We start from the raw sequence: 101,599 nt of genomic DNA, 5'->3' as shown, positions 1-101,599 counted from the left end.
ACCCAAGCCTTGTACTTTGAGAGTGAAGAGGTGATAGCTCCCCACAATTAATTGGGGTGCTATTACCAGAAGGAAGAATGGATGCAGGACAGACAGAAACCTCAAGTGCCCACTAGACCCCTAGACCTGGCTATCGGTTTTGTCCCTATTCCTATACCCCAGCAGGACACTCACTGTCTATTCTCTCTCATTCTAAGAAAATAAGATAGTTCAGTGGCTGAGACTATAATTCAGGTAAGGACAGCAAGAGGGAAGACTCAGCCCGCACAACGGCAAGGGGAAGAATAAACAGAGGCCTTCATAAAACTGCACTAGAAGGGTTGAAAGAAATAGTCTTCCGTGTTGATTACTGATAGAGAGAAACCCGATTCTTTTATAATTAAATACCTCTCACACTAATGAGTGTCCCTAGAGCTTGTGAGACACACTGGTAAGCATCCCTATAGCTCTGGGTTTTATTTTTTGTTTGTTTGTTTGTTTCCTCTAAATTACCAGGAAGACATATTTTTTTTCTTTAAGCAGCATTCCATCTGGAAAAAAAAAAAAAAGCCCAATCAGGCCTCCTTTTTCCTTAGCAGTGGTAAGCTGACTCATTCCTTCTGGTTCCACGAGGCTTGGCAGCACAGTTCTGATTTGGGGATGTGAGTGGATGAGTTTGCACGCCCACTAAACACGCGCGCAAACACAACTCCAAAAATACGACCCTGAGCTTCGATGCCAGCCAGCACACAAGTGCACCACGCCCCGGGCTGGTGCCAACAGAAGCCATTCTGCAAAGGCTTGTTAATTCTTAGACAGTTGGGTGTGAATATTGTGCTGACATTTATAGTGTGTCTTCTCCACAATTGGTCTCGCCCACACAGAAGCATGCACCTGCTTCAGGATGTGAGCATCAATGCAGCAGATGTTGTGTACCCCGGGAATGCTTAAATATGTACTCGGTAGAAGGCAAGCGTTGCCCAAACACAGGACCTGATGGAGGAGGAGGAGGATGCTGAGAAGGAGCGGGAAGTGGCTCTGGCTTCCCCAAGCCTATCTCTGCATGACCCGAATGGATGGGTAGCCCGATAAATCCCAGGCCTTGGATTGAAAAAAAAAAAAATAGAGGCTATCCCGACTTTGCTTTTTTAAAAACAAGCTCAGGATGATATTAAAATGTGTTATGTGAGGGGGGTGGGGGGAAGCCAACATGGGCTGTGGAGTGGAGTCAGAGAAACCTGGTTTAGACTCCCTACTCTACCCTTTAACTAGCTGGGTGAACTTGGGCCAGTTATTTCTCCACTCTGAACCCCATGGCGTATAAAACGGAGATCTCAGTGGACCTACTTCTCAGAGTCGTGGTTAGTGAATGTTGGGTATTTTATTCCTTATTTGAGCTTCTAAGCCAAGAGTGGCCTATCAGGACCCCTGAATCCTGATATTAGAACTATTAGGGAAGTGGACTTGGCCCAGTGGTTAGGGCGTCCGTCTACCACATGGGAGGTCTGCGGTTCAAACCCCAGGCCTCCTTGACCCGTGTGGAGCTGGCCCATGTGCAGTGCTGATGCGAGCAAGGAGTGCCGTGCCACGCAGGGGTGTCCCCCGTGTAGGGGAGCCCCACACGCAAGGAGTGCGCCCCATTAGGAGAGCCACCCAGCGCGAAAGAAAGTGCAGCCTGCCCAGGAATGGTGCCACACACACAGAGAGCTGACACAACAAGATGATGCAACAAAAAGAAACACAGATTCCCATGCCGCTGACAACAACAGAAGTGGACCAAAAGAAGAACATGCAGCAAAAGGACACAGAGAACAGACAACCGGGGTGAGGGGGAAGGGGAGAGAAATAAATAAAATAAATCTTAAAAAAAAAAAAAGAACTATTAGGAATCCTTTCTTGTCACCCTGGAGCTTAGCTTCCTGTTTCCTATGCCAACTCGGGCATTCCCAAACACCCCAGGGTTGGGGCTACAGATCGTCAGCCCTGCAGATCTAGCTCCTTTCCAGTTCCCAGGTATCTCTGGGCTTGAGGGAAGGAATGTTTTACGTTGTTAAGTACTTTTCTGGTTGCAAGTCATAAAAAAATGGGCACTTTGTATAATGAGAAAGTCCAGGGGTTTAAAATGACTTGCAGAGTGGTTAGCTATAGGGGCTCAAACTTTTCATGTGTACTTGATTTCTCTCTCTTTTTCTCATTCTCTCTCTTTTATTTGTGTGTGTGGGGTTTTTTTCTGCCTCTTCTTTCTTATTTCTCTCTTTTTTCCTTCTTCTTTCTCCCTCCCCCTCGTCCTCCTCCCCCCTCCCCGCCTTCACTTTCTCCAAGTTGGCTCCATTCTCAGACGGGCGTTCTCTCATGGTCACAAGATGGCTGCCAGCCACCTTGTTTAAGTAAGCCTCTGTCCCAGCATCCTCTGCAAAAACTTGGGACTTATTCTGACAGCCGAGGAGACCATGGACTAGTCATGGCGGCCCAAGGAAAGCACTGCACGATTGGCTCAGACCTGGGTCTCGTGCTAGCCCTAGGTGGGAGCCCGTCCTGCACCGAGTGTTTGTGTGGGTGACACCCCAAACACAACTCAGGCGTTCTTGCTAGGAAAGGAAGGTAGGATGCTGGCGGGACAATCCACGAGCGTCAAACAGTCTCATGCTTTGGTCCAGGGAACTGTGCGCTGAGCCTTCTCCTTGGCTCCCTGACTTGGAACCTCGTGTCTCTGCTCTAATCACTGTCCCATTGTACAGATAAGTACCGGGAAAATGGAATTAACATCATCTGTTTGCTGTGAGCATTAAATGAGTTGTGGAAGCAAATGCTTGGCTCACTATGCAGAGGCAATGCATCACCGTTTCCTCCTTGTGGTTTGGAGCTGTTATGTACCCCAGAAAATCACGTTCTTAAATTTAACTTATTCCTGTGGGTATGAACCCACGTTGAGCAGGACCTTTTGAGGAGGTGACTTCAGTGAAGCTGGGACCCCCCTCAATCTGGGTGGGTCTTGATCCTCTTACTGGAGCCCTTTGTAAGAGAATGAAATTCAGACAGAGAGCGAGCCATGGAAGCAAGAAGCCGAAAAGGAACCCAGAAGAGGAAAAGAGGCCAGGAGATGCCGCCACGTGCCCTACCACGTGACAAAGGGGCCAAGGGTCGCCGCAGCCAGCCCAGGATGCCACGGTCTGGGGAGAAAGCGTCACGTTGATGATGACTTGATCTGGACATTTTCCCAGCCTCAAAACCCTGAGCAAATAAATCCCCATTGCTTAAACCGAACCATTTCACGGTATTTGCTTGAGCAGCCAAGGAAACTAAAAACGCCTCCTGGGTCGCCAAGAAGAACCCATTCCCCAGCCTCTCTTGCGTTCAGGCTGGGATCCCGGGGGGCTGGGGTGTGGTTAGCAGCACGTGGGTAGCAAGGGCATACACACTCACTGCCAGGCCTGCAGTGAACTCCCGGTTAACCAGCATGTTCTCACTCTTCTCTGCCTGTGAGGTGGGAGCAAAGGGCTCTGAGACGGTGGAGCTGCCTGACAGATTGTCCCAATTCCTCGGGCACTGCGTGGAGGCACCAGGCACCCTGGACTTTGTGACAGGAGCGAAGAAATCTTTGTTTGGCCAAGCCGTTGGTTTTCAACAGGTGGACACACGGCAATGTCAGGAGACACTTTGGGTTCTCGGGTCTTGGTGGGGAGGGGGGTCCCCTGGCATCGAGAGGGTAGAGCCCAGGGAGGCTGCTAAGCATCCTAGAATCACAGGACAAATTCCCCCCAACACACGACAAGGAATCATTCAAAATCTGATTCAAAATCAGAGCGCTGCTGAACAGTGGGAGCAGCTAGTGAGAAGGGGCATCGTCACGATCCTGCTTAAAAACCCCCGACGCTTCCATCACGCCTGACCTAGTTCCAGACCCCTTACCTTGATCGTCATGGACTTATACGACCCGGACGCCCCTCTCCACTCCTCCCTCACATCCTACCTCTCTCCTCACTCACTTTACCCCATTCACCTTTGCCTTCCTTCTCACCCTCCTTCTGACCTCAGGACCTTCCTACTTGCTGTTCCCTCTTCCTTAAACACTCTTCCAGTTATTCGGTGGCAGCTTAAATGTCACTTCCTCAGAGACAGCTTCCCCGATCACACCATCTCTATGAGGTCCCCCCACCCTCCACCTCATTATGCTGTTTTCACACACATTTTGTTCCTTTCACAGTCATGCTCTACTGGGGGTGGGTGGGTAGGGGGCATGTTTGTCTATCCCCTGAATGTGAAGTCCATAAGGACAGGCACCACATGGGTCCCATTTATTTCTGTACCTTCAGCATCGAGCACAGGATAAGGGGTCAAAAATATTTGTAGAGTGAATGAATGAATGATTGGTGGAAAAAGCAGTCTTTGGAGTCAGAGACACCTGGGTTTGGATTCTGATCCCATCAGCAGCCCGAGGGCCACGGGCAAGCCACTTCACCCCCCAAGCTGTCTCCTCCTCCGTAGAAGGGGCATCGTCCTCCAACCTCAGAGGTTGCTGTGGGGACCACACAGGAGCGCGTAAGAAGCACCGGCACGATGGCCAGGACAGAAGACAGAGGTACGGCGTGCGCCGAGGGGGCAGTGCGTGGAGAGACGCGCGAGGACACTCAGTCCCCGCAGGTTCTCGTTTTGAGGAGGAACTCGGCTTGCGAGGGCAGAGGCTGTTCGGGAGACGCGGGCGGCTGGATGGAGAAGGAGCGCTCGTGAACAGAGGACCCGCCTGCCAGGGCGGCGCAGCTTCTGCTGCTCCCTCTCGACCCCAGTGGCTGGCGGGCCCTCGTCCCGCCCTGAAGGCCGCGAGCCTGACCCCCTTCTGCCGCTGTCCCAGGCCCCTAGGCGCGGCCTCGCCGCCTCCTGCTTCCCGGAGGCACCCAGGAGGGATGAGGCTGTCGTTAGGGCCCCCCTTGCGAGGTGCATCGCCCTCGCCCCGCGGGCGCCTCGCAGCCCCGTCTCTATCTGCGTCCATCTAGCCCAGGCAGGAAATGAAGGCGGGGAGCAGCGCCTTCGCAATAAACAGCTGGGACCCAGGGCCCGCGCGTGTCTGCAGAGAGGAGTGCGATAAGGGGCCTCTTTGTTTCGAGAATAATCTCACATCGGACTGCTGGGGCCACAGGGGAACTCGGATCACGAAGGGCAAGGACGGTAGGAGGATGCAGAGAAGGTGGTGCGCCCAGGGAGAGGCGGGTCCCAGAGGCGGCGTGCCTGCCGGGCACGGGCGACAGAGCGCGGGGACCCTCCCACGGCCTTAGGGAGGGGACTTCACCTCCTGGGCCTTAGTTCCCTCATCTGCGAAACGGAGATGGTAATTGTACCACCCGGGTTTGGAGGTTGTCAAATTAGATGAGTTAAAACATATAACGTGTTTCACCCGGCAAGCGGCAAGTGTCGCGGCTACTAGACACACAGAATGCTTTGTGTGGCCCCTGGGGACAGCCCCGTCCACAAAGCATAAATATATTGTCAGTCCTCTTTTCTGTGCATCAGTGGGAAGCGTGCAAAGAGGAAACTGTTCTGGCAAAATCAGGCTCTTCCCCAAATTCACAGAGATGGAAGGTAGATCAGAGATTACCAGGGGCCGAGGGAGAGAAAATGGGGAGTTATTGCTTAGTGGGTGCAGGTTCTGTTTGGGGTGGTGGAAGAGTTCTGGATAGGTCGCACGCCATTACAAGTGAATTAATGCCACTAAATTGTATACTTAAAAATGGTTAAAATGGCAAAATTTATGTTATTCATATATATATCCATAATTTTAAAAAAACAATATTGAGGCACTTGGAGTACTGAAAGGGGTCAGATAAATCAAGTGTGCATCTGAGTGAACAGCCCTACCACACAGACTCGTAATAAGGATGTCTTCAAATGGGTGCAGTCTATTGCCAATAAAATATAAATTCTTTTTTTTTTTTTTAAGTCTCTTTTAGACAGAGTAGCCAGAGGGATCCCACCAAAACTAAGGGAGGGTCCCTCCTCTGCTTAACACCCTCCCAGGGCTCTGGCCTCCTTCAAGATAAACACCTCCGTGGCCCGGGAAGCCCCGGGGGCTCGAGCGCCCCCGTCTCCAGCCCCTGCCCCCTTCCTGCCTGCCCGTCAGCCTCCCCCGGGCCCCCTCCCAGCTGCTCCGGGCCAGCCGGCCTCGCCTCAGGCCTGCGCACCTGCCCACCACCTGCCCGTGGGCCTGGCCCCCTCGCCTCCTAGCTCCCTGTCCCAGGGCACCCCTTTCCTCCTCATTCCCGCCCCCTCCCCAGTTTGAGTTTTCTCTCTGGCCCCAGCTTCTCAGGCCGCCGCCTCTCTCCTCGCTTGAACCCTCCCAGGCCCGTCGCGGCACCCTCCCCGGCCGCCGTTCTGCCCTCTCGGCTTGCGCCTGTGCTGCCCCACGGCTCAAGCCACAGCTTGTTTCTTCTCCGCCTTGCCAGCCACGGAGGGGTCACCAGTGCCCCGAGCGGCCTGACCTGGGTGGGGCACACCCATGAAATAAGTTTCTTTTGTCCCCTCTCTGCCTTCCGACGGGCTCTCCGGCCACACTTCGTTGTCAAGGCTTACTGGCACCTTGTGCGGACCCCACCGAGGTCCCAGGCCCTCTCCTCCCACCTGGGCTGCGGGCTTCAGGTTCCCGGGCCTCCGAGTGGGCCTTTCCAAGACTGGACGCTGGGCCCAAAAGGAGGGATCGGGGGACAAGAGCGAGGGTCTTTAGCATCTCTGGCCCACGCTGTGCCTCTGCTTTTCCTGACTTCTTGGGCTCGGCCCAGTGGCCTCCCCTCCCTGGGGGATGGCCCTCCCAGCCCGGCCATTGCCCAGTCCCCTGACTTGACCTCTGTCACTGTCTTTAGAGCCACTCCCTGGCTTCAGACGTCAGCAGACAGGCCCCTTGTGTCCCTCCTGGTGCCCAAGGATGCACCACCCTTGGTTCTCCCTCCTCCTTCCCCCTTCAAAGACCCTCTCTCTGTGCCCTGGGCTGCAGTGGGGCTGAGAGGCAAGGCAGGGCCTCCTGACTCTTACTAAGCTGCTGGGATGAGGCTGGGTGGGGGTAGCGTTCTGGCCCCATTTCTTGGCAGCTTCTTGGGGCTATGCCATTCTCGTTCTTCTTTATTTTTAAAGGAGCTTTAGATTACGTAAATGTTACATAAAAAATACAGGGGATTCCATATACCCACCCCCCTTTCCCTCTCCCATTCCCTCATTAACATCTTTCATTAGTGTGGTGCATTTGTTACAATTGATGAACACATATTGAGGCACTGCTGATAAGCATGGTCTATAGTTTACATTATGGTTTACACTTTGCCCCACACAATTTCGACAAAATGTATAATGGCTTATATCCATCATTGCAATGTCATGCAGAATAATTCCAATGTTCTCAAAATGCCCCATGTTACACCTACTCTTCCCCCTCTCTCCCCTCAGAATCTCTGGTGACCACTGTCTTCATATCATTGTTACAAGTTCTTCCATTACTAGAATAAAAATAGTCTACTTTTAGACTTAGAGTTGTGTCCCCCTCATGTTTGTTCACTCCTCAATCTTGAGGATTTGGGGATGGTGATGCCCACTCTGCTTCTGATTGAGAGGGGCTTAGATCCCATGGGGCAGAGGGATGGAACGGTCTTGCGTGTAGTTGTAGATACTTTGTTTTTCAGGATGGGCATTGTCCATCGTTATCCTTTTGTTAGCTGTCCTGGGTGAGTCTGATGAACTGGAGGGTAGATGGTGACTGCAACTCTGCTGAGACTCAGGGCTCAACTGGCACATGAACAGCCTAACGATTTAAGTCTCTGGGACATGTATTTAATTGGTATAGTGCTAACTATAGGTTCAAATAAATGGGAGGAAGAACCATGCGTAGGGAACTTCTAAATGAGCCTATCTCTGATGCATTGAGAAGATAGATTATCATCTATTCCAAGGTAAGGCCCACTGACGGGGTGCTGAGTTCCTGGGGCTGTCAGTCCTGCCTATAGTGTCTAGACGGCTCTAGAGCCCTCAGGAGCACCCCTGCTTGAGGCACTGTTCACTGTGGCAATTGGTGAGATCCTTCTGAGACGCATCTAAATGTAACCTCTGGAATGATCTCCCGATTCACTTTGGTATCTCTTAGCCATAAAAACTCCTTTGTAATGAATATTTCTCCCTTTTGGTCTAGGTATTTTTCCAAATGCATGGCTAGTTAGCGCTTGGTAATAATCCCTTGGTGCCAGGGAGGTTTTCTCCATGTTGGGGGGAAAGTAGTGAATTTAGATGCTGAGTTTGGCTTAGAGAAAGGCCACATTTGGGCAACAAAGTGGTTTTCAGGAGGTAACTCTTAGGCAATATGTATTACTAGGCTTAAGTTTGAATTTCACAAGAACAAGGCTCCTAAGTACAAGCATCAGTATCAAGAGCCTGGTTATTAGTCTGTCCTCCTTCACTCGGCACTGCCCATGTACCCTAGAGATTTTTATTTTGTATTTATTTTATTTATTTCTCCCTTCTCCTCCCACCCCCCTTTGTCTGCTCTCTGTGTGCATTCACTGCGTGTTCTTCCATGTTCTTCCGAAAAATACTTGTATTCTTGTATTTTTATCATGCAGCACCGGGAAACTGCGTTGCTTTTTATGTTGCGCCATCTTGCTGTGTCAGCTCTCCATGTGTGTTGCACCACTCCTGGGCAGGCTGTGCTTTTTCCGCAAGGGGCGGCTCTCCTTGTGCGGCACATTCCTTGGGCGTGGGGCACCCTTACATGGGGGACATCTCTGCGTGGCACAGCACTCATTGTGTGTGGCAGCACTGTGTGTGGGCCAGTTCACCACACAGGTCAGGAGGCCGTGGGTATCCAACCCTGGACCCTCCATATGGTAGGTGGACGCTCTATCAGTTGAGCCACAACCGCGTCCCTCTAGAGAATCTTGCCACTCCATGAAAGAATGTAGCAGGACTCCCCAGGACGGGGATTCAGTATTCCATCTGTTATTCTGTGGGTCTCCACCCACCAAGACAATACTCCATGAGCATATGAACACATTCATATTCCACAGAGGCGTGCCCTAGGTAGACCCCTCCCCACACATCCCCCCACTCTCAATACCCTGACTATGGCATTCTTAGCACCTCTTTTCTGTTTGTTTTTTTTACTCCCTCCCCCTTGTAGCTTGCTTGTTGTCTGCTCTCTGTGTCCATTTGCTGCGTGCTCTTCTGTGTTTTTACTCGTCTCCCTTTTTGTTGCATCACCTTGCTGAGTTGACTTTCCATGGTGCTTGTGGGCCGGCAGCTCTCTGCGACGTGCGGGTGAGCCCGCCTTCACAAGGAGGCCCCGGGACGCGAACCCAGGGCCTCCCATATGGTAGACGGGAGCCCAACTGATTAGCCACAGCCGCTTCCCAGCACCTCTCGTTTTCACCTGTGGCTCCTAGTGTCAATTCCCAGGTTGCAGGAACAGCCTGACCTAACATCCTGTTATTCCAGATTTGCAAGCTTAGCCAGGGTCTCTGGACCACCAAGCCTTTTCCAGTCCCAGCCCTGCAAGGCCAGGCCCCTCTACCTGTGGGGTGCCAATGGCAAGTCCCTCCTGCAGAAATAGTCTGGGGCCAGCTCCTAAGATAATAAAATGTCACTCCCTCCCCAGTAAAGCTGAATAAATGTATGAATAAATGAACAAATTCAAAGCTAATATAATATAGGTCCAGTGAGGGAGGACAGTGTGACAGTCCAGTGGCTAGACTGCCTGGGTTCAAATCCTGGGGCCAAGACTAGCTGTGTGATCTTGGACAAGTTACTTAACTTCTCTGTGTCTCAGTTTTCTCATCTGTGAAATGAGGGTAATAATAGCACCTACCCCTGAGGTGGTTGTGGGGATCCAATGAGATGATGCCTAACACTCAATAAAAGTTAGCTTCTTGCCCATCCAGGGCAAGAGACTCAGTATCTTTATGTCTCCTCTGTACCCTTGCTCAGAGCCTATTTTTCATAGGTCTAGCCTAATCTTTTTTCACATATTGGACTCAGCTCATTAATCCACTGATGAGTAATTTATTATTAAAGACAGTGGAGTGGGGGGAGGGGTGGGAAAAAGTTTAATTCACTGTGGACTGGACACATGGGGGAGAGATGCATTTTTATTTTTTTTTAAGATTTATTTTTTATTTCTCTCCCCTTCTCCCTCTCCCCCCAGTTGTCTGCTCTCTGTGTCCATTCGCTGTATGTTCTTCTGTGATCTCTTCTATCCTTATCAGTGGCACCGGGAATCTGTGTTTCTTTTTGTTGCGTCATCTTGTTGCGTTAGCTCTCCGTGTGTGCGGCGCCATTCCTGGGCAGGCTGCTCTTTCTTTTCACGCTGGGCGGCTCTCCTTACGGGGCGCACTCCTTGCGCGTGGGGCTCCCCTACGTGGGGGACACCCCTGCGTGGCGCGGCACTCCTTGCGCGCATCAGCACTGCGCATGGGCCAGCTCCACACGGGTCAAGGAGGCCCGGGGTTTGAACCGTGGACCTCCCATGTGGTAGACGGACGCCCTAACCACTGGGCCAAGTCCGCTTCCCGAGATGCAGTTTTAGTTGGAGGACACAGGACATGTGCAGCATTGGTTCACATGCCAGAAGAGGGTCTGGCCGTAAAGCTCTTGACTTACCCACTAATTAAAACATTGTAGAAACAGCACTTCCACAGCCAGCAAGCGTAAGCGGCAATCCTGTCGTGAGGAGCTGTCACGTTTGGAAAATGACTTCAGGTTCCCTTTTAGAAATAAGAGTATGGCTTGGTGGCCACGGCCATCAGGGAAATCATGACTACCTGCTTAGGAAGGTCTCCTCTCTTCTTCTTTATTTGAAGCCCCGAGGAGATTCGACACTTGATTAAAATGCGGTAAAAGATGAGAAGGATGGTAATTGGTCCTCCCACCCAGTCCCACCATGCTGGGATCCAGCAGGGGTAGGGACACACCAGAGCTCAAAATATGCAGTGTTGTAACACAGACGCATTGCTACGCACACACCTTCTGCTGCGAGAAAACTGGCACTGAGCGAAACTTCTGTATCCTGCCAGTGGTGCGTGCACAGCACTCTTCAGCTTACAAACCATTTCAGCACTTTCTCTCAAACATCCTGTGTGCCCAGGCGCTGGGATGGGACCTGATGTGCTGAAGGTAGCTAAAGGGACTGAAGGCCCAGTCTCCTCGGAGAATATCCTGTGCTCTTTTCACCAGATAAAGTCGGTCCCTCTCCTCCCCTTTCTTCCATGTGCAAGACGCCTTGGCCTGAGATTGGTTTAGAAGATGACAGCCCCAGCACAGAGCATGGCCTGATAGAGAACACACTGTGCTGTGGTCTCACATTTTGTTCTCGGTAGAGGAAGGCGATTCCAGGTAGACCCAGGCACTTGGAAAACGTCAAAGGAAGAAAAGGGTCTGAGGAAACAGGACCCATGGAAAAACCGTTCTCATGCTGGAGGGCATTCCAGGCAAGCCAAGATTAAACTCTAGGCGTTTCTCCAGACCTTGCTGTGCTAGACGCTACGGCGAATAAAGGCAGACTCGCAGCCTTGTTCCTAGTAGTTTAGACATCTTGGCAAGTATCTACAATCAGCCGGTTGTCCCTCTAGTGAGAACTTCTGATAAGGGTAACGGTTCAAACTGACATAACTAAGATGGGCAAAGGATCCTGACAAATATCGTACGGAGAAAGCTAAACTCTCAAGGTCTTCTGGGGTATCCATAGATAGCTGAAATTATTTTATTTCTAGCTGCCAGTCATAGTTTCCTAGGCTGTTCAAGCAAATACCATGCAATAAGTTGACTTAAACAGTGGGAATTCAATGGCTCATGGTTCTGAACCCAGGAAAAAGTGCAAATCAAAGCATCATCAAAACGATGCTTTCTTCCCAAAAACTGGAGTTCGAGGCTGGCTGCCAGTGATCCTTGATCCTTGTCACATGGCAACATCCATGGGGGCCTCTCCTGGCTTCTCCATTCTCTTCTGGGTTCTGCTGACCTGGCTTCCCATGGCTTTCTCTCTGAGTTTCATTCTGCTTATAAAGGACTCCAGTAATAGGACTGAGACCCAGCCTGACTGAGGTGGGCCACGCCTAACTGAGGTAGACTCATCAGAAAAAATCCCACTTACTATGGGATCACACCTCGAGGAATGCATTAAGTTTAAGAACATGTTTTTTTCTGGAACGCCCTGACAGGTCTCCTTGTCAGTGGCCAGCTAGGAAAGAAAACCAAAGTTCATGGTTTTCCAGCTGCATGTTTTCCCCTTTCCCCTCTTCTCTCTCTTTGACATAAATCCTCTTCTTAACTTTCTTAGATGACATCAATCTATGTTGGCTGTCCTCCTTACAAAGTAAATAGCATGCAAATTATTAAGTCAATGTTTTTGAGTTATTCTTTGACTCTAGGTGCCATCACTTGCTAGCTGGCAAGTGACCTTTCACCTGTCATTTAACTTCTTGGACCTCACTTTTTTCATCTGTAAAATGGAATAATAGCTCCCATTTCTGGTATTTTTGCAAGGATTAAAAAATCCATTTAAGATAATTCATGTAAGGAGTCCAACACATGCTTGGCATGTAATAAATGCTATTGCTGCTACTGTTATCATTATATTAGTTTCCTATTTCTGCTGTAAAATGTGACTGAAAAATGAGTGACTTAAAATAATACAAAATTATTCTCTAATAGTTCTTTAAGTCAGAACTCTGGCATTAGCTTTATTTGGCTAAACCCAAGGTGTCAGCAGGGCTGCATTCCTTATGGAGGCACCAGGGGAGACTCCATTTCCTTGTCTGAATTTTCAGCTTCTAGAGGCTCCCTGTATCACTTGGTTGGTGGTCCCTTCCTTCTTCAAAGTGACTAACGTGGCATCTTCCAACCTCTCTCACTGACTCTAACCCTCCTGCTACCTTCTTATAAGGACCCGTGTGATTATACTGGGCTTACCTGGATAATACAGGATAATCTTCCCATCTCAAGATCCTTAATTCAACCACATCTGCAAAATTCCATTCTGGGGATTAGAACATGGACTTCTCTGGGGGCGGGGGGCGGGGGTCATCATTCTTTCTGCCATAATTATTTAAAAAATTTTTTAACTTTTTATTTTTAAATACTTTCAAATTTACAAGACAGTTACAAAAATAATACAAACCCCATGCAGAGAACTCCACCATATCCCTCCCCTCCCCTCATCATTAATATTTCTAACGAGACTAGCTCATTTAACTCATTTAATCTTCATTACAACGCTATGAGGTAGATACTATTTTTTTTTCCTCATTGGGAAACTGAGGCCCAGAGAAGTTAAGTAACTTGCCCAGGGTCACATAACCTGTGAGTAGTGAGGCAACGATTACAATCCAAGAAGTATGCTTCCGGAGAGCATGTTCTTAGCAGTTGAAATCTGTACATAGTAAACCATGTATTAATGTTAGCTATTATTTCTACTAAGATTAATATAATATTCCTTATCTCATATGACTTTTGTGAGACATAAGTAAAACGCGTGAAAAGTCCCAGGTCCCGATATAGTGTTTCCACTCCTTTTAATCTACCTGTCTTCTCACTATGCAGAAACTTTAGTTCACTCCGCCCTCTCCAAGATGACACCATCACGGTCGTCCACCCAATCCGCCCCACTCAAGATGGCGTCCATCAACCGAAAGCTGTATTCTGTCCTTCTCAAGATGGAGGCGACCCTAGAGCATGTTTCCTTCCGCCCTCTTCAGAATGACCTTAGCAGTTAGTTCAGCCTTCCCAAAATGGTACCCGAATACTATGCGCAGCACTCTGACCTTCCAAAGATGGCGCCAGCGCCTCACACTCTCGTTGCTCGCGGTAGCCATCATTACACGCACTTCCGGTTGCGCCGGAAGCCAGGTATTGAGGACTTGGAGGACCGGCGGGGGTTCCCTTCTGGGTCTGGACAGTCGGATCCAGCCATGGACCGGAGGAAAAAGCCTTTGGACGTTACGGCCTCCTCGGTGAGTGCGGGTGTGACATGATGCTACGGGTTCCGAGTTTTCCCTGCCTCCCTTAGTGTTTGTTGAAAGTCAAACAAGAATCTCGATTTAGCTTGGTTTTTTCACTCGGAGATCCAGACGTGGCCTCTCCACTCAAACAGGAACCTGGATTTGGGCCCGCTTTGTACTCACAGCGTCCTGAACCAGGCTTCTCCCCTCAGACATGAACCTGAACGCGGTGCCTTCCTTCCGTCAGCAGTCTTCCTTGCTTCCCCTCACCTGCAATCCGACCAGGCCTGCCTTACCCGAAGGACCTGGATCCTACCGCCTTACCTCCTTCAGTGATCGAGTAGGGACCCCAACCTGTCCTTGCTCTGCAGACACTTTTCTCTTCCTGATCTGGGGGAAAGACTCAGCAAGGTCCTCCAAGAACATTAGGGAGCGTTACTTCTTCCTTAGGGATCCTATGGAGCCCAGCGTTTCCCAGCCAGGAATTCGGCAGTTGTTAATACACCCATAGGGTGTGCTGCTTGAGAGCTCTGAGGTCTCGCAGGATGTAAGCAGTTTGGTTAAGTTAGCTGCTTCTTGGAATAAAACCTGTTCCGAGTACCTATTTTGTACTTTATATGCCCTATCTCATTGAAATCTCCCCACCACTTTAGGATGTAGGAGCTATTGACATATCTGTTTTATAAATGAGGAAATTGAGGCGACTTCCACATACTCCCATCACACCCCACCTTAACATACAAAATTTTTAGTGATAGAGCCGGATTTACTCAGTCGAATTGACTCCAAATTTACTATCTTTTCTATTACACCAGAGCCAGTTGTCTAAGTTTTTATTTAATCTTGAATCTACTACAGTGTATTAAGATGCAAAGGGTGTACAAACAAAGACATCTAAGTGTCCCCATATTTGAGCCCCTTTTTCTCATCTAATACTGAAAATCAGTACTTGTTTGAGGATTAGGAACAGAAAGCTGTAAATGTTAGTCATTTTATCCTAACAGCCTAAAATTAGAAATAATCCTCATAGAAATGTCATCTGGAAAACTGATGTGGCTAGGAGGCTTAGAAGAAAAGGTGAAAGGTCTCCACTTGTTTTTAAAAATTTAGACTATAGGTCTTGAAATGAAACTGCATTATTAAAATCCCCATCAAAGTTACTTTTAGATAGGCTTCTTCCAAATTAAAAATCATTGAACTCAGTCATTTTGATTCCCCTTAAAAGTCATTCAGCTACACCGGGCTTTCTAGTATCTGATTTACAAATGTCCATGCTTATAAGCAGCTGCATTTTGGACCCTTAAAAAGAAAACTGTTCAACTGAGGGATAGGCCCAGGTATTAGCCAGCTGCCCTATAAACCTTCTCCTTGGCCCTCTCCCTTTCTTGAACCCTTTGATACAGCTAAACTTGTAGCTTTTAAAATATACTAAAACATCCTTGGAGCAGTTCTCAACATTCACTCAGTCTACTTTATATCTGGTTGTTGAAATATTACCTGTATTTTAAGGCTCAACTCAAAGCCTTTTCTGAGAAGGGAATGCTCCTTTATCTGAATTTTTTGCTATTCTCTTCCACTCTTAAAGTCACTCATTATATTTTACTGGTATCATAGGTTAACTTTCTTACTAGATTGTAGGCTAAATCAGGGAAGTGTGTCTAATTCATGATCCTGTTCTTCAGTGTTGTCACATACATACATGCTTAGATACTTTCCTAGTGAAGAAATTTATTTCCCAGTAGAAAGAGACTACCATATGAAAGAACCAAGTGCACTGACGGTTAGGAGAAGGCAGTTAATAATGTTAGTGGAGTCTCAGTCTAAAAAGATGCAGACTTCATCACTGTCCCCTTGCCCAGAGGAGAGCCTTGATTGTTGAAAGTTAGAATAGAAATGTATTTGCAAGAGGGCTGGAATAAAATATGGCTTGGTTTTATTTTGTACTGGATTGTACATTTTTAAAGCATTTAATTTTGTATCTATTTTGTCCATTTAGAGCAGGAGTTCCTAACAAGGGGTCCATGAGCTTTAATTGAAATTCAAAAGACATTATTCTTTTGGGGATGTGTTGGTGCAGGTGTGATCTGTTTATTAAATAATACACAGTATAATGTGGACTTAGTATACTTGGTAAGTATAGTGTGGACTCTGGCAAAGGTGTCCATGGAACAAAAAAGGTTAAGAACCCCTGATTTAGAGGAACTTAAAATCTTGCTTTGAGTTACAGTAACTTAGAAAACCAATTACCCATTAGAATTAATTAAATATTTTTGTGTGCTTATTGGTTTTATTCTAGTTGGTAGACCTTAAGGCCGAACTCTTCCGAAAACAAGAAGAATTCAAACAAGAAAAACTTCTGAAAGATTCTGGAGTTTTGGGAAAACCAAAAGCTAATAAGGTGAAAATAAGCTCTCATTGTTTCCATTGACATCAAACCTGGGGGAATTATACCATATTTAAGTTTTTCGAAAGTGTCAGTAATATCCTGTGTGTTTAAAGGTTAAGAAAAAAGTCCCTGTCTTCTATTTTCAGCATCTGCATGACATATTTTAAGTATTAAAATATAATTAAAAGGGAGCAGGTGTAACTTAAGTGGTTGAACACCTGCTTCCCTTGTAGAAGTTCCCGGGTTCAATCCCTGATACCTCCTAAAAACAAAACAAAACAAAACAAACAAACGAAAAAACCAACTCTTATTAGGGTGCAGATGTAACTTAATAATTGAGGGCCTGCTTCCCATGTACAAGGTCCTGGGTTCAATCCCTGGTACCGCCTAAAAATAAACAAATACATTTATATTTTTAAGAAAAATCATTTTAAAACACATGATAATGCTCCAGTTCTTTAACACTTATTTTGGAAAAGTACATGCTATTAATATGTAGATTGTTTACATTTTCATGGGTGGTCGGTCATCTGGCTATATAGGTGTTATAAATCCAAAACCAGGATAAACAATTAGATAATATAAAAATATACCAGAATGTATCAGGGTCTATAAGAGTTGTAATGAGTTTCAAACTTTAGAGAAATGATATCTATTATCTGTATTACTAGTTTTCTAAAACGTATACATTTTCATTAAAGCCTTGAGTTAGTTTGTAATCATTCTGGAGGTAAAAGATAGTAGACAAGTAACTGAATGTAGTTGTGTGAAGAAATTCTTTACAAAATTTAAAATTTTTGTTCATCTCCAAGTGTGCCATGTATAGTCTATCTATTTGCAGGACGTAGGTTAGCTTTCCTTAGGTTTAGTTATCTGAATTGATTCCTAAGGTCTAATGAGCTGCATTTTTTTTTCCCCTGGTGCACAAGTAGAGATGTTTTACAATCATGTGGTGGTTCTATTATGTCTTTTTAAATCACTCTCCAGAAGCCAAGTATCTGGAGCAAACAGAATGCAGGAGTTTCGAATAGAGCTGAAAAGGATGTTGAGCAGAAGATTGAGGAACAGAAGACTTTAGATAAAGCAAGGTAAAGTTAAGCTCTGATAAATGTAGTTATCTTTGAGGCTGTCCAGGCAAAGAAATGAAAGTCCAAATTTCATTCATTTTAATTTGCAATTTTAATTTTTAGCCTTCTCCTAACTAAATACTCTTTATTATAACTTGCAAATATATCGGTAGTTCTTACAGGAAAATAAGATATAACAACAGTTTAAAAGATGGAATAGAGTCCCACTTTGAGCCTTTGGTAGGGACTGAGAATATCAACAGGAGTTTAAGAAGTTCCTTATGGTGTGATTCTGGGCTAGAGGTATGATAAGCATTTAGGAACCTTAACGTTTTCCCCCTAACTTTTTATCTTGAAAAACTTTAAACTAACAGAATAATTGAAAGAGGAGTATGATAGACATTCTAATACTCTTCACCTAAATTCACCAGTTAACATCTTGCCACATTTGTGTGCTTTCTCTCTCTCTCTCTCACACACACATGCACACATGTGCTGTGTGTATGTAGGTATCTAGAAAATGACTTTGTTTTAGAATGATTTGAAAGTAAATTGTAAGCATCATGATACTTCACCTCTGGAAATTTCAGTGTATGTCTTTTAAGAACAAGGACATTCTCCTATATAACCATAATACTGTTACCACACCTGAGAAATTAACACTGATAAATAGTATTATCTATGTATAATTCATATATATATAATCCATATTCAGATTTCCCCAATTGTGCTAATAAATAATGTCCTTTATAGTTTTTAAAAAAATTAATCCAGGATTCAACCAAAGATTACACATTGCATTTAGTTGCCAAATCTCTTTAGTCACTATATTCGTCAGCCAAAAGGGGTGCTGATGCAAAGTACCAGAAATCTGTTGGCTTTTTTAAAGGGTACTTATTTGGGGTGGAAGCTTACAGTCACCAGGCCCTTAAAGAGGCCAACTCAAGGTACCATAAGAGGTACTTTCTCATCCCAAGTCATCGGCCATGTGTTAAAGCAAGATGGCTGGCAATGTCTGTGAGGGTTCAGCCTTCCTTCTTCCTCTTAAGGCTCCGTGGTCCCAGCTTCTTCCTATCCCAGCTGTAGGCTGGTGTAAGGTTCATTGCTCAGGGCTTCTCGCTGCTCCTTTCTCTTCATCTGCAAACTGTCAGGCTCATCTTTCTTCCCAAGGCTTCTGTCATGTCTGTGGAGCTGTCTCTCTTCCTCTGTGTGTCTTCTCTGTGTGTCTACTTCTGTGTGAGTGTCTGTTTTATCAGCCCACCAAGAGGGCAGGGACTCAACCCCGCAAACCCTAATGACATGGTCGAGTCAAAGCCCTAATCTTGATTTAATCAAGTAAACATAAAGTCTTTGAATTTAAATCAGTGAAAGGGTATCATGCCCAGAGGAACAGTTTACAATCAATATCTCTTTGAAATGCATAAATAATATCAAACTGTCAGTCTCTTTTACTCTAGAATTATCTAGAACAGTTTCCTTCTCTTTCTCTCCCCCCCCCCCCCCAACCCCTGTGTTATGCTACTGATGTTTCTGAAGGGTCTAGACCAGTTATTTTTACAGTGTTCCACAGTCTAATTAGAGTCAGGTTAAACGTTTTTGGTAAGAATACTATGTAGGCGATCTTGTGTGTCCTTCCTATTCAATTCAGTTTGGCCACACCGTAACTAATAGTGACATCTTCAAAAGATCCTTTTTACAAGCAGATTCACACCCGCAGGAATAGGGATTAAGACTTGAACATGTCTTGTTTGGGGCATCCCTGTACACTGCATCCAAACTCTTCTTTCCAATTTGTGGTTGTCCCTGTCTCTCTGTCTTTATTTTGTACCACTTTCTCCTCTGCTCATCACCCTCTACCATAGTGGTCTTTCCTTCTTGAGCATGCTGAACTCATTGCCACTTCATATTCCTTCTGCCTGACTTGCTTTTCCTCTTGATCAGGGGTTCTTAATCTTTTTTGTTTCATGGATCCCTTACTAAGTCCACACTATATTGTGTATTATTATTATTATTATTAGATTTATTTATTTATTTACCCCACTTCCCCTCCTCCCACCCTGCTGTTTTTGCTGTCTGTGTTGTCTTCTCTTCTCATTTTCTCTCCTCTCAGATTCACTGGGATTTGATCCTGGAGACCTCTGATGGGAAGAGAGATTCCTTGTCAATTCTGCCGCCTCAGTTCCTGGTTTCTGCTGCGCTTCACCATGACTCTTCCCTCGTCTCTCTTTTGCTGAGTCATCATCTTGCTGTGTGACTCATCTGCATGGGGCACTGGCTCACCACGTGGGCACTCATGCAGGCACTCGTGCGGGCACTGGCTTGCCGCACGGGCATGCTTCCTCTTCTTTTTCACGGAAGTCCCAGGGATCAAACCCAGGTCCTCCCATATGGTAGGCAGAAGCTCCATCACTTGAGCCGCATCTGCTTCCCTATATTATTTAATAAATATATCACACTTGTACCAACATATCCCCACAGGAATAATGTTTTTTTGAATTTCAATCAAGCTCATGAACCCCTGGTTTAGATCCCTGCTCTAGATCCTCTCATAATGTGCTGCTTCTTGCTATACAAGCCTTAGTTCAAATATGACCAGAAAGGTGTTCCTTGACTACCCTCTCTAAGTTAGTGTTCCAACCAGATACCATTTTTTTTGTGTGTTTTCTTTTGCTGTTGTTGGTTTTGTTTTGTTTGTTTTTGAGATACCAGGAATGGGGATTGAACCCTGAATCTTGTATGTGGGAAGCCAATGCTCAACCATTGAGCCACATTGGCTCCTGGACTTGGTTTTTAATTTTTTTCCATTTGTTTGCTTGTTGTTTCTTTATTTTTAGGAGGCACCAGGGCTAACCTGGGACCTCACATGTGGGAAGCAGGTGCTTAACCACTTGAGCCACATCCGCTCCCATGCTGTTTAGTTGTTTTAAGATTTATTTTATTTATTTATTCTCCCCACTCTTGTTGTTTTGCACTCGCTATCTGCTCTCTGGGTCCATTTGTCATATGCTCTCTGTGTCTCCTCCTCTTCTCTTTAGGAGGCACCAGGAACTGAACCTGGGACCTCCCACGTGGGAGAAAGGCTCTCAATCACTTGAGCCTCCTCAGCTCCCTGGTTTATTTTGTCTCTCATTGTCTTTCCTCTTTGTGTCTCTGTTGTGTCTTCTTGTTGGATCAACTCACTGCACCTGCCTGTTGCAGCAGCTCACCTTCTCCAGGAGGCACAGGAGCCAAACCCAGGACCTCTCATGTAGTAGCTGGGAGCTCAGTCGCTTGAGCCACATCTGCTTCACCCATGCTGTTGTTTTTAAAAATATTTTTAAGTTTTGTTTTCATTAAGCTGGTAAGAATCTGTGATGATATAGCTTGTTACATTGAATCTCCTCTGAAACAAAGCAAATTAGTATATTAGAAAGCCCAGTAAGCCCACGCTGGCCCTCCAGGCACTCTGTTAATGCATACCAAGGGCTTCCATGACCACATCTGCTTTTATTTCCTCCCAGCACTTCTCACTGTTTCAAATCCTCTCTTTCATTGATTCAGTTAGTGTCTCTTGCCCCCTCTAAAATGTAAACTCTGTGAGAGGTGGGTCTCTGGCTTATTCACTGCTGAATCCTCAGCATCCAAAATAGTGCTTGGCATGCAGAAAGCATGCAATAAATACTTGTTGAATGAACGTATAAAATATAAGTGGAATCTTTCTGAGATAGATGATGATAAGGATGACATGATTGATGCCAGGCTTTACATGTGTTATTGTTGGGGTTTTTTCCTTTTCTTTTGTTCTTTTCTTTTTCTAATTACTCTTGATGACAACCCTAAGAGGCCACACTGTTGTTCTCACCTATTACAGATACGGGAACTGAGAACTGAGACAGAGCAAGTAACTTGTTCAGAAGCATACAGCCATGCAACCAGGGCTCTTTATTGCCTGTAGATGTCATTAGGAGTGAAATTTTCCATTATGATTAAGTGTGGCCACTCACAACGGAAACTCGGATGACCTCTTTGGGGCTTCATTAAATATTTCTAGAATAAAAATTGCCAGCCCTCTTACTTGATCTCTTTCCACTAAAAAAATAAATGTCATCAGAATTAATGTGAGCAGAGATGCTGCCTTGGTAAATACCAAGGTTGATGTTTATTTTTTGAGCTTTATGTCATGAATATATTATTCATGCTCTGTATAAAACTATAGACATTATCATATTTTTAACAAGACTTATGAGTGGTTAGTTCCTAGCTCCTTTAGAGAAGTCTAGTAAGCCATAAATGATGAGGCACCCTTGTTTAAAAAGAATAATGCAAAGAGTTTTGCATTGAGTTTGTTGATCCTTTCGGAAGGTTACTGAAAGAAAACGTTTTTCTTTGGACATGTTTCTCTTTCTTTGCATTGAATTTAAGTTGCATTTGGCATCATTCATTGATTTACTTATTCATCAACTATTTATTGAGCACCTACTAGGCTCCAGGTATTGCTTTAGGTACTGGGGATATAATGATAAATAAAATAAATATGGGCCATGCTCTCATGGAGCTTATATTTCACTTGGTAAAGCAGATAGTAAATAACAAATAATATAATTTAAGGTAGTAATAAGCTCTTTGGAGAAAAATAAGCCCAAAAGATAGAGAGCAAGCAAGGGTGTTGGGAGAGATTCTCTAAGAGGTGACATTTGCGCTGAGACCTGAATCTTGAGCAGGTCTGAGAACTGTGAGGCCGAGAGAATGATGAGGTGCCAGCGATCTGGGGGAGGGGCAGCACTTGACAAAAAATAAGGAAGGTCGATATGATTGAATCAGAGTGATAGGAAGTCTGAGATGTAGGTGGAGCCAGATCAGGGAGGACCTTGAAAGAGTTCGGGTTTCCTTAGAGAGTGAAGGGTTAGACTTACAGGAAGGGATGGTCAACTCTAGCCATGGCCACTTTGACATGGAAGGTCCTTTGGCAGATCCCAGCAGTTAAGCTGGGAGTAGGACACTTCTCTAGGAGTGACAGCTGTAAAACCATTTCTAATATTTGTCTTTTTTTGTCCTAGGGAAAAATTGGAAGAAAAAGCCAAATTATATGAAAAAATGACTAAAGGAGACTTTATAGGTAAATGCAATTATTCATTTATACTTCATTTTCTTTCATTCATAGAGCCCTAATGGTGTTACATTATGTGTTAAAGTAACTGCAAAAATAGGTAGAAATTTAAATATCAAATTGATTACTTTCTGTGGCAGCACAGATACAAAAGAACCAGCAGTGATTTCCCAGTTGCCCAGTGGGTACTGGGCAGTGTGCTGGGTGCTGTGAGGGGGCAAAATAATAGAACGTAAGCCTGATTCCCTGCCTCTGCCCTCAAGGTGGGTGTCATCAGATGGAGGTAAATGGCACATCACAAAGCAAAGTGAGGAAACAAGGTCTGAATAGGCTACAATTACATAGTTTAAGCTATGTTTAAAAAAAAAAAGGTCTAGGAGAAATTATGTTTGTGTCAGGATGGTAGAGTTATGTTTACTTTTTCTCTATTATCTGCTTTTTCTATGATGCACTTATAATTGCTTTAAAGTTTAAAAAAATATATATCCCCTTTTCCTCACCCTTACCCCCAAAAAGAAAACTCAACCCACAGTTAGGTAACAGAAGAAGAAATGTTACAAGGCAGAGCTTAGGTCTGGAAGAGTGAAGATGTAGTCGGGGAATTCCTTTGGGAGAAGGCCGGCTCCAGCAGGGGTTTCAAGGCTCTGGAGGGTTGCAGGATGAGACTCTGCAGAGGGAGAGTGGAGAGTAGATCAGCAGAGGGAGGAGAGGCCCGAGCTCCGCAGGGCAGGCTAGTGTGCCTGGGCCCGGGGCGGGCGGGAAAGGGGGCAGCAGGAGCAGGTTCTAGATCAAGTTGAGCTGCTTATCCCAGACAGCTGGGGCACTTTGTCTGCAAGAGTGATGGCCCTGCTCTGGAAGATCAGGCCATCAAGGCAACACCGTAAAGTGGGGATAATACCACCGCCCAGTAAATGGGGAGCTTCATGTTTGTTCAAGCTCTCTTAATATCTGTCCTTGGAGAAAAAGACTCAGGTGACTTTATCTTACATCTTGCATAATGGAACTTCAAGTAAGCATTGTTGGGAATACACCAAATATCCTGGATTAAATGAAATTGAAGTAATGGATTGCTGTTTAACTTGCAGTGTTTTAGCCTAAAAGTGGTGTTCATTCAGATGACTTCTCTTACTTATAGTCTTAAACCACTTAACATACCACCAGTATATACCTAGGGTTAAGGGATACAGCTCATATGATTACCGGGGTATATTATATCAAAAATGTTCTGTTGTACTGATCTGCTGATGTGGGAAATATAGCTCTGTTTCTGTATTAGGCAATTGGCCAGTGTGTTTCTTGAAATCAAGTGGTTGTGTTATCTTGAAATGGCATTCTGAAATGGTATTGCTTTACTCAGCTAGGGTATTGGCAAGGCAGCAGAAACCTTTAGGCGTTGTAAAGATTTTATGTGTGTGTGTATGGGTATGTTTCAGTTGACCTATTTACAGCTTCACTGGCGGCCCCATGGTGACTCTGTGTCTCTGCAAGCAGTCCTGGAGGGGTGGAGGCCCCCGCTGGTGAACTCTCAGAGATAAAGGAGCAGCCCAGCAGATGGCTGTGACTGTTCACTATCTATTCCTTGCATGGTTTTCTTCTTTGATGTCAACGGTCTGAAAATTTATTTTTATGTCCTAGATGAAGAAGTGGAGGACATGTACCTTGTGGATTTCACACAGAAGATCATAGACAAACGCAAAGAAATGGAGGCATTTGGTGCAAGTAGAGGTCCTAGAAAGGCCGAAGAAGGGGATGATGATGAAGAGAGTCTTTCTGAAAGAGACGTCCCTCCTCCCGAGGACCCCAGTGAAGAGTGGTTTGTGGTTTTATGCTGGTAGCGCCTGTTAACCGTGTCAGACTTGCATTTTGCTTTTTGAGAGCATTTTTGTTTGGTTGCTAGTGAACCATTTCTCTTTATTCTTCTACCATTTTCTTTCTTTTGAGGCTCCCCTTTAAGTAAATTGGATTGGGTTATTACAGATATAAAAGCAGTAGCTTCAAAGAAATAATAATAATTTCAAATAATGACGGAGCTCCTAGTTTAGCTCCAAGCACTCTGCCAGGCACAGGAATGAGTTGTGATTACATCAGTAAGCCTAATTCTACTAACAAAATTGTCTCACTAATGTGAAAGAGTTCTTTAGGCAGAAGCCCATTCCTTTGCCCCTCTTGTCCTTATGCAGACATTGGGGATGGTCGTTGTCTAGGTAGTAATGATCTCTGTTTCCAGCAAAGAGAAGTTGGCACAAGTCTCACTCTGACTGAGACATTTTCTAGCAGTGTGGTGTAAATACTGTTGACCCTGGTCTTGGACAGCTCTAGTGCCACCTTTACTGGTAGTATAACCTTCATCAGGTTCTTTATCTCACTGAGATTCAGTTTCTTCATCTGTAAAATACAGATAATAATACCTAATTCCCATTCCCAGAAAGTTGGCTTAGACTCCCTTCAGGAAGTGAGAGTGTTCTATGGTACCCAAGAAACTGCTGTATGTGGAGTATATGCAGATATTTTATTAACCTTTATTTGATAAATTATTCTGAATTTTACATACACTTAGATGAATTATGGAAGAAACCAAACTAGTCTTTTCCTTACAAAGAGAACAATGTGTCAGTCAGTAAAGAGACCAGAATGGAAATTCCATTATAAATATGAGTTTTTATTCCTAAGATATTGTTACTTAGAAACTTGTTCAGAAGTGCTTAAAAATTGCTTAGAGATTTCTGATGCTATGAAAATTTCCTGGGAAATTTTCCTACCCACCTTCCTGCCTCAGCAATGCTCAGATATCCTCATTGTTTATGAGAGTTTGCAGCATTTGTTGACCTTCTGTCAGCATTTGACCCTGTGGGCAGAAGTCATTTATGAGCTATGGGGAGCAGTTCCTCCTGCTGTGGGCCACAGAGAACCCACATCTTCATACCACTGAGAGTGTCCAGAGTGCTCCAGAAAGAGCCTTCTCACTGGGATCAAACAGGTGTCTTTTTATCTATCTTCTAAAAACCTTGTACCCCCTGGGGCAGGTTAGCTGGCTGCGTGCTCTCAGGAACCAGAAGGGAAGCACATACAGTCTCTTTCATTGGAGTCTGTCTTCATCATTTCTATTCTAAGTGATTTCTCACTTACCTGAATTTTGGCAGCACTTAATATACTTACAGCTCCTTTGGACCTTACTTTTTTTTTTAGGACTTCTCGGGTACTGAACCTAGGACCTCCTACATGGGAAGCAGGCACACCACTGAGCTACACCCACTCCCCAATGTTTTTTTCTTTTGTTTGTTTTGTTTTTCAGAGGTACTGGGGATTGAACCTAGGACCTCATACGTGGGAAGCAGACACTCAACCACTTGAGCTACATCTGCTCCCCAAACCTTATCCTTCTAATATTACTGTTGACACATACTAGGCCTCATTACCAGAAAAAGATTTGAGGCGAATGTTTGGTAGTCTTCATAATACTGCCTGGTGTTGTTAGTCAGCATTGCGTGGGCATGTACCTCAGCTTCCCCCAGAGCCCTTTGCAAATGTCTTATTCCTCCTTGCATTACCTTCAGTACCTCAAGTGAGACTTTGCCTCAAGAGGTTGCTCAGCAATTGCTGATTAAATAGAGCAGTTATTGAGTACTCTCTTGCCACACTTCTATTTTGCTGGGATCTGTATGCTTTGGAGGTCTCCAGAAACAGAATAGCTGGTGATTGCTTTTCATAGCTGAGTTTCAGCTTCTTTAGAAGATCTAATGCAGTTTTTTGTTGTTTTTTGTTTTTGGCTTATTAATGCCTGAATGATTACAAGCAATTTGTCCATAATTTGAAGAATTTGGAGGCGAATCTAAGATGTCACATGCTACCATATGTTGAAGGTGAAGGGAGACATACTACAAGTAGTTCTGACACAGTTTTGTTTTTAAATTAAGCTCCAGAATTGTGACTGTTTATAAAAGCCTTTCGGTAGTTAAATTCCAGGTGGTGGAAAATCTTCCTGCAAAAGAACTGTAAATAATTACACAGACCATCTGGCTAGATGATTTTTCTTCCCCCATTCATTAAAAAAAAAAAAAAAAAAAAAAAAAAAGCAAGGAAGAAAGAAACTGTTTTCTGCAATTGGAGGTTTTATTTCTCCTGGTAAGCAGCTTTAGGGCTCTCCGACATTCAGTCTTTAATTCATTGGCTAAGAGTTGAAATCAGCATATTTGAGAGGAAAGAAACTGTCAACAAAAGCAAAGCCACACACAGGGAAATCTGACCTTCAGCTAGTTTTCGGCCACCTGCTGTGTGTTCAGTATCCTGCTAAAGGTAAGGGAGATTCCCTGCCCGTAATTAAAAAAAATAACCTGTTGCCTCATAATACAAATGAAATGTTTTTCCATGAAAATCTGTCCATATTGCCTATTGTGGAGAAGTCAGAGTATTTCGTTTTGCCTTGCCATCTCCCTGGCTCCTCTGTCTAAATACTCTCTAGTTTGGGTGGTGATAAAGAAACAGGAAGACAGGGGAAAGGACAGTAGACTGGACTGCTGTCCAGAGACTTCCATGGGACAAGAGGATGTGTGTTGCCTAGCTTCCTCCTGATGGAGAGTCCAAAAATACCACGCCTGGGATTAAGACATTTCTAATTCAGTGAGGGAGAACTATACCAATTAGAAAAACAAAGGAAGGAATAAAATGTCAGATTTGGGTAGACTCTGAAGAAATGAATAAATTGAGAATCTGGGATACAGAGTAGTTATTAAGATCCCGACAAAATATTTGGAATTTTCTAAACCAGATTAAGATATTGTACGGGTGATTTGCCTATGAAATCAGAGCAATACGTGATCTTTCTGCAGTTTCTAAAGAGAAGACTTAATGAAGGACACAATGAGTTTATTGTATGTCAACTTACAACTTTAAATATGTTGTTGTTTTCTTTTTATTCCCCCCTTCTTCCCAGAAGGCTTCCTCGTCAGTTTACTCATTGTTTTTGCTCGTTTTTTCTTTAGGAGGCACTGGGAACTGAACCAAGGACCTCTCATGTGAGAGGCGGGCACTCAACTGCTCAAGCTATATCCACTCCCAGCTTTTAACTTTAAAAAGCATATTGTTTTTTTTTTAAAAAAGATTTATTTATTTATTTATCTCCCTCCCCCCACCCCCCACCCCGGTTGTTTGTTCTCTGTGTCTATTTGCTGCGTCATCGTCTTTGTCTGCTTCTGTTGTTGTCAGCAGCACAGTAATCTGTGTTTTTTTTTGTTGTGTCATCTTGTGTCAGCTCTCTGTGTGTGCAGCACCATTCCTGGGCAGGCTACACTTTCTTTCACGCTGGGCGGCTCTCCTTACGGGCGCACTCCTTGTGCATGGGGCTCCCCTACGAAGGGGACACCTCTGCGTGGCAGGGCACTCCTTGCGCGTATCAGCACTGCACGTGGGTCAGCTCCACACAGGTCAAGGAGGCCCAGGGTTTGAACCGCAGACCTCCCATGTGGTAGGCGGACACCCTATCCATTGGGCCAAGTCCGCTTCCCTCCCTTCTTTGGATCTTTACAAATGCAGGCATGTATCCACCATCAGTACCACACAGAAGAGAAAAAGCATATTCTTAGCGGTAGTAGTGGGCTCTAAGGTTGAGACATTTTCTTGGTAGTGAGGCCTACATTCATTTATGTCCAACTTCCTAACATACGTTGTGTATAAAGCCTTCACAACTTTTCCCTTTCATTTCAGGGTGGATTATGTGGACTCTTTAGGGCGATCACGGCGCTGTATGAAGAAGGACTTGCCATATCTGCTAGAGATGGATAAAAATCTCCAGGGGAGGCTGTAAGTGTGTGTGGTATGCAGAGCTCTGCCCAGGTCTGAAATGCAGACAGGGTTGGCTTTATGGGAGAGGCTGTTTTACAATGAGATATCTTTGTTACTTCAGTAAGGAGATCTTTTTTTCTTAATGGACAAGAGTGTTCATTGCAGTACTTTTTAGTGGTTTGCATACACATACATGCATAATCCACACTCAGGAAACGATCTCATGCGCATGAAATGGTCGATCATCTGGGCAGCTGTACCTGTTCACTTGGAAGGACGTCTTCTTAACCTGGAAAATCTGATTGCAGAATAGCAAGTACAGAACAGACCCAAAACAAACAGACAACCCTCTGTGGAAAAAGGTGTTTAATATACACCTAATATATTCTTGGATACATAAGTGGGGCAGGGAGGCAGGTGGCTTATTAACTTTTTATATGTCTTTGCATTTTGGAAGCAAGGGCCTTATAACTAGACTTTTTCTTTTTCCCTGTAGGGCCTGGGGTCTAAAGATAACTTGTTGCAACATCCCAAAAAAGAAATCCCTCTTAAAAAGGGCAGATTTTGTGCTAGGAGAGACTTGCCAGAATCTTCCAGTTTTAGGCCATCTTTGGATAGGCCCAGGCTCAGCTCAAGGCAGGAGGAGCAGAAGCTCTGAGCTACTGAGCTCTGGCCACGTCCCTGGGAAAGAAGAGACCTTCCAGAGAAAGCCTGGGTTCCTCCTCCCTGTCTGGGCCCCCTCCCATCTCTTCAGCCCAGGAGCAGAGGGGGAAGGAAAGTTGTCTTGAGTGGTGAGACAGGAGTCCATTGTGCTCATCCCATGAAGTGGGTGCTTGATTAAAGATCAGTGAAATCTGTTGAATCCATTTCCCAGTAGTAGTCGCAGTCACAGTACTTCTGTAGGGAATCTTCTTCATTGGATAGTTTGATTTATCCATGATCCAGCCTTCTGAACTTCAACATTTCTGTCTCACAGCTCTCATCTGAAGGTAGTTTTTGCTCTCTTTTCCTACTAGTTTCATTAGTCCTGCTAATGAAAAAACTTTATTATCAGAAGATATGAGAAAAGAACTTCAGCGCCAGCAATGGGAAGATGAAGAAAGAGAGGCCCTAAAAAGGCCAATGGGACCCATACATTATGAAGACATTCGTGAAAATGGTATCATTATTTTCTTGCAGTTTTTTAAAATACTTTTTTAAAAACTTTTGAACTAGTGGCAAGCATAAAGAGCAGTATTCATAAAGCAACAGCTCTTACACAGAAATAAAGGAATCTGCTTTGGAGAGTGTCAGTATCCCTGTGTTCACTTTAAAAAATACCTACATTGGGAAGATCTTCCTAACAGAAGGGCTGTTAATTCAAGAGTTTGTTCCCCCATTAGCCCATGGCTGAAAATTAATGGATCTTTGTTTTGCTTATCACTTTGCAAATAAGATGAAATTAGCTGTAACCTTTTTTGACTTAGCTGCTTGTTTTTTTTTTCTTCTTTCATTTGTGCCAAATATCACTGCGTATCTTTTTGCTTTGGTTAGAAATTTGGCCTGAATGTAATTTACCTATCAGGAAGATCTAATCTTTTGGATTATTTTGACTTATTTCAGAGGCCCGGCAACTTGGTGTTGGCTATTTTGCCTTTGCCCGAGATAAAGAGCTGAGAAACAAGCAAATGAAAACGTTGGAGATGCTTCGAGAACAGGTGCAAATGATTTTAAATCAAGAGTCAGTGTTAAAAAGAGTTTAAGCAGTTGGTTCCTCGTAGGACCAAAGTATAAAAAATATCAAGTTAAAAGGCTAATTTTAAGATTGCATAAATCCCCATATGCTTTTGGTATTTCAACTTTAAGATTGTTACTGCTCAGTAGTTATCTGTGTAAATTTGATGTTTTAAATTTGGTTTCAAATGTGGAATTTTGGGGGTGGCCTTGGTGAGAAAATAAGTTATTTAAGGGATTAAAGAATGGAACAGAGTGTTGAGGCTTCCAGGATGCTCTGTAGTAAACTTAAAAAAATATTGAAGGAGAATATTTCATAGGTCTTCATTTTGAGGATCTCAAGGAAAGCTTCTTAGAGGTGACATGAAAATCAGTTAATCAGTCTATTAGAATAAAATTAATTACTTCATCATTTTGAATAGAATTAGGAATTTGACTTCAAGCTAATAATTTTCTGATTTTCTGTTCTGTGTAGACAACAGATCAGAGGACAAAACGAGAAAACATAAAGGAAAAGCGCAAGGCTATGTTAGAAGCAAGACTTGCCAAACTCCGACAAAAAAAGATGAAAAAATCAAAAGAAGATGGAGCAGAGGAAGAAAATGGAGGTATATTCTGGCTCTTTTTCACTTCAAAAGGAAAAATTTTAGTTCCACTGATGTTTCACTAATAGAACTGGCAATATGGAAATTAGACATTTAGTTTTATTTTCTAAGCAAGCAATGTATCTTTGAGGTACTGCCAGGAGCAATTTCTATGACCAAAGTGATGTGAATGATGCTCCAATAAATATTTTTAGGCTATAGACAAGGATATTAACAAACATTACATTGGGTTACTTCAGAGAATAATATGATTTAGTAACTGAGACTAACTTTAGACAAAAGATATTTTAAGAGAAATTTTACTTTTACACATATATTCTTTAGATATAAATTTTTGGTATAGCTTTAATTGGTTATTATATACTTTTTTAAAAAAGAAATACATTCACAGAATCAGGTAGTAAAATAAGGAGCTTAGAAATAGGAATATAGACAACTTACCAACACTTACCCAAAGGACTGTGCTCTAAAAGTTGGCAATTTGGAACCTGGAGCTCATTTTCCCTTGGGAACCCTAATTAAATACTGTGGTCAAACCAGCTTACCTATCAATTATGCTAATAGGCCAACCTGCCATAAGAAAGTGGACCCCTACCTGGATGACTCAAACAAGACAGAAGTCTCTTGTTTTAGCGATCAGAGGTGTGGGGTGTCCCAAGCAGGTTAGTAGCCCTGCCCAGTTGGCACTCCAGATCCAAGCCACCTCTTGTTGCTGTTTCAGCCGTTCCCTGGAGTGTTACTGTCATCTACACGGTCAAATCGTGGGTGAAGCCCAGGGGAAGGGAGGGAGGGGAACCGGCTTCTTCTAGGATTGGGAGTCCAGAGTTGCATACCACCTATCCACTTACATCCCACTGGCCAGAACTCAGTCCCACGGGCTGCAGCTAGTGCAGGGCAGGCTGGGAAATGGCCTCTCATGCAGGTGGCCATGTATCCAACTGACACTGACCAAAAGGAAGAAGAGGAGTATGAGTGCTCAGGGGCAGGTAGAAGCTGCTGCAACTCTCACAGAAGCCTTGTGCTAGGCCGTGGGCCATTTCCTAACCTCTGAACAAAGTACTTAGCCCTCTTCTGTCGGGGACGTGATGGGCACTTAGTAAATACTGGTTATGCTTTTATATTCTCAGTGTGTCCTACTGAGTGCCTCTTTTTTTTTTTTTTAAGATTTATTTATTTAATTTCCCCCCCTCCCCCGGTTGTCTGTTCTTGGTGTCTATTTGCTGCGTCTTGTTTCTTTGTCCGCTTCTGTTGTCGTCAGCGGCGCGGGAAGTGTGGGCGGCGCCATTCCTGGGCAGGCTGCTCTTTCTTTTCATGCTGGGCGGCTTTCCTCACGGGCGCACTCCTTGCGCGTGGGGCTCCCCTACGCGGGGGACACCCTTGCGTGGCGCGACACTCCTTGCGAGCATCAGCACTGCGCATGGCCAGCTCCACACGGGTCAAAGAGGCCCGGGGTTTGAACCGCGGACCTCCCATATGGTAGACGGACGCCCTAACCACTGGGCCAAAGTCCGTTTCCCTCTTTTTTTTTCTTTAAGTAGCTTTAAGTTTCATTGTAATGATGGCTTATTCCCTTGCACATAGATGAAGTTGTTATTGAACAAAACTTGAGTTTAGCTTTGAAAGGGACCAGAAATATATTTTTTTCTACCTGGTTGCATCATCATCTTTTTGGTGTGCTGCTTAGCTGCATGGGGGCCTGCGTCTCACCACAATGCGCGGGTCTGGGGTGCCTTTTTTCCTATTTTTTACCAGGAGGCCCCAGGGATTGAACCCAGGTCCTCAATATGGTAAACAGGAGCTCAGTCGCTTGAGCCACAGCCGCTTCCCAGGACCAGAAGCATTTGGGAATTGGAAAATCATCTGTTTGGTTTCATGTCAATGCTCTCTGCCCCATAACATGTTAAGCTCTGCATATTGTTTCTCTATTTTGGCTCTATCTCTTGAACATCTGTCATTTCTAGAAGATGTGAAATGCCATCCTGGTGTTTCTTAAAAATCTATTTTCTTTTACAGTAGGGTCAAAATAGATTAGCCCACATGAGCCTAGCCTGACGCTCTGGTTCTTTGTCACCCTAACTCCCCTTGCTCTGTCTGAGACTTATACTTGAGTTGAGTAATTTGGGGATTTCTGGTGTTCTTGATTATTGGTTTGGGAAAAGCACAGTGGCATAGCAAGAAACTCAGAGACTCTGAAGTCCATGCACCTGGGTCTGAATCCTGAGTCTTGTCGTGTTCTACCTCAGAAGCATATCGGAGCTTAATTTTCCTCACCTCTCAAATGGGGATAAAATGGGAATACTGATAATGACTTTGGGAGCTCTTATGATTGTAAATATAATATTATACACAAAGTACTTAGCCCTCTGTTTGGGACGTGACAGGCACTTAGTAAGTACTTTTGTACTCTCATTGTGTCCTTTGAATGCCTCTTTTTTGCTTTTTGTTTTTTAGTAGCTTTAAGTGTCATTGTAATGATGGCTTATTCCCTTGCACATGTAGATGAAGATGTTATTGGGCCTTTGCCACCAGAACCAGAAGCCATGCCAGCTCCTCATCCTGCTGTCCAGAGTAGCAAAGTAGAAGTCATCGTTCAGGAGAGGAAGGACACCAAGCCTGGAGTGCCGCATATCCGGGAGTGGGACAGAGGAAAAGGTATGGGAGGTGGGCCCCCAGGGGTATAACCTTTCCAGTGTAAAGGATATTTTTTGCTTCTCCTGATCAAAGTATGATTCTGGTTAACCTTAGTGGTCTTTGGAGGTTTAAGGAACTCTCCAGATCCTTGAACTTGTTTCTTCTTAACCCAGACCCTAGCTGTTTATAAACAGGAGGACAAGAAAGTGTGATCACCGAAGTCCAGGGTCTACAAAAGCATCATTACAAAGGATGATGGGTTTTTTAGTTTGTTTTTTAAGACGCTTTTAAAATTTGTGCTGCCCTCGTGTGGTTTTACAGCTTTGGGATGAATGGCAGTTCTCAGGAACAGCTTTTTAAAACGAGGTTTGGTATTCTCTCGCAGTCTGTGTTTTCAGCACTCCCTTTTCCGATCAGTTGAAAACTGTCTGCATTCCAGTGAAATTAACCTCGGTTCACATATGGTTCCATTGGATTATGCAAAACCTCCATTGCCAGGTTTTCTGTAAATGCACCGTGGTGCCTATAGCAACCTCTCTTTGGAAGAAGATGGTAGTTTACACCTCTTTGAAAGAGATCATTTCATTTGTACATTTAGCTCTTGCTATTGAATCAATACCATGACTAAATTAAGAAAAATGCAAATAGGCCTGTGCTTAATGCCACTGTTAGAAATAGAAATAAAATACCAAATTAGATTTGGACAGGTTTCTTCTATACCTTAGTTCTAAAACTCAGTAAAGGACAAAATATGTGTTTTGGTGTGTAGTACTACAACATCATGTCAAGGAAATGATGTGTTTGATTTTTTTTGACATTTCTCTCACACATAATTTTTGTGCCTTTTGGTAATGTCTCCAGAGCCTGTCAGCCTTCTCCACACAGCCTTCCCATCTAGAAATAGTCACTCCCTTTACCTAGCCTGATTTCTTTCTTTTTTTGGTAGGTATTATTTATACGTTTTATTATAGTTTTGTTTTTGCTACCTTTGTTGTCCAGAGAATTTGAGATTGCTTTTAAGAAATATATACGATAATTATGAAATAATAAAAACAAAAAATTCAGCTGACTGGCAATCAGTTCTAATAGTATTATCTTTCTTATTTTCACTAGAATTTTCCTTTGGACTGTGGTCGAAGAGGCAGTCAGCTCTCCGGGCTGAGCGAGATCCTGAGTTTGCCCCACCGTCGGATTACTTTGTGGGTCAAAAGAGAAGTGGTTCTTTCAGTGGCCAGGCATGGAGCAGACCCGGTCCTGCGCAGAGTGACGCAGGGGAGCATGCTAGCCAGAGCCAAGGGCCCAGCTCTGTCCACACGCCCTCCACTCCTGCCCCTGATGGCCCACCACAAGCCCCCACAGTCACCTTTGAAACTCTGGATGATATGATCTCTTATTACAAACAAGTGACATGAACTTACGAAGCATTCGGACTTGGGTTTGTACTGTTTGTGGTGCCATCCTCTCCCAGAAAAAAGAATAACTTCCAGGTCTGAATCGTAACTTCCTTTTCCCGTCCTTGGCCTAGGAGACACAGGCTTCAGCCTGGATTTGTCAGCAAGCAGGAAAGTGAATGATACTCTGGAAACTCTTGCCACTTGGCTGAGTGGTGGTTTCTTCCTAATTTGTATAAAGACATTCTCATCTGGATTTATGTGTAAGCTGTGATAGAGTAGAAAGTGTTTATTCTGTAATATTTGATGCCAATGAATTTTTTGTTTTTTTAACTGGAGAAGTTGTAGGTTACACAATGCCATGAAATGTTCACCCTGCCTGTTTCATACCAATTCCCAGTACTTACCGAGATTCATCCCATTCCACTATTTGTGCAGATGCTGCCATGCAGGTGTCCTTATTCCAAGGATTCAGCCTCCAGACAGTTGATGGAGCTTATATTAGGGGGAATTTCTGCCTGTAAGGGCAAGGGAGGAGACACTATGTGGAAAGCAAAGTGATCTAGTATCCAAATGGACCCTGAAAATGGTGGGAAACTAAGCAGTAATTGAAATGATAAGGAGGGCCAGGGAGGAGCATTTCATAAAATCAGAAAGGTAACGTTTGAGGTTATGTACTTGTTTTTATTATAGCATCCTAAATGACTGTTACCAGCACACCGTGCCCAGTGGGTGTCGGTAAATGTGTGTTGAATGACTGACATTCAACAGTGGAGGCTACTGGCCTGGTCAGAGTTTCCTACCACCCTGTCAGTCCACACCAGGCCCTCATCCCTCTCAGGAGCCAAGGTCACTTCAGAAGCCTGAGGAGGACCAGGTAGGTCCTTTATATCTTAGCTTATAATGAGGGGGTGGGGGAGAAGGGCTCCAGAAGTGTGACACTGTGCCTCTGTACACACCCCCATTCTCTGTGCCCATTCCCCAGTGCTGCCACACCTCGGGGTGTTCCCTTTACAACTGCAGGCAGGCAGTCAGACGTTCACCAGGCTCTCTGGGCTGCAGTCCGGCTCCCCAGCCAGTGGGCCCTGTAAGAGCATGTAGAGAGAAAAGGTGAGAAGGAGCCCAAGCCCCTGAGCCTGTACATTGTCTCTATCCCACAGCACTGCTGGGTCAGGGTGGTATCCCCGGTCTCATTACAGATTGCAGATTGGAGTTGAGAGGTTAAACAATGTGTCCAGGTCATTTTGGCATCTAAATGGCAGATTTGGAACTTAAACCCGTATGTCTAACCTCCAGGCTCATAACTTTTCCCCTTGTCAGTCATGTTGCCCCAAAATCCAACAGCATTATACAAAATCCCAGCTTATTGCAAACTTACCTCTAAACCCCACAGCAACAGCAAAATTGCCAGTCCTAGTAATGGTCACTCTTCCAGCATAATCAGGAAAATACCTCTTTCAATTATTATTTATGCATTAAAACTAACTGACTCAGCTGCCTTTTTTGCAGAAATTGACAAGCTGATCCTTAAATTCATATGGAAGTACAAGAGACCCAAAATGGTGAAAGCAATTTTGAGAAAGAACAAAGCAGAGAATTCACACTTCCTGATTTCAAAACTTACCATAAAACTACAGTAATCAAACTGTGGCATTGGCGTGAGTGTAGAATACAGATCAATGGAATAGAGCCAAGAGTTTAGAAGTAAATCCACACATTTATGATCAGTTGATTTTCAATAAGGATAGCAAGATCAATGAGGAAAAAATATTCTTTACAACAAACAGTTCTGGAACAACTGGATATCCACATGCAAAAGAATGAATTGGACTCCTACCTCCCACCAAATACACAAATTTTCTTGACATGGATCAAAGACTTAAATGTAAGAGCTAAAAACTCTAAGAACAACTGGAAGAATTTGTAGGACAAAGGAAGAAGAGACAAAAATAAGTATTGGAATATTAAAAAGAAAACTACATGCTAGAATTAAGGGAAAATGAAAAAAGGAAAGCATTGATGATGAACGGAAAATTAGGGAAAGATGGAGAGAGGTCACTTTTGTAAGGTGGAACAGAAAAAGGAACTTGAGAGGAAAGCAGAGATGGGAAGGCTAGTCAGCAGGAGGGAACCTGTGAGTCTGTGAGTAGATGGTCCAGGAAGGGCCATAAAGACCACTTTTTGTCTTCCCCAGAACAGCGAGGCAGTCTGCACATTGGCTACTGGTCAGTGTCACTAAGTCGTATTTTCTCCGGGAATTCGAAGACTGTATAAACCTATTTCTAATTCCCTCTTAACAGCACTAATTTAGTTCAGTGGTTTATGAGCCCAGTTCTGTCCTCTTGTTTCAGACCCAGAGTTCTTATACCGTAAGGGCCGTTTTTTGCCAGATTACTTGTGGGCCTGTTTTGTGCCAGTGTATCCAGCAGGTGGCATAGGAGTTCTAGCCATACTGTAGAGTGCAGCTCTATATTCAAAGTAGCACTGTCCAAAATAATGTGAGCCATGTGCATCATTTAAATTCTTAATAAAGCACATGAAAAAAGTGGAATTACTTTTATGGTAGGCTTTATTTAACCCAGTTTACCCAAAATATCGTTTCAACCTGTAATCAATATGTAAAAATTATTGAGATAGTTTCCATTTCTGTTCACACCAAGTCTTCAAAATCTGCTGTGTTTTTACACTTACAGTACATCTCAGTTTGGGTGCTAAATTTTCATCAGAAATACATTATCTGGTTAGCTTTCACCAAATTTCCAATTGAAAAAGTATTCACCTACCCAAGTTCTATACATAACATAAAAGTTTTCCATTAACTGAATTGACTGTCACTTTTAAAATTTCAATTAATAAGATGAAAATTCAGTTCCTCAGTCACACTAACCACATCTTGGATGCTTACAAGGCATGTACTATGACATGCTATTGAATTGGACTAGCACAATGCTAAAAGATCTGTTTTTACATGTCTTAATGGTCTGATCAGACATAATTCTTACATTAGTAGCTAATGGAATTGCAAATAAATTTCTCCCAGGCGTGCATTAAACATTCAAGTTACTCTTTTTTTTTTTTTCAAGTTACTCTTACGGCCTTGTGCTGTCTTGGGAGCAAGTGGTGGCCAAATCTGTGGGAAAACAGCCACACCTTATCTATGTAGGTCTCAGTGAAATGTTTTGGATCAGAAATTGCTTTGAATTATTTGTTTCCACTGTCATCTCTTCTCCAGGGCCTTTGGTTGTTTTGGTATAGCTATTCTGAATTGACCAAATAAATCATTTTGTTTGCCTGCAGTATTCCCAAAGGAGAAAATTTAAATCCATATACATGAGATTCCCACTACGTTTAGCCATACATTTGCCAAGGACTTGGGAGGATTATTTATTTCCTCCTAAAGCCAGAGTGGAGCCCGCAGGATGGTTTTAGCTAATCTTGTTGTGACATACAGACGAGGCAGTGGAATTTAGAATTTAGAATGGGGAGGGGGTTGGAGAGGGGTGGGTACTGGTCTTTACAGTTAATACAACAGAGTAGCCAAGCCATATGTGTTTATTTTCTTTTTAAGCCAGTAAATTGAACTAAATCGCTCATCTGTAAAGCAGTTCATGTGAAAAACTACATGGCTAAGGTAGGTGATGATTATTGATGCGAATTTGTTGATCCCTTGAAAAGGGTGAGAGTTTGATAAGCTTCCCTGGTTGTCCCCCCGCCTCTGCTAGTTGGCGTAATGCAGCACTTTGCTGGTGTAGGTTGTGGACTTCAGCCTCATGTCTAAAGTGGGTGGGGTGGGTTGAAGGGGGCAGGTGAGAAGGATGATGTGATTGGTGTAGGTAACTGTCTAGGAAAATTAGAAAATCTAAGTGTTCAAGGGAGGCGAGATGTTTCTGTGAAAACCTGTTGGACAAGCCTAGTCTTGATCTTCTTCTACACTGTTTTCCGCAAAATCCCAGGCTGCATTTATAGGTTCAAGCATAGTAAATGTAGCTTTGACTGGTGAGGGGAGTGGTCAGAAGTAGCCTTGCCCACCACCCTCGATTTCTCCACTTCTTTCTCCACTACATTTCTAGCTGCCACGTTCTCCCACATGGTCGGTATCAGTTTTTCTGGGTTTTAAGCATTTCCCCTGGGGCATGTTTTTGATCTTTATCAATTTAAACTTCCCCGAGTTGGTACACTGGGGGAAACTGGAGACCTGACGCCCTCCCTTTCCACACGCACGTGGGCATTCAGGCGGTTCTTGAACATCTAGACCCACAGCAGGCTGTTCTGACGCACGGGGATCGTGTCGGTGGCGGCTTCTGCGCCGTCTGGCACACCAGGAAAATAACAAGCCCAGCCAGGGCTCTTCCACGCTGCAGGCAGGTCTGAGAACCGTGCTGCTGACTTCACAGTGGCCCCAGGTTTTGCTGCCTTCTTTCCAAACATAACCATCTTTCCCTTAAAAAGAAAGACGAGTTTGTGTCTCTGCCTCCGGTTGTGATCCACAGAGGTTGTCACGGGATGGGTGGTCAACGTGTGCTTAACGCTTGGTGCTTTATTTTCTTTTCATTGAACATTATTTCTCACGCTGAGCTTCTCAGTTATTTTTAATTGCTGCCTAGCAGTCATCAAAATAATATACATCATTGTCAAAGACTTTCCCAATTGCTGGCTGTCTGCATCATTCCACTGTGAATGAAGCGGCTGTAGGTATCCTTTAGTTTGATTTAACAAACATTGATCTTGAGACAAGTACCTTTCCTCCTGCTTTTTAAGCAGCCCCCTTGGGCATGGCTTTCTGAAGTGAGATCACAGGGCCAACGGGATGATCATTTTTATATTTCGTGATCAGTCTTGCCAAGAGACCCATCTTAATAAGGACCCTTTGATACTGCAATAAATCTCCCTAGTCGTGGATGCAGGTGGTTCACAAGTGAGTTCGCTCCAGGACGAACAATTACCGTGAATTTCCAGGCTTTGTTTAAACCTTACTAGGTGGCATGAGGTTTGGTAATATGTGCACTGGTCCTGCCTGGGTTTGCTATAAGATCCTCTCCCTCCATAGCTGAGCCCTTCTTTTTTTCCTCTCATTTGCAAAAAAAAAAGTTCAAGCATGTATCCAGAACACTTTTATATACCAAACAATAGAGAGAACACAGTCTATTAATTTTCCTTTAGTTCCATCTCCATCTCTTTCAAGCATCGGGTGAGAGCTTATTCTCATGCTTGTCCTAGCCTAAAGCTATGCTAGCTCACAAATTGCAGTCACGAAGTTGCATCCAGACTCACTCGCCTTATCAAAAGGATTTCTGATTAAAACCAGAGAGAGCCAGAGCCTAGAGAAAATAGCCGAGAAATCCAGGACCAGATATCCCAAGGTAGCTTGGTTTCATTATGTTTTTTAAGTATCCAGCTATATATACTTCTACCCCAAAATGTTTTCTTGGATCTGTGCTAGTAAGGGGAAATTGGTGTGCTCTTCTTTCTCCTCTTAAATCTATACCTGAAATTCTCCACCCCCTACCCTCACCTCCACCAGCTTTCTTCTGAGATGCCCAGATTCTCCCAGAGCCAATGTAGAACTTTCCCACTTTTCATCCTTGTTCAGCTCGTGCCCCACGGTGTGCCGTTGGCAGTTTGCCCTGTCTGTGCCTTCCGAGTACCCCATCCCAGTGCACCTAGAACTGGAAATCCATCTTTGCTGTAGCAGAGGTGCAGCTCCCTCCTAGGTGGGCTTGGCTAATATGTAACAGAACTATCTACTTCACACAGCTTCCCGCCCACCCCACTGCCGCCCCTGGAAGGAACACTCTGAAATACAGACGCCTCCTTTGCTTGCTCCTTCGGAGGTTTCCCATGACCTACAAGTTGAATTCCAAGCTCAGCATTGTACACAAGCTCTTCCATCTGGCCTCTGCCCGCCCCTCTGCTTTACCTCCTCCTCATAGTCCTTTCCCACTCACACTAACCCTCAAGGGACTTGCAGTTCCTCAAACTTGTCTGGCCATTTCAAGCCTTTGCAAGAGCTGCTATCTCATGACCAGTTTGTGGCATTCCTTTGTGCAGCCTTCTTGGACCACTGCAAATAATTGCCGCCTTTTTTTTTGGTTAACATTTGTTGAGACTTATCTCTGTGCTAGTCATTGTGCCAACCTTTCCAACTGCTGGACGGAGCCCTTCCCTGCACCACCTCACTTAATCTTCACCGTCCTGGGAGTGAGAACTAGTGTCCATGGTTGGCTGATAGAAGAACATCACAGAGATCAAGTGACAGGCTCAAGGCCACATAGCTTGAGCACACCTTTGTACGACACTCGGCCCGAATTTCTACGGCCCAGCGACACTTCTGTGGATCTCCAAGCCTGCCTTGCAGAGATCACACTGGCTTGTCGTTGGAGCCTCCTGGGTGCTGCCTCCCTCTCAACTGTGAGCTCTTGGCAGGCAGGGCCTGTGCTTCACTCTGTGTCCCTGGGACCTGACCTGGAACAGAGGAGACAGGAACTTGTTGAAGATGACGTTGGGCCCGTCGTCATCTTTTATATCCTTAAAAATATCTTATACAGTATTTTGGTTTCTTTGTAGAATCCTTTCTTGAGACTTTCTTTCTAGCCTGCATGGGTCTTAAGTTATCAGTCAGGCTCTAATGCCACAGATATTTTTTAAGCTTCTGGCATTTGGCAGCACTGAACTCACTGAGTTTATAGGGACTTGGTGGTGCCTACCTGCGACTCAGCACATGTGAAGCAATTAGCAATTACCTTTTTTTCCCAAAGATTTATTTTATCTATTTATTTCTGCCCATTACCCCTCGTTTGAACTCACTGTTCGTTGTGTGCATGTTGTCTTTTTAGGAGGCACCAGGAACTGAACCTGGCCTCCCATGTTGGAGGGAGGCGCCCAGTGACTCTGCTCCCCACGATTACTTTTGAGTATTTGTATTGGGTATTCGATGGTGTGGAAAAGGCAGTGTCTTTGGGAAGGGTATACGTGGCCCTTTGCGACCTGGCTCTAGATCACTTGACAGCTTCATCTGCTCTCTACATTCTCCCAGATACCCTCTTCCCTGACTCTGCTGGTGGATTTGCAGTTCTCTCAACCCACCATACTTTAAATCTCTGCTCCTTGGTACATGCCGTTCCTGTTGCCCACTCTGTCTTTCTTCCTACTTGCAACTTCCTATGAGCAACTTCTCTCTTTCTTTCTTTCTTTCTTTCTTTCTTTCTTCCTTCCTTCCTTCCTTCCTTCCTTCCTTCCTTCCTTCCTTCCTTCCTTCCTTCCTTCCTTCCTTCCTTCCTTTCTTTCCCTTCCTTCCTTCCTTCCTTCCTTCCTTCCTTCCTTCCTTCCTTCCTTCCTTCCTTCCTTCCTTCCTTCCTTCCTTCCTTCCTTCCTTCCTTCCTTCCTTCCTTCCTTCCTTCCTTCCTTCCTTCCTTCCTTCCTTCCTTCCTTCCTTCCTTCCTTCCTTCCTTCCTTCCTTCCTTCCTTCCTTCCTTCCTTCCTTCCTTCCTTCCTTCCTTCCTTCCTTCCTTCCTTTCCCTTCCTTCCTTTCCCTTCCTTTCCCTTCCTTCCTTCCTTCCTTCCTTCCTTCCTTCCTTCCTTCCTTCCTTCCTTCCTTCCTTCCTTCCTTCCTTCCTTCCTCCCTCCCTCCCTCCCTCCCTCCCTGCCTCCCTCCCTGCCTCCCTCCCTCCCTCTCTTCCTCCCTCCCTTAATAGATCACAAGGAATGTTACATTAAAAACAAAAAAAATGAAAACCATAAGAGGTTCACATATAACACACTCCCCACCTCCCACCACATCATTTTTGTAAATTGTATTTTTTTAAAGATATATACATCACCAAAAAAATGTTACATTAAAAAATATGAGGTTCCTGTATACCCCCCCACCCCACCCCACTCCTCCCACACCAACAACCTCCCTCATCATTGTGGCACACTTATCGCACTCGGTGAACACATTTTGGGGCACTGCTGCACTACACAGGTAATAGTTTACCCTATAGTTCGCACTCTCCTCCAGTACATTCAGTGGGTTATGGCAGGATGTATAAAGTCCAGCATCTGACCCTGCAATATCACTTAGGACGACTCAAAATCCCAAAAATGCCCTCACATCACATCTCTTCTACCCTCTCCCTGCCCTCAGCAACTACTGTGTCCACTTTCTCCACCTTGATGCTAGAATTTTTTCTATTACTTGTCACAATATTTTTATAGTAGAATATCAGTAAGTCCACTCTAGTCCATATTTTATTCCTCCATTCTGTGGACCCTGGGATGGTGATGTCCTCTCCACCTCTAGATCAAGAGGGGGCCTCTGCTTACAGTTGTAGGCACTGTGTGTGGTGGCTGACCATCTTCACCTCCCTGTTAGCAGACCTGGGTAAGACCAACGAACCAGACAGTAGGAGTTGCCACTCTGCTGAGGCTCAGGGCCCAGCTGGCACATGGGCAGTCTAGAGATTCAAGTCTCCTGAGTATGGACCATCCCTAGCACCAACCACAGGTTCAGTAAAAGTAATAGAAGAGGCATGTGTAGAAAAGTCATATCTGAGCCCAGCTCCATCACACTCCGGAGCACAAATTCCAATGTAGGGCCCTCTGACATGGCACAGAGCTCCAAATCCATCTGCCATGACTATATACCCTGTGGATCTCTGTAGCCTTCAGGAGAACCAGTACCCAGGGTTGTATCTACTGTGGCTTCTTCTGGAGTCCTGCTGAGGTGTGCATAAGTGTGACCCCTCTGATGACCTCCTGACTCTTTCTGGAAGACTCTTAGCATATCAACTCATTTGTCTTTGCCATTTCCCCCTTTTATTCAAGGTCAAAGAGCAGTTTTTAACACTTGACCCAACATGTAGGCTGAGATATTCTACTGGTCTGAGTTGACCCTTTTATTCAAGGTCTCTTTCTAGTTACTTCTCCAGTTAGTGATTGGTAATATTCTCTCAGTGCCAGGGAGGCTCATCCCCAGGAGTCATGTCCCATGTCGGGGGGAAGGTAATGCATTTACATACTGAGTTTGGCTTAGAGAGTGGCCACATTTGAGCACCATGGAGGCTCTCAGGAGGTAACTCTTAGGTACCCTACAGCTCTAGGCCTAGTTCATATTTCAGGCACACAGGCTCCTAAGCATAGTCATCAGTCTCAAGGGCTCATTATTGGACCATCCTTCCTTGTTGATCTTTGCCATTGGACTTGGGAGATTATTGTTGTTTCATTGGGGAATGTGACAGAGCTCCCCTGGGTGGGAACTCAGCACTCCCTCAGTTGATGTTTAAAACTGTAACTAATAAAAAATATCCAACATATATCCTAACATATTTATGTTCCCTATATACATGCCCTGGAAACCCCCCCCCCCACCCATGTGCCCCCCATCAATAACGCCCCACACCAGAGTTCCTCCCCTGCCATAGTTGAACCTATCTGTGATCCAAAAATTCTTCAACAATGAATCCTAATATATTGCCAAATTCAATTAATAGGAAATTGAAATACAGTGATGGATTTAAAGTTTAGAAATAGAACACATAGTAATTTAGAAATACTACAATAAAGTAAAAATAAATTGGTGTGTTAATAAAATGAAAAGTATTATAAACCTTTGTTTCTAACGTTTTGCCTTTCATCACTGTAATGGGTGTTGCCCTGTATGTACAGTGGCAAGGCACTTTCATTTCTTCCTCAGTGTCTACATCCTTTTTTTTTTTTCCTAATTTTTAATTTTGTCTTCAAAAAAGTTTTAGATCACAGTAATTCACGTACACAATATAGGTGACTCCCAAATATCCAACATCAAACCCTTTTCCCAGCAATGATCTTTTTACATGTTCATGTTATATTTGCTGCAGCTGATGTACAAATTTTGAAACATAGCTATCAAACATGGTTCCATTTTGGTTTACATTATTGTTTATATTTTAGACTGCACCCATTTCTAAATTTTTAGTTTCCTTATATTTTACGTTATAGTTTACATTTTAGTTTATAGACTTTTATACACTTTAGGTGTAAGTTGACATGTCCATCATTGCATGATCTTATGGAGCACTTCCACTGCCCCCCAGTTGCCCTACTTCCATCCATGCTGTACCTCTCTCACCCTCCCCTCAGGGCACACCATGACACTCAATCGTCACTACTTGAGGAAGTAGATTTACAGATACTGCAACAATGCTGAGGGCATGACATACTAGACTGCCCTAACGAATTGGGAGCCAGTGATCCTCTCGAGAGACACAATTTCCTCTCTTTAGGAACATCAGGACTCCCCAGGATGTGGGTATACCTTCACACTCATCATATGGGTCTCCACCCAATGATATAACACATTATGACAAAATGAGCACTCATATACTCCCTAGAAGCTAGTCCCTGTACCAGATGCACCACCTCCCCCTTAAGCACCTTAAGCACGTGATCCTTCCTTATATTTTCTAAAGAGTTTTCTCAGCAGTATACTGTTTCAACCATATACCTGACATTCTTCCATATTCAACAGTTCCTTCCAGCCCTCCGGCCAATTCCTTGCGTCATCTGACCCATCCTCCCAACCCGAGCCCCCCTCAAGCCCACAAAGCCCCACCCAAAAGTATCCCTACACCCCAATCTTATCCCTTCCCTGTACAAATACTTACCTCCTGCTTATCATAGACTTCACCCATGTAGGTGTCAGCTCGCAACCTTCCTCTCGCCCCCCAAATTCCTTTAAACCTATCTTCTAGTCTTTAGCTCTCTGAGGTAGCTCAGTTTGCTTGTTTCATATCAGAGAGGTCATGTAGTATTTGTCCTTCAATGCCTGGCTTGCTTCACTCTACATAAGGTCCTCAAGATTCATCCATGTTATCACATGTGTTTGTACTGTATTCCTTCTTTTTTTATAGCTGCATAGTATTCCATTGTATGTATATCCACATTTTATTTATCCATTCAACTGTTGATGGGCATTTGGGTTGATTCCAACTTTTGGCAATAGTGTATAATGCTGCTATGAACATTGGTGTCTGCATATATCGGTTTGTGTCCTTATTTTCAGATCTTCTGGGTATATACCCAGCAGTGGAATTGCTGGGTCATATGGCAAACCTATAGCTAACTTTTGGAGAAACCACCAAACAGTCCTCCAGAATGACTGGATACTTCTGCATTCCCACCAGCAGTGATTGGGTGTTCCCTTTCTTCCACATCCTCTCCAGCACTTGTAGTCTTCTGGGTTTTTTGTTTTGTTTTTTTTTTGATAAATCTTATGGGACTTATTATTTGCCAGTCTTATGGGAGTAAGATGGTATCTCATTGTAGTTTTGATTTGCATTTCTCTAATAGCTAGTGATTTTGAGCATTTTCTCATGTGCTTTTTAGTCATTTGTATTTCTTCTTTGGAGAAGCATCTGTTCAAATCTTTTTCCCATTTTTAAAATGGGTTGTTTGTCTTTTTATTTTCAAGATATAGGAGTTCTTTATATATGCAGGATATAAGTCTCCTATCAGATATGTGGTTACCAAGTATTTTCTCCCATTGTGTAGGCTTTCTTTTTACTTTCATGACAGACTCCTTTGAGGTGCAAAACGCTTTAATTCTGAGGAAGTCCCATTTATCTATTTGTTCTTTTGCTGCTCGCGCTTTGGGTGTGAAGTTCATGAAGCCATTTCCTATTACAAGTTCCTGTAGATGCTTCCCTACATTGTTTTCCAAGGTCTTCATGGTCTTGGCTCTTACGTTTAGGTCTTTGATCCATCTTGAGTTGATTTTTGTATAAGGTGTGAGATGGTAATCCTCTTTCCTTCTTTTACATATGGATATTCAATTTTCTAGATACCATTTGTTGAAGAGGCCATTCTCTCCCAGTTGAGTGGACTTGGTGGCCTTGTCAAATATCAGATGACTGTATATATGAGGATCTATGTCAGAACTCACAATTTGGTTCCATTGGTCAATGTGTCTATCCTTGTGCCAATACCATGCCATTTTCACTTCTATAGCTTTGTAGTATGTTTTGAAGTCTGGTAGTGTGATTCCTCCAGTTTCATTTTTCTTTTTCAATATGTCTTTGGCTATTCAGGGCCTCTTTCCTTTCCAAATAAATTTCATAGTTAGTTTTTCTAGTTCATTGAAAAATGCTGTGTTGATTTTTATTGGGATTGCATTGACTCTGTAGATTAGTTTTGGTAGGATAGACATCTTAATAATATTTAGTCTTCCTATCCATGAACAGGGAATATTCTTCCATTTTTTTCAGTCTTCTTTGATTTCTTTGAACAGTTTTGTGTAATTTTCTATGTATAAGCCTTTTACATCTTTGGTTAAATTTATTCCTAGGTATTTGATTTTTTAATTTACTATTGTAAATGGTATTTGTTTCTTGATTTCCTCCTCAGATTGTTCATTGTCAGTGTACAGAAATGCTACTGATTTTTGTGCATTGATCTTATACCCTGCAACTTTACTGAACTCATTTATAAGTTCTAGAAGCTTTGTTGTAGACTTCTCAGGGTTTTCTATGTATAGGATCATGTCATCTGCAAATAGTGAAATTTTGACTTCTTCCTTTCCTATTTGGATTCCTTTTATATCTGGTTCTTGCCTCAGTGCTTGAGCAAGTACTTCTAAGACAATGTTAAATAGAAGAGGTGATAGTGGGCATTCTTATCTTGTTCCTGATCTTAGAGGGAAAGATTTTAGGATTTCACCACTGTAAATGATGTTAGCTGTGGGTTTTTCATATATACCCTTTATTATGTTAAGAAAGTTTACTTCTATTCCTATCTTTTGCAGTGTTTTTATCAAGAAAGGGTGCTGTATTTTGTCAAATGCTTTTTCTGCATCTATAGATAGGATCATGTGATTTTTTTCCTTCAATCTGTTTATGTGTTATATTACATTAATTGATTTTCTTATGTTGAACCATCCTTGCATACCAGGAATGAATCCCACTTGGTCGTGGTGTATAATTTGTTTAATGTGTTGTTGAATATGATTAGCAAGTATTTTGTTGAGGATTTTTGCAGGTAGTTCATTAGAGAGATTGGTCTGTAATTTTCCTTTCTTGTGGTGTCTTTGTTTGGCTTTGGTATGAGGGTAATGTTGGCATCATAAAATGAATTAGGCAAGGTTCCTTCTATTTCAATTTTTTGGAAGAGTTTAAGCAAAATCGGTGTTATTTCTTTCCAGAATGTTTGATAGAATTCCCCTGTGAAGCCATCTGGCCCAGGGTTCTTCTTAGTTGGGAGGTTTATAATGAATGATTCTATCTCTTTACTTGTGATTGGTTTGTTGAGATGATCAATTTCTTCTTTAGTCAATGTAGGCTGCTTATGTGTTTCTAGGAATTTGTCCATTTCCTCTAAATTGTCTTTCTTGTTGGAATACAGTTTTTCAAAGTATCCTCCTATCATAGTCTTTATTTCAGTGGGGTAGTGGTGATATCCCCTTTCTCGTTTCTTATTTTGTATATTTGCATCTTCTCTCTTTTTTTCCTTGTTAGTCTAGCTAAGGGTTTGTCAATTTTATTGATCTTCTCAAAGAACCAGCTCTTTGTTTTATTTCTTCGAGTGCTTCCTTATTTTCTATTTCATTTAGTTCTGCCTATAAGCAACTTCTTTTAGAGCACCCTCAGGGCTACTTCCTTTAGACCTTTCCTCTGTATTTTGAGAACCTTTGTACATTTCTGTTGTATAACCCTTATCATATATTCTGTAAGTCAATTTTGTAAGTCTCATTTGCCTGTTAGGCCATAAGCTACCTAGGGGCCAGGGCCATGTGTCAGGGATGGAAAAATGAATGAATGATGGCATAAAACTGGGTAACTGGAGCAGAGGAATGATGGTGGGAACAGCCAGGAATTCCTTTTACTACAAAAACAGAAGTCCATATAAAGGGGCTTACAGATACTAAGGGTGGATTCTCTCAAGTAAAAAAACGTTTAGAAAGAGATGGTGGTTGGAGATAGAATCCTGTTCCCCACAAAAGACATATTCAAATCCTAATCTTAATCCTGTGGATGTGACCCCATTTGTAAATAGGACCTTTGAAGATGTTACTGTTAGATAAGGTGTGGACTCAATTGTGAACAGGATCTTTGAAGAGCCTGTTTGGCTGAAGCCAAATTGAATCAGCATGGGCTTATCCATGCGGCTGAAATCCTTATGAGCAAAGGAAATTCAGATACAGAAGTCAGAAGGTGCTAGAAGCAGAAGTCAGTGGAAATCAGAGAAGCAGACACAAGAAGGGAGAGATGCTTTGTAATGGAGGATTGCCAGAATGCTGCAGAGAGAAAGCGAACCCTGCCGAGACCTTGACATTGGACTTCTAGCCTTCAAAACTGTGAGACAATAAACTCCTGTGGTCTAAGTAAACCCACCGTGTGGGATCTGTCACAGCATCCCTGGCAAACTAAGACAGTGGTTACGTGCTGGTGTGGGGTACCACAGTGTGGCCAGGCCCCGGGCTCTGTCATCCTGCTTTACCCCCTGTAATGCATGACTGCTCTCCTCAAGGCAGTCTCATGGTTCATGGTGGCTGCTGGAGCTACAGCCGTCTCATCCATTCCAGACAGGAACAAGAAGGGCCGTGGATAAAGAAAAGGCATTCTTTCCAGAAAGTAGCCTTCTTTAAAAAGATTTCTCAGGAGTTTCCATCTTCATCTCATAAGCCCAACAATTTCCATCTTCATTTCATAAGCCAGAATGTAGTCATGATTTTTAAGGAGATATAAATATGAGGTAATAATTATAGGTTATCTGTGCTTCTAATTAAAAATGGCTCTTCTTCAAAAAGTAGCTTTTAGATCTGAATTGATGTTTCTCCAAAGAAGGTATACAAATGCCCAACAAGCCCATGAAAAGATTCTCAATGTCCTTAGTCATTAAAAAATGACAAATTGAAACTACTGTGACATACTGCTTCACACTGGCTAGTATAATAAAAAGACATAATGATGTGACAAAATGACAAAAGACATAAGGATGTGGAGAAATTGGAACCCTCTTAACATAACTGGTGAGAATGTAAAATGATGCAGCTGCTTTGGACACCAGTTGGGCAGCTCCTCAAAATGTTAAACATAGAGTTCCTGTATGACCCAGCAATTCCACTCCAGGGTATATGCCCAAAAGAATGAACACATATGTTCATGCAAAAACTAGTACTAATGAATGAATAAATAAACTGTGATGTACTCATACAGTGAAATACTCAGCAGTTAAAAAGAATGAAGTGCTGATTGATACATGTTACCATATGGATGAAACTTGAAAACATGCTAAGTGAGGAAGCCAGTCACAAAAGACCACATATATTGTATAAATCCATTTATATGAAATGTCCGGAATAGACAAATGATCTATAAATACAAAAACTAGATTAGTGGTTTTGTGGAGATAGGAAGGAATGGGGAGTTAACTGTTACTGAGTACAGAGTTATTTTTGTGGTGATAAAAATTCTAAAGTAAATGGTGTTGGTAGCACAACTATGTGAATATACTGAAAACCACTGTTGTACACATTAAAAGGGAGATTGCATGGTATGTGGTTTAGAGCTCAAAAAACTGATTTCAAAACTCAGTTGTGGGAGGCAGACTTGGCCCGGTGGTTGGGGCGTCCGTCTACCACATGGGAGGTCCGCGGTTCAAACCCCGGGCCTCCTTGACCCGTGTGGAGCTCGCCCATGCGCAGTGCTGATGCACGCGAGGAGTGCCCTGCCACGCAGGGGTGTCATGTGGGGGAGCCCCACGCGCAAGGAGTGCGCCCGTAGGGAGAGCCGCCCAGCGCGAAAGAAAAGTGCAGCCTGCCCAGGAATGGCGCCGCCCACACTTCCCGTGCCGCTGACGACAACAGAAGCGGACAAGGAAACAAGACGCAGCAAATGGACACAGAGAACAGACAACCAGGGGAGGGGGCGGAAATTAAATAAATAAATAATCTTTAAAAAAAAAAAACTCAGTTGTATTTATCTGTAAGGCATGTCTTCACAATTAACCTCAAAAGAAAGGAACTGGTAAGCGGTGGAAAGGAGTCCCCACAACCCGTCAACATTTAAGGATTGCATTAAGCATCATCCTCTCTTCATCTGGGTCCTGGCATTGAAAAAAAAAGTCTGTCCTGCACAGTTGGGGTCAGTCCCCCGTGGCTGGTTGCCCAGTAGACAAAGATTCTGAGTGGTTTTTTCATTGTGGAGACTAATCATTTCATAACCTAGCCTTTTTTCTGAGTCCCCAGAGCTCAGGGATCAGCAGACAGACCGAGAAGACCACTTGGCCTGCACACCACTAGAATGCTGGGAAGGCTTGCTCTGTGCAACGCGTGTTCCTTAGAGCTTTTGTTACTAAGAGATGCTCAGAGGCAACCGGAAAGCTGTGGTGAAGTAGTGTCCTATTTGGAAAGATCTGTAGCCAGGTAACATTGACAAAGAGCTTTGTCCCTTCTTAGCCTCTGATCCCTCACCCGTTCATCCCACTGGGTGGTTCCACGAGATGATGGCTGTGAGTCTGTCCTGTAAACACTGAAGGTACGTACCATAGCAGCTGTCCTGGAATGTCAAAGTGGGAGTGGCTCCAGAGGACCGAGCCAGGGGCAGGTCAGGGCTTGAAAAATGAAAGAATGAGAACTCTCTGGCTGGAGAGGATGGGCGTGGACTTGGTGGTGGGGAGTGGTTGTCGAGAAGGGAGGGAGGTAGAGAAAGGTTGGAAGACTGTAGTAAGTGACACTTGTGGCCAGAAGGCACTGACCCCCAATCCCTTATCTACTCTGAAGGCCATCATGACCACCCAGGGTGCTAGTTGCTAGAGCAGGGCCATTTAAGTTAGACAACAGGGAAGACTTACTGACACTGCATCAAGATGCCATGGTCGTCCAAGGAAGGTACAAAAAAGCCCCTCTCCTCTGAGCATCGCTGAGATCAGCCGTTCCTGCAAATCCTGGATTCTTGAGCCTTTTTCACAGAGGGACATAGTCTCACAAACTGTCGCAGGACTTAAAAAAAAAAAAATCATCTTTGTGTTGCATAAGACCAAGAAGTTGTTTTACATCTTTATAAATATATTTGAGACTGATAACATTACTGAGGAATGACATTGTGGGGTTCATTTTGGCCAGATGAGTACAACTTTCAGCTCTGGTTATAAAACCCTAGAAGTACATTTGCAGATTTTCCAAGTCATTGCTAAGCTTATTATTCCTTACAGTGGTCTCTTCTGGTATAAATTAAGAAGGTAAGAATTAAAAACAATTAGATATATGTAAGGGTAAAAATCACCATGGCATCTAAAGGGGTTCAGCTGACCCAGATATGGGTGCACTTATCAGCACAACGCCCCACCACCCATGCCCACCGGCTGGGCACTCCGAACCTGCAAACTGTTCACCAATGGTGAGGTACATGTCTTTCATCCTTGTAGTTGTGATAACATCTTACAGCCGATGGCACCTTAACAGTCCCATTCCTTTTTTCTTTCTTGTAAGAAGGTTCCTCTTACAATCCATGCTTTCTTAGCTTTGATGACAAATGGTAAAATACGTTGTCACTGAATTAAAAAATACCTTCTCCTCCTCCTTTCCTGTCTGTCCTTGGATGTACCTGTTGAACAATTCCATGCCCATCCTCGTTGCTGCCAGGAGCTTCAGTACCGCCCTTCTCCAGAGAGCCACTGAAACATCTTTTTGTTAATAGACCATGGGTTTTTGTTAATAGTCCACAGCAGACCTTCCATCCTCAGACCTCTACCTACAAAAGGTGCAGCAGGCCCTTTCTCCCTTCCACAGCCGTTCCAATTCCTCCAGCCCACCATGTCCTACCGGAGCTACTCAGTTTGCAACCTTTCCTGGAACCACACTCTCTGTAGTCATCACCTGGCCCTTCCCAAGTGACTCACTGACGTTGGTCAATCTGATGGTGTCTCTGGGAAGAAGAGGGAGGGGGAGGCACCTCTTAGCCCTACTTTGGGGAAAGTGACCAATTATTTCCTTATCCTCCCTGGACAGGAACCACTGGCTCAAGGACCTGTAGGGGCCACTTCAGCACTTCCATTCTGTCTCCAAGGCTTCACCTGAGGAAGAAATTTTGCTCTCCTTCACCTCTCAGCGTGCTCTGACTCTTCTCAGCTGAAGGTGCCTCTCATCTGAGATGGACAGTGTTACCTAGCAGTATGCATTCTCTAACAACATGAGCGACATCAAGAGTAACCGAGAGTTATATCAGCAATACACAGCCACAGCCCCCGGGCTGCTGACCCATATCTGCAAACTCCTCAAGATCTGCCGGAACGCAGGCATTCCTATACCAAAGGGCATTAGAAATATCTTTGAGTTCACGTGGGAGGAGCTGGTCACCGACCCCATGGTGCCTACCCCATCCGACATCTCAGGCCTGGAGATCAGTCTTGGACCCCCTCCGGTGCTTGTGGAATTGAGCCCCGTGCAGGCCCCTGCCCAGAAGAAGCCACCACCTTCAGTACCACCAGCACCAGCACCACTGCCAACGTCCACTGCTGTGGCCAAGCGGCTCTCCACCCAGAATCCCAACCAAGTCCAAATAGTGACCACTGGCCAGGAGACCCTGCACAGGTTTCAGCGGCAGTCCATCCACCTGCTGACGGAGCTCCTCGCCTTGAAAATGAAGGCCATGGTGGAATCTGCATGTGGTAAGTCTGGCTCACTTGGTTCTGCATTTTCTCTGGACCCAGAAGGTTCTGGCTCAGAGGTGTGTGTGCATTCCACTGCATCCACCCCCAGACAAGTATATAAGGAAGAGCTGGAAATAGTAGGTAGCAGTGAATCTGCTTGAGGACTTTAATTCCTTTCCATTACCACTCCCAAGAACCAGCCCTGCACCCCTTTCCACACTCCTGATTTTTCTTCCATTCCTCCAACTTTGGAGAGCCCTGATGGGAAGGTTAGCAGTGGAGAACAGCATGAGGTCAGAGGTGGTAAAAGGTGGAGTTTGTGGCAATGATGCAGAGGAAAAGAGAGACAGCACCCAGGAGGAGCTAAGGTGTGCAGGGTCCCCTGGGAGATGGCAAGACAGAAGCCTGTAGAGCCAGAACTAGGGATAGTTATGAGAACAGGGTCCAGGCCTATGGGGTGGTGAGAGAGAAGGGGAAGAGGGGCAGAGAGCAAAGTGCCATCTGATGGGTCTTGGGAGTCTGAGGCCCATTCTTTAGGAGTTCCCTCAAGCTTGCTTACGCAAGGGCCATTTGAGGAGGTCCTTCTCTGGAAGCATTAACCCCGGGCTTGGAGGAAAACGTGTTGCCTGCACTGATTCTTTCAGTAGGTGCCAACCCCCTGGACATCACAAGGCGCTTCGTGGAGGCCAGCCAGCTCCTCCATCTCAATGCCAAGGAGATGGCCTTTGACTACCTGATTGGCACAGTGGAGAAAAGTGTCTTTGGAGGTGGACGGTTGGGGAAAGGTGGGTACCTAAGCTGCAGCCCTTAGGTGAAAAATTCAAACTAGAATGTTTGACATTTCCAAGAGTTGAGGTGGGATGTGGAGCAATAGGGATTCTCAAACAGTCCAGGTGAGTGTGAAAATTGGTGCACACACTATGCAGAGTAGTTTGGTGGGATCTATTAGCTGGAAGATGTTTGTGCTGCACACCCAGCAATTTATCTCCTACATCATTCCTGAGAGCTGTGCTTTTTTTTTTTCATTAAGATTTGTTTATTTATCCCTCTCCTCCACCCCGCCCCATTGTTTTTGCACTCACTGTCTGCATTCTGTGTCCATTCGCTGTGTGTTCTGTGTCTGCTTGTTCTCTCTTTAGGTGGCACCAGGAACAGATCCGGGGACCTTCTGGAGTGGGAGAGAGATGCTCAATCTCTTGCACCACCTCAGTTCCCTAGTCTGCTATATCTCTTATTGTCTCTCCTCTGTGTCTCTTTTTGTTGCATCATCTTGCTGTGCTAGCTTTCTGCACAGGCCAGCATTCCTGCACAGGCCAGCACTCTGCGTGGGCCAGCTTGCCACACGGGTCAGCCCACATTCCCCAGGAGGCCCCAGGAATCCAACCCTGGACCTCCTATATGGTACACAGGAGCCCAATCACTTGCCATATCCACTTCCCTTGATAAGGGCTTTTTTTAAAATTATCTTTTTTTAAAGTTAATAGATCATACAAAACATTACAATAAAAAACAAAAGAGGTTCCCATATACCCCACTCCCTACCCTCCCACTACCATCAGTTTTTTTATTGTATTTTTTTGAAGATACATAGATAAAAAAATGTTACCTTCAAAAAATATGAGGTTCCCATATAACCCCCACCACCCTCACCCCACTCCTCCCACATCAACAAGAGATAAGTGCTTTTTAAAATATCCAATCTGTTGTCGACCAATCTCTAAAATGCGATAAAAATGTCATAGCAATGTCAAACTGTTACAGGTTTCCAAATGTTTTACTCTCAGTTTTTGTACTTATCATGTCACAGACTGATATGGAATGGTACCAGCCACAGACCACACTTAGAACAGTACTGCCCAGAGAAACTTATACATGTGTGCAAGAAGTAGTTTGAGAATGTTCATTGCAGAATTGCTGAAGAATGGCAAAGAAATTGGGAGCAACCTAAATATCCATCCACAGGAGGATGATAAGTAAAATTATGGGGTATTTAGACAATAGGGTGTTTTGAATAAACGAATGCTCATATATCAATACAGATAAATCTCAAAAACACAGTGTTCAGCAAAAAAAAAAAAAAGCAAGCAAAGGAGGATACATTTGGTATGTACTATGTGAAGTTTAAAAGCCTGCAAAGTATTAATATATTGTTTTTGAGGATACTATATGTAGTACAAGTTGAAGGACTGAAGCGGGGAATAAGAAATGCAAAATTCAAGAAAGTAATCTCTGGAAAGAGGTGAGGGGAATGACATCTGGAAGCAGTACAGAGCAGTTAGTGTATCTGCAATGTCTTATACCTTAAGCAGGATGGGTACACAAGTGTTCATTTTGAATATCTGAAAGCAAAAGTTAGAGGTTTTATAGGGAAGCATAAAAAGCCATATCTTATAGCCACTTACCCTCACCTGTATAATCAGTCTCCATTTAGGATCTATCCCTGTCCAATGAGTGAGCATCTTAGTAAGGCTTTCCCTTATTGTCAGTAGTTACACTCCTGATAATAATGAACACAAACAGTGCAGATAAATTGCATAGTAAAGTTACAAATCTTGGAGATGCAGGATTTCATTAAGTCAATGAAAGTGATATTGGAGAGCTGCTCAATTCACATGCAAAGACACTGATAAATCATGTGGCAGAGCAAAACTAGTTACCTATTGAAGAAGAGAAAATTATCCAGGATTATGGCTCCATGGAGAAAGGAAGTTTTGGGTATCAAATGTTAAAAATAAAAATTGATAAATCCCTTGATTATTTCTGCAAAAGACAAGTATGAAGGGACTTAGGATTTATTGTGCCATCAAACAATCATTCAGAAAAAAATCATACCCCTTCAAAAAAATCAACAGTCATTTTTCTTTTTTTTTTTTTTTTTCAGTTAGGCCAGGGAAAAGAATATATTGGGAAATCGGGGAAAGGGCAGAGCTTGCTGAGAATTGGGAGAGAAAGATGGATAAGTACACCAAGACTTGGTATGGGCTCCTCTAGGCAGAGAGCGCCAACAGCCATTTTTATTTCTTACAAGATTTACCATGGGAGCTGATGTATCTCAGTGGTTGAGCACTGGCTTACCACATACAAGGTCCAGGATTCAATCCCCAACCCCAGTAACTAAAAATAAACAAATAAGCAAATAAATAAAAGAATTACCATGTACTTACAGCATAAACTAAGTTTTATTAAATACAAGATGAAAGAAATTTATCTTGATAATTTTTGGTTTCTTTTTCAAAGATAAAATTCTGATCATTTTTTTCTACTATTCACCATGAAATTAAGGGAATTTACATGTCCCTTTAAAAAAAAACCTTTTTATTTTGGAATAATTTTAAATTTACAAGGCAGTTGCATACAGAGAACTCAACATATCCTCCCACCCACATACCTAGATGCACCAAATTTAACATTTTGCTCCATCTATCTATCTGTCCATCTATCACTCTGTCTGTCTGTCTACCTGTCCATTATCTATGTTCTGGACTTTTGAGAATAGATTGTATACATCATACTCACCTTGAACACATAATACTTCCATTTACATTTACCAGGAACAAGAATATTCACTTATGTAATCACCATAAGTACAGTTACCAAGTTCAAGAAATTTAACATTGACGTATAGCTTATAGTCTATATTCCAGTTCTCCTGCATTAGTCTGCCAAAGGGGTGCCAATGCAAAGTACCAGAAATCTGTTGACTTTTGTAAAGGGTATTTATTTGGGGTAAAAGCTTACAGTTACAAGACTGTAAAAAGTCCAACTCAAGGTTGCCTCCTCACCAAAGTCAGTTGCCACCCGTTGAAGCAAGATGGCGGCTCTCAGGCTGGTCTCTGCCTGCCCTCCGGGCGTTCTCTTCCTCTTGAAGCAATGTGGGCCCAGACTCATGGGGCTTCATGCTTAAGTGAAGTCCTCTCTCTCCTGGCATAGAGCTTATTTCTTAGGGCTTCCCACATTAGCCTTGGCTCTCTTCCCAAGGTCAGCTGGAAGCTATCAGGCACAATCGTCCATCTCTCCCCAGGGCATTAGCTGTTTGAGCCTTCCTCTTTTGTCACACAGCTGGATCAAAAAACGACAGAGTTCTCTCTTTCTTGCGTGTCTGTCTGTCCGTGTGAATCCCTTTATATTAGACCTAATAAGGGGGTGGGGACTCAACCTGAGTCACGCCTTACTGACTGGTCCAAAGCCCTAATCTTAACAGGTAATCTAATCAAAGACACTTCAGGTGAATTTAATGCACTCAAAGGGTATCACACCCAGGGAATAGATTAGTTTACAAACATAATCTTTCTCTTTTGGAGATTCAAAAATAATCTCTAACTGCCATATGTATCAACAATGTCCTTTTGAGCCTTTTCTCCTCTATTATTAGATCCAATCCAGGATCATGTATTGCATTTAATTACCATTTTCTCTTAAGTTGCTATTTTATTAAAAACTGTGCAAACATGCATACAACATAAACTTTCCCATCTCAACAACTCTCAAGTAGACTGTTCAGTGGGATTAATCATCACAATGTTGTACTACCCCCACCACTGTCCATTACCAGAACTTTTCCATTACACCAAACAGAAACCATGTACTCATTATGTGTTAATTCCCCATTCCTCTTGTCTCCCATCCATGGTAACTTGTACGCTACTTTTGGTCTCTATGAGTTTGCGTATTCTAGCTATTTCATATAACTGGAATCATACATTATCTATCCCTTTGTGTCTGACTTATTTTATCAACATGATATTTTCAGGTTTCTTCCATGTAGAGGCATGTATCACAACTTTATTCCTTTTTAAGCCTGAGCAACATTGTAGGTGAATTCCATTGTAGGTGAATACACTATGCTTATCCATTCATCTACTAATGGACATTTCAGTTGCTTTCACCTTTTGGCTATTGTGAATAATGGTTCTGTGAACATTGGTATTCTAATACCTGTACAAATTGCTGCTTTCAGTTTTCTAGAAGTGGGATTGTTGGGTCATATGGTAACTCTATTTTAGGAACCACCAAATTATTTTCCATAGCAGGTGCACCATTTTACATTTCCCCCAAAAATGTATGAGGGTTACCATATCTCCAGATCTGTACCAGCACGGGTTATTTTCCTTTTTTTTTTTTTTTAAATAATAGCCTTTCTAATGAATGTGAAATTGTGTCTCATTGTGATTTTTTTAAAGATTTATTTTATTATTCGTTTATCTCCCCACCCCCACCCCTGTTGTCTGCTCTCCATGTCCATTTGCTGTGTGTTCTTCTGTGTTCACTTGCATTCTCAGTGGCACCAGGAATTTGTGTCTCTTTCTGTTGCGTCATCTTGCTACATCAGCTCTCCGTGTGTGTGGCACCACTCCTGGGCAGACTGCTCTTTTTCATATGGGACAGTTCAATGCGGGGCGCATTTCTTGTGCATGGGGCTCCCCTACGTGAGGGACACCCCTGCATGGCATGGCACTCCTTGTGCATGGCAGTGCCATGCATGGACCAGCTCACCACAGGGGCAAGGAGGCCCTGGGTTTGAACCGTGGACCTCCCATGTGGTAGGCGGACACTCTATCCATTGAGCCAAGTCCACTTCCCATTATATACTTTTAATAAGTCTTTTTGAGTTGGTGTAGATGTTGTCTAATGCTCATATTCATTCCATAACTAACTAAATGTTTAAGTTTCCAGGTATATTAGTCAGCTATAGGGGTGCTGTTGCAAAATATCATAAATCTGTTGGCTTTTATTAAGAGTATTTATTTGGGGTAGAAGCTTACAGTTACCAGGCCATAAAGCATAAGTTACTTCCCTCACCAAAATCTGTTGCCACGTTTTGGAGCAAGGTGGCTTCCTCTTCCCCTTAAGGCTTTGTGGTCCCAACTTCTTGCAATATCAGCTGTAGGCTGGGAAAGTCTCATCTCTGTCCTGGGGCTTCTTTCTCTCCAGGCTCAGCTGCTCTGCTCTCTCCACAAGGCCAGCTGCAAACTATCAGGCAAACGACTTGTCTTTCTTCCTGGGGCTTCTACCGTGTCTAATGGAGCCTTCTCTCTTTCTACATGTATCTGCTCTTTATGTATTTACTTCCCAGAGCTCCAGCATTAAAACTAACTCCCTCCTCTGCTGTGTATTTTTCTCTGTGAGTCCCTGCCTACCAAGGGGGCAGGGACTCAACGTCCTACTGATGTGGTCCAGTGAAAGCCCTAATCATAATTTAATCAAGTAAAAGTGAAATCTCTGAAGTTAATATACTCTAATATACCCAGAGGAACAGACCAGTTCATAAACATAACCCAATATCTATTTTTGGAATTCATAAATGTTGCCAAACTGCTACACCACGTATTTTATTAGTATAATTTTCATTGTGATATGCAATTTTATGCACATAACATTTCTGTTGTGTTGGTTATTAAAATTAATTTCAAAGGAGAGGGATTATTGGGGAAGAGAGTCTAAATATGTGTACAGCGTTTGCTAATTATTGGTTTGTGGATAGATTTTCTCTACATTAGCAGTGCTGACCAGTTTTATTCCATCTTTACTAGCATTGACTATTGTTAGTTCTTTTCATTTCTGCTAAATTAGAAAGTTATTGAGAGTTGTTTTAACTTCAACTTTTGGATCATTAGAAAAGTTGATTTTTCTGTGAATCTCCATGAATTCCTGTGTGAATCTAGTGTGAATTCTCTGCTTACAGTCTTGATGTAACTTTTGGGATCAAGTTTGTCATTTTCTTTATGAATTTGAATGAGCTGTGCTGAATGAATTGCTTAACATTTCCTAACAATACTTTCATGTCTAACTAATGGAATGATCATATTTTGGGGAAGAATAAGCAGATAATTTGGTGAGATTATATGTAAGAATGGTCAAGATTTTCCACTAGTGAAGGGCTGCTAATTTTAATTCTTAAGGGGTCGGATATCAAATGAGTCAGACAGAGCAGTGCCATTCTACTGAAGATTGGTAAGATGTTAAGGAACATCTGGTTTCTATGGGTTGGATAAGGAGAAATAGATGACTCCAAATTTCCTTCTTGCTGGCCCAAGGTTCATTCTTCCAATCTGGTGCAGCCCTTACATCTGTATTTACTCTTAGGGTAACCTCACCTTTTGTGCTTGCTTGCTGCTTACTGCTTCCCATTCTGGTATTGGTTCATTCTTGAGTGGTATGGGCCAGGCGGGTTGTAGAAGGGAATCTTAAAGATTTCCCTTGATTATTCCAAGCCTGCCAGTGTATTAAAAAGGCTATTTCTTTCAGTATCTGATTGGTTTTTAACAACAGGACAGTTTAGAATATATGGTCTACCCTACTTCTAGAACAAGAAGTCTGTATTACTTTATTACTCTATTACTTCATTATTATTATTATTATTTTGGTTAAAATTTTTTGAAAGATAAATTCCTCTCTTTTCCCCTCCAGAGTCACCCACTACGATCTCAGCCCTGGGAGTGAACTCACCTTATCAGCTTACCTACCAATCCTCCACAGGCTGCCTGAGTTTTTCCCTCTCAACTGCAAGGGAAGGCAAGAAGAAAACAGGTAAAAGAGTTCCCAGCAAGACCACTTGGCTCTTCTTTTTTGGAGGTGGTGGGACTGGGCTAGGGACATGGGTGGGGATGTGGATAGAAGATTTCCTTATACCCTATGTATGTTGGTGGGATGATTTGATTTGGTTTCCTAATTGGAAGGATGCACAGAGGCCCTGGCTAGCGGCTGGTAGCTGTTGGCATGGCACATATTCTTTCACATCAACATTGACTAATCCCATCCTTGACAGTCCCCAAAGCAGTCTCATCATTTGAATGTTTACATACCTCCATTCCTGGCAATGCAGTTTCCCTCAGCTGAGATAACACCCCATCAAACTCTCATTTTCCATCTCCTACAGTATCCCAAACTTATCTCCCCTCTGCTCACAGACATTTGTGTTGCCCCTAGTCACATAGCAAGTGACGAAACCAGTATTTGGACAGAAGTATTTGGATACAAAATCTAACAGATGCCAGTTATGTGTCCAAAATTGGACTGGTATGGAAGAGGCTTCTGTTTTATTGAAGAAGACACACCAATCAAAGTAGAGGCTTAAGGGAAAGAACAGATGGCAGATGAGATCAAACAGTACAGTAACAACTGTACAACAAGAGGCTGGGAGAGGAGAACTGGAGCCAGAGAGGGGCAGGGCAAGGCCTTACAGAATGGCCAGGGCTGATCCAGGGCTGGGATGGTGGAGTGAGTGGGATTGGGTAGGAAGGGTAGGATTGCATTGGTGGGGTAGTGTTGTAGCAGAGAGAAGTCGGGTATACGCGGTATTGGAGGCAAGGACGTGAGAATTCTGAGAAGAAAGATTTATTACAACTGGCCAGACTTGGCAGACGCTTGCCTAATGACAACTGAGCCCTGAATAGGATTTTGGGGTCCCTTTTATACAGAGGATGTAGGAGTGGGGAGTCAAATGGTGCTTATATGCAAAAGGACTTTTTGTTAGTTTCTTCAGATGTTTTATCTGAGTTTCAGATAGGTTGTATCCTCCAGGTAAGCTTGAATTAACATATATCCCCCACATTCCAGTAAGCTTTTAACATGTACGGCCCACATTCCAGGTAAGCTTTAATTAACATGTTTAGTTTGCATCCTCCATGACTATCCAAAGCCTATAGAGCTTATACTTCTCGACTGGCTTTCCAGGGAAGTAGGCATACTTGGATATAGAATAAATTTGGATTTATGCACAGGCCATATTAGTAGTAGGAGGATGGACATAACATCTGAGAGGCAGGAATGCTCAAAGACTGTCCAATTGATTCCCACAGATACTGGAGGTAAGGCTGGAAGCTGAGACGCTTGGAGTCTATTCCTGACCCCTCCCCTGACCTGCTGTGTGACTCACTTTCTTTACTGGTAAAATGGGGATTTATCATGGGTGGTCAGATGTGTTCACAGATTGGAAAAAACATTTTTATTTTTATCACTGCTGTTCCTTTATTTTGTCACCATCTTGATCTTACCCTCAATCCTTTCACTTATGGAACAAATAGTTATTGGACACTTACTAATTGTCTGTCCTTATCCTAAGTGCTGGGGAGACAGATGTAGACTGTAAGACCGAAAGGGCCTTCTCTGGTGGAGTCACTGTCTCGTCTTCCCCAGGCAAGGCGTAGATTCAGTGCCTGACTCACATTACCCCAGTGTCTTCCCCTCTGATGAAGCACTCCATCTCGTAGTGTTGTAACAGAGAGAAGTCGGGTTTCGTGGTATTGAAGGCCAGGATGTATGAATCTGAGAAGCAAGATTTATTAACAGCGGGGCAGGCTCGGCAGACTTCTGTCCTAATAAAACCCAAGCCCCGAATAGGATTTTTGGGTCCCTTTTATACAGAGGATGTAGGAGTGGGGAGTTAAAAGGTGCTTTTATGCAAAAGGACTTTCTTTGTTAGTTTCTTAGAGTTTTAAATGTTTTATCTGAGTACCAGATAGGTCTTGAATTAACACATATTCCCCACATTCCAGGTAAGCTTTAATTAACATATTTAGTCTGCATCCTCCCTGAAGATCCAAAACCTATAGAGCCTCTATCACTTAATTGGCTTTCCAGGAACTAGGCATGCTTGGATATAGAATAAGTTTAAATTTATGCACAGGCCATATTAGTAGCTCAGGGACCCACTGCGTCGTTCCCAGCAGTCCTAATTTATATGCTCCTGGTTTTATCCTGTCCCCTCCCAAACTGGTCCTAAAGCTATTCAGCCACTCTGAGGAAAAGTAAGGTATCCTCAAGACGCCCGGTGAGCTCGTGATCTTTTTCTGAGTGAGGCCCTGAGTGCGGTTGTTCCAAAGCAGAAGTTACATGTGTCTGTTGGTCTCTCTGTGTGTGGCTGTCTTCTCCACACCTCACGATGCCATTTCCCATGATGGCCTGCCTGTTGCATCATTCCCACGGGGACATATGGTCAGTGACGCTGCATCTGTGACGCCTCCTGCTGTTGTTTAGGGATTATCCTCACACATGCGTCCTAGCATGGGAGAGTAGCCTTCCCTAATGGCTTGAAAGTAAAGTAACCCTTTGCCCTAGCTTGCCCGGGAGTGTCCCAGGAGATGCTTATCATCCCAGCATAATCACTAACGGTGCCCGCTTTCACACGCAACAGCCTCCAGTTTGGATAGTGTATCTGATAGCCCTTCTGGTTTTAAGTCACTTCGGGTTTGGGGCATCCACTGTGTGCTCCGTACACACGCACTGCACCTCACCAGCTTGCCCTCTGCTGTTCTGGGGCAGGGCAGACTTGGCACAGACAGGCTCTTCGAGCTGGACCTACTGCCAGAGGGAATAGCGACTCTTTCTGAGAGGGTGTCCAGTGTTCCAGGAAAAGGCCGGAGAAGCTTGTTGACAGTCCCTAGTTGGAACAAGAGTCTCTCCACATTGAAGGGGCAGGCCAGGCTTGGGTACTCAGGTTGGCAGGGAGCTCCAGGGGGTCAGCCAGAGGTAGCTGAGCCTCAGGGCCCAGGCGTAAGCTCAGGGGCAAAGTCTCTGGTCCCTGGTGGCAGGAAGTGTAGGGGAAGGGACCAGGAACCTGTCAGGGTGGCAGATACCAGAGATGGTACTGAAGCACTAGCCAGAAATTCCAAGGCTGGGCTGACAGCAGGAATGGCTCCATTCTGAGACCTTGAGGCTTCATTCCTGAGACTGAGGCGAAGAAGAGCCTGCATGTAGCAAGGGCGCACCAGAGGCTCCAACGGGGAGGGGAGGCCAAGGCCGACAAGCAGGTAGGACCTGTCCCTGAACTCTTCACTGAACAGAAGCCTCCAAAACTTCAGTAGTTGAGGAGCACCTCTGTAAGTTTATTTTACCATATCCTCACCCCAGCTCCCACTGGCCCCAGAGGAAAACTGTGAGAATAAGTACAGTAAGCCCCAAACCTTGTCATCCGAGTCACAGCGTGGGCACACCGTTCTTGGCAGACAGTGCTGAGATTAGTTAGCTTAAGAGGAGGGCTAAAGCCTATTTAGAGGACATTGAGACTTTCTTTCTTGCCTTTCACCAGAAATATTGAAAGGGAATAATGCCTGTTCATGCCTACCTAAAATGCATTTTGGGAAACACAGGTTCATCTCATCACTTTGCACAAACCAGGCCCTGACACATGCTTGACCAGTGGCCTCCCGGGGTTGAGTCTGTTTTTCAGAGGTGACCTGCCCTGATGTCCCGGCCCTGGGAGCTGAAGCCAACCCCAGGGGCTGCCCTTCTCCTGCCCCTCAGCCCTGCCCGCCCCCACACGGACACGAGGTCTTGGGGGACCATCTTCTAAAACCCCTCCCAACCTCTTGGCCTCCAACTACAGGCAGATCAAAAATACCAGAAGAGACAACCCTCACACCAACGCCGCGAGGCACGGGAGCCTCAACGTCTGACACTTTGTCGTTCAGCGACCCCTGCCCAGAGGCGCGGGAGAAGCTGCAGGAGATGTGCCGCTACATGTGAGCGCCTCTGGGGTCGGGGTGGCCACGTGTTCCTTAGGGACCCCTCCCCCACTAGGGCGGAAAGCAGGTAGGGAAGGCGGACAGGACATGCAGGGGGGAATAAAGGGGAGCGGAGGTGTGTGTGTGTTTGAGTCGGGTCAAGCAGCGTCAGCTACCCAAGGATCCCAGCAGCGAAGACAGCAGGGACGCCCATTCCTTCCCAGGCACACAAGCCCCCCAAGCCCTTTCCTGGTCAGAATCCTTCTCGGTCCTCACCACACCCTTCCCTGGAAGACTTGACTAAAGCCCTCTTTGCAGATGAGGAAACAAAGGCAGCCCAGAGAAGGTAATTGGGTGCCTGAGGTCACACAGCCCCGTTGGTCTGACTCCACTGCTTTTGGCCTCTGCAACACGTCGTCTCGTCAGTAAGACCCCTCTGAATGGGTCTTGACAGCTTAAAGCTTTTGTGCCCTGGATTTTTATTTTTTAACATAGTTCTTCACATGTTCTACAAAAAAGAAACACTTCTTAAAAACAAACACAAATCCTGTACATTGATGGTTAATGAAATCCTAGTAAATTCTTCTACATTTGTCTGAAAGCCCAGACCATGGGCTAAAGAATTGAAAACTTACGCCCACCTATATCTAAGTCGCATATGACTCCTGGAGGAGGGAGTCCCGGAGCCATCAGATGTCGCCGCAGCTACAGAGCGTGGTTAGAGGGCAGCCGCCAGTGTTCCTCCTTCCTGTGACGGCCTGTGAGGAAGCTGTGCATAACTGTAACCCCAGGGTTACAAAGTCTCCAGCCACTCCGTCTCCCCAGTCCCCACGCAGTTCCACCCCACAGATTCTCACCCCAGTGCTAACGGTGGAAATCCAGACATCAGGCAAGGGCCTGGTCTTAGAGGGGTGCTGGGACCTTCCCAACTCTTCCTAATCCTGCTCCCTTTAAGAATGAGGGGATAGGGCGGTGGACTTGGCCCAGCGGTTAGGGCGTCCGTCTGCCACATGGGAGGTCCGCGGTTCAAACCCCGGGCCTCCTTGACCCGTGTGGAGCTGGCCATGCGCAGTACTGATGCGCGCAAGGAGTACCCTGCCACACAGGGGTGTCCCCTGCGTATGGGAGCCCCACATGCAAGGAGTGCGCCCCGTAGGAGAGCTGCCCAGCGCGAAAGAAAGTGCAACCTGCCCAGGAATGGTGCCGCACGCACGGAGAGCTGACACAAGTAGATGATGCAACAAAAAGAAACACAAGATTCCTGTGCCACTGACAGCAACAGAAGCAGACAAAGAAGACGCAGCAAACTGACACAGAGAATAGACAACCGCGGTGGGGTGGGGGAGATAAATAAATAAATCTTTAAAAAAAAAAAGAATGAGGGGATGGGGTGGGGATGGGCACTTCTGGGGGCAGGAGTAGGATGGGAGGCTTGGGAGCTGGGGAGGGGCTGTAAAGAGCTTCCCTATATAGAAGATATGTTGGTCTCCTTCCCTGCAGAGAAGCCGAAAGGACCTCGTGGAAGGGGAAGAATATCTCCTACCCAGTGATCTTACGCAACTACAGGACAAAGATACCCTCCAACCTACAGATGGCTCCCAAAGGGGACTCGGGGGCCCACCATTCTCACAGCCAGAGTTCCCAACCCCTGCAGACTGTGGGTGCTCAGGCTTCTACTCCCACCCCTCAACAACCTTCTGCTCACCATCCCTACATCACCCGGCATTCTCAGGAGTGGAAGATCCCCAAGAAGAACATCAAGTTGCATTATACCTTTTATGACGGGTCCTCTTTCGTGTAGTATCCTTTTGATGGCTGCTCCTTTATCTGCCCAGCAGCTCAGTCCCTAGAACTCCAGTACTTGAAAAAGCCTAAATTTTAATTTTATTTCATTTTATTTTTTGGTTGAACAGAGAAACCTGCTAACAGGTTGTCAAGGGAATTTAGAGTTTGTCCAGGTCAGAGTTAGGTTGATAAACTATGGCCAGGGTCACAGGAGGTCAAACTCCAGAGGGTTGCAGGAAGAAGTACCAAGTTTCAAGCCCAAGTTCAGTTCAGTTCAGATTGTAATCACACAGCTACAATATGTGAGCAATCTGCCACTGGTTGGGAATACAAAGATTGTCCCTCCCTTCAGGGTTCTTCAGGCGAAAAGTTAAAGACTAGAACAATTCACTTCTAACAGAGAGAAGGTGGGTTAGGAGGCCCTAAAGACCCGGCTCAATGGGTAAGTCCTGTGTCCCATGCCTACTTTGTCCCAGAGGTCCACCTGTTTGGAACCTGAGCCCTCAGCCCCAGTGCTCCTCATGGCATGGGCCCTGTTTGCTCCACAGCTAAGGTGGGCCATGTGAATGAGGATCTGGGTACTTAGGTCCCACCCTCGGGGTGCCATGGCAGGAGGGGGCACATTCTCTCTTGGATGATCTGATGAAAGCTGTAGACCCTCTTCCCAGAAATAGGAGCTTATACACCTACATTTAAAGTGTTACCTGTGATTTCAGGAAGAGTTTTCAGTCCTTGAAAACCTGTCCATGGACTAGGATTTTAAAACTCTATAGATTTAGGAGAAGTTTGGCTTCTAAACTTCTTTTTAGGGCTTCTAAACCCTTTGGAGGGTGAACCTGTGGGCTAGGCATACCTGAGAGTAAATAGAGTCCAATTGCTTGTCTTCGTCTATATATATGTAACATATCTATTAGGAACAATGAATTAATAGGATGAAATGAATGGATCATTTATACCTTAGAGGTTAAAACTTTAGTTAGAGGGCTTTCTTGCCACATGAGGCAAAGGAGTTTGAATTTGGGGAGTGAAGTCAAAAAGAGGGCTGTCTTTGGAGAATGTCTAGGTGGGAAGCAACTGCTACGGAAGTCACCTTGGACACCTGTGTTCCTTTTTTGAGGGCCCATTGCCCACTCCCTGATATGTGCTAGAGCTGGATCAGACCCCCAGTACCCAGCCGAGGTAGCACCAAGGACCCTGAGGCCAGAGAGCGTGAATCACTTACTCCAGCACATAGGTTCTTCGTTATGCCAAACATTCAAGATGGAAAACTCACACAAGCTCATTCTTTCCTGTCCCTTCATTATAGAAATGGGGTAAGTGAGACCCAATTGGGTAGTGTGGCTTGTTTAAGGTCACAAAAGGAATTTGGTCACAGAGCCAGGCTGGGGTTTGGGGCCTCTTTGCCTCAATTTAGGGTCCTTTCTGGGGTACCATTTTTAAGCCTTTAAGGATTGGTTCCTCCAGCAGAGAGCAGGATGGGGTGATGGACAGGGACCTTAATAAAATCATTGGGCCCCTCAGGATCCCCTGGATTTGGAGTCTCAGCTCTCTTTCCTGGGGGCCAAGACGCCAAACCAGGCTTGCCCTGCAACAGCCCCTCACTTCATTTGACCTCCTCTTGACTGAACTGGGAATTCAGAATTTAAGCGCCCTGTCAAAGAAGTCCTATTGTTTCTCTGACCATAAATGAATCCATTCATCACTCTCTGCTCAACCCGGCTTCCAATGCGTCCCATCATGACATTGAATGCAGCAAACTCCTTCGAGAGCAGCTGCTGCTTGCAATGGGTTGAAGAGATCCCCCTCCCCCCTTTCTCAGACTTCACTGCATTTAATAGGATTATCTCCCTGAGCTCTTAATGAAGCTGTGTCTATGAATTAGGTTTCTATCAGCGGGACCAGACAGGGTGGACTAGTATATGATCTGGGCATAGCATCCCAGCTGCTGGAATCTTTGTTCTCTCACCTGTCCCATAATTCCAGGCCCTCCCTGGATGGGACCACCCCAAAACTTTGGGCCATTGCTACTGGCACTCTTGACTCAAACTCCAACAATGATCACATCCTGGCAATTAATGCATTTCCTCTTTGGGAGACAAAGAAGACCTGGGTTCTAGGCCCAATTCTTCTTGGTGAACTTGTACTAGTCACTTAAGTTCTCTGTGCCTTGCTTTCTTCGATTATAAGGTGAGGAAGTTGGACTTTGATTTTGAAAGAAACATTGTCTGTTAAATGGCCAGACACGTGCTCACTTTCTTCATCTCATGGATCCCACATAAATTGGGTTCAACATGGATTGTGTTTTCACAGAGGCTGCTGGGCAAACTCTCAGGTCAAAATGGTACATCTGCCCTTGGGGTGCTAAATAGCCCCAATCCATGAGAGGTTTTACAGTTGTCAGCTTCAGAGCCCAGACCATTCCAGTGTTCTTTTCGTTTGGGTTGTCACTGCCACCCTAGATCTCTTCCCTCAATTGCTAATTCTCCCATCAAAACCTTCTCCTCTCCCTGAGGCTTCTTTTGTACTAAGATACGCATTCCTCACACTGAACAAACATTTATCACTACGTGCCTGTCCCCGGCCCTTAGAGATTCTCTCAGCACTCACAACCACTCTGGGAGGTAAGCATTATTTTTTCTTATCTTACATTTGTTGTATTTTCCCCCAACCTACAGTATTTTCCTTTAGAACAAATAAATTTTATTGATACATATTAATAAAGTATACAATTTAACCAAAGTACACAATCAATAGTATTTGGTATAATCACATAATTGGGCATTTATTACTTCAATCATTATTAAAGCATTTTCATTATTTCAATAATAACAATAAAAAACAAAAAAAAGCCAAACAAGGAAATTCCTCCCCTCAATCTGTTTCCCCTGCTGTACATAGCTGCTATTTCTTGCTATTCTTGCATGTTATATTTGTTTAGTAAGTAGTTTTATTGAGATATATTCATATACCATATGATCGATCCAAAGTGTATAATCAATGGCTTTTTTTTTAGTTGCTAAAAAGACCTTTATTGTAAAACTGCAAAATAGAAAAATAGATTGAAAGAAATTAATATAACCAATTATAAGAAATAGATAGTATAGCAACAAACATTTATAAATGTAAATAATAATTCTAATATAATATAAATTAAATATAACATAATTCCAGTTTTTATATTATAGCTCTAACTATTGGACATAATAATCTCTAAGAATGAAATAAATTATTGGTTTAGTTATTTAATTTCCATTTAGGCCATAATTCTTTCTGGATAATCAAATTCGTATTTGGGAATTCTTCACATCTTATTGGAAGGAATTAGAGCAGATAGCAATATGCCAACTCTTAATTTTATGAAGCAGAAAAACTCAAAATCTTGTTCAACAGTAGTCATGCTAAATCATTATTGATCCAGATGGATTATTTTAATTAACAAGTATGAATAGGAAAGGGTTAAAGAAAAATGAAGTATCAAAAAAAATATCTCTTTTCCAGTCCTCAGTTAAAAGCAAGAGTTTATGTTGTATGAAGAAATTTACAGAATACTGATGACAGGAACAATTTGCTAGTTGCACTGAGTAATTGTTGTTCATACACTATAATATTGTTATTTTACATTTGTCTAGTCTACTCCAGCTCTTTTTTGGTTACTATTTGCATGGAATACTTTTTTCCAACCTTTTACTTTGAACCTGGTTGTGTTCTTACATCTGAGGTGAGTCTTTTATAAACAATATATAAATGGCTCGTATTTTGTTGTTGTTGAAGTTTTTGATGACTGTTTCAATCTCTTTACCTGAGAGTTTGTTGTGGTCTTCTATTTCTACTAGGGTCAATGTAGGTTGTTTGTGTTTTCTAGGAATCTGTCCATTTCATCTACATTGTCTAGTTTGTTGGTGTACAGTTGTTCATAGTATCCCTTTATGATCTCTCTTATTTCTGCAAGGTGAATGGTAATGCCTCCCCCCATTTCTGATTTTATTTGTTTGCATCTTCTCTTTTTTCTTTGTCAGTCTAGCTGAGGGTTTGTTGATTTTGTTGATCTTCTTGAAGATCATCTTTTGGTTTTGCTGATTCAACCTATTGTGGGTTTTTTTGTTCTCAATTTCCTTTCCTTCTGCTTGGTTTGGAATTAGTTTGCTATTCTGTTTCTAGTTCCTCCAGGTGTGCTGTTAGGTCTTCGATTTCAGTTCCTCCTTTTTTAATGGAAGCATTGAGGGCTATAAATTTCCCTCTCAGCACTGCCTTTGCTTTATTTCATAGGTTCTGATATGATGTGTTCTCCTTTTCACCTATCTCAAGATATTTACTGATTTCTCTGCAATTTCTTCTTTGACCCACTGATTACTAAGAGTATGTTGTTTAATCTCCATATATTTTTATTTTTTATTTTTTTAAAGATCTTTTATTTCTCTCCCCTTCCCCCCCCCGCCCCAGTTGTCTGTTCTCTGTGTCCATTCGCTGTGTGTTCTTCTGCGCCTGCTTCTATTGTTGTATTGTCATCAGTGGTACCAGGAATCTGTGTCTATTCTTTTTTTTTTTAATATTAGAATTTCTTTTTTTTTTATTTATTTTTTTTATTTCCCTCCCTTCACCCCCCCAGTTGCCTGCTCTCTGTTTCCACTCACTGTGCTACTTCTGTGATCGCTTCTATCCTTATCAGTAGCACCAGGAATCTGTGTTTCTTTTTGCTGCGTCATCTTGTTGTGTCAGCTCCGTGTGTGTGGTGCCATTCTTGAGCAGGCTGCACTTTCTTTTGCGCTGGGCAGGTCTCCTTATGGGGCTCACTCTTTGCGCTTGGGGCTCCCCTACATGGGGGACAACCCTGCGTGGCAGGGCACTCCTTGCGCGCATCAGCACTGCACATGGGCCAGCTCCAGATGGGTCAAGGAGGCCTGGGGTTTGAACCGCAGACCTCCTATGTGGTAGGCGGACGCCCTATCCATTGGGCCAAGTCCACTTCCCTGTGTCTATTCTTGTTGCGTCATCTTGCTGTGTCACCTCTCCATATGTGCTGCTGCCACTCCTGGGCAGGCTGAACTTCTTTTGCGCTGGGCAGCTCTCCTTATGGAGCGCACTCCTTGCATGTGGGACTCCTATGCAGGGGACACCCCTGTGTGGCATGGTACTCCTTGCACGCATCAGCACTGCACGTGGGCCAGCTCCACATGGGTCAAGGAGGCCCTGGGTTTGAACCGTGGCCCTCCCATGTGGTAGGTGGATGCCCTATCTGTTGGGCCAAGTCTGTTTCCCTCCATATATTTTTTAATTCTCCCTTTTTCAGTCCATTATTGATTTCCAGCTTCATTCCATTATGATCAGAGAAAGTGCTTTGTATAATTTCAGCCTTTTTAAGTTTATTGAGACCTGTCTTCTGACCCAACATATGATCTATCCTGGAGAAGGATCTATGAGCACTTGAAAAGAATGTATATCCTGATGTTTTGGGGTGTAATGCTCTATAAATGTCTATTAGATCTAGTATCATATTATTCAACCTCTCTCTTTCTTTATTTATCTTCTGTCCAGATGTTCTATCCAATGCTGAGATTGGTGTGTTGAAGTCTTCAACTATTACTGTAGAGATGTCTATTTCTCCCTTTAGTTTTGGGGCATCCAGGTTAGGTGCATAAATATTTACTATAGTTATTTCTTCTTGGTGAATTGCCCCTTTTATTAATATATAATGATTTTCTTAATCTCTTATAGCAGTTTTGCATTTAAAATATATTTTGTCCAACATTAGTATTGCTGCTCCAGATCTTTTTTGGATACTATTTCAATGGAGTATCTTTTTCTAAACTTTCACTCTCAACCTGATTGTGTCCTTACGTCTGAGGTCCCTTGTAGACAGCATATGTATGGCCCATATATATATATATATTCTGTCAGCCTGTGTCTTTTTGATTGGGGAATTCAATCCATTAATGTTCAATGTTATTACTGTAAAGGCACATTTATTTTGTCAATTTTATCCTTTGGCTTTCCATTATCATATCTTACTGTTGTCTGTCTTTTTACCTTTAATTTACCCTTCTTAATACTCTTCATTTCTACACTCTTCTCCAAGTCTCTCACCCTTGTTTTTTCCTTTCAGGCTGTGATACTTCTTTCATTATCTCTTATAAATCTAGTCTTTTGGTAACAGACTCTCTCGGTTTTGGTCTGTGAGGACTTTAAACTCACTCACATTTTTGAAGATCAGTTTTGCCAGATAAAGAATTCTTGGCTGGCAGTTTCTCTCTTTCACTACCTTAAAAATATCATACCACTACCTTCTCACCTCCATGGTTTCTAATGAGAGATCAGCGTATAGTCTTATTGAGGTTCCCTGTATAAGATGCTTTGCTTTTCTCTTGCTGCTTTCAGAATTGTCTCTTTATCTCTGGTATTTGTTATTCTGAATAGCAAGTGTTTTGTAGTAAATAGTTTTGGATTTATTCTATTTGGGGTGTGTTGTCCTTCTTGGATATTGATATTAGTGTCCTTCACATTTTTGGTCATTATTCCCTCACATATTCTTTCTGCCCCTTTTCCATTCTCTTCTCCTTCTGGGACACAACAACATGTATGTTTGTGCATTGCATGTTGTTCAATTCCCTGAGACTCTGATACATTTTTCCATTCTTTTTCTGTCTCCTATCTTTTCAAGTTTAGATGCTCGGTCCTCCAGTTTACTAATTCTGTCTCCCATCAATTCAAATCAGTTCCATCAATTCAAATCAGTTCCATCAATTCCAATCTGCTGTTTATGCCTCTAATTTTTTTTTTAAGTGTTATTTATTTATTTCACCCCCCTCCCTTGTCTGCTCTCTGTGTCATTTGCTGTGTGTTCTTCTGTGTTTGCTTATATTCTCATTAGGCAGGTCTGGGAACCAAACCTGGGACCTTCTGGAGTGAGAGAGAGGTGATCATTCTTTTGTGTCACCTCAGCTCCTGGATTTGCTGTGTCTCTTATTCTCTCCCCTGTCTCTTTTTGTTGCATCATCTTGCTGCACCAGCTGTCCTCATAGACCAGCATTCCTGTGTGGGGCAGCACTCCTGCATGTACTCCAGGCAGGCCAGCACTCCACGCAGGCCAGCAATTCTTGTGGGCCAGCTTGCCTTCACCAGGAGGCCCTGGGCATCAAACCCTGGACCTCCCATATGGTAGACGGGAGCCCAGTTGCTTGAACCACATCTGCTTCCCCTCTAATGTATTTTTAATGACATCCATTGTGTCTTTCATTCCCATAAGCTCTGTTACTTTTCTTTGCAGGCTTTCGAATTGTTCTTTATGCTAACCTAGTGTCATCTTAATATCCTTTATCTCTTTAGTCATATTTTCTTCACCTCCTTGAATTGATTTAGGAGATCTGTGTGATTATTATTGATTAGTTGTCTTAAATTCTGTATCTTGTCAGGATATTTGGTTTGTTTCTTTGGCTGGACCATCTCTTCCTGTTTCTTAGTATGACTTGTAATTTTTTGCTGGTGTCTAGGCATCTGAATATGTTGTTGAATTTACTCTGATGATCAATTTCCCTCTCTTGCCTTGTGGTTTTGTTTCACAGCTCTTCTTTGTTTAAAATTGTCCAGCTTACGTTATCAGAATAGGGCCAGGAACTCACTAATGGAACACAACTCTTCTCCAAGGGGTCAGAGATGAAATACTCCTAAATGTTTTTTTCTCCTTGTAGTTTCCAGGATGGCCAGAAGATGGCTCTCTTTGGGTCCCTCTCTCTTTTTTTTTTTTACAGGTTATTTTGTTATTTTTTCCTTATTTCTCCCCCCCGCCCCCCACCCCTGTTATCTGCTCTCTGTGTCCATTTGCTGTGTGTTCTTCTGTGTCTGCTTGTATTCTCATTAGGTGGCTCCAGGAACCCATCCTGGGACCTTCTGGAGTGGGAGAGAGGTGATCATTCTCTTGCTTCACCTCAACTCCCTAGTGCACTGCGTCTCATATTGTCTCTTCTCTGTGCCTGTTTTTTTGTTGCGTCATCTTGCTGCGTCAGCTCTCAGTGTGGGTGGCTCCACTCCTGGGCAGGGCTGCACTCCTTGCGTGGGAGGCACCCTTGTTTGGGGTGACACTCCATGTGGGCCAGCTTGCCACATGGGCCAGGAGGCCCTGGGTATTGAACCACTTGATCATGGTGTACAATTTTTTTTTAATGTGCTATTGAATTTGGTTTGATAGTGTTTTGTTAAGGACTTTTATATCTATATTCCTAAGAGACATTGGTTTATAATTTTCTTTTCTTGTGGTATCTTTATCTGGTTTTGCGATGAGAGTGATGTTGGCCTCATAGAATGCAGTGGAAAATTTTCCCTACTCTTCAATTTTTTTGGAGGAGTTTGAGCAGGATTGGTGTTAATTCTTCTTTCTTTCTTTCTTTGTTTTTAAGATGTATTTATTTATTTAACAGCCCCCCCCCCCCTTTGTCTGCTCTCTGTGTCCATTTACTGTGCATTCTTCTGTGTGCTTCCCATTAATTCTTCTTTGAATGTTTGGTAAAATTTACCAGTGAAGCCATCTGGCCCTGGGCTTTTCTTTGTTGGGAGGTTTTTGATTACTGTTTCAATATCTTTACTGGTTTTTGGTCTGTAAAGATCTCCTACTTTTTTCTCAGTTAGTGTAGATATTTGCATGTTTCTAGAAATTTGTCCATTTCATCCTAATTTGTTCATAGCATCCTCTTACAATCCTTTTTATTTCTGTGGGGTTGGAAGTAACTTCTCCCTTTCATATCTGATTTTAGATATTTGCATCTTCTCTCTTTTTGTCCTTAACAGTCTAGCTAAAGGTTTTTCAGTTTCATTGATCTTTTCAAAGAACCAACTTTTGGTTTGTCAATTGTCTCTGTTGTGTATTTTTAAAAAAAATAGTTTATCTCTGCTCCAATTTTTGTTATTTTCTTCATTCTGCTCACTTTGGGTTTAGTTTGCTTTTCTTTTTCTAGATCTTCCAGTTGTGAGGTTAGGTCTCTAGATTTCAGCTATAAATTTCCCTCTCAGTACTACCTTTGCTTCATCCCATAAGTTTTGGTTTATTGTGTTTTTGTTTTCAATCACCTTAAGATACTTCCTAGTTTACCTTGTAATTTCTTCTTTTGCCCACTGGTTGTTTAGAAATGCATTGTTCAATTTCCATATATTTCTCCCTCTGTTATTGATTTATACTTTCATTCACTTTGGAGAAGATACATTATATTATTTTAATAATTTAAATTTATTGAGACTTGTTTTGTGATCTAACGTATGGTCTATCCTAAAGAATTATTCATGTGCACTAGAGAAGAATGTGTATTCTCTTGCTGTTGGAAGAAGCATTCTATATATGTGTGTTAGGTCTAGATGGTTAATAGTATCATTCAAGTCTTGTATTCCCTTATTCATCTTCTGTCTAGATGTTCTATCCGTTATTGAAAGTGGTGTATTGAAGTCTCCTACTATTAAAGTAGAACCAATAATTTCTCCCTACAAATCTGTCAGTATTTTGCTTCATATATATTAGGGCTCTGCTGTTAGGTACATATATATTTATAATTATTATGTCTTCTTGTTGAATTGATCCCTTTATCAATATAAAGTACCTTCTTTGTCTCTTATAGTAGTTGTTGGCTTAAAGTCTATGTTATTTGATATTAGTATAGCTTCCCATCTATCTTTAGGTTACTATTTATATGGTATATGTTTTTCCATACTTTCAATCTACTTGGGTATATGAATTTAAGGTGAGTCTCTTGTAGACAGGATATAGTTGGGTCATGCTTTTTTATACATTCTGCCAATCTCTGCCTTTTGACTTGAGAGTTTAGTGTATTTGTATTCAAAGTAACTACTGATATTGCAGGGCTTTCTTCTACCATTTTGATCTTTGGTTTTTGTAGGTCTATCCTACTTTGTCTCTCAATTCTTCTATTAGTTCCTTCTTTCATTTATTTATTTTATTTTTGTTTTACATCATTTATGTCCCTGAATTGCAGTGTCCTTTTTGCCTTTTCTGAGCTTGGGTATTTCCTGGACTTGTGCAGGCCCATGGCCTTAGGAATTCTTCTGTTAATAGGAATTCTAATGCCCCCTCTACTCCCTATGAAAGAGACTTTCCCTCACTCCTGGATGCTGTGCTGTATTTCTTAATGCAGGTAATCCTCCTACCCATGCCACTGTGACTCAGCTTTTTGTAACACTGCTTCAGCAGGAGGCAAGTTCTCGGAGGGCATGCCTGAGAAGAGTTTCCTGGTGTGCACAGAGGAGTTACTCTGCCGCCTCTGGAACGTGGCCAGGGACTCAGGATGGGAGTAGAGGCCGTTTCCAAATCCCGCCAGTGAGGGGCTGGCGGAGGGGCCAGCAAGGGTGTCGTGAGCTTCTCCTGCCATTTGTAAAGCTGCGTGTTCTTGGCTTAGCACTTGTCTAGTTACTACAACCCTTTAACTGTTTCCCAGAGTTTTCATAAGATGTCTCTGCCAGTGCTTGCTAGCTGTTAAAAGATTCTGTGGAGGAATGGCACCCTGGAACGTTCAGTTTGCTGGTCTTGTGTTGAGGTTTCTGCATCTGTATTCGTAGGGAATATTGGTCTGTTGTTTCTTGAGTTGTCTTTGTCTGGCTTTGGTATCAGCAGGAAATGAGGACGGAGGGAGCCACTGCCCACCCTCCAACAGGCCAGCAGGGGCAGCAGCCTGGCAGTGCTAGAAACATCACTTGTCTATAGGATGACTACGCATCCTGGTTTTCCCAGTGTTATCGGATTCAATGTCCAAGTTCTAGGCTTCGTTGCAAGAAGGAATTCAAGGACTAGCCACCAATTAATTAAAGTCAAGCAGAGGATTTATTGGGGGGGGGGGGGGGTGGATAGAGCAGGAGAAGAGAAGTATATCCCCAGGGTATGGGAACAGGCATTTTCAAGGGAGAAAAAGCAAAGTTCTTCCCTGGGGTCCCCTGTTTTATGGGGGTACAGGACTCCAGGGTCTGGCCTTAGAGTGCGGGGCCCCAGGAGTGTGGGGTGCCTAGGGGTTGAGGGTGCTGTTGGGTGGCAACTGGCTTCTGGCTGCTGTCCATGACCTCTGCAGGACGTGGTGTGCTGACCAACAGAGATTAGCTTCTGGTCGCTGTCCATGAGGTGTGGGGTAACCTGAAATCTCGGTGGGTGTGTGGTGTCCCTCTCGCCTCGTCCCTCTTTGCTGGCTGCCTTCTGATGGCACAGCCTTCGGGGCTGTGCTGCCAGCTGCAGGGTGTGGGCTGGTAAGCTGCCCTCCCTAGCTTGCCTGTGTGCCCCAGCAGGTTAATGCTAGCCAGCAGGCCTTTGCCTCAGTTTCTCCTACCAGGCTTATTAGGTTTCCTGCCCCCTTCCTCTTTAGGTTCCTGTTCTTTCCTGCCTCACCAGGACAGACATGCCCAGTTTTAGCACTGAAAAGCCTGTGTTACAGGAAACCCCTCCGGCCCAGGGAAACCTCCTTGCCTGTGAGGTGGGGATACCACTATCTGCCACAGGGCTGTTGTGTGGACTAGAAAGAAGACTCGGACACCCAGCGGTGTGGCCAGGTTCCATGATCACTTAATTGTTACTCACAGGAGGGAAGTAACTTAGCTTTATGACCTGATATCTGTAAGTTCATACCCCAAATAAATACCCTTTATAAAAACAAAATAATAATAATTGTTATTCACGCAAAGTGCAGGGAGGGTCTTTGAAGAGGGGGCACGGTACACCAAATAGCTAACCTCTGATGTGTAGACTTGCCCTCCGTGGGGCACCTGAGTGCAGAGCCTGGAGAAGTTTCCTGTTAGCGCCATTTCCTGTTAGTGCCCCTTGACCGTTTTTCCAGCTATCCCTCGGGCAACATCGCCATGTGCCAGATCCCCACGTGCTGCAGAGGGAGAGCTATCACCTTCCTCTTTAACGACACGCCCAGCTTCTCCTTCCTGGCCTTGTTCAGTGCTGAGGGCCAGGGCTGCGTCCACTACAACCTGAAGACCCAGTGAGTGGGGGGCGCCCCGGCTCTGCGCAAGACCGGGGCGGGGTGAGGAGGGCGCCGAGGTGGCCACTGGGGTCTCAGGGGAAAAGAGGAAGACAGTGAGACATGGCAGGGGCAGTGCCTACAGGGAGGTAGGGGCTTGAGGCCAGACCCCGGGCTGGGTCCCTATGAGTTTGGCAGCTCCCCACGTCCTCCACCTGGGGCCTCCACAGCCTTGGACCTGATTCTGCAAACAAGTCATCAAGATCTTTTTTTTTCCCCCTCCCCTTCCTCCCCTCCCCCCCCCCCCCGCCCCAGTTGTCTGATCTCTGTGTCCATTTGCTGCCTGTTCTTCTTTGTCCAATTCCGCTGTTGTCAGCAGCACGGGAATCTGTGTCTCTCTTTGTTGCGTCATCTTGCAGTGTCAGCTCTCCAAGTGCGCGGCGCCATTCCTGGGTAGGCTGCACTTTCTTTCGCACTGGGCGGCTCTCCTTACGGGGCGCACTCCTTGAGTGTGGGGCTCCCCTATGCGGGGACACCCCTGCATGCAGAAAGGACAGAGTTCCTATATCCCGTTCCCAGACACAATTTTCTCTCACGAACATTTCTCATTGATGTGTACCTTTGTGACAATTGATAAATCAATATTATGGAAGTTATATTGCTATCTAAAGTCCATAGTTTACATTAGGGTTCACTCTTTGGGTTGTAGAGTTCTGTGGTCTTTTTAGAAGTTTGTTTTGTGGTAACACATTTACAACATTACATTTCCCATTTTAACCACTTTGAGGTGTACACGTCAATGACAACTATAGTCACATGTGGCGCTCCCATCACCACCACCCATTACCAACACTCTTCCATCCCCCTAAACAGAAACTGCACCAATTAAAAACTCCCCACTTGCCCCCCGCCCTGTCACAGGCAACCTGCGTTCTAATTTATGGAAGAATGCTTTTTTTGTACCAGGAGTGAGTGAAGGAGTCTTTTAAGGGATGCACGGATTTTGCCGTTCAAGGGTTGCTTTTACCTGGCCTTTCATCAAGAGCTCTTCCCAGAAGGAACGACTTACTTTTGTGTTCTAGTTGTTCCAGTTCCCGCATCAGAGCCCTGAGACCTTGTAAGCCCAGGATCCTGGGCAGCAGGGCCCAGGCTCCATTTCTCCCCCTCTTGGGTGGGCCCGAGCCCCATCCTCTCCCTCAGACTGGGCCTTCCCTACACATTTCCCCGGGAGCATCGACAGCCTTTAAGGGGCCTTGTACCGTCTCATGCTGGGGGAGCGAGGACCCCACGGTTCCCCCACCCGGGTCAGGGTCCCCGAGCCTGGCTGTAGTGGGCAGGCTCCGGCCAGCCGCTCCCCCCTGCGCCTCTCCTAGCTGCCCATACGTCCTGGTCTTGGATGAAGAAGGCGGGACCACCAATGACCACAAGGGCTACGTCGTCCACAAGTGGAGCTGGACTTCCAAGACAGAGACTTTGCTCTCCCTGGAGTACAAGGTAGGGGCGGCAGGACAGGGAGGGGGTGACTGCCCTCAAGGAGCCCCGTCTCCTTCAGAGGTTCCCAGGGGTGGGTTCCAGGGCTTGCTGAAGTGACATTTTCACCAGTCTACAGACACTGTTAGCTGCTATACGGACCTTTATTGGTAATATCCTTCCTATTTTATGATGACAATTAAATTTTTACAGCTAAAGTGTCCTTTATTTTATGATACAACATGGAAGTTGATAGCTTTTTTTAAAAAGTCTATAAATGGCAATAATAAATGTTAGCAATCTGTGTTGGAATCCCCAGTTTTTGTTTTTCTAACTTTACTGACTGTGAAATAAAAAATCTTGGTGTCAAGGTGACTGATAGATGCAATTCCTTTATTAATTCCTTTGGTTTTTCAGCCATTCACCAAAGATTTGTTAGGTAAAAATCCAATGTTGAATTATTATTAAATAGCTTAAATTTAATTTATTCATAAAGCAATTGGGTGTGCTTGTCACCGTATCTCGGCAGGGTTTCTCTGCCTTGGCATTGTGAGGGCCTGTCTTGTGCACTGTAGAATATTTAGCAGCCTCTGTGGCCTGTCTCTCAGATGCCAGTAGCCTCCCCTCAGTTGTGACAACCAAAAATATCTCCAGACGTTGCCAAATGTCAAAGTCTTCACTGGTTGAGAACAACTGACCTACGAGATAGAAAGGTAAAGAAGACCCCTTCAAGGGACTCACGAGTAGAGGGGAGCAGATGTGGCTCGAGCGGTTGGGCACCTGCTTCCCACACAGGATGTCCCGGGTTCAGTTCCCAGTGCCTCCTAAAAACTAACCAAGGAAACAAACAAACAAAAAGCCAAGAGTCTAGTAGAATAATAAGAACACAGAGTAGACACAATAAGAATGGTGAGAGAGAGGCAAGCTCAAAAGGTTGGGATTCGCAGCAAAATCACAGAACCCAGAATCCACTCGAGGTGGCCCGAGATGAGGGGCCCCAGTGTCAGGGTTACGGACAGACAGACTGCAAGTCGTGGAGGGCACTGGTACCCTACCCCCAGCCTCCCGGGTCTTGCGCGTCCTGTTCATCCTGTGTATTGGTCACTGGATCCTCTTCCTTAGACCCTGACTTCTTTAGATCAGACTTCTGCTCAGAAACCTTCATTCCCTTGAACAGGTGTCACTCTTTTAACGTCTTGGTCGGAAACACGCCCCCTCCTCCTCTCTGCCAATCCGGATTTGCCTTCCGTCAGGCCCTGTTCAGACTTCTTCATCCGTACCCCAACCCACGCTCATCAAGCTCCTCTCATGGTCATGCTCAAATAATTAGTCACGTAATGAAGAGGTTCTATGCTCCACTTCTATGTCAAAATTGCCTATGGGATTTTACAAAAACACAGATTTCCAAGACACTGTAACAGGAAGATTCTGATTCAGTTGGTGTGTTATGGGTTCTGGAATTTTGGAGTTTTTAAAAGTTCACAAGTGTTTTTTTTTTAAGATTTTTTTATTTTTATTTTTACTTATTTCTCTCCCCTTCCCCCCCCCCCCCCCAGTTGTCTACTCTCTGCGTCCATTTGCTGTGTGTTCGTCTGTGACCACTTCTATCCTTATCAGCAGCACCAGGAATCTGTGTTTCTTTTTGTTGCATCATCTTGTTGTGTCAGCTCTCCGGGTGTGTGGCGCCATTCTTGGGCAGGCTGCACTTTCTTTCGTGCTGGGCGGCTCTCCTTACAGGGCACACTCCTTGCGCATGGGGCTCCCCTACATGGGGGACACCCCCGCATGGCACTCCTTGTGCACATCAGCACTGTGCATGGGCCAGCTCCACATGGGTCAGGAGGCCCTGGGTTTGAACTGTGGACCTCCCATGTGGTAGGCGGATCCCCCATTCATTGGGTGAAGTCCGCTTCCCATCACAAGTGTTTTTAATGCTTAGCTAGGTCTGAGATCTCCAGTTTAAGGATCTATTGAGTTGTCTTAATATTTAACTTTTCATATTGTGTATACATATGTTTTAGTTTGTTAAAAGCTGCTGAAAGCAGTATAGCAGAAATGGGTTGGCTATTACAATGGGGATTCATTAGGTTGCAAACTTAAGTTTTGAGGCCAGGAAAGAGTACACATTGGGGCATCATCAGGCAATGCTTTCTCTCCAAAGACCAGCACACAGAGGCGTCTACTGATCTCTCTCCTGGGTTTCATTGATGTCAGCTCCTTGCTCTTGTAGCTTTCATTCTCTGCTCCTGTGGCTGTTTCTCTGTGCTTCTGTGGATTTCTCTCCTCCCCACCCCCCTCCTCCATCTTCATCCCTTTTATAAAGGATTCTAGTGAGAGGATTAAGACCTACCCTGGGACACACCCTACTGGAGTAATTTAATAAAGAAATCCTACCTACAAGAGGTTTACACCCACAGGAGTGGATTAGTGCTAAGAACCTTTTCTGGGGTTCAAAAAAGCCTCAAACTACCACAGCATATGAAAAGTTTTTAATTCAAGCTGATTAGAAATTAGTAGGAGGCAGGAACCTTATGTTATGTGTTAGTGTGGCCAAGGAGAAGGATAACTGGGATAAGAGTTTGAGGAGCTGAATACCAGTGCCAGCTTTGCCAGACTTTGGCTGTGTGGCTTTGTGAAAACCACTCAGCTTCTCTGAATCTTGACTATATCATCTATTCAAGGTAGGTACCAACACCTGCCCTCCTGCCTCACAGTGCTCTTTTTTGAACAAACATTCAACTTTACTAGTTATCCCAGAACAACAAATTATTTTTACAACTGATATCATTTCATATCCTCACAGTGCTTTTGTGAAAATCAGATGAAATTATGGAAGGAAAGATGCTTTGGTATCGCTAAAGTGTTTTAGCAGTGGATTTCAGTTCATCGTTATCCAAATTCCTGGAACTGCACATAGAAATGTACTGCACAGGCTGGTGCAGTTGGAAATGGCCTGGAAGAGAAAGTGGCCCTTGAGTTGTAGTATGAGTGCATGTGCGTGTGGTGGGCATAGGCAGGAGAAAGAAGGAAGAACATTGTGGTAGAGGAAGTAGCATCAGTCAAGCTTGGAACTGGGATTGTGTGGCGTTTTTAGGGAATAGTGCCAAGACCACCCAAGGTGGGGCATTAGGTGCATGCGTTGCAGGACTGAGTTGAGAGACATCAAAATTCAGGGTGAGGAGTTACTATTTGCCATCCTGGAGGCTCAGTGGCTGGTCTGTTTTCACCCAGCTACTTCTCTTTCCTAATGTTCCTCATTTCTCCTTGAAGATCCAAGTTTTCCTCTGGTTTCATTTTCCTTCAGCCTGAAGAACTTCCTTTAGCATTTCTTGGAGTTCAGATCTGCGAGCAACAAATTATCTCAGGTTCTTTCTTTGAAAAGGGTCTTTATTGAAGTATGTTTTTGCCAGATATGGAATTCTAGGTTGACAGATTTTATTTTTCTTTTCTGCTCTTTAAAGGTGTTTAACCATATTTTGTCTTCCATAGTTTATGATGAGAAGTCTGTGGTTCATTTTTTCCAGCTGCTTCCAAGATTTTTCTCTTTTCTTTTTTTTCTAAGTTTGACTATGATGTGCCTAGTTGTGATTGTCTTCATATTTATTCTATTTGGTATTTACTAAGCTTCTTGAATTTGTAAATATATATTTTTCATCAAATTTAGGACATCTTCTGCCATTATTTTAGAATTTTTTTCTCTTCCAACTTTCTCTCTTCTGAGACTTCAGTCACTTTTTGATATTTTCCCCAAGGTAGCTTAAGCTCTGTTCATTTTTTTTTTTTTCTGCAAATGTTTTCTCTTTCCTTTTTAGACTGGATAATTTCTATTGATCCAGCTTCAAGTTCACAGACTTTCTTCTGTCACCTACATTCTATTATACCTATCCTGTGAAAAATTTTAGTTCAGATATTATATTTTTCTTAATTTTTAAAATATTTTCTATTTCCCTACTGAGATTTCCTTTTCTTTTTTTTCATACATTACAAGTATATTTCTCTTACTTCATTGAGGATGGTTAAATTAGCTGCTCTTTAGTCCCTGACTAATAATTCCAACATTTCTGGGTTATGTAGACAGAGTTGGCCTCCTCTGTTGATTATCTGTTGTCTTGGGAAATGGATGACACTTTATTGGTTTTTCATATGTCATGTAATTTTGAATCCCACATAGATGTTCATATATATATATATATATATATATATATATATACTTATGGCAGTTTTGAGATTATTTATGAATTGTAAAAGGAGAGATTATATTTGTAAACTGGTCTGTTCCTCTTGTGTGAGCCCCTTTGATTGTATTAGATTCAGCTGAGATGTCTTTGATTAAATTATGTTAAGATTAGGGCTTTGATTAGATGACATCAGTAGGGTGTAACTCAGGTTAAGTCCTTGCCCCCTTGGTGGGCTGATATAAATGGGCACTCACTCAAGAAGACACACAGAAGATACATAGGAAGAGAGAGGGAGACATTGAAGGGGATATAGCTCTATCATGTTTGATCCTGAGGCCCTGGGGAGAGATGGACCATTTGCCTGATAGTGTACGGATGACCTTGGAAAATAGCTGAGACTGATATAGGAAGCCCTTAGAGACAAGCCCAGAGGGGGAGCCCAAAACCTCGCAGGGATCAGCCACCACCTTGCTTTAACTCGCCACAACAAACTTTGGCGAGGAAACAACTTTCAGTTGAATTCCTTAGGGCCTTGCAACTGTGAGCTTTTACCCCAAACAAATACCTTTTATAAAAGCCAACAGATTTCTGGTACTTTGCAGCAACACCTCTATGGCTGACTAATACAATACTCATCATAGAAATAAAACAGAACTGTGAATGCTATGTTGTGGAGATCCTAGATTCAGCCAGAGACTTGGGCAGTTTATACACAGAATTTGGGGTTCTCCTTCTCTGGCTCTGTCCTTTCTGGAATTCCCTCCTTACTTTCCTATGAATGTGGTTGCCCCAGTTTCTGCCTTCTTGTTCTTCAGAAAGACTGTGGATTTCCTATGTGAGTTTTGGCCATGAATATGACCTGCCTTTGGGCTAAAGTTGTAAAACACATACTTATTCTATGTTGGTCCTTTCTTTAAAGTTTCAACTCCCCTCTGAAATCTACCTGCTTTTGTTCACTCTCCAGAGCCTTCAGGCAGTTGGTTTTTTTGTTTTTTATTTTTTAATTATTTTTCTGAGTTGATAGTTGCTTTCTCTGGGAGGATCAGCCTGTTAGAAGTTGACTGGAAGTAGAACCAGCTGGTTAGTTTTTGAGCTAAGGACTTGCATGCTTGGTCCAGCATTTGCATGGAAGATCAGCTGGCTAGGGAGAGACCTTTGGGGGGACTAGTGGACAGACTGTCTGCGGGGCTACCAGCCAAACCTCACAGGATTTAGGATGGTGGCAATATTTTAAAAAATGGGGGGGGGGGGCATATATAAAAAAAACTTGAAGTTCAGCCATGGGCTATAAGGGATAAGTGAAAAGAGAAAAAAGGAATTATGGATAACCCCACCATTTCCAGCCTGCATGATGTGTGGATGATGGTCCCATTGGTGGAAACAGAAGTTGGAAAAGGGGATCAATGATTAATGTGGTTTTAGACATTTCTCCTCACCTAGGGTGGGAGACTGAGTATGGAGATAAGGCTGTGGGGGTGATGGATATGAAGTGACTGGCTGGCTCATGAGTGAGTGAGAAGGTGAGCAGGAGCTGAGTTTGGGGAGTGCCCATATTGGGATATTGGGGGAGAAGAAGAGAAACCCCCCAGGGAGTAAGGATAATAAATAAGAGCTGCACATGCTAAACCCTATACATATTTTATCCCATGAAATCTGCTCAGTGCCCAAGAGAATGTTCCCATTATTGTCCCCAGGCTCATAGAAGTTAACCAATTTACCTCAACTTGCCCACTTGGCAAATGGCAACATTTGGATTTGAACTCTGTCCAACAACATAGCTTGAGCTCTTAACCATGGCTCTATCCTTCATCTCTAGAAGAACAGGAGAGGGTTTCTCTTAAGTGATCCACAATTTTGAAGATGTCAAAAGACACGACAAGAAGACAATCATGAACATTCAGGGTGCTGGAGGGGACGAGAATTGCACCTACTGAGTTTGAGGAAGGAACTCAGTGGTGAGGAAATTGAGTGTAGACCTCTGAGCCAACAAATGGAATAGAAGGAAGTGGGAAGAGCAAAAGGAAGAGTGTTTTCTTAGTTCAGAGGAGTTCCGAGGGGGTTGGGGGTTGAGGGGGTGCTGTAGGTCAGGGAGAATGCAGAGGAAGCAGGCCACTGAGCAGGTTTGGCTGCTGGCTTCTAGGCCCTTGGATAGGCTGCTGTGGATGAATAACTCACTGCACATGCAACCTGTCCGGGGGCCTTAGGTGTGAGTTGCTCTGCCATGTCCTGACATATGTTCTCATGTTCAATATGGGCCTTTGTGACTCCCGTGATTCTTATCTCACTTTACCCTAATACTAGCCATTCAGTGGTTTCATGAGGAAGAATCTGGCATTCAGAGACGCTAAATGGCTTGCCAACCAGTGGCAGAGCAGTGAGTTCAGTGAGGAGTGGATAAGGGCAACACGTTCTCACTTCCCCGTGTTCCTGTCTGGAACTGTTGAGAAGGAAACCCCACCCTTGGGGAGGGGGTGGAGAGGAGAGTGTCTGTCTCTTTCCTCACCAGTCTTGGGCTCCTTCTCAGGGGAAGAGTAGTGGCATATTTGGTGAGTTTAGGGGAAGGGACTATCAAGTGTGATTTCCACCCTGGCTGGGTTCTCTTTTGCCATCTGCTCACCTGCAGAGGGGATCTGGTCAGGTGACCTGCCACATGGGCAGCTTTCCAAGGCAGGCTCTACCTGCTAGAGTAGAGAGCAACACTTCCTATCAGACCCGATGTCTGGGCAGAGTATTAGCTTCTGACTCAAGCTGCATTCTCCAAAGCAGCTTCCCCACCAGAAATGAAGCTGATTCACCTATCTAATTCCTACATCTTTTTCACAACTAATTCCAGACTTGGGTTGGAAAGGGAAGGAGCCAGAGTAAGGAGGCATCTATTACTTTTTCTGCTAATTCCTCAAAGAGAGCCTGGAATTCTTCTGTCTACTCCATGAAAGCTAAGTTCCAACATAAGAACCAGAAAGTTCTTACAAATCCTTTAGTCCCAAGCCGAGAGAGGGTTTGTGCTTTGTTCTGGATCAGGAAGGGGTGGGTGGGACAACAGAAGTAGGGGTCCCATAGTGCTGTTTCCTTCCCTTGCAGGTGAATGAGCAAATGAAGCTGACGGTGCTGGGGCAGGACTCCATCGTGGTCACTTTCACCTCCCTGAATGAGACAGTGACACTCACTGTATCAGCCAACAACTGTCCCCACGGGATGGCGCATGATAAACGGGTAAGGCAAAGCAGACCAGGCCCCAGCCCTGACTCAGAGCATCTCCAGCAGCGTGCCTCTTCCCACCTCAGTGCACCGGCCTGCACTGCTCTCTGTGATGCAAGTACTTCATTCTCAGCCTCATGCATCATCCAGAGCCTATCACCTTCTCTGTGAAACTTCTTGAATCAGTTAGACACCTTTCAGTTGTAAGCGATAGACTCCAGTGTAGACTGGTTTATGCCTAAATAAGAGAACATATTGACTCAGCAACTGAAAACGCCATTGACGTATAGCTTCAGGCACGGTGGGTTCCAGGCCCTCAAAAGGTTCCTTCAGCTCTTCCCTTCTCTTGGCTGTGTTTTCCTCTTGGTTGGTTCTCAGGAAGTTTCTCTCCCCATGGCAACAAGAATACCACAAACATCTGTAGACTACTGTTCTAGCAGCTCTAGTTTCACCTGGAGACAGACTCTTTCCTGAGCACTCCACTGAGGTGCCAGCCTGGACACTCATTGGTGTTATCGGCTGCCCATGTGTGAAACACTCATGGTGACCGGGGTGTGTTAGGGTGTTACTCTCATTGGCCAGACTTAAGCCTCATCCCCGTCCTGGAAGCCAAGGGGTGAGAGAGGTCCCAAATGAACAGCCTGGGCTCAGGATGTGGCAGGAGTGGTACCCTAAAGGAAAATCACAGCACTGTTCCCAGAAGAAGGAGAAATGGTGCTGGGCAGAATAACTCCCAACACGTGTAGAGGACCCCTCTCCACCCCTCCAAGTAGAATCCCACCCCAGGTAGAATCTCTCTCGCTCTGCTGGGCCTCCCAGCTGTGACCCACCTCCCATTCTAGCATCCCTCTTTTTTACTTACAAGGCAGCCTTCTCCATCAAATTGGTAAGCCCTGTGATTCCCACTAACATCTCTTACCCAGGGCCCAACAGCAGGACTGCTTCAGATTCAATACTTGCTAGATATTTGTTGGGTGAATGGGAACACGGCAGAGACTGGGAGCCCAATCCTTCCAACCCACTGGGTCTCTGTTGATTTTGCTGTGTGCCTGGACCCGAGTCAACATCATGGGGCAAGGTGGAGAAGATAATCAGGACACAACCCCTAATCCCTGAGGGGTTTGTAGTACAAAGGAGAACCCTTGACATGCAACATGAGACTGGGATTACCAAGGCTTGACTGGATGGGGCAGACCATTTGCAATCCACAAAGGGCACTTTGCTGGGCCAGCTCGCTCAGGGAAGGCTTCTTGGAGCAGCAGCAGGGAGATCACACATCTCAGGTGGCCTGGAGCCATCCCAGTTTACAGCTGTCAGCCTGGTGGACTTATTAATAGCACCCCCTCTCATTCTCCAAGTGTCCCGTTTGGATGATAAATTATATGGTCATCTTAAGCTGCGGAGACAAGTGTCACTGAATGCCACAGACCCATAGATTCAGCACTGACGGAGCCCCTGGAGACCACTGGGCCCAGTGTCCTCACTTGGCATGAAGAAACAGGATGCAGGGATTTGTTAGGGACCTAGATCATCTGAACTAGACTCAGTAAACACCTGTGTTTCTGCTCAAGGAAAGATCTGCACCTGTTTTTGTGTTTTTTCCCCACCGCTTTCCTTTCAGTAGCATTTCAACTTCCTTAAGACATTAGCTAACTCAATAAACATTTATTAGCACCTGCAGTGTGCCAAGTTGGCTGCCGGGATGTGGAAATGAAGAAGTCACACTCCCGCTCGTCTCCGAGATCCTGTCAGTCTAATGGAAGAGGCAATGCCATCCACATCAGCTATAATCCAGCTTAATTAGTGTGGAGTGCCAGGCAGAGAGGCACCATGGGACCACCTGGGAGTCCCAGATACCTGTGAATTCAGCTGGGACTGGTTACTTCAAAGAACAAAATAACCACGGGATTTTAGCTGACATAAATTATCATGCTTATTGATGAGTCCATTCTGTCAATTTGCTCCTGTGCCGTTACTCTACAAGTCATTGTTACGTGATCAAGTGCACACTATGTATGAGGTCACAGGTCTATGTTTCTTGGAAACCTTTTTTTTTTTAAGATTGTTTAAAAATGCAAGCCAACAGGTTTTTTAGAAAATCATTCATTCTCATAAAACTGCAGTGATGCTTTGTTTTCCCTGCCAACCTCTTTTCTGGTTATTTCTGAAGTTTGGAACCCAGCTAAGAACCAGGTGAGAGAACTCACTTTAAGTCTAAACATGCTTTCTAGGCGTAGGGAAGCTCCTTAGTAATTCATCTTTTTTTTTTTTTTCCTTACCTTACTGCAAATTTTTAGCAAGCTAGAACTGGACATTGTCCTAGCTTCCTAGCTGCTAAAACATACAACGGTTTGTTTTGAGACTAAGAGAATCCAAAATTGAGGTGTCAGCAAGGTGATGTGTCCTTCCCAAAAACTACGGTATTCTGGGGCTGGCTGCCAGAGATGCTTGGTCCTTGGCTCCTGTCGCATGGCAATGTGTGTGGTGCTGTCTTCTCTTTCTCCTCTGATTCCATGGACTCCCAGCTTCTTCCATGGCTTTGTTGTCCATGTCCAATTCCTTGGCTTATAAGGATTTTGGCTGTGTTGGATTAAGGCCCTCTTTCATTCAGTCTGGGCACACCTTAGCTAACAACATCTTCAGAGGTCCTATTTACAAATGGGTTCCCACCACCAGGACCAGGGGCTGGGACCTGATCCTGCCTTTTGTGGGGGGAATGAGTCAATCCCCAGTAGAGGTCCAGAGCTGTGCTGTCAGTATGGTAGGCAGAAGCAACGTGGGACTGTTGAAATGTGACTGGTTGAAATTGAGATGGCCTGTAAGACATAAACCGAGATTCCAAAGACCTAGCATGAACAGATGTTTTAGTGTCCTAGGCTACTAAAAGCAAACACCGTGGAGTGGGTTTGGTTAAACAATGGGAATGTATTTGTTTTGAGGCCAGAAAAATGTCCAAATCAAAGCATCATGAGGGCAATGCTTTCTTCCCAAAGACCAGCTGCTGGTGATCCTGGGCTCTTCTGTCACATGGCAAGGCATGTGGTGGCATCTGCTGGTCTTTCCCTTCTCTTCTGGGTTTCGCTGATTTTGACTTCTTGCTTCCATGGCTTTCTCTCTGTCTGCATTTCGTTCTCTTATAAAGGATTCCCATAATAGAATTAAGACCCATTTTTACTGAGTTGGGTCACAACTGAAGTGACCTCATCAAAAGGTTCTACTTAGAGTGGGGTCATACCCACAGAAATGGATTACATTTAAGAACATGCTTTTCTTGGGACATACAGCTTCAAATCACCACAACAGAGAACAGCAAAATGTTTCATTAATAATTGTTTCTTTGGATTACATGTTGAAATAATATTTCTGATATTTTTTATTAAATAAGCATTATTAAAATTAATTTCACCTTTTAAAAAACTTTTTTGGTTCATGTTGTAAGATATTTTTTAAATTATTTTTTATTTTAAAAGAAGTTTTAAATTACATAAAAAATATAGGGGATTCCCATACACCCCACTTTCTCCCCCTCCCATACCTTCCCACATTAACAACATCCTTCATTAGTGTGGTACATTTGTTATAATTAATGAACACATATTGAAGCATTGCTACTAACCGTGAACTATAGTTTACATATAGTTTAGGCTCTGCCCCGCACACTTTTGTAAGTTATGACAAAATATATAATGACTTGTATCCATCATTATAATGTCATGCAGGACATTCCAATGTCCTGAAAATGCCCCCATATTACACCTAATCTCCCTTCTCCCCCTCCTTAGAACCTCTGTTGGCCACTGCCTTTATATCAATGATAAAAGTTCCTCCATTGCTAGAATAATAATAAGTCTATAGTAGAATAATAATAAATCTACTTTAGTCCATTGTTCATTTCCCAACAGTGAGGATTTGGGGATGGTGACGCCCACTCTGTTTCCAGCTGAGAGGGGGCTTAGATCCCATGGGGCAGATGGATGGAACAGTCTTACTTGCCATTGCAGACGCTCACTGTTCCTTGGGATGGTTGTTGTCCATCATCATCTCCCTGTCAGTTGTCCTGGGTGAGTCCAATGAACTGCAGAGTAAGTGTTGCAATTCTGCTGAGATTTATACTTTCCCTACACACAGCTCTTCTGACCCTCTTATTTGAACCTACAACTGGCACTATACCTGTTAAATATATGTCTCAGAGACTTAATCATTGGTCCGTCCATGTGTCAGTTAAAAAACTTTTCAAATGCGGTTACTAGAACGTTTAAAATTACATATGTAGCTCACATTATATTTCTATTAGATGGTGGTGGTTTAGAAGGTAGAGCCCCATTCATGGGAACACATATTAAGGGATGCTTACAAAGGCACAGTGTGACAGTGAGGTAGAAGCCTGAAAAGTGGAAGCGGACTTGGCCCAGTGGTTAGGGCGTCCGTCTACCACATGGGAGGTCCATGGTTCAAACCCCGGGCCTCCTTGACCCGTGTGGAGCTGGCCCACGCGCAGTGCTGATGCGCGCAAGGAGTGCCGGGCCACGCAGGAGTGTCCCCCCTGCGTAGGGGAGCCCCACGCACAAGGAGTGCACCCCGTTAAGGAGAGCCGCCCAGCACGAAAGAAAGTGCAGCCTGCCCAGGAATGGCGCCGCCCACACTTCCCGTACCGCTGACGACAATAGAAGCGGACAAAGAAACAAGATGCAGCAAACAGACACAGAGAACAGACAACCGGGGGAGGGGGGGAATTAAATAAATAAATAAATCTTAAAAAAAAAAAAAAAAAGCCTGAAAAGTTATTAAAAAGGACCTAATAACCCAAAGAGCGTAACCATCTTGGAGACATTTAGCATGGGGTAAACAGACCAGTGAATTAAAACAGCTTCTGAAAATAATGTTTCATTAGCGATGAGAGTAATTGACATTGACTGTGAAGGCTAATTTGCCAAAAAAAAAAAAGGTCTTAACTTTTCCTATTTGAAAAAACAGGAATGTGTACCATATATTACAATTTCCTACCTAGCTAAACAAATGAATAAATATCATGATTTACTGTGAGAGCAGGGTTTCCCAATATTGGCCTCCAAGGCCTAAATAAGCATCTCCCAACATTTTCACACGCACTCTCGAGGCCCATAAAATTGGCCTGTCTTAGATTCTCGGGCTGTGAGAGCTGTCAGGAGTCTCTACAAAAATGTGCTGAGTGTGGGGTTCGGCAAAGAGTTTAGCTAAGGCCACAGGGCCTTGGACCTGTCCCTTCCCTGTTCTGGCCTGCATTTCCCAGTCAGCAGTAATGGCCTGCCCAGCTTTACCAGTCTCCCGTCCTGTAACGTTTACAATTTGTTCAACTCCTGCTGAGATCAGCTCAGTGACAGGTTGGCTCGAAGGGAAGGCAACGCAGAACTTTACAAAATAAAGGACAGAGAGAGAGACACAAGAGAGGAAATAAAGGAGGGACCAGGGGACTCACAGCTTCTGGAACTGAGAGCCTCGACCCTAGTTTCCACCTCATAGTTATTGGAAACTACCAAGCAGCTGTTTGCTATCAGAACTGCAACATCATCTATAATAGGGAACAACTGCAACATCTAACAACTGCAACATCTACAACAGAACGGGGGTAATATTTCCAATAAGGAACAGGTAAGCCAGTTTCCCACAACAAACTCCTGTCCTGTGTGGGCTTGCTATGACTCATCAGCAAAATTCACGGCAACCTAGGAAAGCTGTGGCGGAGGGTGCCCTCCCTCAGAGTCTCTGTCACTGGGAAGCTTGTCAGATGGTTTCCCCAGACCCCCATCAGTGCAACAGCCAAACTGGCAGTCCCAGCCTTTACGGCCCCGCGGCCGGGCTGCTCACTAACATTTCCATCGAGGCAGCACTTTGGTAGCACAGCAGCACCTCAGTTTAAACGTCTGATCAGCACACAGTGCTGCCTCCAATCCTTTTTGGAAGCAGGCTGGGTAGAAATTACAAATAAATAAATAAAATTAGCCCAGAGGCGGCAGCTGGGGCCAGCAGTCTGAAAGATTGTTCAGCCTTTGCTATTAACTGGGGCGTTCTTTACGGAACTCCTGCCTGCAGCCGAGGAGGAGGCTGGAGCCTGCTTTGTTCTTCAGAAAACCCGACCACCAGCCAGCCCTGCCCACCCCACCTGAGGCGTCACCTCCACAGAAGACGAGAGTGGCTCACCTAGACCTCGTTAAATGGGAGACAAGGAAGGCACAGGTCTGCGCTCAAGCTGACAATATTTAGGGATAAAGGAAGTGTGCAGATGATGGGGACACAGGGCAGAAAGGAAAGGAATGGAAGCAGGACAAAGGGGAAGTTCAGCCCGAGAGCCATCCCTGTTGGGTAAGGAAAGCGAGGAGGGCTTCCCTGGAGAACAGGACTCTTAAAAGTCAGACCCTGACTACAATACCTCTAGAGCCTGAGGCTAGTTGTTTTTGTTTTTACTGAGATGTCCTTTTTAAAAAACATTTTATTGATACATATTCATTGAGCATACAATTCATGTGCATTTGTCACTTCAATCAATATTAGAGCATTGTCATTATTCCAATAATAATAATAAACAAAAACCAAACAGAAAACTCTATTTAAAAGAAGATTTTAAAAACCACTTTTAAGGTTAGCAAGTTATTACCATCCAGAAATCATTTATTTATTTTTTCAATATACTTTAAAAAATTTTTTGGAAGATACTTACATTACATAAATGTGAAAAATATAGGGGATTCCTATATCCCCTGCTCCAAGACTAGTTTATTTATTTATTACTTCCCCCTCACCCCCCAGTTGTCTGCTCTCTGTGTCCATTCGCTGTGTGTTCTTCTGTGTCCACTTTGTATTCTTGTCAACGGCACCAGGAATCCGTGTTTCTTTTTGTTGCGTCATCTTGTTGTGTCAGCTCTCCGTGTGTGGGGGGTGCCATTCCTGGGCAGGCTGCACTTTTTTTCCCACTGGGCAGCTCTCCTTACGGGCGCACTTCTTGTGCGTGGGGCTCCCCTACGTGGGGGACACCCCTGCATGGCAGTGCACTGGGGACACCCCTGCGTGGCCCGGCACTCCTCGCGCGCATCAGCGCTGCGTGTGGGCCAGCTCCACACGGGTCAAGGAGGCCCGGGGTTTGAACCGCAGACCTCCCATGTGGTAGACGGACGCCCTAATCACTGGGCCAAATCCACTTCCCATCCAAGACTAGTTTTAGAAGTACCCTTGAGATGCCCCTGCTGTTCAGAGCACACCTGAAGTCATCTTGTTGGGAAACTGCAGTGGAGACGAACGCACAGAGGTTTACTGGGGACGAGTCTTGGGAACAGTCCTCTGAGGGCTTGAGGGAAGCACACTTGGGCAGAGAGAGGGTGACTAGCAATGCAGACACAGCAAGGGTTTCCACGGGGAGCCCCGGAGCCAGAACCACCCTTCAGAGACCCTCCAGACTGAGTGCAGGAACTGGGCCTTTTTGAGCCGTGCAATAGCCACTCATCCTTGACCTTGGGCCAAGGGTGGAGTCTCTGCCAAGGACCACCAGGAGCCCCGACTCTAGGCAGCCATCCGAAGGAAGTGGGGTTAGGGGTGCACCACAGCTTCCACTACAGAGGGGGACAGGCAGGGAAAGCTCTGGAGAGCCCTTCCTCCACCCAGCCATTCATTAATGCAACAAGCATTTATTAAGCACCTTCTGCATGACAGGCACTTGGACCCAAAGGAGACCAAGACCTGGTCCCTGCCCTCTGAGAGCTTACAGTCTAGAAGGGGGGACAGGCTCAAAACCCAACGAATTGCAAAGTGCTAAGCCGTCGTCAAGCTGCAGAGATCATTTGGGGCTCCTTCCAAGGAGGGAACAGCCCTGCCCAGTAGGATCAGGGAGCAGGAGTCAGGCCTGACCCAGCGTGTAGGAGAAATTCCTTTGGCCAAGGGAGAGAGCAGTGTTTTCCTGAGGGCACAGCACATCCTTCAAACTGGAGCAAGTCCTGGATTTCTCTGGGCAAGGCTGACCCCTTCTCGCCAGACAAGTGACAGCTGCCTTTCCCTTTGCCTCTCTCCAGATGGCTCGCAGAATCAGCTACACAGACGAAAAAATTTCTAAGATGAATCGAGCCCTGGCTGAGATCAAGAGACGGTTTCAGAAGACAGTGACTCAGTTCCTGAACTCTGTCCTGCTGGCAGCAGGTAACGAGGGGGCAGACGCTGGGGGAAGGCCGATCTGATTGCTTCCCCAGGCCCTGGTCACCTGCAGGTTGTCTCAAACGACAGCTCTTTGCCACCCACCGATGGCTCCGTCTTGCGTCTGGGCCTCCAGGGAGACAGGTGAAGCAGGCATGATTTTCCCGTTTGTGGAAGGGACCACGAGGCTTAGGCAGCTGGAGGGATTTGCCGAGGCCGCGCCGCAGTGAACTTGGCCAGCCTCAAATTCTAGCTTCTTGCCCCGCGTGTCTGTCTTGTCTCCATGTTTTGTCTTATTTTTCTGTCCCTCAGGCTCTTTCTGTATCCCGCCCCGTCCCCACCACACACCTCGTTCACCTCTCAGCCCCATCTCCCCTATCACCCCACCCATCCGGGGCCCCTGCTGCTCTGCCCTTGTGGACGGTCGCAGCAGGCTGTCCCTGTTGGGCCCAGGGCAGGCGTGGGTGGCCTTGGGAGCCCTTCCACGTCCGGCTTTCCTCACCGGCACAGGCCTGGAAACAGGAGCACCGACGCCCCCCTCTGTGCTGGCTCTAGGACCTCCGTGCGGAATTTTTTAGACCCGATTCCTATGTCCCCCTCCTCAGGGACGCCTCTGCTCACGTACCTCACAGAATCGGCCCCACCCTCCTCTGGCCACCACAGACCTTTATACCTGGTCGAATTATAACTCTTACTACCTAGGCTTGGAAATATCTATTTGCCCATCTCCCCTGCACCCCAGCTAGGAGTTCCCAGAGACACATCGCACGGGCCCCTCGCGTGCATTCAATCGTTTGACGCATGAATGAAGGAACGAGAGGTCCAAGCTAGTAGGAAAGGCCAGAGCAGAACACAAGCAAATACAGTACAACCGAGAGCGGTGGGGGGAGAGGACCTAAATCAGGAGACACGGGGGAGGAGTTCCCAGGGAGGGCGACAGCCTGGGTCGGGGGTGCGTGGCCGAGGAGGCCGCTCAGTGCCCGGCCTCCGGGAGCAGAGCCGGGCCTCATGGCAGACACAAGCTGCCCGAAACCAAGCTTCGTGTGGACGTGGGCTCTGCGCTGGGTCTCCAAGAGTGAGTCGATAGATGGTCTCATTCTTACTGGCTGCCGCCAACCACTGACCATTCTGGGGTTGGAGCACTGCGCTGGGTGACAGAGGCCACCCAGGCAGGAGGGTCCCCAAGGTGAGGAAGTGGAGACGGAGATGAGCAGGAGCGGCTCAGGAGCTGAGCAGCTCGGAGACGTGTCGAGAGGCTGGCTGGGGCAGGCTGTGAAGGGGCAACGAGGAAAGTGTCTTCCTTCGACAGGTCTGTTCACCATAGAATACCCCGTGAGCGAAGGGGCAGACCTCACTCGGGTCAGGATGAAGTCTGGGCTTTCTTCCGAGAGGAGCACCAGACTAAGTATCCACTCAGGAGAAAGCATTTTACGACCTCAGTTGGCACGGCCAGAATCCTCGATGGGAGAGTCTTCGAGGGAGGACCTGGGGTCCACTCCCATGAGCCCCACGCGGAAAAGGATCAGCAAAAGCCAAGCCAAGGCCGCGGCCGCACCCAGGTTGGCCTCGTCCCTCGTTTCTTCCAGCACTGTGGCATGCAGGGTGCAGGTCCTGTCTTTTCTGGAGCATCAGTTCTAGGTGTGGGGAAAGAAGAGACACACACGCACCTACGAAATAGATGGAGGTAGCAATGAGGAAGAAAACAGATCAGAGGCAGAGCAGGAGGGTGGTGAATCAGGGCTCACGGGCCAAGTCTGGCCCTGCTGCCCATTTTCTTTTATTTATTTTAACCATTCCAAGAGATGTAGGGTGATATCTCGTTATATTTTAATTTGCATTTCTCTAATAACTAGTGATGTTGAGTACCTTTTCTTCATTTGTTAATTTGCCATTCATATTCTTTGGTAAATTATCTCTTCCATCTTTTCCTTTTTTTTTTTTTTTTTTTTTGAGGAGCTAGTCTCATGGATCGAACCTGGGACCTTGTACGTGGGAAGCCAGCGCTCAAACCACTGAGCTACACTGGCTCCCTTGTATTGCTTTTTGCTTTTTCATTTGTTTGTTGTTTTTTGGTTTTTTTTTTTTTTTTGGAGGTACTAGAGATCAAACCCAGGACCTTGTATGTGGCAAGCAGGTACTCAAACCCTTGAATTAGATCCAGTCCCTTGCACACTTTTATTATTGTTTTATTTTATTATTGTTGAGCTTTGAGAGTTCTTCATTCTAGATACAAGTCCCTTTTCATATATGTGATTTGTAAACCACAAATTTGGCCCATGGGCTGAAGTTCACCAACCCCTGAGCTGAGAATGGTTTTCACATTTTAAAAAATAAAAATAAAAACATTTCATGACACATGAAATGATATGAAATTCAAATTTCAGTATTCATAAATCAGATTTATTGGAACACAGCCACACCCTCTCTTACATATTGTCTGTTGCTGCATTCCCACTGCAAGGGAAGAGCTGAGCAGTTGTGACAGAGACCATTGGCCTGCAAAGCTTTAAACACTTATTTTTCTGGCCCTTTGTCAAAACAGTTTACTATCCCTGGGACAGAGAGGGCCTGGGAAGTGGGGCGGGTTGTGCTAGCTTAGGTAGAGGGGTCAGGGAAGAGAGTCCTGAGGAGATGATATTTAAATGAGACGTGAAGGGGGCGCAATAGGCAGCCACGAAAAGATAGGATGCCGGGCAGAGCATCGCAAGTACAGAGGCCCTGAGACAAGGACAAACCTGGTGCTATCTGATGTGTAGGAGGGACAGTAAGACCAGTGTGGCTGGGTGTCAGAGACAGGGAGGTGGGAGCCAGATCCACTTGCTTGTTAGTGCTGTAAAAAGTCACTCCACAGCTTTACAAAAGGGGGTGGCAGCCTCTGATTTATGCTCTTTGTTTTTAAGCTTCTAAACAATATAGATTAAGTGCATGCTGAATAATGAACAAATCCTAAGTGTACAGCTCAAAAATATCGCCTGGCGAACATTCCCTGAGTCCACGACTAGGTGGTCGAGAGCGGCGCATTACCTTTAGAAGCCCTGCCTCGTCCCCTCCCCATCATTAACTCTTACACTCTCTTCCCCAAAAGGAAGATTTACACCACAGTAGATTAGCGTGCATGTTTTGCTTTGCAGTTGTAAGTGGAAATATTCAGTATATATTCTTTGGGGTCTGGCCTCTTTGGCTCAACATTATAATTGTGAGATTTATCCAAGTTGTTGTAAGTAGCAGCAGTTTGTTTGCTTTCGGTGCTATCTAATAACCTAGCTAGTATGCATATGCCAACAATGAGTCTTTCTAAGTTTGATGGATATTTTGGTTATCCTCACTTGGGGTGATGACAAATTATGCTACAATTAGCATATGTCCTTGTTTTATGATGGTTCTCTACCTGGATGTGAATTGCTGTCAGAGAACATGGATATGTTCAGCTTTTAGTAGAGACTAAATTTTCCAAAAAGGTTTATCAACTTCTGCTCCCACTAGCAGTATGAGAATTCTAGTTTCTCCATGTCCTCACCAAAGCTTGGTCTTGCCAAACATTTTAATTATAGCCACACATTAATTATGAAATGTTTTTCTTTGTTGTTTTTTCTTATTTATTTTTTATTCATTCATTCATTTGTTATTTTTAAAGAAGCTTTAGATTACATAACTGTTACATCAAAAATATGGGGGATTCCCACATACTTTACTCCTTCCCTCTCCCATACTTTCCTCCTTTAACAACATCCTTCATTAGTGTGGTACATTGCTTACAATTAATGAACACATATTGAAGTATTGCTACTAACCGTAGTGTAGAGTTTACATTATGATTTACACTTTGCACTGCACAATTTTATAGCTTTTAACGAAATGTATAATGGCCTGTATCCATCATTGCAATGTCATGCAGAGCAATTCCAATGTCCCAAAAATGCTCCATATTACACTTATTCTTCCCTCTCCCTCCCCTCAGAACCTCTGGTGACCACTGCCTTTATATCAATATTACAAGTTCTTCCATTACTAGAATAACCGTAAGTCTACTTTAGTCGACTTAGAGTTGAGTTCCCCCCTTACGTTTGTTCATTCAATGTTGAGGATTTGGGGATGGTGATGCCCACTCTGCTTCTGACTGAGAGGGGGCTTAGATCCCATGGGGCAGATGGATGGAACTGTCTTTCTTACAGTTGTAGATACTCTCTCTTTTGGGGGATGGACATTGTCCATCATCATCCTTTTGTTAGTTATCCAGAATGGATCTGATGAATTGGAGCATAGGTGTTGGCTGCAAGTCTGCTGAGATTCAGGGCTCAACTGGCATATGAACAGCCTGATGATTTAAGGCTCTAGGAAACATACTTAACAGGTATAGTGCTAATTACAGGTTCAAATAAATGGACAGAAGAACCATGTGTAGGAAAATTATAAATGAGTCCAACTCTGATACACTGTGGGAATAGGTTATATATTCCAAGGTAAGGTCCACTGAGAGGGTGCTGAATTCCTGGGGTTGTCTGCTCTGCCTATGGTGTCCAGATGTCTCCAGACCCCTCAGGAACCCACCTGCTTGAGGCCCTGTTTACCACAGCAGTCAGTAAGATCCTCCTAAGACGTGTATAAGTGTAACCTCTGGAATGACCTCCTGACTCACTTTGAAATCTCTTAGCTATAAATGCTCATTTGTATTTAATATTTCCCCCTTTGGTCAAGGTCTTTTTCCAAATGCATCTCTAGTAGGCATTTAGTAATAATCTTTCAGTGCCAGGGAGGCTCATCCCTAGGAGTCATGTCCCACATCAGGAGAAGGTAGTGATTTCATATGTTGAGTTTGGCTTAGAGAGAGGCCATATTTGAACAACAAGGAGGCTTTCAGGAAGTAAATCTTAGGCAATATATAATACTAAACTAAGTTTCAGTTTCACAAGAACAAGATTCATAAGTACAAGCATCAATATCAAGGGCCTGGCATATTGGTCTTTCCTCCTTTACTAGACACTCCCCATGTACTCTAGGGATTCTTGCCTCTCTATGAGAGAATATAGCAGGACTCTCCACGATGAGAACTCAATATTCTTTCAGTTATTGTGTGGGTTTCCACCCACTGAGACAACACCTCATGACCACATGAACACATTCATATTCCATAGAGGCATGCCCCAGGTACACGCCTCCCCATACATTCCCCCACCACTGACATTCCTCACTAGTGATACTCCCTTGCCACAGTTTTTACTTTTCTGCAATCCAAAACTCCCCAAAAACAATGCTAAAAATAAAAATAATTAAAAATAAAAAATACAGTAAAAAGTATATAAATTTTTTAAAAATTTGTTTTGTCTTTCATTCCCATAAAATCTGTTATCTTTTACGTACAGTGATAATTTCTTTTGTATGTTCCTCCAGTGTCTTATCTTTTATCGCTTTATTTTCAAAGATGCTTTAGGTAACAGAAAAGTCACATAGAAAATACAGGGGATTCCCATATACCCTACTCCCTCCCCATTTCACATTTTCCTCTGTTAATAACATCTTACATGAGTATGGTACATTTATTACAATTGATGAACAAATATAGGAAACATTGCACCTAGCCATGGCCAATGGTTTACATTATGGTTCTCATTCTGTACCGTACACTTTTATAAGTTCTAACAAAATGCATAATAGCCTGTACCTGTCATTGCAAGATCATGCCAAACAATTCCATTACCTTGAAAATGTCCCATGTTCCAGCCATTCTGCTCTCCTCCTCCCCTCAGAAACCATGGTAACCACCAGGTTGCAATTTGTGAAGTATAAGGTTCATGTTACATGCATTAATATTGGGGGCTTGACATACTTGTCCATCTTCTTTTATTAGGCACTGCCTGTGTTCTCAAGAGACCCTTGCCCCTCTATTTGAGAACGAAGCAGGACACCCCAGGATGGGAGTTTATTTTATTGCTAATTGTGTGGGTCTCCACTCACTGAGATAATACCCCATGACAAGATGAACACTTTCATATTCCATAGAAGCCTGCCCCAGGTGCACCCTTTCCCAATATCCCCCCATTGCTAACACCCTGCGCCAATAAACCTCCCCTGCTGTATTTTCTGAAAGAACATTCCCACCATTGTAGTTTTAACCACAGACCTACAAATCCTCAGCGTTCACCTCTTCCTTCCTCCAGCCCTCCCCACAGTTCTGTGGCTAGCCCAATCCAATCCACCCCCCACTCGCCCTCACATTCCAGCACCGTCAGCCCAACTCACATCCCT

The 101,599-nt window shown here is 44.3% G+C and overlaps 3 protein-coding genes across 4 annotated transcripts; all 3 read left to right on the top strand.

Annotated features, from left to right (window-relative positions):
- Window positions 1–13,818: 13,818 nt before the first annotated feature.
- On the top strand, window positions 13,819–37,887 carry CCDC174 (coiled-coil domain containing 174). 2 transcript variants are annotated; one of them, XR_189228.5, is made up of 12 exons: window positions 13,819–13,946; window positions 16,231–16,332; window positions 17,308–17,408; window positions 22,424–22,482; window positions 24,109–24,286; window positions 28,174–28,269; window positions 29,268–29,410; window positions 29,854–29,948; window positions 30,440–30,572; window positions 33,069–33,221; window positions 34,314–35,468; window positions 36,101–37,887. XR_189228.5 is itself a non-coding variant. In XM_004484413.5 (11 exons), the coding sequence occupies exons 1-11, from the start codon at window positions 13,905–13,907 to the stop codon at window positions 34,610–34,612; spliced, it is 1,401 nt and encodes a 466-aa protein (XP_004484470.1). In that variant the 5' UTR covers window positions 13,819–13,904; the 3' UTR covers window positions 34,613–37,887. The 2 variants fall into 2 exon arrangements, 1 of the variants encoding a protein (XP_004484470.1); XM_004484413.5 differs by having other exon boundaries at window positions 34,314–37,887.
- Window positions 37,888–37,959: 72 nt separating this feature from the next.
- LOC131276168 (uncharacterized protein C3orf20-like) lies at window positions 37,960–62,144 on the top strand. Its single transcript, XM_058288771.2, has 6 exons — window positions 37,960–38,222; window positions 50,783–50,966; window positions 52,551–53,209; window positions 53,836–53,976; window positions 60,599–60,718; window positions 61,990–62,144. The coding sequence occupies exons 3-6, from the start codon at window positions 52,732–52,734 to the stop codon at window positions 62,013–62,015; spliced, it is 765 nt and encodes a 254-aa protein (XP_058144754.1). The 5' UTR covers window positions 37,960–38,222; window positions 50,783–50,966; window positions 52,551–52,731; the 3' UTR covers window positions 62,016–62,144.
- A 2,369-nt stretch (window positions 62,145–64,513) lies between these two features.
- On the top strand, window positions 64,514–97,100 carry C26H3orf20 (chromosome 26 C3orf20 homolog). Its single transcript, XM_058288770.2, has 7 exons — window positions 64,514–64,650; window positions 66,133–66,432; window positions 78,225–78,377; window positions 79,730–79,850; window positions 87,086–87,217; window positions 95,239–95,362; window positions 96,666–97,100. The coding sequence occupies exons 1-7, from the start codon at window positions 64,637–64,639 to the stop codon at window positions 96,992–96,994; spliced, it is 1,173 nt and encodes a 390-aa protein (XP_058144753.1). The 5' UTR covers window positions 64,514–64,636; the 3' UTR covers window positions 96,995–97,100.
- Window positions 97,101–101,599: the final 4,499 nt, after the last annotated feature.

This window comes from Dasypus novemcinctus, chromosome 26 (genome assembly GCF_030445035.2).
Source record: "Dasypus novemcinctus isolate mDasNov1 chromosome 26, mDasNov1.1.hap2, whole genome shotgun sequence".
In the NCBI taxonomy this organism is placed as follows: Eukaryota; Metazoa; Chordata; class Mammalia; order Cingulata; family Dasypodidae; genus Dasypus; species Dasypus novemcinctus.
This window is presented reverse-complemented; position numbering and strand designations above follow the sequence as displayed.

Coding starts and splice junctions, on each gene's coding strand:
- LOC131276168 (XM_058288771.2), top strand. CDS start 52,732: ATGAGCGACATCAAGAGTAACCGAGAGTTATATCAGCAATACACAGCC. Junction 53,210..53,835: donor CATGGTGGAATCTGCATGTG/GTAAGTCTGGCT, acceptor TGATTCTTTCAG/TAGGTGCCAACCCCCTGGAC. Junction 60,719..61,989: donor GGAAGGCAAGAAGAAAACAG/GTAAAAGAGTTC, acceptor TGATTCCCACAG/ATACTGGAGGTAAGGCTGGA.
- C26H3orf20 (XM_058288770.2), top strand. Junction 78,378..79,729: donor CACTACAACCTGAAGACCCA/GTGAGTGGGGGG, acceptor CGCCTCTCCTAG/CTGCCCATACGTCCTGGTCT. Junction 87,218..95,238: donor GGATGGCGCATGATAAACGG/GTAAGGCAAAGC, acceptor GCCTCTCTCCAG/ATGGCTCGCAGAATCAGCTA.
- CCDC174 (XM_004484413.5), top strand. CDS start 13,905: ATGGACCGGAGGAAAAAGCCTTTGGACGTTACGGCCTCCTCG. Junction 13,947..16,230: donor TGGACGTTACGGCCTCCTCG/GTGAGTGCGGGT, acceptor GTTTTATTCTAG/TTGGTAGACCTTAAGGCCGA. Junction 17,409..22,423: donor AAGACTTTAGATAAAGCAAG/GTAAAGTTAAGC, acceptor TTTTTGTCCTAG/GGAAAAATTGGAAGAAAAAG.